The sequence below is a fragment of the Amblyomma mixtum genome, chromosome 3, assembly GCF_055824585.1.
Source record: "Amblyomma mixtum isolate Tamu chromosome 3, ASM5582458v1, whole genome shotgun sequence".
NCBI classification, from domain to species: Eukaryota; Metazoa; Arthropoda; class Arachnida; order Ixodida; family Ixodidae; genus Amblyomma; species Amblyomma mixtum.
The window spans coordinates 168,598,221-168,709,708 of NC_143014.1; the positions used below are offsets into that span (position 1 = coordinate 168,598,221).

The following is a 111,488-nucleotide window of genomic DNA, read 5'->3' on the forward strand; positions in this document are numbered from 1 at the left end:
TTAAAAACATTGAAATAAACTGATTTTTCTTAAATTATCTCTTTCTGTGTCATCGTCACTTCAATTTCAGTATTGCAGGTCGGGCCGGACCCGGGCCGGGCCTTAACTCGGGCCGGGCCCGGGCGGGCATAGGTTTCTTCAGTGTCGGGCCGGGCCGGGCCTCCGTCAGTAGTGTAGGGCTCGGGCCGGGCGCTGGCTCGAAATTTGCGGCCCGTGCACAGCTCTAGATCGAACCCGACCGCGGCGGCCGCGTTTCGATGGAGGCGGAACGCAAAAGGCGCGCGCGTGCTGTGCGATGTCAGCGCACGTTAAAGATCCCCAGTGGTCAAAATTATTCCGGAGACCACTACGGCACCTCTTTCTTCTTTCACTCCCACCTTCCTCCCTTCCCTACTGCGCGGTTCAGGTGTCCACCGAAATATGTGACGTATGATACTGCGCAATTGCCTTTCCTCAAAAACCAATTTTACCGCCACGTAGCTTAAAGCACGATTGAGGTGTGTACTGTTCCAAGAGGGCAGCTATGCGCCTTTCCTCTGCTTTCCAAGCTCCCGCTCCATTGGTTTCGCAGTCCACTGCTGGTTACAACGGACAACAGCGACGGCGACGCCGCGAAACGCAGAAACGGGCGCCAAAGAGCAGCGCTCTAAAAAAATATGCAGTGAACTGTCCTGGTCGTTAGTGTGATAGTCGCTCATGACATCTGTCGAAGTTTGCCACAAAAAAGTACAAGCACAAACTTTATACGCTCTATTACAAGGTATACAATTTCGTGCAGATCTCTGCTCTAACCACTCTAACTACTCTAACCATCAACCAAATTCTTAAGATATTTTGCTCGTCGTTGTTCACTTTGATAAGCACGCGCTCTTTTCTATCGCAGCTGGATTTCTGTCACGCTTGTTTCACTTATTTATCCGCCTCCAAGCGCTCCGAGCATGGCTCCGAGTTACTGATGCTAAAAATAACATCTCCGCCGTTCTTCGCTCGGCGCTCGCGTCGCCGATTGGTGCGGTGCTTATCCAAGATGGCGGGCGTGCGGATTTAGGTGGCGGATATGTATGAGACGTTAGTTTAGACGTTTCTATGCCATCTCGCTTACGATCGAAACGTCGCTGGATATGAAAAGACACACACCTTGGATCGCACTCCTCCTACTCTGTGTGATAGCCGAAGTCCGCTCGAGAAACTATCAGGGTAAGTGCGAAAGCTTGCGCCCGTGTTCTCGCTAACGCGCCTCTTGTGTGTGTATCGCCATTTTGCACTTGATTCGGAACAGATGTCATGCTCTTGAAGAGAGGCAGCGCGCATGAATCGTCATGTTTTGTTGACATGCAGCTCCAGGGTGATGTTGCTTGCGCGGGAGTCATGTTGTATAGGGATCTTGAACTTGACAGATCGGCGCGTATTCCACTGATGACACCCCATGGCCGTCGATCTTGGACCGTGCATTTCGTCTGGCATATAACGCTATGTTTTGTGACAGCGATCACCAGATCATTTGCTCACCGTGCCTGATGGATTTCACTGTCTCTGAAGCATAGTTGTTGGGGCACTGCCGCGCGACACTGCGTTCTCTATATGACGGTGCACGCGTCGTTCGCGGGCAGGTGCTGTTTTTCTCGTGGGAAGCGTGAGCTAACTTTAGGGGAGCGGCGAGCTGTGTACTTTTTCCTTTTCCCACTTTGCGTTTTGCATCGCTGCTCGTAATCGCATTTCACTGCGGTATGGACATGCCCGGGTCACCAGGGCTTATTTTCTTGGTATTTTTCTGCAGGCGATTGACATAATTAATTGATACTATTGTTTGAATGCTGTTGATTGCGCTCGAACATTCACAGTTTAGAGGGTTGTTTGTTAACTGCGCTTATTTTTTGCTGCATTATAAATTTGAATGCCCAGTAGCGTGCGTGAACGAATGTGTTCGGAGCATATGTGGTTACCTTCGTTGCAGGATGATGTTTGCGTTGTGTGCAGAACACGATTAATCGAGACTGCTGCTGGTAAAGTGAGTGGTCGTACTACAGTGGTGCATAATGGTACTGTGCCAAAAGTTTCAACTGCAATCTTGCATCGCAGTTGTTTCAGGAGCACAAGGAAAAAAAAAAAAAAAACTCGTTACGTGCTGAAGGCAGTTTGTCGCGAACGGCAAGCTTTTATTATGTATAATTTTAGCGACCGCTTTGCAGGCCTTAAAGCTTCAGTTTTTTTTTTTGTTTTTTTGTCAGTGAAGGAGTTCGTGTCTGTGCTGTCATTTGGGAAAAGTCGATGTTTAGCGTAAAGTATTGAGTATCCTGAGTGGTCACGTGAAAGACAATTTACGAATTTCTCGAGCTAGTTCTTAAGGGGCTTTGCTTGCTGAAGTAGCCAATATGAACATTATTGCATTGGTATGTTGATTCAAATTAGCTTTAGTGGCTAACTTCTTAGTACTGTAACTATGGCTCAGAACTTTAGAGAGAGAAATGGCCTTTTTGAATTAGTGCCGGGATGAGGCTTTGCTGTATGAACAAACTGTTCATCTTTTGTGTTGCCCTTTATATCAGCCGCACAAAAGATGCTGTGTAATAGAGTGTTGTCTGTGACTGTCTGTGTTTACCTCAATTTTTAATTCCTGAAGTCAAGCATTGTACATCTCGTGCTGAAGTGTTACAAGAGGGTATTTTTAGCATGCCCTTCTGTCGAAAGTTGCTCTGTGTTAAAAACAATGACCATGTCTAAGCAGTAATGAGCGTACGTTGTAGTGTGATACAACTCGAGAACGAAGCCGCAGATGCCCCTCATGGAGGCTGTGCAACCAATGGCTGTTACGAATTTTCATGACACTGGGGTGGGGTCAATCCAATTAATCTGTGATCAATCCCCTTTTATCTGCCACCCTCACCCTAGCAGATACAAAGGGATTAACCACTGTCAGGAAAATTGATGAACACCATTGGCTGGAGGGCCTCCTTTGAGGGGCAGCTGCCACGTCGTAGTCAACTACAGTAGTAGTCTTTTTTTCTGCAGAAGTACAATTTAAATTCTGTGCATAGCTGGTGCATTAAATATAGTGTAAACATACAGAAAGCAGCACAAAGGATTAATTCTGGTTTCAGATTACATTCCTGAGGCTACTGCTCTGGTTCCTTGCAAATCTGGTGTGTAACTGTCACAGCTTTTATTGCAGTTGCCTTGAGCCATATTAGGTGAAGTGATCTGGTATCCTTCTATGAAATACACCATTGAGGTGCAGTGTGTAATGTGCCATAATCTTAAGATTATGGCACGTTGCATGGCAAATTTTTTGCCCCTTTTTTTAAGGTTCCAAAAATTTTGTTTATGTCCATCTGTTTTCAGCAGCTAGTGAAAATCTAGCTGCTGAAGGCAGTTGTGCAGAACACCATTATGTGTACTAAGTTGGTGTTCCTTTAAAAAAAAAAAAGCATGAGTGGATATATACCTTGGTCTTGATGTGAATGAACATGACTGTTCCATGGATGGCATTGATGCCCAGCAACTTGCTGTCTGATTGCCATAAATCCTGTCACTTAGGATGCATTGTGCAGTTTGTTCAGTTTTTTTTTTTTTGTTCTCTGGTTGTGCAGGGGCACAAAGTTGTGAGAATTCTGGATTCATCATGAAAATTTGTGTCATGCCTTACTTTTACTGGAGAAAAAAGTGGCTGACAGAGAGCTAATTTTTAAGGTAATATAAACTCAGCACAGTAATTCTGTTGTGAAAATTGGTCAGAGCGTTGTGTGATCGATGGCAGACATTGCATTATAGAATTGTACCTTCTTTATTTTTCCTGAATTAACCGCGACAGTGCAAGAAATTGTGCTCCTAACTGCTCCTGATTCATATTTACTTTTGGCAGTCAGGTGAACTTGAATTTTGGAAGGCTGTCCTGAAAGACTTGCTGCAGCATTGTTCCCACAGCTTATTGAGTTAGTACCTGTCGGGCTTGCTGAAACATTGGCACATGCTACACTTAGCTGTAGAGAGCTCCTTATTGCTTTAAAGAATTTCTTTAATAAAATAATAAATTCTTTAATAAATTTCTTTAATAATGCAAGGAGTGTAAAAAGGGGAAGCGTTTTTCTGTTTCATAAATTTTGCAGAAATATGGAGCATTCTCATATTGCTGCTTGAAAAGTTAAATGTGCCCTTGTTTTTAATGGCTTGTCGCACTGGCTTAATTTTTGTTATTGAAGCATGTTAGAGCACTGGTATTTACCACCCTCTTTCTTTAATGATCTCTTCAAGTAAAAGGGCAATATTTTGGGCAGCTGGAATGTGAACGCGTGCCGAAAAATTGGTACAGATGTATGATTTTGTTGTAAACGTTCAGATGGAATGTGAACACATTCCTTCATTTAAATGACCTGGACGTATTTCCAGTCTTGCGGCAGAGTCAAATTGTTCAGTACAGGACCTCAGCGGTGGCCTAGTGGTTGAGCATCCGCCTTGCATGCTGGAGGTGCGGGGTTCGATCCCCAGTGCTGCCGGGCACCCACTGGTGATACAGTGGGTACAAGCTTACCCTGGCCTGGTGCCCAGTTTTGTTCAAGGTGAAATGCTTGGGAAATGGGTCGTTGACCACACCTTGAGCAAACAAAAATACCTTGTGCCATGGCGCTCTTTGACTGCAGATGCCGTTGTGCCATAAAAATTCACTATCATCATCATCAAATTGTTCAGTGCAAAAATTAAGTCTTGTTGCTGGAGTTACAACATCTATAATTTATTTTCGTTTGAAGCTTTGATGACAGAAAGAACTGTTTGTTTGTAATTGTGTACAAGTTGGTTACCACTTATGTCAGCCGGGTTTACTTCAACATGGTGCTGGACCTGCATTGTAACTTCGTGTCTAATGCTCTACAAAAAAATCAAGAAAGATAAAAATGCAAAAACAGGCATATGGCATAAAGACTATGGGGCCACTTAAGTCACCTTAAAGGGGCACTAAACACCTTAGGAGAGCACATAAATTTTCTCAGTCTCTACATTGTGTTGTCATGAGCACCTGAGCCAAATAATACACTTCTCCGTGCAGCAGAGAACACGCAGTCGCGTGCAAAAGTTAGCGAGCCCTTTCCGGCAACTTTTTCATACTCGTGCCTTCCTCCTTTTCATGCTCCTGCGTATGTCTGTTAGAGATGGTTATTTGTTAGGTTCTTTCAGATGTCGCATAGCTACCAATGGTCATGGCCAGCCAGCAGTGTCAGCTCTGGCCTCTGGGGGAATTCCACGTGTATCGGTGGCTGGTGGTGGGGCTGGCGGTGGTGCACTGACCCTGCAGCATGCAAAAAGTGACGAGTGAAAATGCTGAAATTCAAATTTTTGACTACAGATAACTCAGCTTCTAAGAAATGCATTAAAAAAAAAAATTCTTGCTGGAGGATGTTTATAAAGGGACGTCCTTAACATCCCAAATATACAGAGCCCCTTTTATAGTGGAATGTGATAGCATTAGATTTCACATTTATCTCAGCTTCGGTTACAACTTCCGTGTGTTTTCGTGTCAGTTTCTTTGCAATTGTCGGTCCATTAAACGTCATATTCGGACTACTAGCTGTAATAGCAGGCATCTGCTTTGCTGTGATGGTGCCGACATTTGCATATATATCACATTTTTTTTCTTTTTTTTTATTTCAGTTCTCTATCTGTGAGGGTAATCCCAAAAATAAGGTCTCCAAAGCGCTGGGGCTGCTGGAAAACTATTAGCGTAACTGTTAGCACTGCTCCCTCCTCTCTGAAACAAGTTATCGCTTGCCCGTTGGGCCAGCCACTTTGGGCTCAGAAGCCATTTGTGTAATGGAGCTCCCCCTTGTCGGGTGCAAAGTTCGCGCTTTTATTCGATTTTTGAACACAAGAGGCCTTCAACCAGTTGAAATTCATTGCCAATTGACAGAAGTGTATGGAGGCCCGGGCATGGATGGCAAAAATGTCCGCAAGTGGTATAGGGCATTTACAGTAAGCTGGTTGCACTGAAAGTCATGATGAAGAAAGAAGTGGGTGACCTTCAATTTCCGAGACAATCGCGAAGGTTGAAGAAATGATGCGACAAGATCGGAGGATCACTCTCGAGGATTTCTGAATTTTGGTTCCCGAGATGTCTTGAAGTACCATCTATAGGATTTTGACTTAAAAATTGGAATATCTGTGGGCAAGAGGGGTCCCATGAATGCTCACACTAGACCACCGGTGGGAATTGCGTTGACTTTTCCCGCAAATTTCTTTGGTGCTATGCAGAAGAAAAGGACAACTTTTTGGATTCCATTGTTACCGGTGAGAAAACCTGGGCATTCCACTTCTAACTTGAGACAAAACAAGAGTTACGTGTGTGGCGACATTCCTCTTCGCCTAAGCTGTGAAAATTCCAAGTGCATAGTCTGCAGGCAAAGTCATGGCAGCTGTGTTTTGGTACTGAATGGGTGTATTGTTGGTCCACTTCATGGCTCCTGGGTCCATGATAAATGCTGGCAGGTATTGTGAATGCTGAAACAACTCAGACGAGTGATTGAGAATTGGAGAAGAGAATGTTGAGTAAGGGCATGAGACTCCTCCATGTCAATGTCCCCCCCCCCCATGTCGCCTTTCAAACTTACGCTTCCTGCAGCAGTTCAGATGGGAAATCATCACCCACCCACCCTATAGTTCGGACTTGGCTCTGTGTCTACCACTTGTTTCCAAAGGTAAAAGAGCTTCCGGCCGAAAGGTGCTTCAGCGATGTTGGAGTGAAAGCAGAGGTCCAGTGCTTCCTTAACGACATGGCAGCAAGCTGGTATGACAAGGGAGTGCAAAAACTGCCTTAGCACCTGCAAAAATGCATCGACCAAAATGGTAGTTATGTGGAAAAATAGAAGAATGTTAATCTTTTTAAACCAACATATCACTTGTTGAAAATATTTGTCCTTCTATGTTTAAAAGAATTGGAGATCTTATTTCTGGGTTGACCCACGGAGGTTGCTATCTGGAATCTAGGTTGCTCACAACCTGGTGGCAGGTTGTGATGACTTCACATGACCTCTCTCGACCAATCATTAATTTAATTGCCATCTGCCACAGTGATGAAGTCACGAGGTCATGTGACCTCTCTTGACCAATGAGCAAATTTCGTTACACCGAACAACGGCGAGGTTTTGACAAGACGACAACACTAATCTTGTTGCATTATTAAAACAGTTTTGACTTATTTGGTAACATGATGAGGAAACAGCACATCGTTTGATAATATGATGAGAAAAGAGCACATTGACACGGTAGTCAAGATGTGTTGTCTTCATGTGTTCTGTATCGATGCTGTGTTTACGTCCTCGAATTCTTGAATCTGCACCAAATAGTCCATTTATAAGCTGCGGTTAATTGATTTATGTTTGATATTTGTTTGTAGCATTTAACACTATATTTCATCCTGCTAAAAACGTCAATCAGTAATGCGAAACAATCTTAATCTGCTGCGGCTTGACAATAGAGGGGAGGCTGTGATGCGCTAGAGGAGAGGGTGTGACGCGCTGCCGTCTTCAGCCGGCCGTGCCCCCCTGTTCCTTCGTTTACTAACGTCCTTGTGGTTCTGGCAAGCGAATGACAGCCCCCTCACTATTAATGTCATGGAGGCCATATATCGTCGCATGGCAGGCTTTGCATCATTGGACGTTGCCGCAAGGCGCAGGAATGGGAGTTTATTAAAATTATTTGTAGATTATCAGCTTGCTTTAAAGGACTTGTGCATGACGTGAACGCATAATGGCATTTACCCTACATAATGTAGGCATTTCAAAATCTGCTCTCCCGCACTGGCTTTTCTCATCTTGTACACCTTGGTGCCTGGGTCTGTGCTCCATGCACAGGAAATTGTGTCATCTCTCAACGCTGCCAATGTCTAGCCAAGCTATTGTGAGTGTTGAGCCAGCTTGTCGGTAAACAGTGATGTTCCATGCGGTAAGTGAAAATTTGAGAGCCCTTTTTCTTGCAGCATCTTAAGAACTCCGTGAGTTTGGAAAATGTGAGGCAAGTTTCGTTCTTAAAATTTCCTGAAACTGTAAAAATTCCCTTCTGTCCAAATTTGACCTCTTAAATTTTCTGAAAAAGGGAAAATTTCCCGACTGGAACATCAGTGTTAGTGAAGCAGTTTCAGTGAATTGTCACATCCAGGACTACTGAATGAGACCTCTCAATTCTGATGAGACTCATTCATTCCTTACAATGAACCTTGAACTTGAAGCACTGCTATACCGTATTAGTGTAGACGTGGGGTTTCAGCTGTATAAGGATACGTGCTTTATCACAAGCCTCCCCTTCACAGCATTTACGGAAGGTGTCGTTCACTTGGATCTCATCGTGATGGCTCAGTGGCTTTGTTGTTCGGCTGTTAATCCCAAGGTTGCGGGTTCAATCCTACCCGCGGCGGCCGTAATTTGACTAATACAAAAGGCCCATGTACTTTGTAAAACGCCTGTATGCTAGCATTTTGGTGGAGGTGAAATGCTAGAGGCGTGTGTGTGTGTAATGTCAATGCACCTTAAAGAACCCCAGGTGGTCGAAATTTTCGGAGCCCTTCAATACGGCATCCTTCATAGCCTGAGTCACTTTTGGATGTTAAGGCCCATAAAACAAAACAAACATCTTTGAAACTAACGTCTCTTGACAGTGTGTCGTTGCCCATAGACTAGGACTTGCATTAGTATATTGTCTTGTCAAAAATAGTAGACGAGTATTAGATGTGTGTAGTTGACAACCAGTAGAGAGAAAAAATTTGGTACTTTTTCAAAAGAGTTCATTACATTTATAGATGCATAAGGCCTGATTCTGATTCTCACAGGCGGTCTCCTCTACGGTGCGGCGGCGACGGAGGCGAAAATCGCGGCCGCAACGGAACGGAATGGTGTTCTAATCGAAAGAGACGCCGGATACCGGCAAACCAGTTTGGGTGGGCGCTCGCTGCTCACTGCTTTTGCTCCCTCGCTGCTTTCTTGGTGCCCGCGCACCCACGCACCCGCGCATCGCCGCCGAAGCCACGACGCTCTCCAGCGTCCTCTCTTGGTTGCAGCAAGCAAACCGTGGGTCACGTGAAGCGAGCTCGCGCTGTGACTGGTGCGCTCTCCGTGGGGCGGGGCTCCGTCGCCGCCGCTCGATGGAAACATAGAGCAGGACCCGGCGGCACCGGCCGCCCGATTTGGGGGGGGAAACTGTCCAAAAGCAGCCCCCTCCGTCAGCTGCGGGCACGACGGAGGTGACGGAGCAAGGGAAAAACCGGCTGTGAGAATGTGGCCTAAGTGTACGGAGCATTCATTAATTTAAAAAAATACGGATCAGTCTCTATAATCTTTTAATTTACCTCTGCTTACTCCATTATACCCTTTTACTGTCAAACATTTGACATCTTCTGTGGGATGTGCTCACATTCAGAATTCTGTATTCGCATTAAGACAGGGGAAGTTTTCCAGAGTAAAAGCAAGATAGCTTTGCATGAATTCTTTGCATAGAGCTACCACCCATTGCTACTACTGAAAGATATAAAGTTGTAGTTTAGTTTACATATCATAATTTCATTATTTACCTCAAGTCTGGAGTTCTGTCATAGCCCTTGAAGAAAAAATTAGCCCTCATCGTCATGTTTAATGTTAAGGGTTTAGTTTGTGGGGTCCACTTCCCTCTTTATGGTCTTACACAGAATGTTGCATGATGCTCACAAGCTGTTGAGCCTGGTTTCAACGCCGTATAGGTGCAGGCAGGTGTACCAGAGTGCAACTTCTTATGACCAGCAGAGAGCGTTGCGCGCATGCTTATCACCATGGCAGCGATAGCTTGTGAGGGCCCCTGTGCATTCCAAAGTGGGTTGCATGGTTGACGGGGGCTTCCTCATTTAACTCATATTATGTAGTGTAGTCTTGATAATTTTGATGAAATTCAAAACCTAATTGGCCTTTAAGTTAAGGATTCACTGTGGTTATTTCTGATTAAGTGCAGTAAAAAGGTTATTCTCAGATATTTTACATTTTTCTGCAGCATTCATGCTTTGTTTGCTGGCAGAATTGAAGTTTTATTTTGAAAGGTTGAGATTCACGTTTTACTTGTATCATGTAGTTCCTTGCAGCGCTACCAAAGCTGTGATGAGCAGTGATGAGTGCAGAGTTCTAGTATAAAAAATGGGCATATGGGATAGCTTGCACTAAAAAAATAGCATGCTTCATGGGGTACATGTGCCAAACACTATTTCCAGTCGAGCCTTACTGTACGCTCGTGTTATTTCCCGAGTTTAGTATGCATAGCTCTTCGTACGCTAAAATGTCGTGTAAAAAAATGGCAGCACTGTTCAAAGCAGGGCTCCTTGCTTCAGATTGAATTCGTCGTTGTTACTGCCGTTTTCAGTACATTCACTGGTCATAAATGAGGCACCAGGCTTTCGCTTCATCTGATTTCGCGTATAACAGAATATGTTATTGATAAATCTACTGTGTTTTTTATTTAGAGTGACAATTCTGGCGCTTTTAGAGCTAAAGAAGGATGTTGGTTTGTTGACAAATGGCTCCCATTCTAACAACTAAATAGCATCACTAGGTAAAGCTTACCATTTTTCTCGTTTTGCGTATGCTGAACTAAACATGTGAATTTGACGAATGGTGTAACATCGCATAAAATTCTTGCATTTTGCGTATGTAAACATGTATAAGCTTACGGTACGTAAACAACGTTTATTTATACTCTTTGTTAACCATATCTGTGTACGCCGCAAGCAGATAACAAGGCTCAGAAGAAGACGTTTAACGCGCTTTTTTGATTGGCTGAGGCGGTCTCTACCTTCCATAGTGCTGCAAGTAACTTATGAGATGTAGTATAGACCAGCCACGACTTCTGTGTCTAGATTATTTCATGGTGGTGTAAACTAAAAACAGCAAGGGCTGCACAGGCCTTTCGGGGCATCTAAAGTGGTTGCAGTAGGTTGGTAGTCAGAGCTATTTAGTGCAGCTGCCTAAAAAAGGGTCGTTGAAGTATTGGCAAAAAACAAGTCCACCACCAGAGTGCCGTTATATTAGCCATGCTATACATTCCTACTAACGCCACATGTTTATGAAGCTTTAGACATTAGCTCTTTCTGTGTTGTGGGTGGTGATTCTTTTTAGATATTTTAGTCGTGGAAAAGTATCCTAAATAGAGCTGCACCTTATGTACCAGTTTTGCGCAGTTTGATGTCAGTGCTGCCTTTACGTGGAATGAGTTGAACATTGCCTGTGCATGATGCCTGCCCCACATTCCCACAGCTGTAGCTACATAGTGCTGTGGGAAAGTCCTGCATGGAATCTGTGCTTACTTAAATAGAGCACCTCTATACAGTGCTCTGTTGCTGACCTCCACACTAGCTGCTGACGCTAGACTAGTGTTGAGAATGCACACATTTTGTGGCTAGATTGGTGTGCAATAGTGTCTGCGTTCTTGTAGGAGTTGCAGCCAAACCAAAAGGTTGAACAGCTCCTCGTTCCATAGGAATGTTCGTGAATGAGACTTATCATTCACAGAGTCAAGTTTTTCTGCTTTGTTTGCTTGGGTAATCTCTAGCCATGGGCAAATAGTGAGTTAAGGGATCTCAGTGAATATCGATATTCAACGAATAATTTTGAATTGAATAGCTTAAATATTTTGTCTTACTTTTCCACCAATAGTGTATACCAAGGAAAATAAATGGTTCTGCAGGACATATTAAAGTAAATTGCACTGGATAGTGTACCAGTTACGATTGCAGTGTTGATTGTAAAATTTATTCATTAACGAGCAGTTTTATATCGAGACAGTTACGACCACCACTCGTGCTTATGTAAGTGCTACCACTTCACAATAAAGATTAGAAGATGCTCACTAGTGCTGAATTTTTATTAGGTCTTTGCACATCTTATACCAGGGACAAGGACTTGTTCTCACAAATGTGTGTGTGTGCGTGTGTGTGAGAGAGAGAGAGTGTGCGCGCGTGCATGTGTGTGGGGGGGGGGTTGTAAAGACAAGTTTGCTCAGCATATTCTGCAAAAAATAACTCCCTCCTGTTGCTCAGTACATTGCTTGCTGTCAGAAAAAAAAAAAAAAATCTTAGTTCTTGTTTAAGTGGCAGGAATCAATAATACTCTTGGGCAACATTGACTAAAGTGGCTACCACAAGCCTATCACCAGACTAGGTTTTCTAACCAAGGTATTGGGGATGACTAAGGTAGTTGGCAGCTTGTTCAACAGCATCTCTACGCTCAACCTCGTGGCGTGCACTGGAGCTTAGGCCAGAGAAAACACTTTGCACGGTACTAGTTGCACCCTGCGCTGAGCCTGTCGATATAAAATGTTCTTGGTCATGTTGTTCTGCTGGTGCAAGCTCTCCTACTGCGGCTGTGAGCAAAGCTTTTGAGCTACTCTGCTGACTCTTTGTGCTGTAGCAAGCGCCTTAAAATCTAAATCTATCACCATGGCAAGTGCTAGCACATAACACATCTTGATGTCACTGAATCTCATTGCAATACCGTGTGAAAGGCTGCTCACAAAATCTGCTGCTTCTTTTATCTCCGGTTATTTTTTCTTGGAGTATCATGGTGTACAGTGCAAAAGGGGAACCACTTGAGGAAGTGTATGAAGATTATATTGGAGTTTTTGGCACCAAACGTTACAGAGATGACGCTGACTTAACGCCAACAGGGATGAACATCATGATGGATCAGCACCACCTTATACTTTCCACATCGCTTTCCACAATGCCATCCACATCGCTTTGGATGCTTCAAGTCTTTGGTGCTCAGCTGCTGACCCAAAAGATGTGGGTTCAATCCCGGCCGCTGCAGTTGCATTTCAATGGAGGCGAAATTCCAGAGTCCCGTGCGCTGTGGGGTGTTGGTGCATGGTAAAGAACCCCAGGGAGTTGAAATTATCCAGAGGCCTCCACTACGGTGTCCTGAGTTGCTTTGGGACATCAAACCCCATAAACCAAGCTTCAGATCTTGTATTCCTCATGATGTGCTCCTTTGAATAGCTGTACAAAAATGAAATTATGCACACAACTAGCAGAACATTTGAGATGGGACATAGCTGTTGTGTGAGGAAACTGGTTGGTTTCTCCCTTTCAGGACCATTATGGCCTGTGGGGTCTGGTGCACTGCTGGAACGAAACCAGCGCCTGCGGCCCAGCTGGACACGCGAAGGCGGCTGGAGCGAGCCAGAAGAACGACTGGCAGAGGAAGAGCAATCCAGGCTCAAAGGATCACATCTGCTAAGTGACCGTGAGGCACCTCAGCTGAGGCAGCGCTTTCTCTCTGAAAGTGCAGTCAGTGCTGAAGCTGCTGGAAATGATGTCTCCGGTTTGGAGAGCCTTGTTGACCAGTCTGCTGTTGAAGCAGGTGAAAACTCTTTCTACACTTTTGTCTTATGCAGTAGCTGTTGTACTCTTGCTTGTCAGTGTGTAGGCTTGAATTTTAACCATTGTGGCTGCCTCAAATTGCAGCTGCCACTGCTGCATAAGTGAGCTGCTAGCTGTCATACTTCTTCAAGAAACAACTTGGGATCAGTCAGGCTTTTGAGATATCACTCACTGCGGAAGAATTTTTGTTTGGTACACTACAAGAGTTGAGAAATTGAAGGCCTAATATATTCATATTTTATGCCCTCTTATATCTCCGTTTCTCGTTCTTCCTTTGACTTGGGCATCTGGGAACATTGCCCCACTTACTAAGGTATGTTTGCTTTTGCCAATCAAGGGGAGTTTACTTTGTGCTCTGTTAGCTGTGGTTACACACGATGCAGGAGCATGCCACTTGGTTGTGATATTCATGATAATGTACCTTGCCCACTGAATGTGTTAATCTACCATTACATCGTCCACTTACTTCTGTAATCTGAAGTTTGGGATCTCTTGATCCTGTTTACTGATTTATGGACGTTTACCGCATTTATTTGAAGATACATCAGGCTTTTTCCTAGAAATAATGTGTGAAACTAAGGGGTTGGGCTATAATGGTGACCAAATAAGGCTGGGCTGTCATTGTAATCAAAAAGCCTTCATCGTCATCATGAATAAATACGACCTAGCAGATCACCTTCTTCCCTTCTACCGACTTAAGTTGCAAAACAGTGATTTCAGTCATTGCTGTCTCCTTCCATCATCCTCGCTTTTTTTTTTTTCTGTGAATGTTATAATTGTTGACTGCCTTGTGTAGCTGTGCAGAAGCTACAAGCACAAGCCAATGGCTTACACAAGTGTACTGTTCTCACGTGCTCATGAGTGAAGTATCTATTGATGATTTGTGATGTTTGCATCAAGATGCTGTCTGTATGTTTCAGTTTCAGTCATCCATGGAATGCACATCAAGACAGGAACTTGTTTTCAGTTTTTAGTCTTCTCCTCATGAAATTAGAAGCCGATCTATATTCATATTTGTTTTTGTAACTTTTTATTATTGATAGATGGCTTCAATAAAGCGATTCATGTTTCCCTGTCTCTTAACACAACTGTTGACACCACTATAGAAGTACCAGTGGATGATATTTTTGAGAGATGCCATCTTTATGACATGACTTGGTTATATTGGCTCAGCTAATGGCTGTGTGCACTGCCATGTTTTGAAACTGTCATGTATTTTGGTCCGGCATTATTAGAGCATAACCTCATCCCTATGCTTGTCCTTGATGGTCTGGACGCTCTTTTGTTTCAGCCTAATACGAATGTACTTCTTAGCTATTATTTCTTTAGTTTGCGGAGTATGGTGGCTTGGAAAGGAAGTGCCGCTCGCTTCACAAAGACGCTCAATAACACTGCACTTGGTTGCATTGCTCAACATCAGTAACCACTAATGTGTTATTAACATTCATCAACTACTATACTGTGCTGCAGGATTCAGTTTAAATCTCAGCTGCTGCGGTGACTCAGTAGTTATGGTGCTTGGCCGCTGACCCGTCCGCTGACCCGTCTGGCTGCTGACCGTGTCTTATACACGGGTTCGATCCGGTCCACGGCGGTCACATTTCGAAGGAGGCGAAATGTTAGAAGCCCGTGTACTGTGCGATAGCAGCTCAGTTTGTGTGATAGCACCAAGCACAATTGTGCTAGAAATTGTTGGAGTTAGCTTTTGATGCAAACAACAAAGTACACAGAATGTTTGTGTAAGTGGGGTACTTTTTGATACGGGCATCGATTTGGTTCCCATTGAATGCGTTTCAAGATACATATACTGAGCGCAGTAGTACGTGCCGCCACTTTTTTTTTATGGCACTAATATGCACTGTGGCTCTGCCAAGCGATAATGTGCTGTCACGTCTTATGCATTGCAGTTCATATTGACATACCTGCCAACTCTTCTGATTTTTGCACAAAATGTACGAATTTTGACCCGTCTTACAATTTTGCTAATCTTGCCTGAAATCTTACGGAAAATAAGTTTTATCTGCGATAAACATTTGAAATTCTTTAAAAAAAACCATTGCCAGTGGTAACCTTGTGCCGCGACGAGAGAGGGATATGTATACCATCTGTGAAATTAGTAGCAGCTACTGGAACATTGTACAGTAAAACATCTTTAATTCGACAGTTCGGCATCGACAGTTTGGCAGTATTTACCGAGGAGGCTGGTACGGGCTTCAAAAAAGTTTTTCTCACGTCAAAGTAAATTTACTCGAAAAATTTCTGATAGCAAGCACCGAAGTTGGTGTGTATTGTGAGCCTTCTCGCTCATTTTTATCCTTAATTTAGGTCTGAAGGCAAAAAAAAAATGCCCTTTTTGCAAACTTTGGGAGTAATTTTTTTAACAAGTGCATGGTTTACCATTTTTAATTTATTTTTTATGCGTAAGCTATTGCAATGGGTAAAAGCAGAAAAAAATAATTATGGCTGAAATGTTAACGACGTCCATGTCAAAAATTTGTTAAAACTCCACATTTCTTGCTTTTTTAGTGAAAACCAAGAAAACGCGGAAAATGCTTTAATGGCTTCATGAATAAGTCAGATTAAAGAACAACGCAAGTGAAGTGTTCTGAAATATGATTTATTATTGTATCTGTTTCATGTTTGATTTTAAAAATTTGAACTCCAAACAACTTTTGCTTCTTCACGGAAACTTCGAAGCTCGCTCACGTGAGCAAAAATTTTAATTTTTTTTTTAGAGAAATACTTTGTTTAAACTCTATTCACATAATCGCCAACTAGCCCAATTTTTTTTTTCAAGAGAATCAGCGGTGCTCACTTTTGCGATCTGGGATGTTTCATATGGAATGACCCTTTTCTGTATTCATGGCTGTCAGTGGGAACTCTCAACGCTGCTTGCTCAACTAGCATTCATTGTTAATGCGAGGTGTGCTGTCTGTTTTCTCTTAATTATAGGGAAGCTTTTGGATGTAGATGTCCCACTTATCTTAAAAAAAGGTCCTATTATTATCTAAAACCCTTTGTAATGAAAACATTGAAAGCATAGTATGTATAAAAGCAATTGGCTGCACCTGTTTTTCGCTTAAAATTTTAGGCCATAAATAAGCTCTTCCATGTGTCGCAGTATGGTGTTGTCATTGGTGGTTAATCTTACACTCTGGGTGGAACTACTTAGCACATTTCCACTTATAATCTGCAGAATCACAGCAGTTGCACTGAACAGTGGTATTTTTAATATGTTCAGATTATTGCTTGGGGCAGTGCTGATAAGGGAAAGTAAGGGTAAGTAGACATTGCGCATGGTTTTGAATTAGAAGGAAAGCACCATAATGAAAAGATTAATGTTTTGTTGGTTTTGGTTTTATGGGGTTTAACGTCCCGAAGCGACTCAGGCTATGAGGGACGCCGTAGTGGAGGGCTCTGGAAATTTCGACCACCTGGGGTTCGTTAACGTGCACTGACATCGCACAGTACACGGGCCTCTAGAATTTCGCCTCCAGAGAAATTCGACCCCCGTGGCCAGGATCGAACCCATGTCTTTCGGGTCAGCAGCCGAGCACCATAACCGCTGAGCCACCGCGGCGGCCTTGATTAATGTTTTGTGAGGTAGTGCCTGGCAGCTGAGGTTTTCTGTTGTTGGGCCGCACCTGTTAAGCAGCCAGACCAGACACATCTGCTAAGGTATTATATGTATCAGTTTTAGGTAGTGACACTTAGTGCCAGGTGCACAAAATTTTCAGTTTGAGTTTACATGCTGCTGATTTTTGCTTTCTCTGTCTCTGTTGCAGTCTGAGCTTGCTTACTTCTGGTCTGTGCAGAGTCCCGCTTTGCAGGTGTCTCCAGCAGCAGGGAAAGTGGTGATGGGGGGGGCAGCCAGACAGCAGCCAATACATCAGAGGAGGCTGTGGAGGCTTCTGGACCGCATGCTGGAGCACTGAGAGCAGGGCCTAACGATGGTCTCCACCAGGTCACAAGGAAATCGGCCTCCGTTATCTCGGATATTTATTTCGTAGGTAAGTTAGTGCAGGCACAGGATGGTACTGTATGAAGTGCTTGCTGATTTGTAGTGCAGAAAGGTGAGGAAAATTTCTGACTGGGAAAAGATCTACCAGAGCTGCAAACATTACTGTCTGGGTATGGAAGAGAGCATAGCCTGTTGACATCCTGGTTTGTGTTGCAGAGTACTGCTAGGTGATTTAGTGTTGCATATTTTTTTTTTGTTTAGGGATTGTTCTTTCACTATTTGCTATGGCAGACATCTTGTATGACTACTTCAAATCGTTACTGACAGCAGTTGCGCAACTGATTTTAAAGTTTAAACAAGGGCAGATATATGGGTGACTCTTGGAGGGGGGTTGGGTATCTAATTTGTTCAGTGCAATTCTGGGGCTTTCTTAAATTATTGCAAAACTCATGTAAGGGCTGCACCCATGTATAGGCCACACCCCCTGTTTTGAACTAGATAATTGAGGAAAAAGTATGGTCATGTTTTTGTTTTGTTTTTTAATTCGTGTTTGGGCTGCACCTTCAAAATTCACAGCCAAATTAAAAAAAAAAAGTCAGGCCTTTACATGAGTTTATGCAGTATGTTATTGTGGATGTTAAATAAACAAAATGTCTAAGGTCAGAAAAAAAAATGGTGAAAAAAAAAATTGGGGACAGTATTTTGGTGCCAGCATTACAGAGAAATGCAAAATTGTTCAGTAGTATTTTAGAGTAGGGTAGTCCTTGAAACATGGCTCTATGCATAGTGCCTTGTCTGCACACTTAAACATGTATCTGCTCACCGCTTGGGGCACCGAGTTGTGTTTGTGCGCACCCTCACTGCATGTGGCTGCCTTCGGCAGAGGTCTGGAAGCATTACTAGTGAACCAGAAGAGCAATAATACCTCATGCACGTCTGTAATAAACAAACTAAGGACAGTTCCAATAAAGATGGAGGTCAGCTTTTGCCAGCCTCTGCAAGAGAGTGCTAATAAAGACAAAATTCAGCTTTTGTGCTGCTCCATTGTGATCACATGGATAAACCGAAACTAGGAAAGCATGTCACCACAAACTGCACGGCACACTGAAGATTGAGATCAGTTTTCTTTTTCTCCTAAAGAAAGTAGCATAAGAAACTTTTTGGCACTTCTCGTAAGTCCTAGGAGCTGGCTGCACCTCCCAGAGAGCATTTATCTTCAGTATGACGTGAAATTTCAAACACAAGGTCGGAGTCGTTCCTGTATGACTCGGATACAGCCTATTATTATCGCTTGTTGTCGGAACATAGGGGGATTTCGAAAGCCTTTTTTTTTTTGCAGAAAAGATTCTTTTTTTTTTTTTTAAGTTGACAGATTTTTGGGACTGCTCGATTATTCGGACCATTTTTCAGGTCCCGCCTAGTCCGAAAAATCGGTTGGCGACTGTAGCAGCTTATACTTGTGTCCCTTGACAAATCTTGGTAGTACAATACGTTAAGCGACCAAACGCACAAGTGAGCCGAAGCTGGATGCACACAACTTGGAGGGCTGAAATGCAGCTAGTCTATTGCATTGGTAGCTTCTCTGCACTGTGTATGGACAAAGGGGACAAGTATCTAATAATTAACTGTTGTAACATACGACGAACCGCTCTAGTTGGGACGTGATACGAAGAGAAGAAACGCAGGTGTTTATTTGCAATGCATAAGGGCTAGGGGGCAAAACATCCGAGAATTACAAAAATGCGGTTATAAAAGAGAAGGCCGGGTCTGGGGAGCGCAGCATGAAGAGCGAGAAGATTGTGACAGTCAGTCACTGCAGTGGCTTCCTCCCTGTGCACTTGTGCAAGGAGGCGAAGCATAAAAAAAAAACAAGAAAAAAAACTGTGAAATAGATCTAGGCTGCTTTCGCCATTGCCATTGGTGGATCGGATGGGAAGTTCGTCTGCACCAAGGACAAAGAAAATGCGGACTGAGTTCTTCGAGTGCCAGAATAGGAGCAACTTAGACCTTGCACCAAGATATGCAAATCGACATTTTTATGAATTGAGAGTGTCAGTTCAAAAGCTTACCTCATCAGCAGTTACATTTCTTGTAAATAGGAGGTTTGAATCGTACGTTTTCCTGGATAGTATGCCTTTTCCCATGCATTTAAAAAAAAAACGTATCAACAAGGTTTTGCTTTATGCCAATCACAACACTAGTACGTGGTAACGCTGTGCTGGATCCCAAGTCACAAGTCACATAGCAAACGAAACTTCAGTTGTGCTCGTAAACAACGCGGAAGGCTTTCAAGTCGAATGGCTTCATCGAAAACTAAACTTCTCGAAAAACTAAACTTCAGTTCTCTGACTACAAGTCAGACATGTTGCATGCCTGTAAGCGACTTCGAAGGTTCCAAAATCCGTGCGGGAAGTCATTGCTAGCGCTAACAACGCTCGTTGGATGCGATAGAGAACAAGTGAACTGCAAGTGGATATTTTTATTTATTTATTTTTTTTCCAATTTTATTCTATCTCTTATTTTTTGCAGCACTCGTAGCAGGTTGCAGTGCAGTGGCTGTGTTTGGAGTGGTTGCAGCTGGTTACTGTTTCTACAAGTGAGTATATTTTTCACGTTTATGAAGGTTTCAACTTACCATATTACTTGTATTACATGTAGGGTGCACTAATATTCGAAATTTAAGATATGAATCGAATATATTTGCTATTCAGTTTGTATTCGAGCAATTGATATTCGAGATTTTTCAGATATAGAAAAATTCCTGAATATTTGCCAACGATGGCATACCGTGCCGACTTTCATAGATTTGACCATGGCTAAACCATAGTATCTGGGCAGTTTATCCGGTGGTTGAGTTTTAAGTGTCCGGAAAACAATACAAAGGGCCTGTTCCTTTCTCTGTTGTTTATCGCTTGGACCGATGATATTCGGACAGTGCTAGGCTTTACCTCATGCGAAATCTGCAGGTGGGCTTTCCCACACATGACATCTGACAAGAACAAGATGACCGACCACTAGCCTTGAAAAATCACCAGAAAGCGCGTAGTTGTTTTTATATCCTTCCCTAATGTGTTCATGTGTGCCTGTGCGAATACAATAGAACCCTTCTATAGTACAGTGACTCGGACCAGCAAAAATCTTTACTACAGTCAAACCTCATTAATTTGGCCCCCCGTTAATTCGTATAATTCGGCCTCCCTGCTCCCTCCCGTCAAAAATGTACCTGAGTCTATGGCAGAAATCGCGTGCGCACTGGTTAATTCGGACGGAAGATGTGCCAGGAACTGAAGAAAGTTTACGAGACGCGCATCGCTGCTGTCATCCTCAGAAAACCAGTGCTTGGCCGAAACCACCCTCCATTTCGAAACCAAAAACGTGCGATGAGCAGCGCTGCTACAGTAAAACCTCGTTTATTCAGCCCCCATTAACTCAGAAATTCGTACTGCCATTGGAGTCACGCCAAATGTCCAAGCAAGTCTAAGGAGTTGGAAGCTCGTTTATTCGGATGCCGCGGAGCTCGCATCGGTTAATTTGGACCAGTCCCCGAAGGGGCGCTGTGTTGAAATACGACATGCTCAGTGGGGGGTCCTTAGATGGGGAAAAGCCGCTTTCTTTGTTCTTGAGTTGTATCCGACTGTAATATATCTATAGTAGCTTTGACTTAAATTTTTTGTGCTTCATTGCTATACCAAACTTGCAGAAAGCCTGGCATGACTGTAGGAGCCCAATGTTGCTTTTAATTTTTAGCCAGAGGAATGGTTCATACAGTGACATTCTCTAGATATTGTCATCATCCTTAGTTTTTCCTAAATATAACATTATATCCATGCTTGCATAATGCACTCATCTTTGCATGTCGAATTAGTTACAGAGTGAAATAATAGTAAAGTAGTCCAGAAATATAGGACCGCCTCTGCATGAAGAATTTGCAAGGAACACAATGCAACAAACCATATGAAAATCCATGAAGCCATTGTCATGCTATGCTTTTGCAAACAGGGCAGTCAGGTCAAAAAACACTTGCGAAAACGCATTTTCACGGAGATCTCAGCCACTTTTTGCTACCTGCGGTCACAGAAAGCATTAAAAAAAGTCACTTCTGGGCTGTTTTGGGAGAAAATGTTTCGGAATGTAATTAGAAAGACCTTGTACATAGTTACAAAATCTGGTATTTTCTAAAATTGAATTTTTTTCGAGATTTTCGTGATTTGAGGCGGTGTCCTCCTTTGAACGGTTAGGACAACCTTGAAGGGACCACAGTCTGGACGTAGCGTAGTCCAGAGATGGCCAGATATCGGCACCATGTGTGTATTGCCTGTGGCAGACAGAATGGTGCGTGGTACACCCGCTTGTAAAGTTGATAGTTGTGCTGTGGATGGCGTGAGAGAGAAACGCAGCTACCAAGCTGGGCACCTTTGATGTCTTTGGTGCCGAAGAGAAAGCAAGAACCAGAAAAAATAAAAATAGGCAGCTGTGGAGAGACGAAACAAGTGGTAAAAAAAAAAAGGCCGCCACCGTCTAGCGTTAGCTGTTTGGTTTACTAGAATTGATATGAATGAGATTAAAGGGAGGTACACCATGGAAATACAAATTTGTACATCGTTGGCACGCGGCAGGTGGTCGTCTCTACAATGCTATTGTAGATGGCGCTACAAGTCTCAATGCGAGATGTGCTGTTTTCTAGTTGCTGCCACAGATGGCGCTGTGATCTCAGGGTGGTAGCAGACCCCACGAAATCTCGAAACGTGATTAGTAGTTGCTGCCACAGATGGCATTGTGATCTCAGGGTGGTAGTAGACCCCATGAAATCTCGAAACGTGATGAGTAAGAGCTGATGCTCTTGAAAGAAAACTAGTCCAGTGCCGTTTACAAGTAGGATGGTGCTCGATTTGCAATTACCGTCCTTTACGTCATTACGTCATTTGGACAGATATAGCATACTCTCATATCTTGTTCTGGGGCACTTCTGTTTACCAGGCTTCCTTCATAGCCTGAGTCACTTTGGGACGTTAAACCCCCATACACCAAACCTCTGTTTACAGATATATGCCAAAACCTCAGAAATATGAAAAAAATTAAAATATTTTTGTATATAAAATATTAATCCACTTCACAGTTCAGGATCATCCATTTATTAGTGGAAATATTTTTCTCAACACCGACTTTTGAGCCATCGTACAATACAGGGCACTAGGCAAATTCGCTACCCGTTATGCATAGTAAAGCTTCAAACATATGACGTTGACTTAAAATCGCATTTCACATCATGTGTGGTGGTTTCCTTATGACAGTGCGCAACAATTATTTTTCTTGCAGAATTTCAATGTAGTCGATCATGCTGAAGTTAAAGTGTGGCATCTAGAAAAGACTAGGGAATTTTTCTGAATGCATACAGCGCACAAAACTGATCGCAGACAACACAATCCTTGCTCAGGAAAAGTTTAGACCCTCTTGAACCTACGCTAGTGGACGCAAGCTTTTACGCTATAAACTTTTTGAGTTACTGTGCAAAAATGCGGGTTAAGATCAGCTTTGATAAGACGTCCACATTTTCATCGGTTCTTTCAGAGCTCAAAACCTATTTCTGCGCCGCCCTGCGCAGTTCATCACAGCTGGAGGAGGCCCTTTTAGTTTCAGGAGCATCAGAAAGAAGGGCGCATCTTAAAAACAGCACTGAGTTACAGCTTCGTATTGCCTGTTGTAGTTAAGCATTTGCATCTTTTATGCCGTCTGTAGGGTCCAGAAGAATGCACGTGCAGCTGCTGACGTGGACTATCCAGCGTATGGGGTGACAGGGCCGAACAAGGAGGGGGCTTCCCCAACAGCTGACCGCAAGCTGGCCCAAAGTGCCCAGATGTACCATTTCCAGCACCAGAAGCAGCAGATGATTGCTGTAGAAAAGTGAGTCTTTTCCTGCTTCTGGCATGGGTACTTAACTTCCAGTCTTTGACAAGTGGATCATAATGTGGAGTTTTTTTCTTGATTGATGTGGCCTTGAATTAACATGTCTATCTACCTACCCTGAAGAGTCCCTCTTTGTTGCTTTGCATGCTTTCCTTCATTGTCTTAAGGGGGGATGAGGGGATCGAAGGCAACTTTTCTATTTTTGACTTGGAGTGATGAAATTTGGCAGACTCGCTTAAAACAGCATTGAACAGTCAGATAAAAAGTTTCACAATGACAGCTTCAGTAGGTTTCCTTTTATCATTGTTTATATGTTGTCCCCAGGTTGCTTGCTTGTGGAAAGCCTAGCATGACAAAAAAATGGGCTACAGGTGTGTAAATGCTTTTAATATTTACTATGAAGTGTGGTGTAAATCAACACATTTTTTTTTTTTAATTTTCTGCACTCTTTTTTAAAGGACACAATATGCACCTTCTTTTATGTTTAGAATGTATCATGCTCTAATTTTCGTGTAATAAAAACATGCGAGCCTAAATGGTAAATCTGAGACTGTTTCGATCCAGACCCCATTTCAGTGGTCACAACAAAACAAATGGGGTAAAAATCCATGCACCCATTGCTGTGCTACGCTTTCCACGAACAAGTTAAGCTCAAAACAAAATTTCGAGAAAACAAGCCTGAAAGTTCTAAGCTAGCACACATTTTCTATGTGTAGATGCCGACAAATATATTTATTTGGGGTGCTTAAAGTTTATTTTTGGGTGAAATATTTCAGTACAACTTAGAAAGAGTGTTGGAGATGCCAAAAAGTGTACTTTTTCAAAAATCGACTTTTTTTGCGATTTTTGCAATCTGATCCCCACATCCCCCTTTAATTGTGCAATGAACACCCTTCTTTCATGTTCCTCCTTTTCTACTTTTAGTTCTTCCCCTCATTTTCTCTTCTCTAGACACAGCAAGCTGCAACAAGGTATGAGCTCATTGCAGGCTGCTTTTGTCTGCATTGGCCCCTTCTCTGTCTCTCAGAACGGTCATGCTTGCTCGGCTGTGGTTATCGAACTTTTACTGGTTGTTACCAGCTGCTCTTTTTCTTTGTCATGCTGTTTTTGCTTGCATCCCTGCTTCCCATCTGGCTTCTTTGTTGTTGTGGAAATAATTCGAGTTATACAGTATAATCTCTTTACTACGAACCTCACATTAACGAATTTTTCATATTTACGAACTTTTTTCAAAATCCCCGCCAAAATATCTATATTTTCAATGTAAAAATATTTCACTACTACGAATTTCAAAATACCGAACATTTCAGAATAACGAGCATAATTTATTTGCCCACCTGTTATAAATGCACCTCATTATTACGAGCTTACCCCGGAGAAGTGAGCCGACTCCCCGAGAGGCACACGCTAACTCGGCTAATCGCCAAGGGCAGGCATCCGATACAATCCAGTCCAATCCGAAGCCGCCTCGCAACCGGAAGTTGGCTCGTCTCTCCTCCTCCGTTTTTTTTTTTCTCCCACGGTGTGCTACGGCCGGTCTCGACGCGCGCGCTCTCTCCTCTCTCCGCAAGAGAGAGCGAGAGAGAGAGAGAGCGCGCGTCGAGACCGGCCGTGGGTGTGCATGTGACTAGACTACCTCCGCGCTTTTCTTTTTTTGTGTGCGGCCGCCGCGAACGCGAGGCCTAGTCGTTTCTCGCCGCTGCGTGTTGACTGTGCTGACGATGAATTCTGCGGGCGCCAGCGTCAAGATGAAGCGACGGCAGTTCACGCTTAAGGAAACATCGTTTCGGAAGCGCCTAGTGCAGCGCTGTTAAACCTTCGGCTCGGACTCCCGACAGCCATAAATGTCCGCCAGGCTGCCGAAATGGTAACTGGGGTGTGGTGGAACGTAAAGGCCTCGACCATCAACAACTGCTGCAGGAAAGCTGGCCTGGTGAAATCGCCGCTTCACACAGAAGACTGCGATGACGCTGATAGCACGGATGACGACAGCGCAAAAGATGTGCGGACTGAAGTCACTGCGAAACTCTCTGTAGACTCTTCTGTAACTTTTGCCGACTACGCCGAGTCGGAAAATGCTGCCCCTGACTGTAGAAGACATCGTGAGCAGCGTTCGCGAGTATGGAGAGCGCGGCGAAGAAAATGAACTGGACGACGATGCCGACTCGCCGCCTGCAGACCAAGCGGCCGAACCTGTGTCTAGCGCGGAGGTTCTTGCATCCATAGGCAAACTTCGCACATTCATCGGACGTTGTAGCGATGTGCCTGATTCTGTGCTCTAAAAAGTTGACGTTGAAGAGTTCGTCCTGGGGCGCCTGTGCCGCACCCGCCAGAATCACGGATTTCTTCAAATAAACGAGCGCTGAACCTCTCGTTTGCGTTCCTGTTTGAAAATTACATAGCTTGTCGTGTGCCCTTCCTGAAGGTACAGGGTCGTCCACTCTAAGTACGAACACGGCGCAGCGTGGCCGCGCTCCGCGGGGCGCGAGCGCATCCGGCGCGGCCGCGCATCGAAGCTCTGCGGCACAGGCGCACACGGGCCTGGAGGCGGTGCTTTGTGTCGTCTGCTACAGCGCGGGTGAGCACAGTGCTTGCTCTGCGGTGAAGCGCAGCTAACTTTCTGCATGATTACAGCGCTCGCGTGCGCCGAGACAGCACTGCGGGAAAGCGCACCAACTACAGTGCGTTATGGCTGGTTGCGCGTACGACAACCCAGCGGCCTCTCGTCTCAGTGACACGATCTCGGTGATATGCAAGTATTGCGGAAAACTTGTCATTTCAGGTTTGAATTGATTTGGCTTATGGGGTTTAATGTCCGAAAGCGACATAGAGGAACCCAGATTATCGTCGACCCCATTGGGGTTGTTAACGTGCGCAGATATCCCACAGTAAACGGATGTCTTGCGTTTCGCCTCCGTTGGAACGGGGCCACCGCAGTCAGGGTAAGACATATATCTAACAGAAGCCAAAGTGTTCAGAATGGAAGTCGCTCGTCTGACCCTGACTGCGGCAGCCCCGTTCCAATGGATGCGAAACGCAAGGCATCCGTTTACTGTGGGATATCTGCGCACGTTAAAAATCCCCACATAGTCGACAATAATCTGGGGTCCTCGGCTATAACCTCCCTTGTGGTCTCTGTCGCGTTTGGACGTTAAACCGCATAAACCAAATCAATTCAAACCTGAAATGACAAATTTGCAGCAATACCTGCATATAAACGAGATCGTGGCACTGAGAAGAGAGGCCGCTGGGTTGTCGTACGCGCAACCAGCCAGAACGCGCTGTAGTTGGTGCGCTTTCCCGCAGTGCTGTCTCGGCGCCCACGAGCGCTGTAATCATGCAGAAAGTTAGCTGCGCTTCACCGCAGAGCAAGCACTGTGCTCACCCGCGCTGTAGCAGACGACACAAAGCACCGCCCCCAGGCCCGTGTGCGCCTGCGCCGCAGAGCTTCGATGCGCGGCCGCGCCGGATGCGCTCGCGCCCCGCGGAGCGCGGCCACGCTGCGCCGTGTTCGTACTTAAAGTGGACGACCCTGTACAGTATTTTCATTGTCCAGTAATACTACTACCTTTTTTCGCGAGTCTTTCGTTATTACGATATTTCAAAATAACGAACGATTATTCGCGACCCCGCGAAGTTCGTTGTATCGAGATTTCACTGTATTCCTACCTTGGTTCCGAATGTAACGAGAGTTGTGTTTGTAAACAGAAGATGTGAAGAAAAAAAATCTTGTTATAGTCGTGTGAGTACGGCAATAGCAGACACCGGATTGTGGCTCGCCACTGCAACCAGTGCTCCGCACAAGAGGGCATGTGGCATGTGCTCCGAGTGCAGCTGTGTGCACCCAAATTCACAAATGCACCTCGACTTGACATTCCGCCTCAACTCGAGGGTCTGTTGAGATTCGTAAACACCACTCGGCATTTCCTCTAATGAGGCACTCCTAAAGAAACCTCCCTCCACTGCACATTCCTTGAGGAAGCTTGAATGGCGTATGGGGATGCGATCAAAGTGAAAAGTTGGCCTGAAAACCAGAGTTGTGTGAATATTCTAACCTCCTAAACATTCAGGAATTACGAATTCCTTGTTCATGTAAACTCAAGGCGAAACATCTCGACATTTTCAGGAGGCAGTACCTTGAACTTGTCACACGGGTTAGCTTGATCTTTCCTCGTGACACGCGGTGAAAGTCCGCCTGCGGTAACACTAGGCCTTACATAAAATCAGTGCGCCGACAGCCATTGAGAGCTGCTGCGCTCGCGGGTAAGAAAACTAAGTGCAGCACCGTGCAGCACGTCATTGCATCATGTTACAATCCAGTTGACTTCTGGCTGCGAATCTGACTGGCAGGGGTCCTTTCATTTTAGATCACCATAATTAGTGGCGCAGCGTGCTTGGAAGCGGCCCGGCTGTGGAGGATAGCAGGCAGGCAGCAGTTGTTTCGCAGCGATTGCTGTGATCGTTATCAATGTTCGTCACTCAGTATCTGGAAACTGCATATCTTTGGCCACAGAGTACAAAAAAAAGTGTATGACAAGAGCACTGGGCGTGAAGCCAGCCCACACAACCGCACTGCGTACGGTGCAGCGTGCCAGCTGGGGCATTTAAAGGTGTGGCTTCATTTTGACACCTTTGCGGTTCACGACAGCATTTGGGCCTATCATGAGGCTTGCAGCTTGGCCGAACCAACGGCACGGGGGCTAGGTGGGCTACGGGTCATCTTGAATGCAGCATTTGGGGCAGTATTTTACAACTGGCACCTTGCCACTCCTTCATGACAGCATTTAGTAGCCATCTTTGTTGTGTTAACAATAATTTAAACTGGGGTATTAAACAAGATCAGTCCTATTGATTGCCCCTGAATTTTTTTTTCACTGGATGTAATTGTCGTCTGAAGAATTTTTTCTTTTTTTGTATGCTTGCATGAAGCCCCTCCTGCTTGGGCCAGAACATTGGCCTGCAAAATATCCAAATAAATAAAATAACATAATTGTAAACAAAATATTGGTCTAGAAGATGCTATTACAGTTATAGCAGATTATGCTGATGATGCATGAAAACAAAATTTGTTTGCAATATCTCTTTCTTTTCATAGCTATGTTTTGTGGAAAGCGTTTAGTTTGAACTATCTGCACTGATATTCGAAATTATTTGAAAATATTCGATTTGAATTTCAACCAATTTTTGTTCATATTCGATTTACGCCCCAAAAATTTGATGTTCGAACAGCTGTACTCAAAACTGCATGTTGCTACATGTAACATGTACATTTTGTCATGTCGAGCCTTCTGAATAGCATTCACGAGTTCCATAAACAAAGCAGCAGCTGTGAAAAATTGCTGGAAATGCCTTCGCAACTGGCAGCAGTCGCTGCCGGTGACATAGAGTTTATGTGGGCTATGACGTAGTGCATTTGGGAATGGTGTGACATCTGGTGGCTTCTATTCAGGATTGGTGTGACAGTTCTGTCACCCTTGGGGGCAAGCTGCAAATGGTGATAACTAGCCTGGTTCCACTCAGTGCATTACAACACGTGGCGCCGAACTAACGAATTGGTCTCTCCAGAAGCAAAGGCCGCTTGTGGTTTGAAAGCAGGCTAGGAGCCGTAATTGTCAGCGCTCTTGAAAAGCCATGCCTGTTGCCGCACCGTAGAAGCATGGTGTGATGATCATCTACAGCATTGGAGGCAGCGACTGACAACAGTTATCCATGCTTGGCGTCAGCAGCAGGGACGTCAGGAGGCTAGCCACAGTTGTACTCCTAGAACAATACTAACATGCCCGAAATTTCTGGTCGAATGGATTCAGGCCATCACTCAGACACCTTGGTGCATCTGCGTCCGCATTGTATGCACTTTTGGGAGAAACTTGGTCTATGGGTACAACTAAGTTGTCACAATATTTGCTCAATGTGTTGTTTGCTGTGTTTACATGCAAACTGGTCGTTGAGGAGCCCTCAAGGTAGCGTCAGTGCTATCTTGAGTTTCTCAAGTGTTTATTCCACTTGAGTAGTGATTCTAGTGGGGGTTGATTTCTGAAACACAAAACGGGTCTTGAGGGCCGCTTGGAATACAATTGTGCCCAACTTCAGTTGCATCTGACCAGAGAGCCAGTATTCTCGGTGCCACTGCGCTAAAGGAAATTGCAGTTTTCAAAATCTAAAAGCTCTCATCACTGTTATTACTGGCTGTTACCAAGGTTACCAAGGGGCTTAAATGTAATGGGTAAAACGTTAAATATTACATTAAAACCTCGATAATTCAAACTCGGTTAATTCAAAATCCTGGATAATTCGAAGCATTTCTGCAGTCCCGTAATTTCAAATGCAAATCTGACCAGATAATTTGAAGTGGCGGCTTGCAGAAGTTTGATTGATTCAAAGATCTGGGGGTGCTACGCGGGAATCCCCGATCCCGATTTCACTGCAAACCAGTGAAGCAACGGCCCCTCAGGGGCTGTGAGGCGGGGCCGCAAAACAATGCCGATGCTTGGAATGTGAAACGCCGCAGTCCCAATACTCCCAGCACAAGAACCAGGCTACGGTATGGCCTGCGGACCGCCGAAACGCACGCCTGCACTTCTCCTGTGACACAACCTTTCTTGCTCCTGCACCCGCGATGGGTTGGTTGGGCCCAACACCATTCTGCGCTTTTTTTTTTTTTTTTTCAATATGACCTGTAATAAAATGTGCTTAAAACACATTGCAGTAAATGAGCTGAAAAGCTGATAGGCATAAAGAGCACTGAATTTGTCCTTGGTGAGAGAGGGCTTTTTGTTCATATCACCAAATATAGCTAACCGTGCAAAATAATTTTTTGCGTTTAGCAGACACGCTTTTCAGAGCAAGTAGTCTTTCAAAAAAATTTGTTAACACTTAAAATAGAACATTATAGAAGCTTCCGTTTTCACATTGTGAAAAATAAAAACGTTTCATTGGCGTCATTTACTATTGCGGATTCGCGCCCCATGTTCGTGCATAGGCTTATGGTTCCTGTTATGAGAAACTTGCCCGAATCCTCGCTTCTGTATGAGAAACTAGTTTGCAGGCTCTAAGTGTCGGCCCTCACCATGTCCTGGCTCTGCGCTTACAGATTTTGCGAATTAAAACATGAGTTAGGGAGCAGAAACCTGTTCTACCCATAAGTGATGGCCGTGTTCATGCTGACAAGTGCAAAATGTGGGTATATGCATAATTCATGAAATGGAAGTCGTTCCTGCATGCTATGTGCGGCCATGCCAGTCTTTGATATGAAGTAGACGCTATCCTTCTGCTGAACAAAGCCCGCTTGCTGCATAAATGGCCCCAAGAGATGGAGCAAATGGACTTCAGGCCTAGCAGGCACTAGACACTGTGCTCATCTCACTTTGAGCGCCTTTGGGTGCTTCGGATGTCGAATGAACTGCGTGCATAGCTGGATAACTACACCACCACAAAGCGCACAAAACATGAGTGAAAACGAAACGGAACAACCAAAAAATCCAATCCTTAGCACAGTCAACAAACCACCAGATGTCATTCCGAAGCCACTATCTTCCCTGCATGCCTTGGGTGTCCATGGTGGATGAAGTGCAGGGCTGCCATCTTTCCCTCCAGTTAACAGTAAGAAACTCCATCATAGCAGCCACCACCACCTCCGCTGCGGCTCAAGTAGGGTGGGGAGAGGCGGGGCCACCACCACTGAGTTAGAAGAGAGCGCTTGTGGTTGCGCTGCTGCAGTAGACCAGCTGGAGTGGCACATGCCTCTTCCCGAATGTGCCCTCTCTCGTTCTTCCAGCCGCTGTTGCCCCAGGAAATGGACTTAACACCTAGCATCATAGGCGCTCACCGCCGCCCCAGCTCCCGATGCACGAGAGTTATTGGTGCCAGAATCAGGCGAGCTACCGCGTATCCAAATGTATTATCCAAACCACCTGACAATTTCACTTAATAAAAATGTTGATTGGCATTTCTTGGCACAAGTTCTAAACAACCCTTTTTCTAGTGCGTGCAGAATTCAGTCCTCATTTGCGTTGTCCTTAGCGTGGAAGAAACTTAGCAGTACATCCAATCCATCAATGGTAGTGGCGGAAGTCGCTGGGATCACTTAGTTGTTTCCATATCCTTTGCCCCCTTCACCAATATGCTTTGGGGAAGCCTTCGCGGCATGCGACTCTTGCATCGTCCATGCCTTTTATGCTGTGTTCCCTCACCCGGCTCGGTCATATAGTAGTTCTCGGATGCTTTGCCCCCTTGCACTTCGGAATTGCCATGAACCCACTACGTTTCTCTTATTTTGAACTGAATTGCACATGTATTCTTCCCAGTGGAATGCAGGAAATGGGCTTCATATGGAAAGCTGCAAGGGAGCTTGAGAGGTGCCCAAGCCCCATGTTGTATGTTAGTGGATCATGTTTTTTTTTTTTATCTTTAATTCTTAATGTAACCTACATAGCATCCACCCATGCTCGAATGAGCACCTGTCTTGCTCTTTCTTAAGATTTAGAATTTTTCTTAAAAAACCGATCAAGCATCCACGTGAGTATGTCCCATGTCCAGAAGAAATTCGAAAACCACGAAAGACTCATCAAGCACCCATTGTTCACTATCTCTGTGACGCTTATCGCTGAGGTCAGCCAGTTTTTCATGTCTTCTAATAAATTGTTCAAATTCTTATCCTGTCTCTGGCATTTTTTGTGTTTATGCGGCTCCGAGGCCCCCTTAGTGGCCGCCATCTTGAATTCAGTGATCGGTCGTTGTAGTATAGACAAGTGCCAGGCAGTGACGTCACAGATCTGCGGCGGCGCTGGCGTCAGCAGTGACTTTCATTGTGTAGGCAAAAGGTGGAATCGTCCACCTTAGGTATACCACACTTGCGGGTTTTTGAACATAATTCACAATATCCCGACAACTTGTGGTGTGGTTGGTTGAGCCACAAGGCAGAAGAAAGGAAGTTGCATAACTTTACACAAGTTTATCACGGTAAGATAAGGGCGAAAGCAATGGGCAGCGGCTGGGGAGCAGGGCAAGTTTGGTGACAGATCGGTTGCACGGCTAGCACAACATTTCTGCATCGAAATCTCATAGTTTGCATCTCTTAACCCGCATGCTTACTTTTCAGTGCTCTTCAGTCACGCGGCAAACAGTGCAAGAATCAATGCCTGTAACTCATTCGCATTCTGTAGAGCTCTCATTATTTATTTATTTATTTATTTACCCACAGCGCCAAGCGGCATTAAAGTGGGGGAGGGTATACATAAAAAACAAACATAACTTAAGCAGTGTCAGCCACGGAAGCAAGTCCAAATTGCATCAAAACAAAGAAAAACAAAAACGGATAAAAATTTCAGAGAACCACGAAACTGAAATGGTTATTATAAGGCATGTGACATTCTCTCTCTCTCTCTCTGAGAGAGAGTGAGAGATCATGAGTTGAACCCCGTGGCCCTTTTCAGATGCCAATCACCCGGACTACGGGCCGGGTATGTCTGTGCAAAATAGACAAAAATTGATAGGGGTTTAACATAGTTAAACAGAGTAGACCTGCGAAAGCAGGTGTTCATTCTTCAACAGAAGGGGGCACTTAAACTCGGCCTTAGGGGTGTGGCATGATATCTTTAGTGGGTTAATGCCCATGTGTGCTGAATTGGCAATTCCTACTTAAGATTCATAGATGGCGGTGAGTCCTCATATACCACTACCAGCGCAGTGGTGCAGCGGTTGAGCGATGCGCCAGTGCACTGGCAGGTGGCTGTTTCTATCCCAGCCACCCGTTGGGATTTTGCGACCCATGTTCTTCTCGAGATGCGCAGATGGCACGACGCTCGTCCGAACTTACCCGAGCTTACCCGAGTAACTCGTGTAAGCTCGGGTAGTAACTCAGGTTGCTAGGCAACGACACAAGATTGTACGGGCCATTTTTGCCAATACGCTTGTGGTGTTAGCTTGTGGTTAAGCGATTGGTTTAGCTCGTGCCGGCTACCTGGCCGGCATGACACTGTCATGAGCTGTGAAAACCAGCGCCTGTGCGAGGGTGGGGCTCTCTGGGTGTGTAGGCGGCAGCGGCGCGGTGCCATCTGTTGGAGCACAGCTGAAGCGGTTGCTAGGCAGCGGCGACTCAAGGTCATTTGGTAGCCGCACCGCCACGAGCATATGCAATGAGCCGAGCTGGGCTCCAGTAGTGTTGCTTTCACAACAAAACAGCTGCTGCCAGTTGCCTTCAGCGTTTATAGCGAGCCATTAAGCGCAACGTATTAAGCAGCACCGGACTCTGGTATTAGGGCGTACAATGCGTAGTTTTTTTCTCTATTTTCACTTTCGCAGGCTTGAACAAATGTCTTTTCAACACTGGTCCTAGAAAGAGATTAAACGTCACTGATCTCGGCGTAGTCACGCAGTGTTATTTCCTGAATTTTCCCATTGCAGGTCGATAAGAACCCATTGAAAACAGCAAATATCACACTTAAAGCCACTCTGATCAAGCAAAATAAGTTGTGCACTTGAATGCAAATTTTAAAATAAGCAGAGTGAATCAAAACATTCAGCTGTGTAGAGCAAATGTAAATTTTGTTGGAAGCTTGAGGAAAACATCTGTATGCTCCTGTGGAGCTCTTCCAAAGCCTAGAGAACAAAAAGAGCATTCTTGCAGACATTACCGGTGAAGCAAGACCTCGATATGGGCTTCAGATGTCAATTTCACCAAGTAGAATAAAACTAAGTTTGCTGCGCAACAGAGAGGTCGCATTTGCCTTATTCAGAGTAACTGTATAACTCAAGTGTCCAGTAATGTACCGCTTTCTCTGGAGTGAAGTGGCTCAGAGAAAACAGGAAGCACCATAAGGTTTGTCGTGGGGAAAATCTGCTTCACGTTATGAGTCACGTTGTCCTACCTCTTGCACTTAGAGTCGAGTACGCTGTATCGGCCCAGAAATTCAGACTGTGGACGATTAGTTCCCCTGTGTACAGCCTTTGTCAAAAGTAACCAGGCTGCATGGTTTGCTTCTAGCTTGCATAGCGGAGCCCATGTGGCTTTCCTAAAGATCAAAAGTGTTGGAAGGTAAGAAGACCCCCTGTCCTTACTCTTAACAATCATTTCAGCTTCGGGGAAGCTGTAAAGGCTCCACTGAACGAGCTAGAAGCAAACCATGCAGCCTGGTTACTTTTGACAAAGGCTGTACATCATGCTTTCTCGGTTTCATTTAATAAGTCAGCGTAGTCTCCCACCATAGCCGCACTGTTGCTGCCAACTAGGAGTGGATATGAAAGCCGATGCAGTGCTCCGCCTGATGATTTCGTCTGGCGCACAGGCTGAAAAAGTGCAGAAGTACCCTCCGAAATGCTTCTAACTGCAAGCGACGTGCTCGCTTTGAAATATTCGCATACGCAAGTTGGTTGCGATGGCAGCATCACTTGCCGTAGGTAGGCATGCTGGGTTTTTGCCTGCACCCCCACATCACTGCGACTGCAGCATCACCTTTGTTTACAAACATGACACTTGTCTATAGTTGTACCAGGCAAGGGCCCGCTACACCTTGTGCCCGTTCCAGATTTCCATGCCAGAACCTAACACGCGCCCTTCCCCCTATATTTCGGTATTGTGTTCAAATTTTAGGTGGGTGCTTTGCTAAGTTTTTTCGGTAGCATCTTTGCATCTGGGTACTGCAGAGAAGCTACCATGGCGAGGGACTGCTGCTGCACTCCGTCATTTCTTGTTGTGTGCCCCCAGGTTCGGCCTATGCGTATGTTTGCACATGTGCGGTTGGTCGCTGAACATACTATACAGTCAGAATTTGTCAAAATTTTGAATGTAGCAGCTGGGAAACTGTTATCCAAGAACATATTAGCCAGATGAAAAATGCGCAATTGCATGGGGCGTTTTTATTGCCCACACTTTTGAGCGCATGAACCGAGAACATATCAATGAGGTTTTACTGTGTTCCAAGCCAGAGCTTGCAAGTTCACTCTTCACATTTTCATCAGCACGCTTTAATGGATTCATTTCAAATGCTGTGTATCGCAAAGGTGTATGGGAATGGGCTGTTCTTGCATAGCACAACTCTTTGGTGTGACCTGCTTCCACAAGACATCAGCTCTGTTCATGTGCACGGGGCTCTTCTAGGCTACAGATCACATTGACTTCACATCACTTTATTTTCCTTAAAGACTGCTTTTGGAGTGGTTAATAAGGGATGGGGTTACAAAATTGAGGCGTTTACAACAGTCGTAAATGTTGATGGCCAGGTTATGGCAGAAGTATTGTGGGGAAGCCTGTTCCAGTCAGTTGCTGTGGGGAAAAAAAAAAGTTGGTAAAGACAATTGTAGGGCACATGGCTGCAAACTTAAAGAGGGTGACCGGTCCGATGGGATCTGCGTGGTGGGGTTGCACAGATCCATGGTTCTTGTCTGAGTGGTGAATAAAAGAACTTGTAAAACAAGACAAGACTGGCAGTGCAACAGCGAGCAGAATGATCGCAAACATGGCAACATGAATGAACGACATTTATGCTGAAGTACATTTTCGATCTTTTTGATCGAGTAGCCGCTTTTCTTTTAACTTGGAAACGGTGAACGAGAAATATGGACTGAGGTTAAAGTTGACCAAAACAATTATTGACTCAGCATCTTGCTTCATTTGAACCTAGTTATTATGAATAAGTAAAAATTCATATAGTAGTTAGATGCAGCCAAAATTTGTAATATAAAATTTTGTTTAAACGCATGCTACGGCTGCACAACTTAGTGTGTAAAGGGTCAGCAGCTTGGGCATCCACTACTAGAGAGCAGGGAAGGGCCTTTTTTTGAAATTCTAGTGCTGTTGAAGGTGTACACCTCGAAAAAAGAGACAAAAAACAAAGCAACTAAGGATAGCTTACCTGTACAGCACTGCCAGCACACAACAGCGACAGAGAAAATGCTAGCTAGGGCGGCGTCCCTGCATTACTGTAGTGTTGTGTGGAAATACTTGACTGGAATGAAAGGTACCGCTGTTTTTACATTTATGTCAGCCCCACTCACATTGGGCAAGGCTTTCCTTCCTCCATGCTCCAAGCCTACAACCATCTACACCTCTGCTTCCAGGGCGTTGTCGATGGGCAAGGGCGTCCGCAGAAATTTTTGCAGGGGGGGGCCCATTGGTGGTTGGCGCCGGAGGGGGGGGGGGGGGTATATTCGTAGCAAAAATGCACTATTTGCGGAATAAACTTATTTATTTGTATATAAATAAGAAATAAGTAAAATACACACATGAAATAAAAAGCTAGGAGAGATACATTGGAGTTTATCAACGAAGAAACCATTAAAACTAATAAAAAAATGCAAAAAGATACTATCACTTCGTGGAGAAGTGTGCTCAGTCTTGCTGCATACGGGTTCTCGACTCACCCGGATTGATGACCAGCACAGAGCACAATATGTTCACAAACACGCAACTACAGTCACTCACTCACTCAGTCAGTCTTCCTTGAACAGCAACTGTAGGCGCCTCGGATTTTTCTGGGCGAATTGCGTAATTACACGGGTGATAAATTCATTTCAGTGCTTCATTACACGCTCTCGGTGCACACTCATCATACATATTGATTGGAAAAACGGTTGAACGCGTACGTCGAAAACAAAAGATGACTATATATACAACTAAAACTTATTTACAAGATAAATGCACTCTCGCAGCTTCATACACCTCGCTCCATCTTGCTCGCGCATCCGCACAGTCAGGCAACCGCACACACACTGCTCGCCGCTCGTCGTTTTCTCGTCCGCTGTCTTGGTTGTTCTCAGCTTCGTTGACAACCGGCCACTAAAAACACCGAAGCACAAACACAGAGGCGCGCACACGTGCAAGGGCTTACTTGCCGCAATATCCCCGAATGCGCACTCTGGGGGTGAAAGGAACGCCGCGCGACTTCCGAGGGGAAGGGACACTCGCCACTCCGGTCGTAAAATTTGTTTTTGTGTTTTTATGGGGTTCAGAGCCCCTAAACGACTCAGGCTATGAGGGACGGAGTATAGTACAGAGTTCCGGATAATGTCGACCACCTGGGTCTGTTTACCATGCACTGACATCGCACAGTACATGGGCGCTGTTGTGATTTGAGGCCCAGACAGAGGGGACAGGCGAGCCAGGCGGGCGCTATCGGGCTGCGTTGACCAAAGGCGCTGGTTTTCGGAGAAGACGTAAGGAACGCTGGTGTGGGGCGCCTCTGTAGACTGCGTCGCCGTGAACAAAAGCAGCTAATCCCCTTAGCCGAAGATTCTGAAAGCGGCGCTTCTACCGAACTGCGCTCTCCCGAGGATCGGAGGAGACAGCGAGCGGCGGTGGCGCCGTCTGATCGCCCGCTTGCCCCTGAGCAGTCGGACAAAGCGGGGGTAGACACGGCTGATTTGTCCTTCCCTCCTGAAGGATTCATCGGTGACCGGCGTAACGAAGGCGAAAACAAGATGCCCTGTGCACTGTCTGCCTCCGTGTCGCTATCTCTCTAGAGATCATAGAAACAGATACCCATCTCAAGACGGCTCGAAACACATGCTCGCTGGTGCCGCTGTATGTCTGCAACAGGTCGCCCTTCAGTAGAGTTAACGATGGCGTGGTTTGAAAACGGCGGAACGACGCGCGCCCGGACGCGGAATTTCGCAGATATGTGACCCAAAGCGTGGAAGCGGGGCTGCTTTTACCCTTTTGGCTGAGCGCACCATCGTCCCTGGCGTGCGGCCATCACTCACGGTTCGAGTGAGTGAATTTTCCAGGGGGGTGCAGCCGCCCCCCCTTGCCCCCCCCTCCGGACGCCCATGTCGATGGGTGAATGAGGCACAAACATTTAACAACTGCCACATGCGAGACAAAGGTGCAGACCGTGGCACGAACATTTGTTTTATGTCCAACCAACCATGTTCAGCATGTGAAGTAAAAATGGCATGTGTTTTTAGAAAGGATTTTGGAAAAGTTTGATGTAGTCATTAATTTGACACATTGAGGTGACTGTACCGTACTAGTCTACTACACCACCACTTTTCTTTTACTACCGTCACTCATTCAGTGCTGGAGTGGTGGCAGGGAATTTTAGTCAAGATATTCAGGAAACCACTGGTGAAATCGCAAAATTTTCAGTGGTTAGAAGTACTGTAAACCTTGATATGAATTCATTGATCTGTAGATTACCTTTCAGTAGCATGAATGAAGTGATTGTGTCAAAAACAGGGTTGTTGTCAACAACAAAAAAAAAAAGCCCAAAACATTCCACACACTTTTCCATACTACAAGTGATCAGAATTTTCCAACAATTTCATTGTCTGTACCTCATATATTGTTGATAGCAGTCGGAATGCAGTGAAACGGAATATCGTGTAGTTTTAAGTTTTTTTTTTTTTTAAGTGGAGTATGAAATTTGCAATTTTGAGCACAAAAACGCTGTATATATTATTGTCATGAGTGGCTGGCCGAGTCATGGTGCACAAATTTGTGCTGCCATGAATTAATCTCTTAGTATGAAATAAAATTTGTTCATTCAATTAGTAGTCTAGTGGTCTGTCAGAAAAAAAAAAGACAGTTTTTTGAAGAGAACAGAGAAAGGAATATTTTCAACGGGTGCAAGTATTGGAGTGCACTGAAGAAATTAAGTGTCTGAAAGTTGAATTTACTATCTTTTTAACGTGGCCGACTTCCTGACCTATGTGTATACTAGCATGACATGTAGCATGGTTAAGGTGCAGTTGTCAGCTGGCAACATGTGTGCCTTTCTTAGAAGCTTAAGGCAACTAGTTATATATAAAATGTCCGTGCAGAACAGTTTTAGCTGCAGTTATTGAGGGGCGTAGGCACTTGATAGTCAAGTTAGCCAATTTACTTTATTTTGCTTTTATAGCAGTCATATAGATTTCAGGCCATCAGAAAGAAAAAAAAACGGTCACTCTTCCTCAGTTTTTGAGCATCTTGTTTTAACTGTTTTTAAGCAGTTTGACCTGCTCCCCAATTTTTTCTTTTTCGGACTGACCATAGCCATTTTTGTGCTACTGACCCCCCCTTCAGATGCATGACGATGATGCCCTTGGGTGTGTTACCCACGGGGCTATTCAGCTCATCAGTCTGGTTGGGTGGTGTTCCCAGGAACCACACCAACCGGCACACCTCGGCGTCGGACGTGGACACTGAAGAAGAAGAGAATGAGGAAGGTGATTACACCGTCTATGAGTGCCCCGGCATGGCCTCGGTAAGCACTCTTTATATACTGGAGATATATTGGCAGCATGAAAAGAATGGGCAAAGCAAACTTTTCTGGACCACATAGCATGCTCTTTGGTTGCTGCTTTTGTCTCCTTTTCTTTGTCACAATTTCTTTGCGGGACGTGCGAGCATCACATGCTTATTGCACGTTTGCACACCACTTTAACTGTTTCGCTACCGCGAAAAAATGACCACTATTGAGTGTTTTTAAATAAAATGTATCTCTTCAAGAAGTGTTAAACGCTCTGTGCATTGTAATGCATCAGACTGTAGCTTATTAGTTATACTTCCAAATGAAGAAAACGTCAGAGTTGTGTTTTTAAAACTTCTAAAAAAATTGTTCATTAATTATGCTGGTAACACACAAAAAAAAACAATCCAAGCAAAACAAAAATGGGCCCCTGCACTGAGCCAGAAATTGAGTTTTAAAAAAAAATTACAAAACATTGCTCAAGGTAGCATCGGTGCAGTGCACCCTAATCATAAAAGGCACCTGTTGGCTGAAGGAAGTCTTGAGCTACTTTTTACATTGCCACAGTGTTTCAATGAGAGTGCACTGTGTGCTGCAAGAAAAGCGGGCAGTGGAGTGTCCTCACGTTGTGACTACAACACTTTAAGAATGGTAATGCACATACAGTAGAACACGATTAACTTGAACTCTTTAGATTGAATTATCCTTTATATTGAATAACTTCTGAGTACCTTAAAGCTGCAACATGAATTTGTAGGAGAATATACGGCTACATCATACAAAAATTAGCCACCACATCCAATAGATTGAACTTCGGGCAACACCGATCGACTCAAGAAGCTGGCTTTACCTAAACACATCTTCGGGGATACTTCCCCACAGGTATGATCAAACTTTGGACAACTTCGTTCTACTCAAGAACCTGGCTTTCCCTTGGCACATCTCCAGAGGTTAGCTTTCCACTATGGACCTGCGTTCTGTGGTGTTATGTAGCACATGCAGACCAATGATGTCGCGGATTTTCCATGACATGGGCGGCAGGCATATAGCCAGCCAGTCAGAATGTGCGTTTTTAGCGTGTTGCGCCAGTTGTGCACGCGTTGTCACGCAGTTCGCACATACATTGCATCATGCTGCCGTCGGCAATTTCGCATGGTTTTCGTTGTCTCTGTGTGCGTGCGATGGCAGCCATGGAACTACAGACCCTCCCCCTTTCCGTGAAACTGGAATCCATCCAGCAAGTTGAACAAGATGAGAAGAAATCTGATGTTGCCACGGTGTACAAGATTCTGAGAAGCACGCTGAGCATCATTTTGAAACGTTCAGGCTGACATGGAGAAGAGACCTGGCATTCGCAGTGCCAGATGCGTATGCACAGCTGCATATGAAGATGTTGAGGCAGCTTTGTGCTTATGTTCCTCAACGTTTGACCACAAAACGTTCCCGATTCCTGCCCTATGATTGAGCACAAAGTAAAGGACTTTGCTTTTGTTCTCAACTGACCTGGCTTTTGCGGTGGCTCCAGTAAACTGCAGCGCTTTAAAGAACGCCACTAAATTGCCGGCAACGCAATCACTGATGAGAGCCATTCTGTGGACATCGACGTTGTGAACAAGTGAATTGAAGAAACTTGGGGCGACATCACAGCAGGTACCAACCCCATGATATTTTCAGTGCTGATAAAACTGCGTTATTTTAGCAGATGCTTCGAAACAAGATGCTGGCATGTCATGACAACAAGAGGCACAGTGGGAAAATTAACAAGGCTAGAATATCGGTAATGCTTGCCACCAACGTGGATGGATTGACGAAGCTTCGGCCACTCATGACCAAAAAAGCAAGTCTCCGCAATGCTTGCAGAGCGTGATTTTGGTTCTGGTAGCCTACAGGTTCGTTTGAAGAGCGTGGATGACCTATGAGCTTTTTGCCAAGTGGCTGAAGTCTTTGGCAGCTGCTAACGCAGACTGTTTTATCACATAGTGACGTTCTGTGATCACTTTAGCCTAAGAATTTAGGTTTTATTTCTGTGGCAGTGCGTTGTGCGCAGTGAAATTCTTGGAGGAGCCAACATCTGCCACAGCCTTAGCTGGCCATGAAATGCCAGTGCTTAGGAGAACGAGAAGAGGCAGCAGTCCTGCCACGAGCGCAGACGCACTCACCATCTATGGGCATACCTTTAAGCAGGCGGCTGGATGGGGGAACGAGGAGGAGAGGCAGCTGCTCTGCAGCCTTTCTGTTGCGTCAAGGACACTAGTTGCTCTCCTCTCCGCCAGAAGTGCTGATCGCATTGATGGCATTGCTTCGGACTGGAGACATCCCATGACATTGACAAACAATTTTAATACTGCTAACGGAGTAAAAACTGCAATATAATCATCATTTCTTTAGTTATCATTATTCCGGCTCTTCAGGCAGGCTGGCTGTGGCATTGTAGTGAACTACAGTGACGAAGCGGTAATTGTTTTGCAGTTTTTATGCCTCGCGTGACCTATACTGAACTTCAACATCATGTCGTTGAAACCGAAAATACAACAGCATGAGAGGAAACCCAGTTATAAATTATTTAGTGGTTGTGGGCAAATGCCATGTGGTAATCCATGCATACTTATGTCTACATTTAGCAGCTGTAGGCAAATACCTTGTGGTAATCCGTGTATACTAACATTTCACGCTTCATTACAGAAAAGAAAACATGTAAACAAAATTTTGGTGGTTTTACTGCTTTAATATACCAAGTGTTTCAGTGAACGTTTTCAAAAATTCTTGAAGTGCACTTTTCGAGAGAAAAAAAAGAAAATCTACGGAAGGAAACTCTCAGCCGCAGTGGACATTATTAACTGTAAAGTGCCTGTAAAGTTGTCTAAGCTGAGCGTCAAGGCTTCCTAGTCAGGGAAATTACCACAGACGTTTCGAATTTGCCGCCATAGTCATTGCAACATGTCACCAGTGGACGTTGCATTTGCACTGCGCTTCCGGTGCTCTTCATGTGTTGAGTTTTGGTTTGGTGCAGAAAAAATATGCGATATTTTCTGGTGCTACAGGGCTTTAGAAAATTACTTTTTCTTCGCTTTAAAAACTGATACGGCGTCATCTCCATAGCTACAAACTTGTCTCTGGCAACAACAGCCAAGCTTCATTAATTAAATGTTGATTAGTAATTTTAGTTAATTAGCTAACTAATTGGCACATTTCTTACAATTACTGACGTCAGCTGCAGCTGAGAGTTTCCACCTGTAGAGGTTTTCTTGTTTTCTAGAAAAGTCTGTTTTTAAGAATTTTTGCAAGTGTTCGCTAAAACACTGTATGAAAGGTCAAGAGGAGCCAGAAGGGGTATAGTGGGTTATTTGGTGTGACTGGATTTTAGAAAAAATGCTGAGTACAGAAAGGGCCTTGATTGCTTCCATGAAAGATGCTGGAAGTGCTTGTAATTTGCAAGGAAATGAAAATTGGTTTCTGAGGAAAGGAAATGGCACAGTAACTGTCTCGCACCTGTGGACGCCCGAACCGCACCGTAAGGGAAGGGATAAAGGTGGGAGCGAAAGAAGAAAGGAAGAAAGAGGTGCCATAGTGGAGGGCTCCGGAATAATTTCGACCACCTGGGGATCTTTAACGTGCACTGACATCGCACAGCACACGGGCGCCTTTTGCGTTTCGCCTCCATCAAAACGTGGCCTCCACGGCCAGGTTCGAACCCGGGATTCCAGCTCAGTAGCCGAGCGCTCTAACCATTGAACCACCGTGGCAGGTATTTAGCTAGGAATTTCTTGTATCTTGGTAATTAGCGTTCAACTTGGTGCATTCGTCTCACGGTAAAGTATGATTGATCCTGTCAAAGGGAAATGAATGAGAGACTATGTCAGAAGCTTTCATCGTGTTAAAAGTAAGGGTGTGCAAATAGTGCTTTTTCAAAACCGAATCAAGCACAAATAGTGCAGCTTTGCTGCTGAAGCAAATACAAATAGTGTAGCTAAAAACCAAATCAAATGCGAATCGAATAATGATTTGACCATATCAAAATTGAATTGAATATTTTTACAAATAATCAGTACATGTCATTTATACAGAACAAAAATCTGTGTGAAACTATTAGGCACTAGCGGTGGCCCTGCAGTATGGTGCTATGACTTGTTTGTTTGTTTGTTTATGGGGTTTAATGTCCCAAAGCAACTCAAGCTATGAGGGACGCCATTAGTAGGGGGCTCCGGGCCTCTAGCATTCCGCCTCCATCGAAATGCAACCGCCGGGGCCGGGATTGAACCTGCGTTTTTCTGGTCAGCGGCCAAGCTATAACCATAGTCCTTCAATGCTTTTTCTGGTCAGCGGCCAAGCTATAACCATAGTCCTTCAATGCTTTTTCTGGTCACGAAACTCCGGCCGAAGTTTCATATAGGGACAGCGCGCGCCGCTAGTGGCGCGGCTGTCAGCGAGGGGGCACGAGTCGCCGTGCGAGCCCTGCCCGCAGTGGCTGCTTTCCGGCCAACAGCCTCATATTCTCTTGGTAGTTGTGCTTTCTGGGGATCGGTAATTGGGCTTAGGATGGACGCCATTTTACTGGTTATCACCTGAAAGCTTGGCTGCAACATAGAGACACTAAAATCCCTGTGCGATCGACGACGGCCGCTAGTAAACCTTGTTAGCGGCTGTTTTCTGGCAAACAATTAACGCGCTTGCTTTCTCTCGTTGCTTTTTACAAAAAAGTGATTTTTGTACATTGGTCCAGCCTTGGCATTCGTTTTTACACCAACTTGCCTACAACTTCATTCTGCAAGATCTAGCTTAGCAATCAGCAACATATCTATATGTGTCTGGGTTGCGCCTGTCTCGGCCGAGTCCTCGCTTTCATATAAGTGCACAAGGCTGCTTAAGGCTGGCGTTTACCTTGTGAGAAATAGTGCAATTTCAATAACGCTGAAAACAAGACATTATGGAGGCATTTTACGAACTGGAGTGCGCGCTACAAAAGCGGTCACTTGACGAATGCACCGGTAGTTTAATGGTGCTATCTCATTTTTTTTTTCCTGACACTTTCGGAGGCGGCAAAGCCAGCTGCTGAAGACTCTTGCTGCATAAGCCATTTATTTACACTTTGTCACGCTGTGACTATACGGAGACGCTGATGAGTGCAAGGAATTTGTGAATTTTTGTTGTTCATTGCTCATGTGCTGGCTTTGCGCTACCAAAATAAGAGACAAGCTGTGAGCGGCCACGCAATAAACCAAAAATGAGCAATGATAGAAATCACAGAGAAACATGTACAAAAAATAAAAAGCGCTAGGGGTTTAACGTGGTTAAACCAAGCAGACGTGCGAACGCATGTGTTTAGCCTGTTTGGCTCATGGTTTTGCTTTGCTGGGTCGTTGGCCCATCTGGTGAAGATATTAGAGTGAAGTTAAGCTCTGATCGAGGTTAAGCTGGTCTGATGTGCTCGTTCCGAAGGTAAACATTGATGAAGACGACGGTGTGCAATGAGCGCAGCGCGAGCGTGTCTTGCAGTTTAGTTTTTACCTGTTTCTGCACGAAACCCTGGCCAAATCTCCCACCGAGGTTATGTGCCATCGTTTTTGAGGCAACAACAACACGATGCGTGATCGGCTGCTGCGATCGCACAGCTCTCTCGTGCAGTGGCCAGCGAAGCTGATGTGTTCGCGCCACCGGGGGTTCGAAATTTCCAGTCGCTGCAATATTTATTTATTTCTGCACCCTTAAACTCAGGGACGACACAAGATTCTTGGTAGGGTTTGACCCCATGAAGTAGTGCTTTCGCACCAAAATATAAGCAGGTTGAAGAGTACTGCTGTCTGAAATGCAACATCGTCACAGATTCGTGCTCAAGTACGCTGGTAGGCCTTCGAATATCCGTGGGATGGCGCCGTGCCTGGGTTTCAGCTTCTCGCGTTGAGGCGACACTGCTTCTCCGTTGATCACGAACTGGTGAGGCTGAATTAAATCCGCGGGGCAAAATGCCTCTCGCAGACACGGATATGTTTGGAGTCTAAGCTAAAACCACCGCTTTCCTGTCGGGGTATCGCCCGCTTCCATATTTTACGCTGCTCGGCGTCGCTCGGCAGACAGGACAGCGAGGTCTTTTCCTTCGTACCTCCATAGCCGTAGCGGCAACCCATCACGCAGCAAGTATTCGGCATCGCAGGCTTGCACGCCAGGTGCACTGTACTTATTTTGTAAACGAAGGCAAAGTGAAAAGAGAAAATGGTTGCTGCCGCACCGCCAGCGTCCCATTCCGCCCGTAGACTCGCGGCCGTAGAGACGTGCGCTTCCTCGCGTCGTTGCCCCCACAGGACTCTTAGCGCCGCCTCGTGGAAGGCGCGGTCAACATATGAAGCTCTCCCATAGCGTTACGGAGAAGTTTCATGACCATAAAAGCATTGAAGGACTATGCTATAACTTATGGAGTTTAGCTATAGCTCTCAAAAGATGCAACACTGATCTCCACAAGGGGCAACATAACACAAAGTGAATGTACTAACTCAATGCCGCCATGTTATACGTATGGAACAATTACCTTTTGCTACTGGTGTTGACAGAGAATAAATGAGTTCCACATGTTGGTAGATGGGAAGGGCAAGAGCTATGTATGAATCATGGATTCAGATATTGAACATCAAAGCAGGGTTTGCTAGGCCTGCGTGAGGTACTGCCGCATCGCAGTCTTGAAGGATATACTTCAACATTATGAACTCCACCGCACAAATTGACCGTGTCAAGGCACTGAACCTCCTTTCCCACACAGGCCAATCGCAGCAGCATGTTGTGGAGCATCAGAGCGGGCACTATTTTTTTAGAGTTGTGAAAGAAAACTATGTTAGCCATATTCGAACTTCGTGCCAATTATTTGAAAACTACTCAAAAACCTGAGGGCAAATTTGATTTATTTTGAATAATTTTTAAAATGCACCATTTGATTAAAAGGAAGATATTTGGTTTGCTATTCTAAAGTTTCAAATATTCGAATTCTTCTAGTTAAGGGGAACCCAGCATCTTAAAAAAAATTAAGTCACAATTATGCAATCTTCAGGGAACATGTAGTTTCATGTGCTTATTATAATTATGCATTTAATTTCATATAAAACAGGTCTTTGTGCATGTATGCAATTTGTTTTGCAAGTCTTGTGGAGAGTGCATTTAAGAAATTTTGCTGCAGGCAATTTGCTGAAATGCACACCATTGGTTTGTCTCCACATCAAGGAATTCAATAAGGGTAAAATTATCATTCTGCCAATCATAGAAAATTGAATTATGGGCTTTTGAAGTCGTCACTTCAGAAACAGGAAGAAAAGTTATCCCCTTTTCTGGAGTGGCAACTTAAAAACCCTATAACTCAAGTACCATGATAGGCAGGATGATATGCATTCCTTGATGTTGAGACAAACCAATGGTATGCATTTCAGCAAGTTCCCTGCAGCGATATTTCTTCACAGATATCTGCAAAAAATTATGTAACATATTGCGTAAGTGTGCAAGGACTTTTCTTGCATGAAATTAAATGACATAGTCAGAATCTGCTCACAAAAATACATGTTCTCTGGATATTGTGTAATTTGACTTTTTAATAAGTTTTTTTTTTTTTTAAGATCAGGGTCCCTTTCTTAAAGGAGGTCTTGTCAGTATGATATGTGTGAGCCACTCTTTGTGAAGTAATTATTTTAGTTTAGTGATTGGCCAGCAGTGTGAACTGGACCTATGCTGATGTACACATGAGAAAGTAAAGTAAGAATTGCTCCAAACCAGTCTCAGTTTCTGCATTAAATGGCAAAATTTATGGCGTGCACCAGCTGCAGTTAATAAGGTGCAGAGTTGGCAAATCTCGGGGTCTCATAGTTCAGATACCATGTCTTTTAGACCCTTTGAAAGCCAAACAGGATGATTTGAAGAATGAGAAATGCATTTGTAGGTGAATTTTACCATAGCATATTGCACCATAGAAGTTGCATTCTTAGTTGCTGATTCACAGCAATTTTCTAAAATGCTTGCCCTGTCATGACTAACAAGGTACTGTTAATGGGGGTTAACTACAACGAGCTTTGTATTTGAGCCAGCTGAATTTGGTGAGAATGCAAGACATAAGAGTGCCAACTGTTGTTCTAGCAGATGAAGGCTTCTTTTTTGTAGGCTGAAGGTAATTTTTTTTTTTTTTTTTGAGTGCATGACCGGTGTGGTTCTTTTTCAGCCAAACAGCTGTGGTCTCTCTTCTCCTCTGTGTGGACGCATGCGTGTAAGAGAGGGAGAAGCCTCTACCCTAGCGTCCCTAGCAGATTGGGGCACTTTCCAGGCCTGGAAGGTGCCTCCTCCGAAACACACTTTGGTGGGCGCACTTCCAGGCACTCACTAGCAAATGGGTTTCCCAAGTTCCGAGCCTCCACCCACCAGAAACCCCATGCAGCAGCGGAATGAAAAAGCGGCAGCAACGTCAAATTATAAAAGACGCATTGGCAAGGCAATCAATCTGAAAGCAAAATGTGTGGCCAATACTGCCGGGTTGTCGCATTGCATCATATGTTGCCTGTGATTTTTCTGCTTCCTCAAAATGTTTTCTTCTTGCAGGGCGGTGAGTTGGAAGTCAAGAACCCCCTGTTTCAAGACGACCATCCAATTGTATTGGCCACTCCAGAAGATTTGGGCAAGACAGGAGAGGATGATAAAAAGAGGCGGTCACCCTGAGGAAGAGGAAAGCTGCCGCCAAAGCTGTGACCCTGCTGTGCTGCTGCTGGACCATCAGAGAGCATCTGTAGGTCAGATACCTGAAACGCTGGGATTCCTGGAGAGTTAAAAGAGGCTCTCAGTTCCTATACTGTTTCTCCCCAAAGAATTTTATTTTTTGTTTACTTCTGTTAAAAATGTTAAAATCATTGTTACGAGTGTTAAGAAAGGGAAGTGGGTTGGTCAGCATTGTTACTTTTTACCTTGATATGCGCAGGCATACGTGCTGCATCTTCACAGGGCCATCACACAGCTACAATAACTGCGCATGTTTTCATCTTGGCAAACACTTTCTAATTTAGTCAGCACACCACCAATGTTATTTGCAACTTCATGCATGTGCAGGGTAAGAACCTCTCCACCCTTGATACTATCTTTATTATTTTTATTATTATTAATATTATTAATAGGTGTTGTTGGATAGTCAGAAAAGTTCGAGGTTTGGTACTTTTAATTCCCATTTGTTTTTTCTGTTCCAGAGGGTGGGCTATAATTAACTTACTTCAGCACCACGTACTGTGCTATGCGCTTTATACACAGTGTTTCTCAGAGTGTGAGCCACGAACTGAAAGATAAGAGTAAATGATTGGATTATGTCACAGGTATGAGACTGAAGCAGTATTGTCGGTGGATGTTTAGAGAAAGTGCAGTTTCTGAAGCGATAGTTGTAACCTGAATGGTTGTTGCATTTTCTGAAGGAAGTTCGTAAAACCCGCAAAATTGTTGTACTGCTGGATTGCACAATGCTCACACACAGTAACAGTGGCTGCAGCTGCATGGACTTCGGCACACCACATCAACAGCGAGTAAGGCAGCGCTACCAGGTCTCGAATTTCCAAAACAGTCTTTTCGCAGATGTTTTGCATTTCTCATACTATTCTGAAAAGGGAGAACGCATGGACAGTAAAGCTAGCGTTATGAAAGTAATGTATTTTTTTATTTCTTTTGATGTTCATCAACCGTTTAACTAAAGCTTTTTGCATACATCTCTAGCAGTTAACACATTCGCTACGTAATTTGGAATTGGCGGGTTACGCTGTGTACATGCACTGTGCTGTGGCAAATATTCAGACTTTTTTGTAGGGGTGTGCGAATAGTGGTTTTTTGATTCGAAGCGAATTCGAAGCGAATAGCAATTTTCTTGGAATAATTTCGAAGCGAATAGTTCGAATAGTACTTCTGGCACTAAAAAGAGGCTGAGTGACAGTAGGCATTTCCAAAACCATTTATTTTCCCAACACACGATGCCATTACACACTGCACTGAGGCTTTATTTAAAACCACACTTCAAAATTTTAACACCTCGAGTGAAGAACAATTTTTACTGGCAATTTATACTGGAAGAACAACTTTTACATTCCCAGACTTGCATTCCCTCGAGCAAGAATGGAAACGGCTGTACAAAACTCTAGCGCCGCAAGCAAAACGTCATTCGCACCGCTCGCGCGTCCTGGCAAAATTGTCCCCGGTAGTACTTCCGAGCAGCACTCAGCATCGCGCTTCCATCAAGAATGCTCTCAGCCTCCAACATACCGGAGTGCCCGAGTTGCGGCGACGGAGTTCGGCACACCACCGAAGATGGCTCAATGCCCTGATTACGGCGGCGTTCCGTTCCGTTCCCATCAACGCGCAAGCAGTCAGAATAGCAAGAAAAGACGCCAGTCGTAGATGCCGAGCGTTAACGGCAGTAATCCTCCACGGGTGCACAATAAGCTTAGCGTTATCACACGCTAAAGACGCCCTTCCCATTGAAGTAAGTATACACTTCGGCGACATCGAGTCCCCGCGCTGCCGCTGAATTTTTCGCGCCTCCGCCGGTAATATGATGGCTTGCTTGACAGCTGCCGAGAACGGTCGCTCATGTTCCGTACGCATGATTCGCCACCTGATTGGGTGAAGCGATAGCGTGGTAGGGCTGCGTGTTTATCTTCGCATCTGTCCTATCTGGTAATCTTTTCCGCAACTCTAACGGGAAAAAAAATCGAGAGGCTGTGGAGCGGGCGCGGCTTCGGCTTCGGTGCTTATCTGATCTTCCAGCCAGCGTCCGCCGCGTCGGACGCGGTTGTTGCGTTGTGTGACGCGCGTCTTTTTTCGTTTTTCTTTCTTTCCTCTTAACTTTGAACTCTCCTCTATCTGCACGTGGCAGCGGTGGTGGCTCGGCTAGAGCCAGTCGGCAGGCCCCTTTCCTTTTCATCCTTCGATCGCTCAGTCACAACAACAACAACAGTAAACTGAGGTTTCTTGTTTTGAAGCTCTTCCTTCTTTGCGTCTGCCTCGACACGGTGGCAGCGACGCGGCTTATGGCAGCCTTCTCGGAGACGGCCAGAACGCAGGATCTTCCGCAAGAGCACGTCGCCCTCACCTTTATTTCGTTTGTTGCTGGGTTCGCACCCCGACCTGGTTGTGATTCGTGTATTGACTGACCCCCGAGCGTTGAAAGCGCGATAAAAAAAAGCCATCTATGCGGCAATACTCGGAACTGAAACCACATAAAGCAAGCGGGCAAGCGCCCCAGAAACAATATTCGCGCGAGGCGAATACTTCGAAATTTCGAATACCGAGAATTCGGTCCGAAGCGAATATCGAATACCGTGCTATTCGATCGAATATTCGAAATTATCGAATATTCGCACACCCCTACTTTTTTGTGGGACAAAAGTGGTGTCTTTGAGGAAAATGAACGGTAGGGGAAACTTTGGTTTTCCATTTTATTCTGTTTGGGGTATCCAGCCTCTAGGCTAGGTGAGCCCCCCTTCCCCCCGGGCAGGCGCATGTTACGGTGGTTTGCTAGCTGTAGCATTGCCTGGTTTCTGTGCTGGGGCTGGGGCATATCGCAAATCAAGCATCAGCAATCTTGCGGCACCGCCTCTCGACTCCAAGGGGCCATCACTTCACCCACCTGAAGCGAAATCAGGATTGTTGTATTACTACGTATTACCCCAGATCTTCGAATTATACAGGATTTCGAGTTAACGAGTTCAAATCATTGAGGTTTTACTTTATATATGTCAAGTCACATGGAGGAAAAAAAAATCCTTCAAGTTTTAACAATTTGGTTTTTTATCCTATTGTTGCGAAAAGTGTGCGTCATATCAAGCACACAACTCTATTAGGCACATTTGCTTATCAACATTCCTTGATTTCAGATAAAAGATTAAAGGCTTTGAAATTTCAAATTAGATTAATAAGGACTTAATGATTCTCTCAACCAATGTTTGGTGAGTCATCGAGTGAGGCTGAAGAGTTGCGCCATAAATTTTTAGTAGGCCATGCAAAGCATGAATGCAAGGCCACTTTTGCATCTCTCAGCAGTTGAAAAAAAGTAGAAACTCGCCAGTGGGTCAAGATGCACTCAAGGGAAGTGTTAGGTGACCCGTGTGTGTGAAGGCCCATGTGGGTCAAATCTTCAAATATACCTACTGCAGTGTATGTGTTTTAAAAGTTTATTAACTCTAATAAAGTAATTGGGTAAGTATGAAATAAAATGAACTCCTTCCAGGTGTAGGTAACTGCCAGCAGTGCTGATTCAGTTTCACATACCCGTAATGTTTACCGCCTCATTGAAATCTTGGCTCGCACTGTGGGAGGCCATGGTACATGTATGCTTGCACATATGCGCGCTTTTTTCTTTTTTCACAGTAGCAAGTTGTGTTGCATTGGATACATAAAGTGTGCAAATTGGCTCCTATGACTGTTTGACTTTTTGTCTCAACTTTAAAGTATTGCAGTGTTGTATTTTTGTAACCTTACAAGGAAAATTTTATCGTGTTCTGTTGTCACATTATGAAGAGATCTGGAAAGGAAGAAAGACACTTGGCATGGCGATTTTTTTAAAGCTGTTTTCTCTAGGGAATCAAGTTGTGCCATTCACTCTGTTGAAATTTTTGCAAAGCACTCTCTTAATTTTATTGGAGTGTTTTAAATCTGGAAGAAAATGCCTGTGCTACCATAAGAGGTCATAACCTTGTGGGTCACCACAATCTTTTGCTGAGACACAGGACCTGAAAGTAGAAAGCTGTGTTAGTGCCAAGGATAGCTGCTGCATTTGTCATTGGGGATGTTTTATGTGCCAATTTCTCACATAGCCTCCCCAGCTGTCAGAATTTCACACTAAACCAGCCACTCCTGTGCTTTTCATTGATCGCTGTTCATTTCGCTTTGGCACAATCAGGTGCAAATCTACCATTAACGTTTTTCTGGTGTTTAGGTGTGCAAAGTTCGTTCAGAAGGAATTTTTCATCATGAAAGAGATTGCTGCCAAAGGGCTCATTCACATGAATTCCACAGAGCAACAAGTTTTAAGAGTGTACTTCATACACCTACCTACTAATCTCATCATAAAGTAATTCTTGTCCTTAAACAAGAAAGAGGTTAAACAGAATGAATCATTGTAGCTAACATTGCATTTTTTTTGTGCAGCACAGTGGAGGCACAGTACCTTTTTTCTTTGCTGCTTTTAACAACAGTGCAAGCAAAAATGTAGAATGGAGCCATTCCACAATCTGATTAGGGAATAAGTATTGGAGTGAATGTCTTTGCTATGATTTCCCAGAGAAGAAGGCTCCAGAAGAGGTCATGCTCCAGCTTTTTGCCACGAGCAATGTGAAAGCTACATATACTCCGTCTCATACATAGAATGCAATGCTGCCAAAATTAGTGTGCCTCTTTGTGCTAGCTGCGTCCGCATCCAAAAAGTAATTTGTCGTTGTCCAAGGTATAGAAAAGCATCTCTCATTGTGGCAAAGCACAACTGGCAACACCCTGCATTTCGTTTTACCTCTTACCATGCTTTTGACTGAGACCTCGAGAAGTAAGAGTGATGTGCGGCTTACCGATACATTGTTGGTGCGCCTATTCACTCTTCACTCCATCCATGCCCAAAAAGTAATCCACCATCGGTGAAAATTATAATTGGAGTGTTCAGTAACTGAATGTCTGACTGCTTTGTCCATGATTTGCCCTGCCAAGCATGTCATTTTATACCACTCCATGTTTTCGTCAAAACCCTCACCAAGGCTTCGAGAAGTATGAGTGATATGCGGCGGCAGAGTGATATGCTTTTGCGAGCGCATTATTTGTGTACCTCCCACAAAATTACACATTAAGTGTGAAACGGAGTATAGTTGCAGTATTTTCAGATGACAGCTACTGGTTTTAGAGCTGCTTTCACATCTTGAGGTTTCATCGTATTTTAGTACTCTTCTAGTCACGTAAGAATTGTTCCTAAAAAGGGTGTTTACAAGCTTCACTTTAGCATTTTGTCTGGTTAAAGAACAGCATGTCTATTTTACTTATTCTTGATATTTCACCTTGTTGATGTTTGGTTTTGTACACAGTTACAACTTTTAAAGTTTTGAAAACTGGAAGAAGAAATACATATATACACCTAATTTCATTACAACATTTATAATAAAAAAAGTGTTCATTTTAAGACCAGCATCTCCCTTTAACTAGGGTCGTAATAATGAGGCACAACTGTACTCAAAATAATGTTTCTATGCATGCTTGCCCCTGATGCTGCATTGCCATGGCCTGTTGTTGCTGTTTGGCACAAAGTTGTGTGCTGATTTCTTCTGTGGGTTGAGCAATGTGACAGTTTGAGAAGCAAATGCCTTTTTTTTTTCTCTCTCACGAAATATGCTCTGATAACGTAGCACTGGCTTTTCTCCTGTGCTGGCTCAGCAGCCAGTAATGTTTTGTTTCTATTTCAAAGCCACCATGTTTTTTTTTTTTCTTGGATTTGAATTGGCTTCTGCTTGTGCATTTCACAACAATTTTTTAGAATTGCTGTAAGCTTTTCGTGTGAATTTTAGAAAGTGGAACCACATATAAAAGCAGCACAAAAGTGACCACAAATACAGAAGACAAAGACTTGCTTGTCTATGTCCTTCCTATTTGTGGTCATCTTTGCATCACTTTCTTGGCTGCTGACGGTAATGAACCCAACTTAAAAGTTGGAATGTAATTAATTTTTTCCATGAAACAGTTTACTATTATCATGCACACATTTTTTTTACATGGCACACTTCATATTGTCAGTGCCATCATTCACAAGTGACATTAGTTTTTGTTATGTGAGAGCAACGCAAACTAAATGTCATTTCCATGGACGAATGCCGTTTGTTAATGACACAATTCTTTGTGTGACCAGGGCAATTTTGACATTATGTAGTGTAACCTTTTTAAGGAAATTTTACATCGTTAAATGATGTCAGAGATTTGCGTGTTTGGGATCTTTCATGGGTATTAATGTTTCCTTTGTTATATCCATTACATCGTCATGGAGTTTTCTGTGAAGTGGGAGAGTTATTGAAGCATAATCTGGTCTGCAGTATTTGCCAAGGCATTGTTGCTGCATTTTCCTGCATATTGTTGCAGCAGATAATGTTCACAACCACTTCAATTTGTATTTGCACTTGGCTTTTATTAGCTGTTTTTTAAACCAAAAGGCATTTTTTTTAAGTCTACAGAATGAGGTAGCAATTTACAGTCAGTGCGCTTGTAAGCATTTTGCTTGCTATCTGGCTATTTATGCGAGAGGTGTATATGAGGGCCCTGCAACTTTTTGTGTAGGAACATCGCCTTTTTTAGGTTTCATGCCTGCATTTATATTTATCTTTTTTGTTAGGAGCTCATAAAGCTGAAAAACTGTTATGGTGTTCCTTTTTGCTTTATTTTTTAGTGTTCCTTTTGTTGTGCTATGTTATCTTTCTGTGATGCTTGAGTAAGTTTATAGAAACTTGCTATTCTATGGCTTCTGTCTCTCTCTGCTTTTTCTTGTTTTCCTTTGAACAGTTCCATATAGAACGTCATTGGGTGTATATTCTGCATGCTCAGCTCAGCTTTCACTGGGAAATGTTGGGTTTCTGAGGGCGAGCTGCCACTATGCTTTCAGCCAAACTTTGTTTCACTTGTTGCTCGTGACATATTACAGTTTTTAAAGACTTTCAGAGTGGCCATGAATGCTTTTAGTAGCAAAATTGGGTTGGCGCTGCCACGACCTTGAAAGCCAGAATTTGTATCGTGCCCTAGTCATCATACCTCACTGAAATTATTTACATCAGAGATCGTTGAAAGTTAAACTTTTGGCCAACCCTAAACACTATATTCTAACCTAACCTTTGTATCTTCTTTTTTTTTTTTTGTCTGCTTTGATTGACACTACCAGCACCCCTGTAAGGGGCACATAAGGGGTCAAAAGGGGTACATTGTTAGGTGATATAAAAGCAGGGAATAAGTAGCCTCGTCTGAAAAGGAACAGTCCTAGAGCCCTTCTGTCATGATGCTATATGTCTCTTTCACGACGTGTTTAGGAGCTGGCTGTGGCTAAGGGTAAAACAATCCCTGTGCTAAAGTTTACATTGCACTTGTGCTTCATTTTTTAAAACTGAAAATTACTCCATTTTTTTATATAGGAGCACAATTTATTTCAACTTCTATAAAAATTTCCAGTATCCAGCTGTGTTTACTTGATGGTAATGCAAGGGCACAGTTAAGCTGCTGACTATGCCATGAAAGCTGCAGTGTTATAATTGGAAGCCAGTGTGATGGTACCTGTGTATGTAAGCACATTCCTCTTTCAAGAACAAAAATATGCTTGTGAAGGCTTTAGAGTAGTCTTTGAATCTTAATCTGAAAGTAGCACACTGTAGTCCCACAGATTTGGTGTAATTTAAGTACAATTGCAGTCGTGTAAGTTGGAATGCACTGCATGCTTGATAATGCACACATCAACAGATTAAATGGCTCACAAGTCAACACTGACAAGTGAGCCTTGCCAACCAAACAATCAGACTTTGTGCAGCAAACTAGTCCAATTTTCACTTCAGTCAAGAGATTTTATACGAGTGCCCACGAATCATGCAGCTTGTGTTGGTTGACAGCTGCTGCACTCATCTAGTCACACCCTTGGACTCTCAACACCTGTCAGCAGGTTGTTGTCATGCAAACTTTTGCCACCTTCTTTTCCCACTTGTGCGTGATTTCAGTGTTCACTAGAGTGGACCGTCTTCTATTGTGCAGGTGTGTACATTTTTGTGTCAGAGGCTGGCTGTAGTGGATCTGAAACCTGAAAATTCCACCAATCTTATGATATAGTGCAAACAAGCTATGTTTCTTGTAGCACAGTTTACTGCGCATTTTCTTCAATTGCCAAGATTTTCACAAGCAGTTCCAAAAATTAGTTTTGTCCCATGTCATGCACGTGCTTTCGAGACCCAAATTTTTTGCTTGGTCTAAATTATCAACTGCCATGTTCTTTAAGCCTTGGCTTAGATATTAGTTCTCAAAAGGGATTGCTGTACTTTGGAGTGTCCCTGGCCCAAAGCCACACAGTTGCAGTCCTTTTGTGGTATGCAGGTCCACTGTCAACAGGCTCTGTCCACTAGTCATATTTTTTCAGTATCAGCTGAAATTGTGAGTGAAGAAATATATATATATATATATATATATATATATATATATATTATGAATATACGTGTATAAAAATATGCATGTATAGATGTTTATGAATTTTGTGTGTGTGCCACCCCAAGTCCCCAATGTATGCAAAAGTACGAGAAGAGGTTTTTGGCAATTTGATGTAAACATTTTATTTTGGGGTGTACTTGTCCCTCAATTCTGATAATTCCAACATTATTTCTCTCTTTTGAGTTTAGTAACCATACTTGAGCTTAAATATATAGTATCTTTCGTAAATTGACATCTTTGAATCATCATTTGTGACGTTTTAGCCCCAGCGCTCTTTGCGAGGGGGCATTGCGAAAATATTGTTCTGCAATGCATATAGGTAGGAGGCTTGATTTTAGTCACTGTGTATTTGGGCTAAATATTTTCCTGCAGCACTAGCGCGTGCATACCTGTCAGAAATGCTGCAAAAATGTCTGTCCACCACTACTTCACTTAACCTTGTAAAAAACATTGCAAAGCTGATCGCCTTGCTGAAATTCAAAAATTCTGCAGGGACAGAGAAAAAGCATCAGCTGCTGTGGTCTTTTTGTGGGCCCTTTGGTTAGGTTCCAAGATGTTGCCACTGTTAGCAAAGAAGAAAAAAGATGTAATCTGCTTTTAAGCAGAAATTCTTGTAATTTTGGCTTGTGGCTGCAAGATTTCCCCCGTTCTCATTTGGTGACACTTATGTAGCACAAGTATGACCGCTGTAAGTACCAAGCACTTGAGCATCAGCTTAGTACTGTGGTACTATAGGGAACTTTGGAGGCTGTTGTATTAGTGAGCTGTGATTAACCTTTGTCAGCAAGCTTCTTGACAGCTCTGATGGAATGCAGCCATTGTCTTACTTTGTATTATTTAGATTGTGCTGCCACGTATCTTCAATACTTTTGGATAAAAAACGAGCAAGTCTTCTTCCTGGCAAATTAAGCAAATAAGGTTTGTGACGTATTGCTATGATCTACCTACTTATAATGCTTGATTGTGACTCACTTCTGCCTTATGAGGAAACGCTTCCTTTACAGCTTTCACATGGCATTGCCTTTTTGTGCTTTCGCATGAGATCTGGGCAGGGCATCTGTGTGCATTGCCACTGAGCACTTGCATGATAGATACCTAGAATTGCAAGAAGACAGCATGCATTGTAAACACGAGATGCTATTCACATTGCAATGAACATTCTGATGTCATTTTTTTTTTTTCTTGTTTTGGCACCGATATGCAAAACACTGATCTCGGATACCAAGTTTTTCGTTGTTTTTCTCTTCGCAAGATGCAGAAGACATTAGTAAACATTCATCATCACGTGGAATTTTCCTTTGCTCAAATGATGGCTGTGACATCGCAAGTGGGTTTGAGGTCATGTGACTCATAAAAAAAAAAACAACATAATAGATGTTTGTTCACCATCATTGCAGCTCTTGGGGTGGGCTAGAGTAAAAGGAAGAGCCAGTTAATGAGGCAGCACTTTATATATTGCATTTTTATATATACTGCATTTTATGCATGTCTCACGTAATCTCAAATATTTGTGTAGTCACAACCACTATTCAGCTGGAGAGTGTGGAACCTGAGACTACATGAAATGCAATTTAAGTTATTTACCAGCATAGGTGCATTCCATATAGTGGTCCATGCTTACTGATGTCTTGCACATCATTCCAAAGAGAGAACACACAACGGAAATTTGATGTCTCCATTCTTTTAAGGCCAATACCATCTTGTTGCTGCCATTTCTGAGGCTGCTATGAATTTAAAAATAATAATAATAATAAATACACATAGGCTTGTCTGTTTTCACATAAATTTGTACTTCCGTATTTATTTGCCGAATGAACCCACACATATGCCCCCCCCCTCTAAATTGACGTCAACTTTTAGAAAAAAATTGAGTTCGTTACGCGACTAGTTGCGGTAATATTGTACAGACAGTGCTATGCAGTCGCTTTAAGCTAAGAAAAGCCTGATGTGTTCATTTGGCAGTCTGGCTTGCTTTTTATCCGAACTTTCAAGATGCCCTGTGCAGATCTTGCCAGCTTTTCAGGTACACTTTTTTGCGCAGAATTAATTAAAAGGAAATTTGCTATGAGAAGAAAATAAAAATCTACTGGTAAACTTTTTCTACTTTGCGTGCTAGCTGTGCTGAGCACAAAATCATTAGAAACTTGCTAACGCTAGTGTTGTCCCCTTCTGCACATATACTGCCCACCATGGTGGGTGCTTTAAGGCCCACTGTACAGCATTCCAGTGTGCGAGGCCAATGCATATCACATTGTGAACGGTTGGCACTGTTGTTGAGGTCAACACCTCCCCCCTTTCCTTTACCTTGTGAATTCTTACTGTGGCATATATATGTATGTATACACAAACACAGAAGACTAGTATTATCCTTGTGTCTTGATCTGTGCATATGGTCTTAAGCATGAAATAAAAGCTCTGCAATCTCACTTAGTTTCCGAATAGTTTGGTATGCTCTAAGAGCATTGTTTTCTCTCTGATTTCAGCAGAGAAGACCAATATGCAGGTAGGTATTGGTCAGTAATGAAATGTTTGTCATTATCATTCAAGGTCAGACACCTGTGGTGTGCTATAAGGTCCACTCATGACGTGTCACGTCTGGAGCACTTTGTCAAAATTGTAGAGCTTCTGCTGTGCAATTTTTTTGTGCCATAGTAACAGTAAAAGCAAGAGTGCAGTCCAAATGTGCAAACAGTATTAAGAACAGTGTGTCAGTCCAGTACAAACAAGCGACTTAAGCCTTCAAATAAGACCGACCAGCTTAGTCTCCACTTATGCTAGACTGTAGATTTGGGTTTCCAACAACAGATGTCGGAAGTAAACATGAAGCTGCGTTGCACAAGAATGCATCCAGTGAATGAGCAACTGGTTATATATCATTGCGGGAGTAATTGGGCATTAGCATCCACCTGAGCCACAGCCATGCCATTGCGAAGGAAAGCTGCACAGCTTTCTCACGGAACTTTACAGTCGAATAAAAAGTGGCCCGTGTTCAGCGTTGGAACCCAGGAATACTGCCTGTGAGGCAGTCACTTTACCAGCTCTCCTCAAAGTTTCTGAGAAAGCTGATAGCTGTATGGCTGCACTGTGGTTGATGCCCCTTGATTGGTTTGGTTTATGGGGTTTAATGTGTCAAAGCAACTCGAGCTATGAGGTACACCATTGTAGAGGGCTTTCGATAGCTTCGACCACCTGGGGTTCTTTAGCATGCACTGACATTGTGCAGTACACAGGCCACTAGCATTTCGCCTCCATCTAAATACGACCTGTGTGGCCGGGATTGAACCCTCATCTCTCGAGTTGGCAGCCAAGCACCATAAACACTGAGCCACGGCTGCTCAACCCCTTGATTGAGATTACTCCACAAACAGGAGCAGGAGGAGGGATCTCTATAAACACAAGAGAATGGCTTCATACAACTGAACATGGAGCAGCCCAGCGTTAGTCCTTTGTTACAGAAGATTTAAGGTAAAGCCTTTGTCAAAAATATCCTTTGCTTCACGAGCTGTTTATGGGGCTCTGTAGCACCTTTTCAAGTCTTAAGGGGTACAGACTTAAAATTTCAAACGGAAATATAAATGATACGATTTATTCCATGGACGTGAGGAGATAGCAAGTTTCAGTCACAGGCAAGAGTGGAACATAATTTGGTGTATTTTTGAATTTCGAGAAGCCGCTCGGCATTTCCACCCACATCGAGTTGCCCCAATTATCGTGGCGTCTCCAAACCCAGCGGTTGTTCACAGGAATAACCAGTGCTTGCAGGCAACGCTGACGACGCCAGGAATGTGGCAGTCCAGGTTGGCGGGCCGACCGCAACGTCAAGGTACACTTCGGCATTGGCTCAGACTGTGATCGAAACTGCCAGTAAAAAATTGATTGTAACTGATTATTCATGCTGTACACTGGTCTTCTGAGCTCATTTTTCATAATCATGAGGCCCGTAGGTCTCTTTCAAAGCAAAAAAAAACGGAGACCTAATAGTGTGTGTACCTTTTTAAGCTTTGTAAAAGAGGATGGGAGTGCTTGGAGCGAAACCAAAGCATTCCCGTAACTTGGAAAATGGGCTGTGTGAAAATTCTACATTGTCTAAAGGCAATGGTGACTGCACTGCATTGCTGCATAATTCAGTGGTCCTGCACTTGCCAGGACCAAGTAGCATGCTACGGCACAAAGTGTTGGATCACCAGAGATGCTGCAATTTAGTGTTGCGTGCATGATCTGGAATATTTCATCCCTGACAGTACATTGCATATGCACAATTTGTTGCAAAATGCATTGCAACTATGACCGCTGAAGCAGGGCATGTGCTCTTTGCTAGCAGCTAACAAAACGTTCTCGGGGCCGATATATGTGCCCGCAACAGTTGCATGCATTGACACATACGACTTGAAAGATCCCGCACAATCTAGCATCGCTCCTGCCTGCACCACTATAGTGTCCATCGGAATTTCCGCTATGCGTTTCGGTTCTCTATGTAATTTACAACTTGCGTGGTTTCCGTGCTTTCACATGATCCAGAACCGAAAAAGCAGAAGTCAACGATGGATGCGTCGACATCACCTCGTGACGTAGAAGCGGCAGGTAGCTAGGACGCAAGCGAAGCGGCACCGAGTCGCAAAGCACGGATAACGGATTAACCCAGTTACGCGGACCACGTCCCGCCGTGTTGTACGGAACGACAGGCTTCCCCAACGCTCGCGAGGCATCTCGCTTTTAATAAACGTGTGTGCAGCGAGTGTGGATTCGAAACGCAGAGGGAGAGCAGAAGTACGTGACCAGTAATGAGTGAAAAAGAGGGCAAAAACGCGGTTATCTCCTTTCTCTGTGGCAAGGGCCTTGTTCACTTGTGCGCCGTGGCCTGAGGCGCTGCGACTGCGGCAGTGCTGGTGGGAGCAGCGGTGGCTTCTGTGACCGGCTGCTGAAACAGTCGCACGCGTTTCCTGGTGTAGTGTTGCCAGTGTAGGAGCTGCTGATCTTCGATGAACTTTGCGCACTGTGCGTTGGATATCTCCCGTCTGAAGTGCTCGTACTGGAGCAGCTCGAGGAAGTACAGGCACATCGGGTACTTGAGGTACCTTGAATATTCCGGCTTCTTCCAGTACTGCAGATATTTGAGGTAATTCACAAGTGCTTTGTCCTTGAGGTAGCCTCGCTGCGCGAGGAAGTTTAGGTAGTTTGGGTTTGCCAGGCACTGAACGAACTCGAGTTCTATTTGGAAGCGTAGCTTCTGCTGCTCATCGGTCTCCTTGACGTTCATTCTTTCGACTGTTTTGTCCCCACTTGTGCTAAAAGTGGGTGCCAAAAGTGCCTTGCAGCAGTTAACGCACTTGGGAGTGTAAGTATGTAGGACACTGCAAGCAGCGTGGAAGAAGGGAGGGCTGCAACTATAAGCGCTGTACTAACTGTACGTAGTACAAGCTCGACAAGGGCCTCGCCATCTTGCATTAGAACCGCAGAGCCACATGGCCACATCACTTGTCAAAAGAAAAACAGAAGTTGCTCCCATAAACGCAATTTACCCAATGCACAAAGAAAAAAAAATCGTCTTAACGTTTGGGAAGTGTTTAGAACTGTAACTCTGACAACATTTGTTCATTTTTTCAGCGAATGAGAAAGCGAGATTCCGCGCCCCGCGCTGCAGAGGCTGTAGAGTGAGAGGCGGCTGCAGAGAGAGGTGGGTGAGAGCGCGTCAGACATGTTGCAAGCGTAATCGATACTGTTGTGCATGTTTCCTTGATGTTGGGATTACTCGTTCGGACTTCTACGGAAATTCCTCGGTGAGTTGAGCACCATGTGTCGCGGTCCGTACGATGCTGTAGAATTCGCCTTCCTGTTCGCACCGATTTCCTGGGTTTGCTGTCTGGGGCGAAGCTGCTTTGCATTGCAAAGGAAACGCGTCGAACATAGAATCTGAGCGTAACCCACGGCGCCCATAGTGAGAGTCCGCGTTTGGATGCTCCCCTTTAGTTGCTTGCGAACGAAGGCAAATGTCGAATCGCTTTCTTGTTTACATTCGTCGCTCTGGTACTGGCGTCGCTTGGCCGCTGAAACCTATGGATGCCACTGATAGCGATCTTCCAAGACTACTTCCAGCGGCGCCGTCTCCCTGACAGGGCTCTGAACATGCTCTGAATGACTGGACGCGTTCCACTTGGTACCAGTCCAGTGTAATTGACAAACTATAGCATGTTGTGCAAGTTTTATGTTAGCTATCGTTCTTGCAGCTCAGATTGTTGCTTGCTGTCCCCGGGTTCGCCTGATTAGGGTTTGTCGCGTTACTTATCGCAGCGCTTTGAAATCGTCTGTGGTGTGAAGTTATTCGGCGCACAACGTTCGCTGCACGTATCGAATGACGACGACGGCTACGCGTGTTTCGCCCGATGCTCTATTGGGTGCGTGTGTGTACTGTCGCAGTGTCGCCGGGGTCATGTGAAGCTGCCATGGTCTTCTGTGGCTGCCGGCTGATTCCGTACACCCGCACTACGAATCATGACCTTCATGCTGAAGAAGAAAAAGTACAAGTTTCAGGTTGACATTCGCATCGAAGAGCTGACTGCCGTGCCATTCGTCAATGCGATCCTTTTCGCCAAGATCCGTCTGCTCGACGGGGGAAACTTCTCGGAGACGTCGTCGAGGTAGGTGTTCACAGGTTTTTGTTGCTTATACCGCACCTAGACGGAACTAATTGCCGCGTAGGTGTAAGGGGATGGAATCGAGCGTGTGAAATGCTTCCATGCCCCCCCCCCCCCCCTTTTTTTTTTAATCTGACTGATTTTGAGAATTGGGGCCATTCTTGCCCCAACATTCGACGTGTGTTAAGGTGTGCTGGCGAAGTTATTTTCGCCTTTGACGCGTGGTACCATATTAGCCATTGCGCATGTTATTTTGTCTATCGGCCTCTGCTGATTGCAAAGAGTTGCGAAGAACTCTGAACTTAAGATAAGGATTCCTGACCCGCCCGCCCTCGAGAAGCGCCGCGTTTTAATGCTTTGTTTTGGTCTTCGGTGTGTACTGCCCGTTAATAATTCTCGCCCATCGTGCCCCCTTGGTATGGAATAATGAACTGAGGTTAACAGAAACAGGAGAACTGCATTGAGCTGTGAAAGCGCGTAGCCTTTTTTGTAGATATATTACATCGGCCCTGATGTGTCGCGGTTTGCAGGTGCGTCTGCTATCATACGTATACGCGCGTGAAAAGTCTTGTTAACGTGATCGATCTCGTCTGCATAAACTTGACCTCCGTGCCGTGAGTTGTATGATTACAACATATGTCATGCTCAATTTATTGTTTTTAGGATTAAATGTATGCCAGCTGGATGCTTTCTTGCCCGTTTGAGTTGAAAATAAACAGCCTCTGGGGCAATTTAACGGGCAGCTGTTAGTCTTGTTCATGTATTAATGATTTCATGTTATTCCCAAACTTAGTGAAAGTGAAGCAGTTGTCCTATTTCAAATCTGGAATAGCACTGTCATTACATTTATGTGTTGCCAAAAGCCTCAAATTGAATTGCATTTATTAAATTGAGCACTAGTTCGAAGACCCGGAGAATGAAGGAAATAAAAGCTTCTCTGAAACATATCCCTTGTACTTTGCACTCGCACAGTTTTCTTCTGGCAAAATTATATGCAGTGGTGTTACCACTTGCATTCTCCGTGGAAGGCTGAAAATCACAGCGAGGTAGTCAGTATTGCAGCTGTATGGAAAAAGGAAATGTTTCAACCCCAGGTGGTCTAATTTATCTGGTGCGCTCTACTTTGATGTTTTTCATATTCCACCTGCAACCTCAGGACATTAAGTCCTACATATCATACTCTATACCTATAAACGTGTTGTTTTCAGCTGGCAGTTTTTGCAGTCTTGCTGCTGTTTGGTTGTCATACTTAAGTTGCAAAAACAGTGCGCACATTAGGGACACTAAATGTAAAGCTCTGGATGAATTCATAGCACACCTATAACGGCCGGTGTTAAAGCTGCATAAATTATATTAAGAATTCTTCCTGTGCAAAGGAATTAAATGTAAATTTGCACAGGGAGAATTGCTTTTCATTGCCAAAGACATTTGGTATGTTGGGGCGTAATTAACAAAGTAAGACATTTATGTATGTGAGGAGGGGTTGCCTGTTTTGAAAAACAGTGCAAGAAGTAAGGTGCACTTCTGTCTTGAGTGAACTGTGTGCATATTTTATGTAAATAGAGCTCTCTAGTTTTTCTACATGTGGTTGTGTTTCATCTGGGATGTTAGTGCCTTTTATTTCTTTTGGCCTGCCAGCTTGGCTTTGTGGCATATGAAGATACCACATAGACTCACCTTTAAAACCTTGGAGGTACCTGGTGCTGCTTCGCTTACATTACCATGTCGGTGTGATAACTGTCGTGCGCTATCCATGAAAGCTTCTCTCTAGAAAACAATAATAAGCCTGAGTGAAGGCCAGGCTGCTGTATTTTCTGGATTTGAGGCAGCCCAAGTTTTTTTTTTTTTTTTGCATCTTGAATTTGGTGACCCAGAAATGCTGCATCTGATAACTCACTGGCCTGAAAAGTAGAACACCAATGCCGCACTTGCTTCCTGATCAGCCCCCCCTCTATCCTCTGCCACCGCTCTTTTTGCTATTGAGACAACTGTTGCCGCTTTGAAGATCGGTATCGCAACGTGACCGTTTTTCAGCCGGTGAGCCTACCTAGCTCACGGTCGTTGTGATGTGCCTGATTGAACTTGCAAACTTTGACCCCGCACTTTCATTTATTGCTGTCTGTATCACTAATGGATTCAGCATTCTTCGCGTCTGGTGTGTGAAAGGAATATCAATGCAAAGCCTAATGCCTTTGTGCTTTCTGGAGAGTCAAGTTCGGTGGAGGTGATTCGTAGGACTGGCATCTTTTTGTTTGTTTGTACACCCACCAGCATAAGTTCATGGAACATGACTTCATTTTAAAAAATTTAATTTCTTTGCATCTAGGGTGCAACGCTTGAGACTTGGTAGGGCACTTTGTAATTTTCATATGCAGATTCCGCCTGCATGTACACATTTCAGGCTGCATTTAAGGAAGACAATAAAATTATTTCTTTTTGCTAATATTGAGTTTTATAAAATTTTGGCTGCAGGTGTACGGGTAGAAGCAATATGAAAGGAAACACAGAGCGCATGGCCTGTGCGCTTCATGAAGTGCTGCCATCGAGAGCCGATGAGCAGCCGGCCATGCTTACCGAGCATGTGTGTTTGTCACCGATTCTCTCCAGCTCTCAGTGGCAGCGTTTCGCGAAGCGCAGAGGCCACGCACTTTCGTGTTCCCCTTCATATTTCTTCTGCCTGTATATACTCAACAGCTGCTCCGGAGAGTCTAATGCTGTGTTATTTTTTTGCTGAGGTGTCAGTTTGTTGAGATGTAGTAGACATTGGTTTCATGTTATGTTTTTTATTTTAACATTCACACTTGCTTTTTGACTGAAGAGTGTGAAGGTCTGGGCTAGGCAGTGCAAGTTTGCGCCTGACTGTGTCTATGCTCTGTGTGGCGTGTAACTGTTCTGCACAGTTCAGCATACATTGGTTTGGACTAGTAATGGATCCTACTTTCCATACATTTAATGGGTTCTCTGTTGGACGTGTTGGCTAAGTTTTGTTGCCTTGGCCAAGTGCTTTTTGTAACCTTTTTTTTATTGTTATTCAGTCAAGTGAGAGATATGTTTGAGGAGTTCTGCAGTGAATGTTGGTTGTCAGCCTTAGTTTATTGCCCCAGGAAATTGTCGCCTGGAACAGCTCGGTGAAGTTTTGGTGACTAGTTTTCTTACAAGCACCTGCAGCATTGTATCTAACAAAAGAAAAAATGTGTACGAGTGCATTTCGTTTTGTTTATATTTGTGTCCTTTGAAGTCGGTTTGACTAAGTCATGTGCTTTGTTACTATGCAAAAGGTTTTAACAATAATGAAGTAAAACATGCTGTTGGGCCAGTTGATTCATGGATTCAGCAAGTATTAAACTGCGCTTTGTGCGTGTGTCTTTGTGTTCTGCTCTTGTCCAGTCTTCTTCGTGAAGTTTTATACTTTCTGATCCTTTACCAGTGCTTCTGAAATTGGTTCCAAAGACGTGCTTGTTGCAGGCTGGAAGGGAGATTGAGCTGAAACTAACTGACCCGTGCTTAATGTGTGGTCAACCCTGTGCAAGCAGATACTGTGCTGTTAGTACTTTCAAGTACCTTATTCTCCATGTCTTTTTTCCTGTTTTGTGCCCTGTTCTGTTCCCCTTGCTTTATAGTTCTGATTTATACAGTAAAATCAAGCTTCATGTGAGGCCTCTACTGGTGTAAAAGGGAAAAGAAGATTTACGGTCCCTGACCAAGTCGAGGTGAAGCGCAACATTTCAGAACCCATATGGATTTTGTAACATCAGTCATCTTAACATGGTCAGTGAGTGTGTCTTATTTTCCCCCTCTGATGCCTCTCCAGAGGAATTTTCATCCTTGACTACCTGGTGCAAGTCTCATGAGCTGAAAAATTTGAAAAATGATGCACTTGCTATTGTGCATGTAGCTCTTACCAGGCATTATGTATGGTTAAAGCACTGTCTCTTGGCATCCCACTGCCTCTGTGTTTTTCATCTTTAAGCTCTTTACTTGAAACCTGGACCAGTTAGTTAAAGGTTACTGCAGGCCCTTAAAATGCCTGCCACTGTTCTGCTATGTGCTTTCACTGGCAATGTCTGAAGGGATAGTGTGGGGTATAAAATTTCGGTTAGAGTTCTGTTCTTGCTCACTAATATTTCAGTGGCTCATTAAATTGGGAATGTAGATCATCTGCATTCTTTTTTTCTGCCAACCTACGAAGCATGCATTTTTTCATGCCTCTGATATAGTTTTTCATTCTTTAGGTTTTGTTTGAAATCAAAAGTACAGTCGCGGGTAAAAAAGATTAGCACACATGACGGAACACCAGAGCGCCGGAATGACAAAGCGTGGCGCTGCGGGGGGCGAAGAGGCTGATAACGAAAGTGCCGGGCCGTTCCCATTCTACGGTATTAGGGAGGTTCGGCGGACTGCCACGGACAGCAAAATTACTGGCTAAAAGCAGCGCTATCATCTATTGTTCCCGCGAGTTCCTTTTGACAAACCATCGCGGACATAAAGAAAACAGTAATAAAAAGAAGCCATCTTTGCTCATGATAACCGAGCCAAAATAAATGCCGCAAGCACAGTCACGTAGGGTCGGCACTTCAACGCTCGGGCGGTGCACGCTTGATAAAGCTTACTTCATGCCGTCCCCCCCTACGCTGCAAACATGGAAACTGCCCGTTAAGCAGGTCTGCGTACCGCAGCGCCGCGTGGGGAGATATACGAATTCTGATCGCCAATGATCTGTGCTAATATTTTTTGCTCGCGACTGTACATGTGGTTTAAAAGTTTGTTGCAAGTTGTAAATTCACAGTTACTGACAATTCACAATTACATAAATTGTGCACGGCACATGATGCATATACTGTTTTGCTTGGAGGGGTTAGCAACAACTTAAGCACAACTTTTTTGTGGCGTGATTTAATCAGTCAGTCTTGGTCAAAATGCCATCAAACTATAATCTGTTTTCATGTCTTATAAACACCTAGCAGTAGTTGACTGCTTGGGGTTATTTTTGCTTGAAGAAAACAGCGCTGTTTTCTTCAAGTATGTACCAACTCGCCGTTTTAGTGAAGGATATTTTTGCCAAGTGATTAAAATCTTTGCTGTGGTTCTTATTCATACACTATTGTGTGCGGGAAAGTTTTGTGTTGGAAATGCAGCATCTGTCACCGTATTTACTGCTGTGATGTACATTTACATTGTGTTGTTGAAGACAGTTATTTGTTATGCCTCTTTCCGTGTGGGTAACACTTTGTCCTTGGTCATAGTGTGTCATAGGAGAAAAGCATCAGTGTAAGAATTTGTCATTTGATAGGATAAATTGTGATTTCCCCTTCACACATGCACAGTCTGAATACTGTCGAATTCCCATATAGAAGGCACTTTGTGCAGATGTGCGGGCACTACAATAAACTGCTGAAATGTGCAAAATTATCCGCAGAACCATTTCAAGCTGGCTATGCTTAATGAACTCAAAAAGTAATTTTTAAGATGAACACCTCTACATTTTACTGTAGCTCTAGTATGGTTAGTGCAAATTTTCTTTTGTTTGTTTTGCAAAAATGGGTGCTTTTAAATGTTTAATGTGTTGTTTTGATTACGTAATGAGTTTTATTTTACTAGTGGGTCAAAAGCAGTATATTTGAGACCCTGAAGCCAGTGTTCAGCCACAGTGGAGAGAAATGAAGTGGGAGGATGGCAATTTTTTTGTGCATTCATGTCGTATTCCTCAATAAAATGAGAAAATTTCAGCATTTTCTCTCTTTTGGATAATTTGCACCTTGAGGGAATATGTCTACATGTTACATTGAAGAGCCGCCGCGGTGGCTCAGTGGTTATGGTGCTTGGCTGCTGACCCGAAATACGCGGGTTCGATCCCGGCCGCGGCGGTTAAATTTCTTTGGAGGAGAAATTCTAGAGGCCCGTGTGCTGTGCGTTGTCAGTGCACGTTAAAGAACCCCAAGTGGTCGAAATTTCCGGAGCCCTCTACTACGGCGTCTCTCATAGCCTTAGTCGCTTTGGGACGTTAAACCCCATCAATCAACCAACCAACCATGTTACATTGAAGGAAACAGTAGCTGAAAATAACATATTACTTATGTTCATGACTTCATTTCATCCTTCATTTGAACTGTGGACATTTTTTGTCTGCTTGATCTTTCTTCGTTGTTGAAGCTTCTTGCCTGCTTTCTGTAGCCTTAAGCATATTTCGAAGTTTGCACTTGCAAATGTGCCCCATTTACAGCTTGTTTTGTTCTTTAACTTAGTTCCCCCAAATTTAGTCTCACTGGCATTTATCCAACAAATTAACTCTGACATTCAACTGGCTAAAGAAGCCTCTGCTAAGCAAGCCAAATGTAATTCCAACATGTGCTACTCTGCTGCAGAAGTTTATTGAAACATAATCGTGTTTTGTGTTTGGAACATAAATATCTGTTTTTGTCATTGTTCTCCATTGGGAAGCTTTAGAGTACACTGAAATCCACTATGCATGTTATGGACCTTGCAAGAATGCTGTGCAGCATTTCCTGAAGGTGCAGTTGGAGGCTATTTCAGGCGTTTCTGTAATTATACTTTATTCTCCTCTTTTATCTTTTCATATTTTTTTGCTGGTAATATAGTTTTCCTTTAGTTGTGGCCTGGTTATTGCAATCTTATCCTGGCTTATCTACTTTCTATATAAGTGACACTTAATTAGAACATTTGGGCTTGCTTACACTGATATTTGTGTCATGTTAAAAGTGGGTTCAATTGGAGCAGTTCTGAAAGTGTAGTTGTAGAGTTATGGGGGGAGCCTACAAACAGACCTTTTGTGTCATTCTTTGACATTGGCATGAGGGGAACAATAAGTGTAAGAGCAGGTGCAAGTGACATCTCTGCAGGCACTATATACCGTACACAGATGTTGCATGGAGCCGGATATTGCCCACTTTCATACTTGTGTCGTCATGCAACAGTTAGCGCGCTCTATCGTCCATTGTTCCATAGGAAAGATGGTTCTGTTCTCCCTCTTTCTCTCAACTGCTGCCACAATGGGCTTTCAGTGGGGTAGTGTGCAATGGCCTGGGTGTGGACTTCCTGCATCCTCTTTCCTTCTCACTGGTTCCTGCTGCCTTCATTTCTTCCGTATGCTACCTGTTTATACAGGTGTGCATTCTGCCAGCAAGGAGTAGAAAATGCAGCTTTTTGCTGCTTCTGCTTTTAGGCTGGCATATCTTATTCAAGTGCTTGGGAACTTGTGGTGAAGGTGAAGTGCTGTGAAGAGTGCACTCTCTCTGTATTAAGCATTCTGTGTGAGCGTTTTACTGACCTGTGATGTTTTTCTCGTTTTTCTTTCATCATGCCTTCCTTTTCTTGTGTACTATATATCTTAGCTTATGAGATGTTCCCATGCTTACTAGCTTTGTATCTGCACACTCGGCATGATTGTGATTGTTTTGTTGAACACTTTGCCCACATTCTTCAACTTTCCACACCCCCTTTCTACATCCCTGATGCCAACAAAGATGTTGCACTATCTTTGTGTGTACTTATGTGTACCTGTGGATGCGCCTGCACATAGCACAGGCTGTCTGCGTCAGTAGGTGCAAGTACATTACAGTGGCGCATCGTACAGGCACAAGCAGTATAAAAGGGAAAATTGTAATAGCACGTAACCGACAGTAACTCCCCTTATATAAGTTAGTAGCCTACTATACTATGTTTTTCTCTTAGTTTCATCAACTTGAAATTCGGTGTGGAAGTAGAAACAGATTTGGTTCTTTAGTGCAAACTGTGTATTATCTTGTTGGTGCTGGTGAGGACGTATGTAAACAGGGAACGCTATTCTGTTAAAAATGCACTTACCTCTGTCTTACCTGAAATCAAGAGATAATGTGTCTCCCCGCAAAATCGTAACAGTGATTGCTACTAGCATGCAAATGCCATCCCTCCTAATTGTTAATAGGCAACTAGTAAATTGGACTAGAAGGCCACAGTGTGCTTTTTTTTTTGTACGCATCTGTACCTAAGCATAATGGTACTCGTGCATTGTTCGTGGGGAATCTTTCCATGAAAGCTGGAGGATCTTTGTTGCCTGTTACAGTCACTTAGTTGGTTTATTAGTTGTAATTAAGGAACATTGTAAGAGCTTACTTCATTTAAAAGTTCCTCTAATGGCACTAGTTCCTAGAAATCAGTTTGCTTTTGTAAAGGATCAACTTATGCCACTTAAGTGTGTGCAGCAGAATCCAGAGAGTAACAGCATTTTTTTTCCTAGGTTGCAGGAAGGTGCTAATTTTAAACTGCATATGCATATCACATTGTCCAGTGCACTTCTCAAAACATAATCAGTATCAGAAGTATCAGCTGCTGCAGGTACTGAAAGTGTACGTAAAAATCACTTGCTGAGCATATTTGCTCTTGCCTCAGGGAAAAAAAAAGTTGGAGGACGCTTAAGCTTTGCCTTTAAGAGTGGAATGCAACAGCGTGTCACAGCCTGCCAGGAAGTCCGCGGAACGCCATCGCCAATTCGGCGTGATGCCTGGCCCATTGGACAAATCGCTCGGAGTCTCTAGGAGACCTCTCAACAAACCTGATGCCACGAACGCCAGCATAGCTTCTGCGCCGAACGAATGGGCAGCGAGCCGCAAGCTTCGTGGTGAACGCGCCTTGGAGGTGCGCTGCGTGGTTCGCCGCTCACCGTGTGATTCATGCGTTCCCGCACGGCCCCACTGTGGCCGAACGAGATGAGCGGGAGGCGCTGGTGCTACCGTCGCGCACTATCTGTTGGGGTAGTGGCGTACATTGCGAGGAGGAGGTTTAGTGGGCCCCATCTGATGGCGCTACTTGCGCGCCAAGCAAAGAGGAAGATTAGCGGGCTTCTGGGATTTTTTGCTCACGGCGAACGCCGCCGACACCGGCTTTTCTGTGACACAGGGCACTGTCGCGTTATAAATGGCAGTGATGGCATTCACGTCAAATAAGGTCCCGCATGCAATTATTGCTGCAAGAATTTATCCATGGCAGCAAAAAACATTTTTATATGTCTGTTGGTTTATTGCTTAATTAATAGATGATTTATCGTCGAATATTTAACATCTTTATGAATTTTTGTGAGGGTCTCGAATTTTGCCAATCATTTTTTTTTCCTTTGTAAGCTATATGTATCATTTTTTCTTTATGGCATTAAAAAAACTCTATTAGCTACAGTGTGATACACTGCAATAAAGCAAGATATTAAACTTATGGGTAAAAAGAATATTAAGCACACCAGCGTGAAAGTACCTGTTTTCCTGCGGTAAGGAGAGTTAGTACAGGCTTTCTACAAACGCAACTTACCTCTTGGTTAACTTAAAGCACATAAGCAGGAAGCTGTTGAAAGCATAAATTTATGTGCGAAGGTATTTTAGTGCCTTTTTTTCTGCAAGCTCAGCCAGTGGCCTGGAATGCCCAGAATTCATAACATTGGAAGGGGTTCTATCTTGTCTGCTGCCGACCTGGCTGCTCACACACATTGCACTATGTTTATTATTCTTGTGTGCCTGGAGCTGGGAGTGGGCTTGCCCTTTTTGGCTGCAGCTTTCTATACATCGTTTTCCTTAGTCCTCTGAGAGATGTATTTTTGGACTGTTCCCATGCATCCAGTTGGTGTTGCTTTTCTACTTGTTTTGTTCTTTATTGCTTTTATTGTTTTATTTATTTATTGGGTTAGCCAAACTGAGCATGGTAGAGCTTAATGATGTCTTTTTCTGTTGTTGTTTATTGACATGCATATCTGTCTTCACTAACATATGTACAAGGTTGTACAGTGAAGTTTTTTCATTTCATTTATTTTCTCCTTAAGGGCCTGAAGGCATTACACCAGGGGAGGCAGGTTAACATGTTTTAAATTTCTTGAAAAAAATTTAAAAAAAAAGCAAAAAACAAAATACAATGCAAGCAAGCAAGAGGAAAAGACAAAAGAGAAATAAAATTGCAGCAAGATGCAGAAATAACAGCAAACAATCTGTAAGAAAACGTACAAAGCAGAAATAAGGCAGGTGGTGCCGTTTGATCAGGCGGAATGATGTATTGGCTAATATGACTTTTCAGTTTATCGCGGAATTTTGTTCTACCTGTACATGTCGCCATGTTTTCGGGCAGGGAATTCTATAATACTTTTGTGTGGGGGAAGAATGAACTATTCATTGCTGGGGGTGGGTAGGAATGCGTGTTAAAGACTGGCTCTGATTTAAACAGGATGATCTTCTTAGAGGTGCTGTTAGAAGTTCATGTCTGGATCATGGGGGCTGATAGAAAGTATGAAGAAGCCACAAACGAGATATGAGCCGGCATGACGCGAGGGATGGGAGTTCAAGGTATTTTTTTATGAAGTGTAGCTGAATTGTGTTGAATAGGTCAAGGTGATAAATCGTGCAAAGTGATTTTGAATGGCTTCATTTCTATCGGCGAGGTATGCTTGTGGTGGATTCCAGATGGGTGACGCATATTCAAGCTTTGGCCTGATGAATGTTAAATATGCAGTGCTTTAAATGTCTGGTGATGAGTTGCTTAAATTACATTGCATGTAGCCCAGGGTGCGCAAGGCTTCAGAGCAGACGGTTTCGATATGCATTACTCATGATAGCGAAGGTGTCATGTGCAGACCAAGATATTTGTATTTTGTTGTGTGGGTAACAGGGACAAACTTCAGATAGTAGATAGTGTTAGCTGGGCTATGAAGGCGGAAAAATGTCATGACCTTGCATTTGTTGGAGTTCAAAGGCATGAGCCAAGTTTCACACCAAAGTGTGATAACTTTTAGGTCTTGCCAGGGAGCTCAGGCACCCTTTGGTTGATTATGGTCAGGTATACGACGTAGTCATCTGCAAACAATCTCACTTTAGGTTTGATGTTAGAAGTCAGGTCATTGATATAAATTAGGAACACCCGATGTTACGCTCGAGAGAGGAGAGTTACAATTCACAATAAGAGCTCTTAACAGTAAGAGAGATGTTGAACATCAATACGTATGATGTTGCTTGTGTTTTCTACTTTTGAGACATTTAGGGATGCTCAAAGTATCGTTGAACATATTGGTTGTATGAAAAGAATAAACACAAATTAAAACTCATTTGCTGGATTGCTTTGAGATGACCATTCATTTTTCTCTTTAACCGAACCATTTTGGTACTATTTCTTACAGGCACAAGTAAATAGGAGATATAAAAAATATGTGGCCTAAAAATAAACTTAAAACTGTATTAGCACAAAACACGAGGGAGAACAGGTGGGACTGATGCTAGTGAAGGTTGTACAGGATAGGCACGTCCCGCCTCTTCTATCTTGTGTTCTGGGTTTTTTGCGTGTGTGTGTTCGCAATTCGAAAGATGTCATATGTGAACGAAGTAATTAATTACTTTGAACTTTTAGTTTTCACTACGGTGCCTCTTTGAGAAACTGTGTTACAGGTGTTATTTTGCAAATGATTGATGCTTCCTGAAGTATTGTTTGGTTCTGTTATACAAGAATGGTGTTGGTATTTCACGCCAGCAACTCATGATGCTGTTCAGACCAGCACTGTTACTACTCATACAATGAGTTTATTTGTTTACCAGTTCATTTTATTTTTTATACCCGTTCATTCATTGTTATATCTTCAGCATTAAAATGTTCAATGGGCATAAAAGAGGCTTGACTGTTTTTTTTTGGTCTGTGTGTGTATATGGGCACTAGTGAGTTGGATTTAGTTTGCATACTTTTTCTGTTTTTGCCAACCATTTAGGAGCAGTTTCGTGTAACACTGTAGTGTAACACGGTAATGTGTAAGTGGGATTACAGTGAAGGTTCTGTGTTTGCATTGGCCACAGCTTAAGAATTCTTCACAGGTTTAGTACAAGCATTTCCTGAAGCCTTAGTACTTAAAAAAATACTTCAGTGGGATGTAAGAAGGAAGTGCATTCGTTTCCGGCCAACTATAGCAGGTACAGTAAAGGCTACCATACGAAATCTAGGTGAGTTTCGAATTATTGCAATGAAATGGTGGTGCTTGTGCTGCGACATTATGACGGTTGACTAATGACTGCTTTACTAATCTTGCACACACGTCTGGAAAAACATAAGAGTGCATTTATCATAATTCACTGGAGCTTTTTTTTCCTCATTTGGTCAGGGAGGAGGTGTGCAATCATTGTGTGAAATGGGACTCCAAGTTCGTCTTCACCTGCAAGATGAGCGCCAATGCCAACACTGGGGAACTGGATCCATGTATCTGCCGAATCTCAATCAGGAAAGTGCGTGAACACACTGCTCACTGTTTCCCAGATTTCTGGTTCTCTCTCGCCCCCCCCCCCCCCCCCCCCCCCCCCCCTGCTAGTTGAATTCATGTATTCATTGCAGCTTTCTTGCAAAAATAAACCATGTTAGAGCAGTTTTCTGAGTAGGTTAACCCTGACGTGATCACCTTCAAATCATATTAGACTGTATAGGGTCCTCCAATTTGAAAAGGAACAGAGTTTGAACATTCTGTTAAGGATTACACTGTAATTGTGTTTGTGTGGCATATGATATCCAAGTCGTTTTCAACTTTAGTGGAGAGATTACCAAAAATTTGTCTTTTTGTGCGAACTGGTAATTCCTTTTTATATTGGAGAGCCCTGTTCACTTGGAGGGAACACGGGAGCGCATGGCCTCATTGAATGCTGGAGCCTCTCGGCGGCGCAGAGGCTTGAGGGGTGGAATCTCAGCTTTGTCATCTACTACAGCAGCGCGCACACGCTACGTTGCCTTGAAGCATGCTTCTATCGGGTGTTATGTGCAATCATTTCTTCTAGGATTAAGGTGATCCTTAGTAAAATTTGTATGACTGCAACCTTTTGCCTGTACGCGTTCATTGGCAATGAATGCATTTGTGCAACACTCTTGTGACAGCGTGCTTTATTTTCCATTCAAATTAAGGCCAGGTTACTAGTCATGCAGTTGGATTTTCCCATTGTGTGTGTCATCGTATACTCAGCAACGAGAAAGCAACACCAGAGTGTTCTTGCAGTGTGCAGTTGCTGCAGGCATAGTCTTTGACTGCAAAACCAAATCAAAGAACTGAAGAAGGGACTAAGAGGAAACAAAGTTCGATGAAGGAAGGGTATTGGAGGGGTCCTGTGTCTCAACGACTATGGATTAACCGAGGTAGGTCATGTCTGCCAGTGCTGAAGGGAACATGTCACCTTTCGAGCATGGGTGGTATGCAGAGTAGCATGAAAGAAGACTGTAACCGCTGCTGAGTCTCCCAATTTCACCTAATACCTTGTCATGTCCCTAGCAGCGTCGACAGAGACCTGTAAAGCGAATCAGTGAATGACGTATTCATTCTCAAGGTGTTCCATTTGGAGAGCATGATGGACCAGAGGAGATTCGCTAAGATGTCGTGTGGTGGGGTGGTGTGCCAGGGGCACTCAAACACTGCCGCATCCTGAGGCCATGCACTCCCCTTTTCACTCTAAATGTGGAACAACTCCTACAAGGGGTACCAAGAAATGCCGTTTTTGGAAAGCGGCCTCATGATAAAAACCCACACATTAACAAGTGTTACTTCCCATGTATGTGTGTGCAATTTCGCCGGTGTTGCACTGCTGCCACGACTGTACCGCTCTACAAAAACAGTGTTAAGTGTCTTAAGCTTTAAATGGGCTGTGATCAAATTCCAAGGGTTTACTCACAAATGTTTGTGCATTCTGTATAAAAGTTCTGTGGCCAACACTAGCATTGTTAGATGCTGGGCTAAAAGAATTAAAGTTTCAGAAAGTGAAGAAGCAACAACCAAAAGCTACCAGTGACACCATGCAGCTATAAGAATATCGGCTAATAGCAAAAAAAAAAAGTCAGCATGATAGTGCCAACAGGTTGTCATGGATCAGCATAATAGACGTTGACTGGAGGGGCTGTTCATTTGTTTGGCCTTGTATCATTCCTACGGTCTGTCCATGAGCCGTTTATACTGTTGCAAAACTACCTATTGCGGTTTGCTTCTCTCGCTTAGTTTCACAAATGTGTAGCCAAGTGGATTATCACTGCGGACACAACAAATGTTTTTCATTGAAGCTCAAATGTATTCCAGTTTTTGTTTGCCTATTCTTGTTTCCTTTTTGAGAAATTCTAGTTTTTCCACTGAATCAGAGCAGTGATCACCTCTCGTCTCTTGTACTTGATAATAGGAGGTCAAGGGAGGCCGGTCCTTCCAGAAGCTGGGCTTCGCAGACCTCAACCTGGTAGAGTTTGCAGGTGCAGGACTCTGCTCACGGCGCTACTTGCTCGAGGGCTACGATGCTAAGCACCGCCAGGACAACTCCATCCTCCAGTTGTCACTCAGCATGACACTTCTCTCTGGGGACCCCTGCTTCAAGGCGTATGTGCAAGATGCTAATAATTTACCTTCTTACTCCTATTGGAGTACTATAGTGTACAGTAAGATTTCAGTGCCTTGAAAGACCACTGAAGCAGTATTGTTAAAAGTTGCCTTTTAGCTGCAATCTTGCTAGTTGTATTAAAGGGCAGCTGAAGGAATTTTAGAATTTGATGAGTTCAAAAGGCCCGAATGTGTGAAACATGCAGGATAAGCCTGCGAAATAATTTTGCGCTACCATTTGAAATGGTAGCGTAATCACCGAATGAATTGGTGTCGGCGCTCACGTTTCTCTGCAGTGCACAGCGTCAGGTGGAAGCCCCGATAATGATGTGACATATGACGGCATTGCGTTTCTAGCGAAGAAACAGTTGTTTCATGGAAGAAAACCAATGCCATCGAAGGTAAAGCTCATGAACCATTGTTTGGCGGCATCGGATGGCACACAGCGGCATGCGGGCGGAGGCAGCGAACATCTGAAATTTTGGTGATAATGGCATCTTTACGAGTTTGCCCGCATTCTCCAACGCAGTGAGGAGAAACCTGAACATCGTCGCGATTTTAATCTACGATTATTTCATCATTTTAAATGCTAGGGCAAAACTACTTTGCATGCTTTACCTAGAACCTTCATAGATTTGAATTCTTGAATAACCTCAAATTCTAAAAAAAAGAAAAAATCAGCTTCCCTTTAGACAAAAGAATTATCAGGTAAGCTTTTTTTTTTTTTTAAAGAAGAATTTAGCTGCATGTTGGAGCATTACAGTAGACTCCCTTTAAGATGAACTTGAAGAAACCAGAAAATTTGTTCATCTTATCAGAGGTTCGTCTTAACAGAAGTGCCCCTAAAAAAATACGTGAGCATGTTAGGTGGGGCCATATATATATTACATGGAAGCAGTGAACAAAATACCCTTTCAGAGAAAGGATAATTGCAAATAGAGCATTTATTGCACCAACGCTTTACCCTGCTTGAAAATAGCTTTCGTCTAGGTTTTTTTTTTTACAGTCTCTTCTTTCTCACCATCTCCTACAGTGGCTACTATATGTGTGTGTGGGATTATTGGGGGGGACAGCCTTCCGCCCCCGCACTCCCACACCGCGGTGGGGTTTGTGCTCGGGGGAACAAAGGGAGGGACGATAAAGCGTGAACACTCTTATGCTATTTATTACACTTGCAGTGAATACACAGAGCAGGCCAGCTAGCTACAAAACATCAGCGAGGCATTCCTCGGAAATAGAAGGGCTTCCGACTTGACGGCTGGGGCAGGGGCGCAACTTCCGAGGGTATCGGCGGCGAACACTTGTACACGCCAACAATGGCGGCCGGGTTTTCCAGTGCGCGCCGCATTCTTGGGACGAAGCCATCCCCGAGCATTTGCTGGGGGAGGTGAGGAGAGCGCGCATTTGCTGCGCTCGCTTCACTGCCTGGAACCAGAAGTCCTGCGGCAAGGCACAACAGATCTCCGTGCGCCTGCTGCAGAAGCTGATGAGAGCGTGCGGCTGCAACCGTTCGTGACGCTGGCCGGATCCTGAAAAGACTCTCAACGGCCCCGCGGAGCTCCATGTAGCCTTCGAAGTGGCGCTCCCATTGCTGCTTCCGCTCACCCTATGAGGGAAATATTCCTCCTCGCCCAGCCGGTGCTGTCTTGACGCACAGTGATGATGGTCAGCCCAGTCGGCCGCGTCGAAACAAAAGAGGGAAAACAGGTTTTCTACATCCGTCCCTCCTTAAATGTTGACCTACGGTTGAACTCATCCATGGAGGCCATCGACGCAGTGTCCACGAGGGCTGTGGTGACGGCTGCAGGACCACCCGTACAAGCGGGTTGCCAGGCTCATCCGATGTGCAGCAAGGTCACCGTTACCCCTCCCTGTCCATCGGCAGGCACCCAAAATTAGCGTGCCGGGAGGGTGTTGTCCGTGCAGACGTGCCTTTGTTGGATGTCAAGGGGGCTGGCCTCTCCTCTTGTAGCCGCTGCAAACTGCTCGCTGGAGTTTCCGCAGCTTATGATCACTCACGGCCGCAGGGTAGCAGGCAGGGGCACAGACAAAGGACAGCAGGTCCGGGCGGCTTCTCTCGAGCTCTGCATGTCGCTCCTACGATCTCCAAAAGTTTGAATCAAAGGCAACTGAGACCACGCAAACTTACTATTTGGTAAAATGCGTAACAACACGAGTGCCAAACAATTTTACCCGGCACCGCCCTAACACTCAGTTCCTTTGAACGTAGCTGGCTGTCTTTGGTCGAAGCGCATTCGCAGTTCGCTTTCCGGCATGATGATGCTAAGCTCACTTGAACTGCATTTGTGTCTCTGGTTCCGCGACATTATCAATTTGCTTCGCAGCCGAAAAAAATACCAAGTTCGTTTGAACAAAGTCAGCTTTCTGTAGTTGAGTGAGACTTCTCGGCTCTAGCGAGGCTAATATAAAACAAGCAAACACGTTTGCGTGTGCTAGTGCCATGGTACAGCTGTTTCCTCCCAAAAGCGACAGGCAGCTTCCAAAGAGCCTTCGGCCTACTCGCTCCGACTCTTGCCGGGGCCGACAAAAAGAGCCAAGGACAATAGCTAGAGCACACCGCTATGAGGAGATACGTTTCTGCCATGGTGACCCTACTCGCTCACTGCTACGCCAGCAACTTAGCGAACGACGCCCACCGCTTCCCGCAGTGTCGGAGCGCCCCTGGTGCTTTTCCTGCAATCCTGGCTGCACTCACTACAAGCCAACAGATTACAGCACCCGTCTCCCAGAGCCAAAGAGGCAGAATTTAGAATATTTACAATGTATACAAGAAAAATCGGGCCACCCTTCAGGCTTCCTCATTCACTCGCTTCTGGCTTGTTCTCGTGGACAGCTCGGTCTCGCTCTCCATGTGCGGACCTCATAGGTTCACCTTCCAAAGGTGTATCGATGAAGTGCTCATCACAGGCGTAGCATGCACGGCAATTTCCTCATGCTGCTATTCCGCTCATCTCGCTGTCAAGAAAGCATATTAGCCTTGCTAGCAACTCCGAATTCGGGTCAGGCCTAACGCTGTTTAAGTCCGGGTGGGCATTCCATGAACTGAACTGAGTGTCGTCCCTTGTCCCAAGAGCTTGCCACACATTGGGCTGCCATTGTGGAAATTTCGCCCCCGCACTCTCACACCGCGGATGCAGCGTTTCCGCTCGCTAACCGCGAAGGGGTTCGTACTCAAGGGAACAAAGGGAGGGATGGTAAAGCGTGAACACTCATATGCTATTTGTTACACTTGAAATGAATACATAGAGTGGGCCAGCTAGCTACAAAACATCAGCGAGGCATTCCTCGGAAATAGAAGGCTAACGCAAGAAGGGCTTCTGACTTACCGGCTGGGGCAGGGGCGCAACTTCGGGGGTATCGGTGGCGAATGCTTGTACGCGCCGACAATGGAGGCCGAGTTTTCCCGTGCGCGCCACATTCTTGGGGCGAAGCCATCCCCGAGCATTTGCTGGGGGAGGTGAGGAGAGCGCGCGCTGTGCTCTCTTCGCTGCCTGGAACCATAAGTCCAGCAGCGAGACACAACAGATCTCCGTACGTCTGCAACCGCTTGTGACGCTGGCTGGATCCCGAAGAGACTCTCAACGGCCCTGCGGAGCTCCACGTAGCCTTTGATGTGGCGCTCCCGCCGCTGCTTCCACTTACCCCATGAGAGAGATATTCCTCCTCGCCCAGCTGATGCTGTCTTGACGCACGGTGATGATGGTCGGCCCAGTTGGCCGCGACGAAACGAAGGGGGAAAACAGGATTTCCACAGTGGTTTTTTCCGATTTTGCTTTTGCATCTTGCTCTGAGTGCATGCTTTGAAGGTGCCCAGCAGGGTAGCCGTGCATCTTCTCACTCTTTCTACAGCATAGCTGTTACCAACGTCACTAGCAGGCACTTCACATGCCTTTCCATACGCTGCAGGCTATGCATGCATCTTATAACGTCACTGACTCACTGGCATAGCGAAGCACATGCCACGTCAGTTTAAAATATGGCCCCAGTGTTTTTAAGCCCCAAGTTGACAAGTGGATGCGCTTGCACTTATGTGCCTTTTAGTTTGTGGGAGGCAGTGCACAGCACGTTTTGAGCGCAGTGCTGAGATCTGAGCATGTCAGATCTTGGTGCCAGTACATGCGCAATGGTACCCAGCCTTTTCCGCACCGGGAAAACAGCTACCCCCGAAAGGGTGCGCGCTCCCACAAGACAGCTTCCCCGCACAGGAACGGAAGTTTTGCATGGAAGCTATTTTATGGAGGTACACTTTCTTCTGTAGAAGAATCCTTTATAGTGTTGCACAAATGCCTGTGAGTGCTGTTAGGTGGGGTCACTGCGGTTCGCGGTCGCTGCGAAAGTTCGTCTTAACCGAAGGACATGTGAAACAGTTCATCTTAACATTGAGCCTTATGGGAAACCAACCTAATGGTCTCGAACTGTTTATCTTATCCGAAAATTTGTTTTAACCAATTTCATCTTAACGTGAGTCGGCTGTATCATACCATCATATATTCTGCAATTTGTGTGAAGATCTTTTTTGCCATTATTTGCCAATTTTCAGGCAGGTTTTTTTCCTTTGTTTTTCTTGGTCATCAGGGCATAACTTTGAATTCAAGTAGGCCTCCAACAGGCCAGTGTTAAATGTGTTCTATTAAATTCTTTTCTTTTCTTTTGGGATAAAAATTAAGGTTGTTGCAGAAGCACTAACTCCCCTTGTCTGGATGCATTTGGCATGGTTTATTGTAGGATCCCCATCCAACCTTTTCAGGCTCTTGATCTGCTTTTTCAGCCCTTAGTGTACTTCCTGTCGTCAGTTTGCTATTCATTGGATCACAAAAGCTTCTTTGCCTGATAAGACAGCAAAATGTGTTTGCAAGTGCATCATGAAACTGAACAGTACTTAATACAGAGTAATTGAGCCCTTTGAAGGCCTTAAATAAGCTCGGTTCATTCCTGGCAAAAGCCACCACTTTGGCTTTTGACAAGCCTGCCTCATCAAGTATATTTTGGCGATGTTAGCAGGCTTTTGACAAACTAAATGCACGGGACAGTTCTTATTTACCATTGGAATCAGCAGATGATAGTACATGTTCTGGTAAACATTTGTCAGAGTTGGGACTCCTCAGAGGAAACATTGTGTTGTGAACTGTGAAATTGCACAAAAACTGCATGATCCCAACACTCCACGTGTGCAGACTCATGCTTTGACCACTATTTCACAACTGAGAAGCTTGATTGACGTGCAGAAACTTAAGTTTTTATCATTCTGGTGTGAATGATCACGTTGTGCATTTATTCCGCTTTTTATTTTATTTATTTATTTACGGGCATACTGCCAACCTTGGTTAGGTCCAAGCAGGATGGTTACTTTACTCGGCAATGAAGAAGCAAACAAAATTATTCGAAATTATAGAGTAATTAGCAACATATACGGCACTTACAACATACAGAGAGTTTGTAGCATAATAAAACCTTGAAACTTGAAAGGAGCTTTGAGGTGTAATACAAAAAATTGACAGAAACATTTGCAGGGAATTTTCAACATACAAGGCAAGGCAAACGAGGAGCTTGCAACTCAATAAAAACTTGCGACTCCTAAGGAGCTACAAGGTGTGGCACAGTTCATCAAGTCAATTGCTAGCCCATGGAGGGACAATTAGACCTGGGCAAACAATTCCAGCCAGCAGCGTTGTGGTGGCAGTGTTGAGTGCTTCTAGCAGACTTTGGAATTAAATATTGAGACGGATCAAGTACTAGCTTGTTGTTTAGTAACAAGTAAAGAGAGTCCTTTTCTTGTTACTAAAGTTTTTTTGCCAATATTCTAGGCTCGGGATATCGTGAGCTTTAATTCGGACGGAGAATCAGATCTAAAAAATTTTGAGTACACAAACGTGACAGCTTTCCTTGGCACTTTTTGAAGCCTCTTTATATTCGATGTAGTGTACAGATCCCAAATTATTTTCAAGCTTTGGCCTGATTAAAGAAAGTTAACTTAGAAGTTTGACGTTAGAGGGAGAATTTCGGGGCTTATTTATGCCTGGGATCACATCTGATAGCAGGCGTTTCTCCTTCAGTCGTTCTGTTTTCGGCTTGAGATGAACAATTTGTCAATTCCTTCAATTCATTCATGGTATCACTTTATTGATCTATTTGCTTTTCATCAGTACAAAATTGTCTAGGCTATAGTGACATATTTCTTTAAGCTTATTCCAGAGTGCACACGCATCCTTTCCATGCAGACTGTTTGGCAATATTCAAGTTATTTTGTGATAAGTAACGCCTGGATTTTCTGGATAAGTAACACCATTCAGTATGTTGTAAAAACTGTGCATTAGTTTCGGAATCCGTTTTTTTGTCAGCCATATGAGGGAGTATTTTTAAAGGGCCAGAACAGTGAATTTAAGCACCCAGTTTTTTTCTACACAGCAGAAAACTTGCTGTCGAAGGTGTTTGATTCTGCAATGAGTTTGATAAAAGTGCTGTAGACAACGTTTACAGAGAATTTTTTATTCAGTGCGTGTGCCTGTTTTTATGTAGACCAATACTGTAAACAATGGCCAGCGAAAGCGATGGCGATTGCACGTTGGCAGATGTGATTTACCAAAGAATAATTAAAATCTTAACCCCCCAGACAGTAATTAGGCACTTTTTTTTATACAGAGTAGCATCCATTTCAGTTTCAGCACCCAAAGCTATTACGCAATACAGTGACTTACACCTCGTTAATGAAAGTTTTAGTGGACCATGGTTGACACTTCATCCGAGAAATGCAGATTGTATGCAGAACACAGTGGCGTCATATAGTGACAAAGGCTAAAGCACATCTTCAGCGAGCCGAAGGATGCTTTGTTTTTCATCAAAGGGGGCACTCGAGAGAACGTAAACTTTAATAAAAAATGAATACTCCTGATAGAAAAAACACTGTGCATTTAAAACAAATCAGTGATATTTTATTGAGATCTGGTTACGTGGTGTGCCACACTAATAATGGCAGGGTTTCACCACAAGATGGCACTAATGCGATTTTCAATGCCCAGTTGAAATTTGAAATCCTCGTTTGTTCGATATTGCTGTGCTTAATTCTCACAATATGATTCACAGTCTTTTCTTTTCTACCTTTAAACTCGTGGCATCTTTTGGTGAGCGGTCAGTCCCTTTAAACTTCATACAAAACCTGTCGGCATGTAATCATCACACAAGCTTGGCACCCGAGGTGGCGTCTTTTCACATTGAGCCTGCGCAGCATTGACGGTGTTCTCGCGATTTCGCAGCATCTACACTTGACTCTAGGCGCAAACGACAACTTTGTGCGAAAAGATGACTTATATTAGTCTTATTTTAGTTTGGAGAATATTGCTGCTCCCAGCCTGGACTGTAGGCAGGTGCCTGTCTGTAACTACTGTTTCCGCGGTTACCATGAAGGTTTACTTTTTTTAGGGCCTCTTTGAATGTACCAGGCATTTTCTAAACAATTCTGTGCCACCAGCTGTGTAGTGGACACTGTTATCTTCTGACTGCACATGTTCGCCAGTCAGATTTTTTTCTTTCGTAAGCAACACATATACAATTTTTTTGTTTAGCTGCATTATCATGTGCTGCAATAAAGAAAAAAATTTTAACTGTTAAAAAAAAAAATTTATTCACACCACCCTGGAATTGCATGTTTTCCTGCAGTAAGGAAAGAGTTAAGTTACTTTTGAAGAAACTTTGAGCTCAAGTCAGTCTGAACTGAAGATTTCACCAACAGTAATAGAAAGGCAGATTTGAGCAAAACTGGACTTTTTGTAAATAAAATTAAGTAGAAAAAACATGAAGTAATGTGGTCGCTCACCATGGTTTCTTTGCACTGTGGGTGATGACACTAGAACTCAAAGCAAAGTTGGTTGGCTTTAATTGTTTGCAAAAAACTGCAGTGCTCAAAGCATCTGAAAGCTAGGTGTTTTATGATATTAAGCTTTGTTTTGAGTGATTTTTGAAGAATAATACCCCTGTCACGCGGGCACTTTCAAAGGCTATTGAATCGAATGCCTTCAAGATTCTCAATCAGGGTTGAACTCGGAGGAGTTGTGCCACTGCTGCATGGCCAACTCGATTGTCGTTGAGAGATGCAAGCATCTCGCCAAGGTGTTGAAGCGCCACCATCGCCGACAGTAATTTTGCAGGCATGCTAGCAAGCAACCAACAAGTTTAACCTGATGAGGTTAACAAAATGTTTATTCGTTATAGTAATATTAATCACTCTTGATATGAACTTTGTTGTCTTAGACATAGCGTTCATGCACTTTTGAGGAAGCTAGTATTGATTGTTTTGTGTCACTGGCAACAACTGTGCTTTGTGTGCTGCAGTGTTTTGTTGCTTGGGCTGTCTTTTTTTCTGCAAAATAAGTTGTATATTTTGAAGTTCCATATATTTCAGAACTGATACTACTCTGATTTTATTCCCCTGTGCGTTGTGCGAGTGCTTCGTATCCGAGAGTGCACGCTGCCACTGCTCGTAGGCCCACGAAATCTCGATAGAGTTCCGCACTACTCCATTGACTCTATAGACTATTGTCTCGGTGGCTACTGAAACTGCCCATGCAGCAGCGCTCACTGGCCTTTGAATCGATAGACTGTCGGTTCAGATGCCTTCGAAATGCCTATTTGACAGGAGTATAAGGTTAAAAACATTCAAAGCATGTCATCTCTTGCAAAAGTTTCAAACACTTGTGACCAGTGTGGGCACAGAGCTGTGTAGTGATGGCAATAGATGCAGTGCCATGTAAATAAAGACATCTGAGGAAAGCTCCTACTGTCATTTACAAGGTTGCACCAACAAATTAATGCAGCTGCATAGCCAAGAGGTGTGTGTGAACTGACTTTGTCATCGAGTTTGATGGCCTGGGAACCTTTGCAATAGATAGTATGTGGCACAGTGTAAGCCAACAATGTAACAATCAGACCGTGCTTGAGGCTGGCCGATGTCTTATTTCGTACAGGAGGCATTGGGTTGGACATGGTGGCTTGTTGTCTTCTGGAGAATCTTCAAAACCTACTGTTGTGGCCAGATAAGCTTGTAAACATGTTCTGCATTTGGTTCAACTCAAATTGCCAAAATAAATACAGCTTCATTAGCCAAAGAGCTACTACTGGGGCTAGTTGGAAATACATACTTGAAGGAATTGGCGAGCGCTATAAAAACACGGAAAAGGGGACGAACACACAGGACGAAGCGAGCTTCATTAGCTAATAGCACAGGGCTTGGAACAGAGCCTGAGCTGAAAAAGCATGGGGCAATTCAAAATTTAGTGCTGTCTGAACTATGTCTGTAGCTATGCAGTCTTTGGAAGTGTATGTGCATGTGTATGTATCTTGTCATTGGAAAAATTTAGTGCACCATTTATCGATTTCTGATTTTGACTGGGGCTGTTGGTAGCACACGAAACAGACACGTGTACTTTTTGTGTACTTGTGCTCATGCAGTCCCACGCTGCTGCCTTGCCCTGCACCTAGTGAGCAGCAGCCCAGTGAATTGCACGTGGTGGCACCTAAGGTGGATGACCACAGTGGCAGCAGCATTGCCAGCAGCAGCAGTGGCTTTGGCAGCCTGCCCCGCAAGCAGCGGCCGACTGTAGGCAGCACATCTGCAGGTGGTTGCTCTCTTGGCTTTTTTTTGTTTTGCTTTACCATTTAGTTCCTGTGTGTTACAGTCTAGCTTTCCTTGTATAGCTCTTGTTCCGTTTGTGTTAATGAAAAAAAAAACTAAGAAAAATTGGGAAGTTGAAAAAAAAAATGGAAAAGAATGATTTGTGTGCCCTCCTCTTCAATAATGCGTGATGCTCTCTTCTTCGAAATAGCATGACGCAGAGGTGTAGCAAATGTTGCTGCACAGCAGTTGCAACACTCTATACTCTGCGACAACTTGTTTTGGCAATAGAGCGAAAGCTACATAGCCGAAACACACCCCCATTTTTTTTTTTTTTTCTACTCAGCGGAATATAGGGAACCCAAGGTCAAGTTTGGGAGCGTAATGCCAGTGCCGCAGCGGTGAACCGTGAAAAGTTGAGGCGCCGCCGGAGCAGCCGCTCTGCTAGCTTTGTGTACACATGCAACTGGAGAGTTGTGTGAGGCACAATCTTCGTGATGACAGACGCGGTCCCGGCAAAGCAAAAAGGAGGAAGTGTGAAATATTGTGTCATGATGCAGTAATGCTTGTCACGCTTGTGGTTCAATACCACTCACACGAAACACCACATTCAGGCCATAGGTCTTAAGTGTAAAGCTGATATTGTTGCAGAAACTAAGTACAAACATGGCTTAAGTACTGAAATAAATTAGAGGAGCAGTAGGCCTGGCTTCACAGGGTTTAAGTTCATCTGCCTCACTAATCAATCGGCGGGTTATGTCCCATCGTGCGGAGCATGTCCTATTCTTTACCAGGTTTTCCACTCGATTAGTGTGCCTGGCCATGTAGAAACATTTTTTCTTCTCTGCTAAGAATACTTTCTTCCCCGGTTCTACATAATTTACTTTAGTACGGCTGTAATGTAAATAACCAAAGCGTATGTACAGGGTGATCTACTCTTGCCGCGAACACGAGTATGCGGCTACACTCTTTGGAGCGCCAGTGCGTCTGACCCGCCTGTGCATGAAAGTGAGGTGGCAGACGACTCGCCGGCCAGTCGCTCACTGCTCAATTTTCCAGCCTGGTGACTGCGAGTTGCAAACCCCTAAACCAATCAGCGAGTGAGGCTAGCTTTCGGCAACGATACTGCCCACGGACGTGCCGGGCAACGAGCTGAGCTGCTCCCTGGCTACCGTAGTCATCGCTAAGCCTAACCATTTCACATTGATGCAGCATCTGAGGGCACTTCGGAACTGGCCAGCAATGTAGTAAAGGTGCTACTCTCATCACCGTTTACTGTCAACCTCGTCTCATAATAAAATAAAGACTTGGTCAATTTCCACAACGCCTTCAGCAGCGAAGCTAGCAGACAACAGGCGAGCTGCACTGGGCAGCAGCAAAGCGGCTGTGGAAAGACATTTGCTTGTATCACAGTTATCACTTTCACGAGCAACTCGGTATTGGCCAACAGTCCTCAAAAATGATTCATTTTTGACATTCTTCTACTCCAGGGCTTGGTATGGACGCGAACAAACAATATTTGTGCATTTTTCTGACACCGGCGGCAGGCAACCAGGCCGGCAGGCCGGCCCTGAGAAGCGTGCCACTATCCTCATGTTGCTTGTACGGCCGCAGTGTACATCAGAACTGCCATGACATCCTCCTGTTTGTCGTAGTGCGTTGCAAATAGCACTTTAGAGGACTGCACGCGAGTGCAGGAGATGCAGCCAAAGCTGACAAAACTTACGTCATTCCGGAGAGTTTTCGCTTCAAATGAGAATCCAACGAGAAGGTGACCTACAGATTGCACTTGCAAGTGTGAACTATGGTGTTGTCGAGCTGTTGCTTGGTCGCATGCCCCTTCGACTCGCAAGTGAGTGGATCACCCTATGCATTGCATGCAACAACGGAGAACTACGATCAACGAGTGCCTCGCTTTATTTCGCAGAACTGATAGTATTTGGCATATTTTGAGCATATAATTAAACAGTGGACATAATGTCCCCAGTCTCTCGCTCCTGGTATGACGTCACGCCATAACGTCACTAGCGCCTCTAGCGGCAGGAGCGTAGCGCGGTGCGCTGTGGCAAGCGGCCGCCGTTACCTGATGAGCCGAGTTGGTAGCCCGTCTCTCACTCCTGGTATGACGTCACGCCATAAAGTCACTAAGCAAACAAGAGAGGGGGGATGAGAGGCTCGTTATAAATATGAGAGAAGCCAACAGCCACAGAAACCAAGGGACACGAGGGATTTTTTTAAATTTATTTATTTAGTTTGTGCTGTTGTTTGATTAAGAATATTACTGAATATGTTACCGCTTAAAGCTAATTGATAGAAAAGCAGAAGAAAAAACAACCACATGCCGCCGGTGGGATCCGAACCCACGACCTCCGAATTACGCGTCCGGTGCTCTACCGCTGAGCTATGGCGACGGCTGTCTCATCTTCTGCTTTCGGGAGTATTTATGTTTACAAATAACCTAACCTTTAGAGTGTTCACCAGCGCCACCCACGCTCTTAAGCGGCGGACGTAGCACGTCCTGAGTCCCCGCTGATGTGACGTAGAATGTCATACCCCCGAAAGCAGAAGAATTGACAGCCGTCACCGTAGCTCAGCGGTACAGCACCGGACGCGTAATTCGGAGGTCGTGGGTTCGGATCCCACCGGCCGCATGTGGTTGTTTTTTCTTCTGCTTTTCTATCAATTAGCTTTAAGCGGTAACATATTCAGTAATATTCTTAATCGAACAACAGCACAAACTAAATAAATAAATTTAAAAAATCCCTCGTGTCCCTTGGTTTCTGTGGCTGTTGGCTTCTCTCATAAAGTCACTAGCGCCTCTAGCGGGAGGAACGCAGCACGCCGTGGCAAGCAGCCGCCGTTACCCGACGAGCCAAGTTGGTAGCCCGTCTGTCGCTCCTGGTGTGACGTCACTAGGCATGGTATGACGTCAGGGGTCATTCTAAAGGTCAAACGTGGCAAGTATCACTGACTTCAGAAACGCAATTTACAGTCAGATGGGCCTCCTTGTCCTCGATCGTCTGCTCCACACAGCAGATGACTAATCAGCTTCTCTCCTTTAGGTTTGCATTGCAGAGCTGCGCGTTAATCTGAACGATCTTGAAGCCACAATGCAGGAGGTACATCGTGACAGCACGAGTGCGTGCATGTGCAAGAAAGCGCGCATTACATTCTTTACTTACATTCTTTCGGGTGTAAATCTGGTTGCAGAAAGCTTCAACTTCAAAAACTTCAAAACTTTTATTTCCAACAACTCGTTGGGGGTCATGAGGCATGAGGATGCCTAATGCCCGTACAAGGCAGCAGCGTATAGCCAGCAGAAAATTCTGAACACATGTGCAGTTGCACATTGACTGATCGAAAGACATCGAAACACAGCAAGAAAGCATACAGTACGAAAAACTGAAAGGCAATGAAAATACAGTGAATACCATTAGCTGCACAGAAACTGGGATGAAAAAAAAATTTCACGTGTCTGTTTTCTATTACATGCACTTAAGTCAAAATTTTTCAATAGATGGTGCCAGCTACAGCATCAATGGAGTGAAGCAACTGTGCAGTAAAGTGGGTGGTGGTCACCCTACAGGCCAACTATTGGCAGAGTGACACTGGTGCAGACACTCTGCCCATGTACCTTTCTTTTTGTTGCCAAAAAAAGTTGTTGCAGTGTACAGCATGATGGCACATCCTTGTGTATTTTTTAAATTATCCGAAACCCCATATTAATGACAAAAGGCTTTTGTGTCATGAGAAACGGATGAGGAGGACAGAGGTGAGACAGGCAGTTATTTTGTTCTAGGTGCATGCCATGCATCTAAACACAAAAGGCAAAATGCTAGAGGCCCGTGCACTGTGTGATAGCAGTGCATGTTAAAGAAGCCCAGGGGTCAAAATTATCCGGAACCCTCCACTACAACGTCCCTCATAGCCTGAGTCGCTTTGGAATGTGAAACCCCCATCAGCCATAACCCAAACAAAGGAAAGTTTTGTTGAAGACCAGAAAATATGGAGTATTACATCAGCCAACCACATCTAGAAACTGGCATTCATTTTTATGCAGGAGCCCCTCTCTTTGTGCAGAATATGTCAGGGCTGCTTGTTGAGTGCAGTACTACAACGGTTAAAGAGTTAGGACCTGTCCTATCTCTTGTCCCTGTCGGTTTTTTATGCTGGGAAAATACTGTCGGCCAATATGAGCCATCTGGCATATTATCACATCATGCCTGCAGCTGATGTAAGTAGCCAGAGTCTGCTTTCAACAAAATGCTCACTCATTCACTGGTGTATGAGAACACTGGTGGATGGCACTATAAAGCTGTATGCACTGCCACTTGTTTTTAATCTAGGTAGCATCTTCTCTGATTTGGTAGCAAATAAAACATATAATATAAATCACAATTGTGAAGGCCACAGAGAAGGTAAATTGAAACCACCATACAGTTACCGCTGTCCTGCATATATATACATGGCTGCATCTATATTAGCTACATAGTGTGTCATACTGACCATTAGGGTGCTGTTTTCTTTTTTTTTTTTTTCATGTTTGCAGCAGAGGGGGGCAACGGTGGCGTGGGGTGTCCGGAGCCAGGTGAGCCTCGCCGGGAGGAGGACTTTGAGCAGTGCCACTCACGCAATTCAAGCTACCACAGCCAACACTCCCGTGGCTCAGGCTATGGCAGTCTCCAGTCGCACTCGCGCCATGGTAGCTCGGAGTCTGGACATGTCAGGTAGGTTTTCCTCTTGCATAAGTGATGGGGAAATCAGATCTGGCTAACTGAGCACTGGGCCGCCGTCTCTGCGCGCCTGCGCACGCACAGCAGGCAGTGCAGCGGATGACGATGCTGCACTGTCGGCCAAAGACTCCCAGTAGTCCTTGTGAAAGCGCGTGACTTCGGCACACTTTTTGGCATGCCGCTCGGATAGTGAGGGCCTCTCCTGAGTTTTGCTTCTTCCATGCTTGAAAAGGGTACGGCACTGCTCTCGCGTGCATACACACTGTCGCCTCGCAGTTTCTTACTATGGATGAAACAAGTCGACCGGGACCGTCCGCGCCGTCGGGATAGTCTCGTAGATGATGGGCTGAGTCTGATCATCTGGCTGACGTTGCTAGTCATGCTAAGTACTTAGCTCCTGTCAAGTAAAAATTAAGAGAATATCATATGTACTACGTTATTCTTTGTAGCGGAACATAATAGCACTTGTAGTGTAGCAGCCACGCTCACTCACTGTGGGGAACTGTGTGGGTGAAAGACGACGACGATTCAGAGGCGTGAAGCTCGCTCGCAGCCGGAACGTTTGGCCTGAACTTTTGCTGGACGTTGGAAGGCGACCTAGGTTCTGCTGAGCCACAGCCCCTTCTTACACACTGAATGTCAAACGTGCTTAACTATCATTCCCTTCATACGTGGCAGTGTTTACTTTGCAAGGAGTAATAGATCTTAATAGTAGCATGAATAGGAAGACAATCAATTTTTGGGGGGACAGCGAATTAATATGTGGAAGGTTTTATTTCCAATGCCTGTTTTCCAAATATCGCCGAATTTATGTTTTGTATATAAGACTGGCACAGCCGATAATTACATTGCTAAAGAAATCTTCGTTCCCTCAAAATTCCTTGCACACGCCTAACCGCACTCACACGCAGTGATCTGCAGTGTCTTCGCAGCAACTAATACGTAGCCTGCATTTCAACTTATAACAAATTAATCGTTGAAACTCCTAAATTTTGGTGACCGTAATAGTCCTGCCACATGGCCAAACTGTTATTTTAAACGTGTGACACTCACATTCGGAGTCATTCGTGCATTGTCACTCGATTACTGAAATTACACTACAAAACTACAACTACAAACTACAAAAATCATAGCCTCGCACTAAGTTCGGTGAGCTCACTCCACTTGACTGAAACACACTTCACATGGTGCACGTGTGAGCAGTCAGCTTCCTTGTGCGTCAGAAATTCTTGTGCAATGCCGACATGATTTACTTTGGGCAAGCAGTTCGGAGAAGTGCCGATGTCGTCTAGCCAGACCGGTTATGTGCGCTCACTATCTGTGGACACATGCCAGGTGGTATGCTGCCAACGCTGCATTTAATCTGCTTAATCCTTGACACAAGAATGCAAGTGAATCGTACTGTGTCTTTTTTGAGGTAGGTCAGGGCGGAAAGTATGTGCACCTCTGCGTGGGCTCAAGCACAGACAGGCACAGCGGCATTGCTTTAGAAAAATAGTGGAAGGAAAGTGCATGCATAGTACGTTGCTAGAAAAACTATGTTTCGAATGGCACTTATCTTTAAGTGTAGCACCGTGTCTCATGAGGCAATATACACCCGCTGGCAGTCGCACTAAATTTGCCTTTCTGACACCCGTACAACTACAGTAGCCGACCAATATTTCGGACTCCAATAATTCGAACTAGCGCGATATTTCGGACTTCGCTGAGGAACCATCGTGCACCTCATAGGAATGTGTACGTTTTCACGACCAATATTTCGGACTTTGTGGAGTCTAAAAGTTTGAATTTTCGGACTAAAATAGGCACCAGCAGTGTTGTGATGATCGTTTTTCAACCGAAAGTTCGTTATTTCAGCCTAACATAGATGCGAGCGGGCATCGCTGTCACAACCAACCCGTTTGCCGCCACCGCGAAAGGCGCCATATTGGATTTAACCGGAATCAGCTCGGCGGGCACAATCGGACTGGCTTGGATAGGCTTGGCTATTTGTTCTTCATCGTTGCTATTCGAGATAATAAGATGCTCTCCGTTGCCATCGAGATGGCCTACAAAGGACGCGCGGTGCGCGGAGTGGGGGGAGAAACTTCATTCGGAGGCGCCCGCTTCTGCTCGCGTCTTCCCGTGGGTTACCCATGGGTTAGCTCGGTCTTCGCAAACGTCATTGCCCCATGCAAACTGACTGTTCTTGCTTCGTGCAGTGAGTGCATTCATTCGCCGCATGACCGCGGCCGCGTCCCACTATCTGGTATCATGATGTGATAGGGTGCGGACATGAAGAAGGCATGGCTATGACTCAGATAGAGTCTAATATTATCGCTTGTAGGCGGAACATGGGGAGCGGTGATTTTCGCGATTTTGAAAGCTGGTTTTTCGCAGAAATGTTTATTTTTTTAAGTTCACGGATTTTTCGGACTGTTTGATTATTCGGACCATTTTCCTGGTCCCTCCGAGTCCGAAAAATCGGTCGGCGACTGTATATCACTTCTGTTGCACAGGCAGCAACGCACACATTGGTGAAATGCAAAGAAAAAACATAACTACAGTTTGGGAAGTGTGACGCAATAAATATAAAAGGCCCGTGAGTGCGGTACAAGGAAAAGATACGCCAAAACATGAGAAATTCATAAAATAGGGGTTATGTGGTTGCATGCCAGTCCCGTGTTTTCCTGCAATCCGCGCTTCTTTTGTGTGGCGTTTGCCGATTTTACTCTTTTCTGTGCAAAACCAAAACTTTTTAAGAAGTATATCACTCATCCATTGCAGAAGGCACGTTTTCTTCGGCAGAAAATTCTCTGTAAACTTAGGAGTGAACCGCTGTGTGTACAGTTCGTACACACTAGTGGAGTAATGGTGCTGCCACCTGTAGGTCAATCTCTCGGTGAATTACTGGCGGCAAAATCTGCATAAAAATTGCGGACGATGTGGTACCCAGCTCACTGTTTAGTGAAATATTATTTACTGCATTCGCTGTATAGCACAAAAACACAATTATTTGCGACAAGAAGGAGACTAAATTTGACTGAAGCAATGAAATCACTCCTAGGCGCAGCACACTCTCAGTAAAAGCTGCAAGTTCGCAGTGTACACAGTTGTGTACAATGCGTCTAAAAGGGGTTGAGACAGCAAATTTTGAGGCTATAAGCTTGTTATGGGCTCCCTCTGTATATCTAAGGTCATCCATGGCCGAGTTTTGGATGCGGCCTGTGCCTAAAATATATTTTAATTCAGCTTCAAAGAATCTTTTAAGTGCTTTTTCTCACTATTGAGACCCATTGCTAGCAAGACAGTTGGCAACGTTTAACCATGGGAACAATATCAGTGATAATTGGTGACATCACAGCACAGTAGTAACGTGATGTACTATGAACGGCAACGCGAGACATCAGCCAGGCGCTGCGTCGGCGACTTGGCAGTCGGTGTGCTGATCGGCAAATAGGTATGCTGTTGCTGACGCACCAGCCGGCACCAGAATCGGCGGCCGAGCGAAACCTTTATGTTGATGAAGCGATGACTATAGTTGCTCTTGCCTACACCTTCTTTGTACAGTAGAACCCCGTTCATACGTTTTTCACCGGACCGGGAAAAAAAAACGTAACAGCCGGGAAAACGCAACAGTGAGGAAAGCACCGAAAATTAATGAAAACAGTGCAGCTTTGACTTGAAACAATTTATTTCCGCAAATTGACCCTAGGACTTTAAAAAATCGAGAATGGTGGATTGCAGTTTCTTTCGCTCGCTGGAAAGAACAACGCGTTTCTCAATAGCAAAGGCCGCATTGCTGTCAGCGTCGCTTTGCAGTGCGGCCACACCGCACGCAGCAGTGCTGTGCAGTTCACGCGCTCACTGCAGTCCACGCTGAAGCGACGTTGTGCACAGCGTCAAGCACTGAAATTTTCGTAGGCTGCTCGCCGCGCTGCTCCGCGTAGGCCGCCCTGACTGCCTGTCGACTGTGTTTAGTACTTCCAGCTTTTCCTCAAGGGGAAGCGCCTTCCGCTTATGCAAAGCTATCACGCCATCAAAGCACGATAAAGATGTTGTTGCGAGTGAGAGATGGATGAAAAGGAAATTGCACGGGCCTGCCGACTGACTCCAGCCGAGCCACCACCGCTGTCACTTGCAGATAGAGGAGAGTTAAAAGATAAAAAGAAAGAGTGAAAGAAAAGAAAAGACGCGCGTGGCAACAACTGCCTCTGCCGAAGCGTATGCTGGATGAGAAAAACAGATAAGCGCCCGCAGCCCTGCCTCCTTGTCACCACCTCCCACGATAAAGATCGCGGCATTCGGCTTTCGCGAGGCAGATAGCCATCTAGTGGCGACCTCTCCAACTCGCGTGCGGCTTCTTGTAGCCAGTTCCGTAGCCAAGCCTGGCCAAGACTCGTCAAAAATCAAAATGCCGGTTGGCGCGCATTGCCCGGGCGGGTTCGGGGAGCCTGGTTGCGACGTATCATGCGGGATCGTTTCCTCGGATACGACTTAACAGCGGGGTTCCCAATACATTGGATCCTATGGAAGCTATGCCGGGACCCGAAGAAAACGACGTAACAGCCGGGAAAACGCAGCAGTGAGGAACGTAACAGCGGGGTTCTACTGTACTATGAATAAGCAAAACGAATGACTACATTTCATATATTCACCCTTTGACTCGCCAGCGGAGGAGGAGGAAAAGCTTTTACTACAAACTACACTGCTTTTGCCTTCTTGAGTGGAGCCGTCAGTCAAGGGCTGCATGTGCCGCTGCGATCCTACAGCCTGGCCAGAGCAGCTGTCGCTGGTCGTGCGGGTTCGTGCCGGTCAGAGTGGTATCAAGAAGGGTTGTCGGTCCATGACCTCGTTTGCCACCGCTACTTTTTCTGAGGACACTCAAATACAAATGGTCATTGAGCGTAGTTTTGACAATACAGTTGAACCCCTCAATAACGAAAGCCCTCAAGAACGAAATTCTCGCGGCAACGAAAAATTCTGGCGCCCCCGGCGAACTCCCATAGGCTTCAATGCATTTGTCTCCTCTCAACAGCGAAGGGTTTTTAAAAAGCAGTCCCGCATTAACGAAAGTTTGAGGTAGTGATCTGCAACATTTTTTCGGCACATCAGCCAGTCGGGAACATAAAATGGGCAAAACTGCAGCAGCACACTCATCCGACAAGTCGGGCCCATTCATTTCACCTGCCAACAAGCACCGGCGCAGCCATTTTTGTTTACTTTTGGTTGTTTCGGTAATGATGATAGCAAAGCAATTTCTTTTTTTGCCCGCTGAAAGCGGCTTTTTGTTAGCCCGTCTGTTGGCGACTACGCACGCACGTGACGTTTCACGTGACTACACCGCCGGCCAACCGGGGAAGAGCAAGGAACCCTTTTTTTTTCTTTTCTCTAGTGCGCCGACCACGCTATCTCGCCGATCTCGCCGTCCGCCTTGTGCAAGCCGAATTCGCCCGCGACTTGCTTGTGTACAGTGTTTTTTGTTGTTTTTCGACTGTCGGAAAACATGCTGCCTCCTGTAAAGAAGCGCAAGTTTTTGACGCTGCAGGGCTGCTATCATCGCCGAAGCTCAAAAAGGCAGAAAGAAGACGGACATTGCGGAGGAGTTCAGTATCCCGTGCAGCTCACTTGTTCAGTATACCGTGCAGCTCACTTTCTACGATTCTGAAATCAAAGAATGGCATCATGGCGGCACTCCAGAACGGCGCGCGCGCTCTGAACAAGACTTTGGCAACGCCGGTCTACGAAGGCGTGGACAAAGCCGTATTTCAGTGGTTCCTGAACAAGAGAGCGAACAAGGTGCCTTTGTCTGGAAGCCTTCTGCAGCAAAAGGCGATTGACTTCGCATGCATTCTGGGGCACGACAACTTTAAGGCGAGCGCCGGATGGCTAAGTCGATTTAAAGCGCGGCACTGCATCGTCGCCAAAGTGTTGTCAGGGGAGTGTGCGCGCGTCGACGCTGAAGCAGCATCGTCCTGGATGCAGGAAAGTTACGCAAGTAAGCTCGCGTGATGTGCTTGATGCTTTCGATGTTATCCAGACTTTTCTCGGCGACCACGACGACGACGAAGCTATGCATAGCTTATCAAGCTGCGAAGCCAGAGTCGTCAAGCTCCTGCACAGCAATGTCAAGCAGAGCAAAATAAGCGACTTTTTTCATTAAATTTTGGTTCTGGAAGGTAATGGGTGTGCTTGTTTGTCCATTTTCGCGACAGCGAAATTCTCACGACAACGAAAAGGTTTTCCTTCCCCGGCAGTTTCGTTATTGCGGGGTTCGACTGTAGTGACCTGAAATCGAGAATTGCTTACATCTTAGGACGCAAATACATTGAGCGGGAAGCACCGCTGCTAGGCAGTGTGACCCAGTCTGTCGACCAATGCTGCAGGCACCCGTGGCGACATCTAGCATTAGTCGGCATCACTTGAAGACAACAAATTAAGCCATTTTGATTATCGCAAATTGGCGCTGAACATACTTCTGGAAAAACCAATTTAAAATCAAGTACTTGACACTCAGTTACAACAAGCGAGAAATACCCGTCTTACACCGTCAACAACCTGGCTATAAAGCGTTCCCCAGGCTGGTGTTCGTATTCTTCGGCAATCCTTGCAGAGTTATTGCACTGCGTAAACAAGAAAACGTACAGCTGCTGCAAAAGAGAAGAGATAATTACCTGAGTAAAATACAGCTTGCAATTCACCATGCTGAACGAGCGCGTAATTGCTGCCTGTATACAGATACAGCTAGGTATGTAAGCAAAAGGAGCACTGAGATGCAGTTGTCGTCATGGGCGCATTCCTGGGGTAATTGTGTGTGTGCGTGCGCGTGCGTGTGTGGTTTTTGCCCCCTTTAAATTACAATGATCAGTTACCAAACTAGCCCAACAAGAAGTTGTCTTAATCATAATCAGCTGCCACAGGACCCTGAGCAGTCTCGCAGCGCAGCTGCACGGGTGAGCGAAGTGAAGACAGCGACGGGTATTGGTTGGTACGAACAGTGAGGCATCGTATCGCTGTAATGTGACCAGGTGATTGGCTGACTGATGCGCTGTCAGCTACGGGTCACCAACACAGATGTACACACTGAGCATTGGCATCGTCGTAATGCGGCAAAGCGAAATACAACGCAGAAACTGCGTTTGCATACGCGGTATGCCGACTGAGATTGGCCCAAGCTGGCTGCTTGGTTTCAGAACTCGATATCTCCCCTCGCTCGCTTGGCTTTTCTCAGCATATCGCAGTACCGACCAAGTCTGCCAGCATTTCGAAAGTTCGAAAGGCGCTGGTACGTACAGCATACCATGTGTACAAGAGCAGACGGCACAGCAATCCATGCATTACAACTTTTGGGGCCTATGTGACCAGGGTTGCTGCTCTTCCCTGGTTGTGACATCATAGCACGCCTCAGCGCTCAGAAACCGAATTTGCTTAGTACAAATAATGCAATAATAAATTATTTACCACGCATATCTGAATCGCGGAGTGCGTATCACATGCCCTGGGGCAATACACAACGTTTGAAACTAAGAACACGGCATCCAGACATTTGGTGTCTCCACCCCAGCGTATGACACATGTGCATTGCTTTTACAGGAACCTGAGCTCTGGTTCAAGCTACAGTGACACATTCCCAGGATCCCTGAAGCCTCCTGATAGAAAGCGCCCCATCAGCAAGGTACAGAACTTGCTCTACGTGAGTGTCTGCTCTTGCTTCATCTTCTTCTATTTTCACCTCTCTGTGTTTTGTGAATTGTTGCCTCGCATTGTTGTCCTCTGTTTGCTGCCTTTGTACAAGTGCTGGTGTTTCAGTGACCTCTTTGTCCTCTGTGTTCCATCTTTAGCTGCATGGCTGTGTAGGTGTGGTTGCACTAGAGCAATTTTGTTGGGCAAACTGTTTGCAGCAACTTTTTCTTGGGTGCCTTTGTCCTTGTGACATTGTGCCAATGTCCATTAATTGTTAGCCACTTGTGCACCCGATGGCCATGTTGGCAGTTAGTCAGCTTGAGCGGAGTCACCTGAAGGTGATCGATAGGTTTTTTTGTCACATTACAGTGACACGATGCCTCGTTCTTTATGCTAATAATGATTTCAGGCTTCCATTCGCCCTTCCCATAGCCACAGTGACAGGCTGCCTCAGCTGCCAGGGATTTTTCAGCTGCAGATTTTGATACATATAGTATATCCCAGATATACTGAATTATTGCGTATATTGAACTCTCAAAGTTGTAGGGTTGAAACAGGGGGATAAATTCATTCTCCTCACTAAACCAACTGCTCTAACAGTCCAAACCACTGGACCACACCCCTTGATCACGTGCACTAATAAGCAAAGCGCACTCCAACCACGGCAGGCCTTGCTTTGAGGGAATAAAGGAACGGCACTTGCCGACACAAACTAAATATTTATTGCTGCAATAACAATAACGCCAGCTAGCAACAAAATATGCTATGGAATCAAGGTAGTCCGACTCAACAGGAAGGTTACAAGTGAATTATCACCTCACGCTAAGGCAGGGGAGAAGCTCTGGGCCGGACGGGACAAGCTTGCGAGAAAATGTTTCCACAGGGCCTCGCTGGTGGAAAGCGGAGCCTTGTTTAAAGTACCGTATTTACTCGAATGTAACGAGAGTTTTTTCCAAGATTTATTCCGCTTAAAGTCTACCCTCGCATTATAATCGAATACTGCACTTCGAATGGCCTAAAGCAGTGCCGCGGTGCAGCCCTTTCGAAGCTATCAGCTCGGTTTCGGTTTCCGCAGTTTTGCTATCTTATGTTGGCAACATGGGTACCAGGGAAGCCAAATTAGGCCAAATCCCCATCCATCCAAAGCCAAAGCGCGCTTCTTCACCCAGCATCAATCCTGGTGTTGGATTCATTTCGCGGACACCTGACTCCTGATGTGAAGAAGAGGCTGGAAAATACAAAAACTCACCTTGTAGTTATTCCCGGAGGCATGACCTCTGTTCTGCAGCCACTGGACGTCTGTCTGAATAAACCGTTCAAGGACAGGGTACGGAAACTGTACAATGACTGGATCCGGGAAGATCAGGCTCTGACGCCCTCCGGCAGAATCAAGCGACCGTGCGCTTCTCAGATCGCTGAGTGGGTGTCTGCCGCGTGGCACAGCCTGCCTCACGACATGGTCGTTCATTCGTTCAAGAAGTGCTGCATATCCAATAACCTCGATGGCACAGAGGATGACATCGTCTGGGAGGTCGACAGCGAAAAGGAGGACTCTGTTTCCGAGAACTCCGAGTCCGAAAGCGAGGAAGATGAATAAACATGTTGGCCACGATGTTCATTAAAGGTACTTTGTTTTGCGTCTGTAAGCCTCGCGTTATATTCGTGGTTTTATTTTTTTCCCACTGGGCAGCATGTAAAGTCACCCCTCGCGTTACATTCGCGGTCGCGTTACATTTGAGTAAATACGGTAACTAGGAACTGGAGAGCGCCCTCCCTTGTTAAAATAATTAAGTAGGACGCATCGCAGAAAGCCAAGCCGAAGGTGACAGAGCAGGGCGAGTCCCCACAAAATATCCCTTGAAAATCCTATACAACCATATCCAAACTTGGCCACCACCCTCGCATGTGCCGGGAACATAGGAGTGTGAAAGCGCTGGCGAACTGCAAAGAGCTTTGCCAATAACCGAGTTACACCGAGAGAGATGCATGGCCATATCCTGCTGACATTGAAGCAGACGTGATCGAATTTAGGGTGACCATGACGAGACCAAACAAGCTGCCGCTGTAGGAGTTCAACGTTCAACTTTGACCGCAGCTTTGTTTAGTGCACTGGTAGCAGTGCTAATTTACTGCAAATGGTTGAGCAATGCTTCCACTTGCCTTTTTCATTTTGCTTTGATTTCGGATAACTCGAAAACTTGCTTGATTTGAATATCTTGATTTGAACGAAACTGCAGGCTATAAGTATTGAAAACAACATCATTACATGGATTGACTGCTTTTTGAAAAACCGTAAACAGTGTGTCAAATCTGAGTCTGATAACTTGGATGTCTACTCAGGAGTACCACAAGGTTCAGTCCTCGCCCCCTTATTGTTCTTAATTTATATCAATGATGTCCATTCATGCATTCACCCTGGGGTACAAATTCAACTCTTCGCGGACGACTGCGTAGTATATAAGGTAATGGATTCTATAGAAGATCAGACTAAACTAAATGCACCAGATGGGGAATGAGACTCAATGCCACTAAAACAAAATGCATAATTTTTAGCAACAAGAAAAGCCACTAGATTTTTCATACATTATAGCCAATGTCCCAATTGAGAAAACTAATTATATAAAATACCTAGGAGTGACACTATCAAGCAATCTAAGCTGGGAACAGCACATTTAAAACATATGTCATAAGGCCCAAGGAAAGCTGTATTTCCTCAGAAGAAGATTACGCAACGCTCCTCCTAATGTAAAACTTAATGCATATAAAGCGCTCGTGAGACCAACCTTAGAATATGCTGACATTATTTGGAGTCCACGCCAGCAATATTTGATAGGCAAACTGGAACGCATTTAAAACTTAGCAGTACGCTTTGTATATTCAAACTTTTCCAGACATTCCAGCGTATCTAACCTACTTCACAAAGCATATCTTCATAGCTTGGCACAGCGTAGAACAACATCAAGACTAAAATTTCTGTTCTTACTTTATCACGGTAATTTGAACATATCAAGAGAAGCATGCCTCCAGGAACCATTTCGTCACTCTTCGAGAACTAACCATGAGAAAGCACTTCATCAACAATAAGCCATATTAATTCTCATAAATATTCTTTGTTTCCATCGGCTATATCTAGCTGGAACAAACTACCCTCGGCTGCTGTAAACGGCAACTCAGTTGAATCATTCATAGAGCATGTCAATAGCATTGATTCATCAGTAATGCCACCGTGATAAAACTGATGCTGACTTTCATTTTGTATTTTTTGTAACTATATTTGTTTCCGTGCTGAACCCGCTATTTTCGTTTCCCTGAATTGGCATCATTACCACCACGATGCCGCTATGATGATGAATCCTTATTTTGTATCATATATGTACCTAACTTGTTCCCCTGTGTTGTCTCCTTTGTATCCACTCCTGCATGGGCCCGAGAAGGGCCTGCAGTATTTGTAAATAAATAAATAAATAAATAAATAATATCTTATGCAGTCCAACAGGCTTTGAATTAACTTTGTTCTACTGTATCAATTATTGCAGGCATGTGTAATACAGCCTCCTTTCTTCATGCAGCTTACTCTCAGTGCTAATCATGGATGGGTTATCATTAATTCAGTCAAAACCAAAGTTACCACACCTGAGAGGCTGTAACACACTGTCGTGATAAGAAAGCAGTAAGGAGGAAGCAGCAGAGTGTTTCCAAATTGCTAGCTAGGGCCATGACTGGCTGGTGTCATTAACAAGCTTTTGCTTAGAACAGGAGGAGCCAGGATACTCGTTGAGACTCTGTTTCAAGATGCTTTGCTCTATTCCACACATCTCCGCAGGCTATAATACCAGCATTCAGCTGGCAAGAGTGGTATTTTCATTCCTAACTCATTGCTTGATTTTCGTGTGTGGAGAATTATCGTCATTTGAATGTGTGAAAATTCCTCGTAGCATTTCCAGAAGAACAACACTTTGAAAAAATGCTGTGCATTTAGCAGTTAACAATGTTATTTTTGTCAACATTTTACTTGAGTTTACGCAATCAGCACCATTCCTTCTGAACTGAAACTCCTCGAGTGCATGCTAAACCTACTGTCAGATCAGAGAGCAAACGCTGTTTTGATAGCACATGTTTTGTGCAAACATGAAAAAGTGGTTTACATGTTTTCTTTTTACTCCTTCTTCCATGATGTAGAAACAGATTACTGAGGAACATCGCATGGACTCGACACGTGTCAATGCTGACCAGCTCATTGAGGATCTCATCCGTGACACAAACCTCGAGGCAGAGCCAGCGGAAGGTCAGGGGCTGCAGCTTTTCATTGGAAAGGATGGCGTGCCAGCTCTCAAGACTGGCACTGCAAGCAGCCTCAAAGCCGCCGCCTCATGCGATTGAGCTCTCTTTGCACAGCTGCCTTCTCCTCCTCCTGCAATGCCCTTGCAAGTTTCTTCTTTGGTTGTCTTTCGTTATTTGTTTCCCTCTCATGAGCCTTTCTCAGCACCATTTTTCTTTGCAGTCGGGGCTGCTGTGTCCCCAGTTTCCTTCAGAATGTGGCTCAGCAACTGTCTTAATGTCGTTCTTTCTGTGGAGTTTTTTCACGCTGTTTTTTTCCCCTGCCTGCAGCTTTTAATGTGACAGGTGTAACTGCTTGTTCCACTCTGGAAGGGGATTTGAAGATTGATTCCCCAAAATTCAGGCCGGTGATACATAATATAGTAACCAGTGCAGAAAGTGCAGCATGGAGGAAGCATTTAACATTACTTCCCGTTTCTGGCATTGTTGTAAATGAGCTGCTGTCTCCAACACCTTCATGGGCTTTATTCATTCCACATGAAACTTGCATTCATTTAGAGCTATTCGTGTTCTCTGAAATAGACACAGCTGGCATATCTCTGTGCCTCTGAAGTCTTAAAGTTAAAACAAATTTTTTGCTGCCAGTAAAGGTAGAAAAAGATTTAAATGCAGGTAATGATATTCTTTCTGCCCTGCCAAAAACAATTGTGATGTTTTTCAGCAGGTGAAAGATTTAAGCCTAACTTTTTAGTTTTAAATTGCTGAATGTTGTGCATGTTGTTCACTGGCTTTAGGAATGACCTTTGAGGGCAGTTCAGGTTGACTCTACTTTTATGCCTGCAATGTGCAGTTAATTCGAGTAAACCTTTTTCTGTTTGAAAGTTCATGCATGATAAAAATCCTGACAGGTTAGCGTTTGGGAAATTCACTGTCATCTTGAAAGTGAGCAACATGTTTGCTGCATTTGCTCCCATTTGTGTACTAGATCCTCTGGGTACACTTTGTTCTATTTTCATTTTTGTATTTTGCTTAAGTTCACTAATCTAAGTAAATTTGTGTTGCTCAATGTAGTCAAAGATTTGTGGGGAAATTTATAATATAGTTTTATTACTCTACAGGCTTCTAAGTTCTGCATTGGTCTTCCTTCTTTGTAGGTTTCTTTGTTCAGAAAATATCATGTCATTGTCAATTTTTTTTCCTATTCTCTTGCAAAAGCCAGCTGGGCTTTGCAGCTTTTTTTCTTTTTTGCAGTGCCACTTATCAACACTTTTTTATCTTGTACACTTGCTTATTAATCGCCTCAGCACAAGTTATTTGATGACTTTAAAGATTATAGGCATGCATTGCGTTGTTGGTGTTTCAGGGATATAAACAACAGCTTCGTAGTTTGAAGTGCTTCTTATCTTCTTGTGCAGATTTCACCCTCTAAATATTTCCTGATGTGCCCCTGAAATCTCTCGGTGCACTTTTCCATTTCTGTTTTTTTTTTTTCTTTTCTTTTAAGGTTCAGTAGGATCTGGCGTCAGGTTGGGTTACATTTTGGTATGGTTAAGGCAGCGTGAGCTACAGATGCCTGATAGTTTTTCAGAGCATGTGGGAAAGCAAGTGCACAGGTTGCATCATTGCCTCTCAGTGCTTTCTTACCCTGCAGTTGTCATTTTCCAGACCTTTTTTCGTCTGTGTGTTTCTTCAGTTACTGCATTTTTTGACAACATTGTTAAAGAGTTGGATATATATTGTCCATCAATTTTTGCAGCGGATAACTAATATAAAACAGAAGAAAAATGATGTTGAATGAAAGTGTTTGAACGCATGGACCAAGTGTGTGTTTTAACTGAATGAATGTTTATTTTTTGTTTGTGTGCATTTGTGAATGCATGAATGGAATGTTTCACTGAATGTGTGTTTAGTTTCCCCTACATGTCCTCACATTGGATAAGTTAGTGTACTACTGCATTTCTGGCATTTGTTACCAGGATGCAGGTGTATACAGTTTCTGTGCGGATTGCATTCTTCCATGCTTTTGTGTGTCACTTATGTTTTTGCACGGTTGTGAATACTGACCGTGGAATGAATGTGTGTTCCTTTTAATATGGGAACCGTTAAGCTGTTTTTTTTTTTTTTTTTTTTGTCAGCTTTACTTTTTCTTCAGACCAAGTGTGAGCCTAGAAATAGCCTAGGAGGTGTGCTGTAGAGCATTTTTTGAGTGTAACAAAATGCTAAGCTGTGTGGTAGAATGTACCGAAAGGTCTTGGGGAATTTTTTTTTATTTTTGAATGTGTCATTTTTTGTGTGTGTGTGTGTGTGTGCTTGTGGGCTTCTCTATTCAAGAAATATTTATGATATCTTTATTCTGGGTATCACATATTTATAGCACTTCTGACAGGTTGAATGTTGATTTTCGTGTTTTAAATGTTGGCTTATATTTGTATCCTAGTTGGGGAGTGGCTTCTTTGGTCATGTTTATCTCTCACACATCTGTTTTGTGTAACTGTTGCTGTGCTGGTTGTTCTATCAAATTTTAAAGCCCAGAAAAACCAGCCTGGAGAAAACTTTCTGCTATCTTGTAAATAAACTGAGGTTGCTGTTGCATATTTTTTCTTGGTATTATGGGACAAAGCATTGTGCTTTAGCTTGGAGACTTGCACTGGCATGCTTTTCAATACCAGCTGCAGCCTTGCTAGGCTAAGCCACATTTCAGGAGTGTCGCACAAAATTATGTGAATAGAGATGTTGGCTGAGTGAACATTGGACTAGTGGACCTCATGATAGATTGAAGGAACGTCTAATATGCAGTAGCTTTGCTGCATTTTTCTTACTGTAGTGGATGTCAAAGCTACCTATTTATTCTCTCTATTGAACCAGCTCCAATCAAAGCCATTCTTATTACTTTGATTCGGTTCGTGCCAGCCAGCAACAGTATACAAAATAGTGTGGCCTGCCTTCAAGCTATGTATCTTTGTTTAACCAAGTTTAAATCAATCAGTTCCTTATTTTTCTCTCTTGCTTGTGTGCATGCTCAAGAACTACAAATAAGTTTTCTTCAGAGAAGTGGAATGAATGTGCTACCTGTGAAACTGGGCTCAAGTATAATAACTGCTTCTTTGTTGTGTGTGTGTGTTTACCTGCACAAAGAATGCATGCCTTCTCTGTGTAGATTGAGGGTGAAAATGCAAGGAACTGTGCTGTGATTGAGTGAATCTGGCTTTTTTTTTTTTTTTTTCACATTTCGCTTTAGCACTTTCCGGTGCCATTATTATTTCAAATCAAAAGAAAATATTTTTTGGCCTAAATATTATATCCAGGCTTCAAGAAAGCTGACTGGTCAGTTTTCCAATAGAAAAACGTCAATGGTTCATTTTTTATAGGCACATAGAAAATTTCTCACAGAGAAAATTAGAAACTCTAGTAGTGGAACACCAGGATTTATGGAGTTGACACAACAAGGATCGTGGAATTATTTTATGTTTCAAAGGTGCACATGATGCAAAAAGAAGACATTAGTACTGGTAACAAAATCTGTCTGCCAGAAAATGGTGGAAAACATCCTACCTGGCTCACTGTTTCGTGAAATTTGTTTTGTTGCATTTGCTTGTTGGCATAAAAAAGCATCCTGTTTGCAAAGTAAAGGCTGCTAAATTCGCCTGAAGTGTAAAAATTGGTGCTGGCTCGAGCACACACTGAGGAAAAGCTGAGAGTTTGCGATGTACACTATTGTGTACAAAGGTTAAATAAAGATGTGCAGCGAGTAGAAAGGCTTCAGTTTGCTTTATTTGACAACTTTACAAGCTAGACTGAGTGTGGCTGTAATTTTATTTAAGGCTTTGTTCACCAGTATTATATTCGACATTCATGCTTGTTTTAGCAAGTGTCTTTTTAGAGGGAAGTAAAATGATCATCCCAACAAGCAATTAAATTTCTCATTCAGCCATAGTCCTGCTTTTGTGGCTTAAGCTTTGTATTCTTGCTACTGCACTGTTGCTTGCGGGGAATTTGAAAATGTTTTCTAAAATAGCTGAGTGCAGTTAGCAGGCTCTACTAAGAGCCCTTAGTACATGCGAACAAGGCTGTGTGCAAAGAAGGCCACCCCATCCCCATAAGCTCCATGGCACTGACTTGAGAAAGGTAATGTGACCATTTACCTGAGAAAAGGAAAACGGTTAGGCAAGAAAGTTGGCAGAAAATGGTCGTGTTCACAGATACCTCAAGCTAGAATGTACACCAGTGTACAGCACAATTCCTGGCATTTCTTCTCATTGTGGTTTGTAACTGTATCCTTCATGTTCAGTGTAAAGCATACTTTGAATGGTGTTCGAGTTACTATTCTGTGCATGCTAAACCATTAGGAGCTCTGATTATCCATAAACGCTGCGCTAAAATGGAAGCACAGAGCCGGCCTTTTGCTTCCGTTTTGCCTTTCTTCCTTTCCCCGCTCCTTTTTTATGTTTGGGTTTTCTTCAGCATGAATGCATGGGACTTCAGCATTTTGCTGTGGCATGCCTGTTGTGTGTAGACCACACGGTTGTCAGACAGGCACATGCGATGTTCAGCCCTCATTTGTTTGTCAATGCCATCAGATAAGCTGCAGACAAACCTGTATTACAGTGGGGGCAGCCATCTTTGTAGTAGCTTGTCTTTTTCAACTGAGCAGTAGATGTTCACATGCTAGCGGCTCATTCTCTGGCCACTGGTCCCAACTTCGGAGCAGCAGAGTGAAATTTCTTGCAAGGGCTGCCTGAAGCTCACCATATTGGGTGAATAACTAGCATGACACTATCTTGTACATGAGGCAGTGCTTGTGGCAGAAAGATGTTAAATTGGCTGTCATTAAACAATGACCGATCAAATATTTGTTGATGCACTGTGCCCAATATGTTCCAGCTTTCTAAACCATGTAAAGCTCATGTTGCAGCTAAGTTCTTCTTTCATACCAACCATTCTTTTGGCTGTAAAGTTATTCCCCTCTGTAGCTGGCAGGTCACTCATACTTCACACAGTGCACTCCATTACTGTAATGGAACTGTATGGTTTAATGTTTCAAGAGACAGCTGCATTGTTAAATCAATTCTTTGTGTACATGCAGTGTCTACGAAGTAATGTATGTGTATAGTGAAGTTCGTACATGAGTGTGCCAAGTGAGTGCCTATTGTCAATGTTTTTAGGTGCCATTTGCCCTCTGATTAGGAAGTGAGTTGTGCAGCTCCGAAGGTGGGCAGTAGCCCTTCCTGTGTTAAACTGACTGCCAGCTGAGAACCTGCAGTTTCTAGTCATTACCATTGTCCCTGTGTGCTGTAGAAGCATGGTTTGCCAAAACAATGCTCTGTTGTTTTCTCTTCCCATGCGCAATTGGGTAAAATGGTTTTAAGTACTTTGACCACATTGTAGTACGAAATTATTTTTTTTGTAACTCTTATGCATGATGGTGCAAAGTCCTTGACCATGCTGGATGCTTTTGTTCCATTTCAGTGATCTAATAACAATATTTTTAAATTTTAGTGACTGATCCCCACTTATATGTTTCTGTGCAGCTCAGATTTGCATCAGTCTTGAATCGGCGCCATTAATGAATGTATCAGTGATGTTTGAATTGCGTGCTGGAGTCAACCACTAAAATTATGCCAGGACTCTGTCTTTGGCATCATGTGCTACTTCTTGGATTATTAGTGACAGTCAGGTGGGTTAAAAGGGAACAAAAACATTGAACTGCTGTGTCATCAGAATATCAGATTTCATTATAGCTGCCAAAAGTAAAGATATTTTTTTTTTTTGCCCTGTGTAAGAACGTCTGCAGTGCTTGGGTGCAGTACCATACCTTAACTACCTTTTTGAGTTTACATTCAGCCATGCAACTGCTCATGTATGTTATGAAATGTTGCAAATTTTCCAGGAGCAGTTACTTGTAACGTTTTTACATTAATTATGGCCTTTTTTTCCTGGGAATTGAGGGTTGGGTTAGGGTTGGAGGTGAGTGTAATTTTTAGTTCTAGGCAGCACACCATTATGAAAGGCATTCTATTTCTATACATCAGAGTCATTGTGAGATTTGCCACCAAGGCAAATTTAGGGTGCGTTTTCCATTAAAAAGAACTGTTGCAGTACAAAAAGAACTTGACTGTAGTGTGTTCATGAGCAGAGCAAAGGTGGAGTTATTTATCACATTTAAATTTGCTTTCTTTTCTTTTTTATTACCTTTGTTGCAGTTTTTGCTGCTGGAGTTTGTTTTTCGTGCACATGCATGCCAAAAAACTGACAACTTTGGTATGCTGTGTCGTGCATGGATGCTTATGCTAAGACAAAGCATGCACATAAATTTGGCGTTTCCTTTGGCATTTTGTGTTGTATGGTTGGGCAAAACTTGGTGCATGCTTAATATTCTGAAGGGCTGCAGAAACTTTTTTTATGAGTTGAAATATGCAATTTCGGTGTTTATGTTTACAAATTAGTTTCTCATTTTCAGAAGAAATTGTACCAAGGTTTTATAAAAAACAAGCAGGGCTATGTGGCAAGCTGCCACCTCTAGCTTTTAGCCCAAGTCTTTGGCACTGACTACAGGCTGCTCCAAATGGAACAGTAATAATTTTTGGTGCTGATTGCTTTGATAGGTGTAGTGGAACTTTGGTTTAGCGTGGTAACTGCTACATTTTTATTTTTTTTTTTCAGCACCGCCATTATAATCAGTCTCCCACAGCACCGTGAGAACCTTTTGTTTGCAGTTGGCAGCCAGTTTGGAGAACTTTAATCATCCTGCTAATGGCCTTGAATTCCCATGTAGCCAGCCTTGAAAGGTTCAAGATTGTCTACTGAGCAGTTCACTACCTGACTTGTGACCAACATTACCCTAACAGGTGCCACTGGAGTGAGGTTCAGATGAAAAGCTAATCAGCAGATGTCTTTTTTGCAGTATTAACAAATGGTGTGGTGAAAATTTTGATTTGAATACCCTGTTGTGAACACTTCGTGTGCATCTGAAATTAAACTTGATGGAAGGTTGTGCTACATTTAGCTGTAAGGTGGAATGGTTGAGCATGCATTTTTCAAGTTTGCCACATCAGTAACATGGTGCCAAAGTGGATGTGTGGGGGAAAAGAACACCTATTTTTTTTACCAGCTGTTAATACTGCAGTCTTTTATATTGCTTCGATAAAAACATTTAAAGTACAGCATTTTTTCTCAAATGAAGCCACCCATTTTTGTTGGACCGATTTTCAACAGTTAAACTTTATACAAAAGAAGAAAACATGTCGGACTGAGAGGTTCATCGGTTGTAAGGATGCTGCACGTTTTGACTAACTGAATAAAAATTGAGTATTACTGTGAACAAATTGTGCCTGTGATTGTTGGGGAGGAATTGTGGGATGCTGTATTGCATGTTTCGGCACATCCTAATCGGAGCAGTACTCATGAAGTTACAATTGCACTCTACAAAAAGAAAACTGTGCTTGTTGGGCTAGATTTACAGTGCTACATGGCTAGAAATGCTTTTGCATTAAAAAAGGGAAATGAAATCCTGAAATTGGGCTACTCAACTACAAACGCATGCATGCCACCGGGTTTTCCTGTAATGGGTCTAGTTATGCTTTCACAATAAAACAAAAATTCCTAAAATTCGGTGTTTATGGTCCTTTAATTCTGTTTGATGGTG

The 111,488-nt window shown here is 44.2% G+C and overlaps 3 protein-coding genes across 10 annotated transcripts; 2 read left to right on the forward strand and 1 right to left on the reverse strand.

The window, feature by feature from the left end:
* The first annotated feature begins 998 nt into the window (after positions 1–998).
* Positions 999–59,007, forward strand: LOC149352650 (uncharacterized). 3 transcript variants are annotated; one of them, XM_089581861.1, is made up of 7 exons: positions 999–1,197; positions 13,080–13,349; positions 17,185–17,379; positions 19,860–19,926; positions 23,067–23,231; positions 39,232–39,412; positions 47,957–59,007. In XM_089581861.1, the coding sequence occupies exons 1-7, from the start codon at positions 1,122–1,124 to the stop codon at positions 48,071–48,073; spliced, it is 1,071 nt and encodes a 356-aa protein (XP_089437987.1). In that variant the 5' UTR covers positions 999–1,121; the 3' UTR covers positions 48,074–59,007. The 3 variants fall into 3 exon arrangements, with proteins under 3 accessions (XP_089437987.1, XP_089437989.1, XP_089437988.1); XM_089581863.1 differs by having other exon boundaries at positions 39,310–39,412; XM_089581862.1 differs by lacking the exon at positions 39,232–39,412.
* Positions 59,008–60,151: 1,144 nt separating this feature from the next.
* LOC149352651 (mediator of RNA polymerase II transcription subunit 31-A-like) lies at positions 60,152–62,035 on the reverse strand. Its single transcript, XM_089581864.1, has one exon. The coding sequence runs from the start codon at positions 61,836–61,838 to the stop codon at positions 61,422–61,424; it is 417 nt and encodes a 138-aa protein (XP_089437990.1). The 5' UTR covers positions 61,839–62,035; the 3' UTR covers positions 60,152–61,421.
* A 139-nt stretch (positions 62,036–62,174) lies between these two features.
* Positions 62,175–111,168, forward strand: LOC149352652 (EEIG family member 2). Of its 6 annotated transcripts, XM_089581856.1 has the most exons (9): positions 62,233–62,358; positions 62,996–63,216; positions 75,320–75,440; positions 77,358–77,548; positions 87,011–87,177; positions 91,723–91,900; positions 99,479–99,578; positions 103,748–103,992; positions 110,507–111,168. In XM_089581856.1, exons 2-8 carry the CDS (start codon positions 63,071–63,073, stop codon positions 103,946–103,948), a joined length of 1,104 nt encoding a protein of 367 aa, XP_089437982.1. In that variant the 5' UTR covers positions 62,233–62,358; positions 62,996–63,070; the 3' UTR covers positions 103,949–103,992; positions 110,507–111,168. The 6 variants fall into 6 exon arrangements, with proteins under 6 accessions (XP_089437983.1, XP_089437982.1, XP_089437981.1 ...); XM_089581857.1 differs by having other exon boundaries at positions 62,175–62,255; positions 103,748–111,168; XM_089581855.1 differs by having other exon boundaries at positions 103,748–111,168.
* Positions 111,169–111,488: the final 320 nt, after the last annotated feature.

Bases quoted from the DNA above. Each gene is read 5' to 3' on its own strand.
- LOC149352650 (XM_089581861.1), top strand. From the start codon at position 1,122: ATGAAAAGACACACACCTTGGATCGCACTCCTCCTACTCTGTGTGATA. The intron at 23,232-39,231 runs GTGAGTCTTTTC...CCCCCCCTTCAG, and splicing joins CAGATGATTGCTGTAGAAAA to ATGCATGACGATGATGCCCT. The intron at 39,413-47,956 runs GTAAGCACTCTT...TTCTTCTTGCAG, and splicing joins AGTGCCCCGGCATGGCCTCG to GGCGGTGAGTTGGAAGTCAA.
- LOC149352651 (XM_089581864.1), bottom strand. From the start codon at position 61,838: ATGAACGTCAAGGAGACCGATGAGCAGCAGAAGCTACGCTTCCAAATA.
- LOC149352652 (XM_089581857.1), top strand. From the start codon at position 63,071: ATGACCTTCATGCTGAAGAAGAAAAAGTACAAGTTTCAGGTTGACATT. The intron at 63,217-75,319 runs GTAGGTGTTCAC...TCATTTGGTCAG, and splicing joins TTCTCGGAGACGTCGTCGAG to GGAGGAGGTGTGCAATCATT. The intron at 91,901-99,478 runs GTAGGTTTTCCT...TTGCTTTTACAG, and splicing joins TCGGAGTCTGGACATGTCAG to GAACCTGAGCTCTGGTTCAA.